The sequence below is a fragment of the Prinia subflava genome, chromosome 1, assembly GCF_021018805.1.
Source record: "Prinia subflava isolate CZ2003 ecotype Zambia chromosome 1, Cam_Psub_1.2, whole genome shotgun sequence".
Lineage (NCBI taxonomy): Eukaryota > Metazoa > Chordata > Aves > Passeriformes > Cisticolidae > Prinia > Prinia subflava.
This window is the reverse complement of record NC_086247.1, coordinates 106,011,620-106,145,476: the sequence shown is the minus strand read 5'-3', so window position 1 is coordinate 106,145,476 and position 133,857 is coordinate 106,011,620. Positions and strand designations below refer to the sequence as shown.

The window sequence follows — 133,857 nt, the reverse complement described above, 5'->3', positions numbered from 1 at the left end:
TCAGCATATGCTTGTGTATATGTATACAAACTTGTTCTGAAGTATATCTTTTCTCCATTAGCTAGATTATATTCTTTGGGAATCACATCCGTTTGGGGAATCTCTGTTTTATCTTCATGATTTCAAAGTTCTTTTTAATGATTCATTCTTCCTGCTCTGCTCAGTGCAGAAGGTCTCTAACCCTTCTGCTGAAGGCCCCACTGTTGTTTGCTGCATTCCAGCAGCTTGAGGCCAGATTTCTCCCACCTCAGACTCCTAGGAGTCACACAAGGCTACACTTCCTCCTTCACAGCCCTGCAAGTTCCCATAATTTTTAGTCTGGCAATCTTTGCTACAGAGTGCTATGATCCCTGGATTCAAACGGATTAAAGCTTGATTTGGGAGGACTATAAAGTACCCTTATAAAGTAATGCTGCTAATACCTCAGATTGATGACATTTCTGTGAATGAAAGAACTTAGACCTACCCAGTCAATCCTGAATAGATGATTTTGTTTTGACATTTCCATAAAAAGACTTTGTTGAAAATTCCTGAAGGTTTCAGGATCCTTTCTAGTTATTTTTAAAAGTGTGAGGTGTCCAGTATCCAGCAGCAAGTCCCGAAATCTGAAAATCCTGGTCTGATGGCTTCCTCTAGAGTTACCACGTCCACTCCTATTAAATAGATTGATCAGTCCATGGTTTTCAAAGGCAGCAGGTAGACCTAGAGTTCAGTATTACAGAGATGAAGTGCAAAGAGACAGCTTTTAAAGTTGGATCTACCAAAGTCTTTAGAAAAACTGACATAGCTGAGGGGGTGCAACAAGCACACTGTTTTTCCCTTATTGTACTCCTGGGGCTAAATAAAATATCTGTTCCTTGAAGAATTGTCCTGTGTCACTGCCTATTCTCACTGACCAATGTTTCCAAGATGACCTGCCTGGTGTAGATAAGAGTCATCCGACCCTGCTTGTGAGTCTGCTGATGATCTATCAGTCCACCATAATGGTGTGCAAGTCTAGGGGAGAAAAAGGGAAATTGCATGCATGTCCTCAGCCATGTGAACCAATCATGTCCTGGTGGCCTTGCTTTTGTACTGCCTAAAATTTTTCACCTTGCTGAAATAACCCTGACCCACTGACTTGACCTCCTGGTGTGATGCTGAAGCTGTGTTGCCCATGGCAGCTGTCTGGTAGCCACTGGCTGCTGGCTGGCACTGGGGCTGCTCTGCTTGCCCTGCCTGGGTGCCATGGGGCTGCTTGCAGCACCAGCTCTGGATGGGATGGAGTGAGCTTGCACAGCATCAAGGCTTTCTCTCTTTCCCACTTTGCCCCACAGTGGGTAGGCTGTGGGCAGACAAGACAATGGCAGATGGGCAGATGTATAGATCTCACTATGGTCCTCCTAATTCAGAAGATAAAGGATTAAGCATTGATCAGAGTGTTGTTACATCTAAGACTCACATTAAAGTGATAAACTCTCTTCAATACCCAGTCCCCAGCTGAGAGCTTTAAAAGCCCTTTAAAAACTGGTTAAAATAAAAAATAATAGGTCTTCAGAAGGATGGTCTGAGAAATAAATTCTGAAAGGACAATAATATTGAGCTCAGATTGTAGGGTACTACTCCTTACTATGAATTATATAATGATACTCTTTGGAAAACAGTTAAAAATGTTGATTTGAATGCCATTTGTAAGACCCAAGTAATTCTGGACATAATTATAGACTTTAATAATTGTTTCACATCAAAGGATCATGAAAAATTGTAAGCCATTTAGTCATCCCATTCATTTTTAATGTTATCCAACGAAGACTGGGAAAATCCTCAGATGTTCTGGAGCAAAGAATATCAAACTGCTAAATGTATCTTCTATTTTTGTTCTCTGCATGAAGTTCTGCATGAACAGAGCAGGCAAGCAGACCAAAACCATGATCCCATTTGTATCCATGACTTCTGAAGTTAGTTTGATGGAAAGCTATGGGTGGTTCTTACCATACAAATGAGTCTGCTCACTGCTGTCACAGCTACAGTGCTGCTACAGGTGGCCTGCTCCCACCTTACTCCAGCATATCCTTTTCAACAGTGCAGAGGGTGATGCACAAGAGACATATCTGGTTTTAATTCATATCTTCCTTCTGATTCATCTGTTTCTTATGCCTGCTCACAAAGAAAGGTCATATTGATGGTGCTGTCAGATTGACATGCCCCTCTCTGCAAACAAGTGGAAGGAACAGATGCATTAGGAGGAAACAAAGACACACTCCCACTCTCTCTTTTTGTTCTTCTTCTTCACTCAAGCAAGGACACTCTTAACACTAACAGATATTGTCATAACTATTCCTTTTTTTTTTTTTTTTTTTTTTTTTTTTTTTTTTTTTTTTTTTTTTTTTTTTTTTTGTGTCAACCCTAAACATAAAAACACACTACAGTCCTTGCCTTTAATCACATACATTCCAGTTTGGGGCCTTGAGTGCTGTTATGAGAGCAGCTATCAGGCATACAGAGCAGAACTACATGCAGGTAAAATTATTAAAAAAAATTGAAAATTGCTTTATCCATAAGCACATGGGTGAAAACATTGCAGAAAAGTTCAGGGGGCCAGCATTTGTTGCAGTGATTGTTGCATGGAGAGTAAATAACAGACAAAACTAAACCCGGAGAAATCATGAAAAAAATAACTTTAAAAAATATCAAAGCTACAAAGGACCAGGGAAAAAAACCACAAACCACAACTACAATTTCTTCATGCCTTCTTTACACACTGTTTTCAGCCACATTTAATGAGGAGCCACTCATTAAATCCACAGTAAGTCAAGACCATGTGTTGTCATATAAAGGGTGTCACATTAATTGTACAGAAACATCTTGTTCATCAGCCAACAATGTTCTGATAAGACTGACAATCAGAGGACAAAAGACATCTCTCAGGAAGAGGATGTTGATCTTATACATCATGAAAGAGTTGCAGCTTCTGACTCTCTTGGGACTGAGATGGCATCCCTGACTGCAGGAGCTCTCCTGCTTCAAGGAGATGTACACAATCATTTATGGAAAACCACACATGAGCACCAAGGTACATGTAGAAACACACAAGCAAACTTGCACACAGCAGAAGAGGGGAAATCTGGGCCCCAGATGAAGTAATTTTCTTTCTGACAAGGAAAGATGTGATGGGGGCTCTCAATGCCTTAGTCCTAGCAAGAGAGTACAGCTGGCAACAGCTCTCTGCTTTTATGTCCTGGCAGGCAACGACAGAGACAAAGAACGTGTCAGAGGAAAGAAGGCTGCAGGAGATAGACTAGAAGACATTGACTTGCATGATGATTCTGTCATTCACGATTTCTCACAAATATTTGGAAACTCTGATCTGTGCTTTCCAAGATACAGTACTGCTGCATAAAACACCTTGTGAGTTCTTAATAAAGAACTTGGAAATAAAATGGCATTAATCTATTGAGCAACAAAATTTTAAAAAACACTATGAAAAAGTAGATTCTATTATATTAAAAACATCATAAAATACTTTATTTCCATACTCTGTTTGGCAGAACCGTCAAACCCAATGATGCATCTTACACCCCTACAGTTTACTCAAATATAAAAAATTGTAAAAAATCCTTCAACAATATTTTTTAATAAATCCACTTCCTGTAGCAATTCGTCCTCTCACTTTCATATCCTCTATCTGTGGAAATCCCCTCTGAAATGTTGCACTATAGAAACCATCAGGTGACAAGTCTTCCTAGAGGAAAAAAGCTGGAAGAAAAGGAGATTTTTCACAAGCTCCTCGTTTTGTTTTTTCATTGGCATTATCATTCCAGCTCCCTTTCCAAAACTTAACCTAAGCAGGTTATATATCCTGGACAGGGCAAATGAAGAAACAAATTCGGAAAGAGGCTTTTCCGCAATGAGGAACACCAAGATGAACACCAAGATGACTCATGGACCCATCTCTTGCTCCTGGTGTCTCTCTTGCTGTCCTTTGACTCTGCTGTGAAAGCACAAAATGTCAGGGTACAGTCTGGTGGTGCCTGTCCCATAAACGAGGCTGTACAGCATAAGCCACCAGGAATTTCCCTGCTTTAGCTCTACTGCTACCTTCTACAGTTACCCTGAAAACATTCCTATCTATAAGAAGGCACTTTCCCCCTAGCCCACAGAACCCTTCAAAGGAGAAATAAATTTTCAGATAAATGCCACATGGAAACTGCCAGTCTTTTTCAACTCAAATTTCCCCCTTCCCTTGACGTTTTACCCACTAACTCCCTGAGAAGCCTAATATGAGTAGAAGTTACCACTGGATTAGTCAAAACTTTTTAAAATTTTAGGCTGATGAACAAAATATGCCTGTGCAACCTATGATCCACCTTTTGCTTTATAACAGATGATCACATCTAATGACTTACCATGTGTGTGTGGTTTAGCCCCAGCTGGCAAACAAGTACCACACAGCCACTTACCTTCCTCCCCTTCCCTCCCCATGGGATGGGGAGGTGAATTAGATAAAAGGGAAGACTTGTGGGTTGGGATAAACACAGTTTGATAATTAATATGAAGTAAAATACAATAATGGTACTAATAATGATTATGATTATAAAAATAATAATTGTGATGAAAAGGAGAGAAAGAGAGAGAGGGAGAGAACCGAAACCCAAGAAAATCTAGCGACGCACAACACAATTGCTCACCACCTGCTGATAAGTGCCCAGCCTGTTCCCTAGCAGCAATCAGAGGGCTTCCAGCCAGCTCTCTCCAGTTTATGTACATACTGAAAATGGTAGTGTATGCTGTGGAATGTCCCTTTGGCCATTACAGGCCAGCTGTCCTGGCCATGCTCCCTCCCAGCTTCTTGTGCACCTGGCAGAGCATGGGAAACTGAGAATTCCTTGACTTAGGGTTAGCACTGCTCAGCAACACCCAAAACATCAGTGTGTAATCAACATTATTTTCATCCCAAATTCAAAACACAGCACTGCATTAGCTAGTAAGAAGGAAATAAACTCCACCTCAGCTGAAAACATGGGTTTAGCATGTGGTTCTTCAGAATACCTGAATTATGAGTCCTTTGTTCTTGAACTAAGAGCCTTTAGTTCTTGCTGCCTTTAAAGATGAGTGGTTTGGTATCATATGGCACATTGTTCATCTCCTCATTTCCTGTTTTCCTTTCCTTCTCATCTATTTGGTGAAATACTGGTTTTCTGTTTGTGGGTGGGAAAATGAACTTATTGAGCACCAGAAACTTCAGTGTAATTTTTCCAGGTTTCTAGCCTTGAGTCTGTTACTGATTACCCTAATGCTTACTTGATTTGTTGCCAGACAAGTTCTGGCAGGAGGAAGCTGGAGAGTATAAAGTTTAAGAACCACTGCCTTAAACCAAAGTTACAGTGTGATTACAATCACCTTCCAGATTTATACAGCTTTAAAGCTTATTTGGTTAACAAAAACTCTTACTCAGCCTGGTGTCTGCCCACAGATGTGTCATCTGCAGTTTAAGAAGGTTTCCACCACGCAACCATCTCAACTCAAAAGCTTTGTTCCAAGATCCATATTGTATACATGGAATGGACAGAACCCTCTGACTCACAAGACAATCTTTGTGCCAAAGCAGGGGCTTTTTGTTGAAATACCTGAACAGCCTTGATGGTGGATTCTTCTGAGACCACAGTCTGCATAAATATGGTAATAATCTACAAAATAATCTCACAACAGCAGTGTTTGCTTGTGAAGAATTAGAGCAAGATTCGAATCACATAGAAGAAGGAACTAACAAGTCTGCAAAACTGAGACAACAAAAACAATGAGATCTTAGGTTTTCCAAAAGAGAAGCAGTTCAATTGCAAAAGTTAGGCCGTTAAAAGTCAAGGTAAATCAATGCAAGGGAGAATGGGAAAAGAAGGAATAGTGTAACTCATAACTATCTACTTGTTTATTATTTAAAATGACAAAGAAGTTATGAGACAGCAAGAGAGAAATAGATAAAAAGACAAAAAAAGAAAAGAGGCAGCTTAAAATATGTCTCTGAAGTATGCTAACAAAATCTGAGGGATCGAAAATAGACAACAATTGCTATCTGACAAACAGAGGTGGCTGAAAGATGAAACGCAAGGGACATATTAAAGACATTTTTAGGAGAGTCTTGACAGAAGAAAACAATGGATTGCCCTTGCAGGTGTGGAATTGCCCTCTGAAATCACCTCTGAAATCAGAATCTTTCTATTATAAGTACAATGATAACGAATTCCATTAGTTCTCTTCTAGAATTTTTCTCCTACTAGTGCTCATGGAGCTTGAAAATGAATTCAATTAAAAAGGAATGCTCTCCTCTCATTATCAAATGGAATAAAATCTTTTTAATCAGATCTTGTCTGATCAGACAGAATAATAATCTAATAAGAAAGCAATACATCCTCCACACCTACTTCTGCAGTGGTGAGCTCCTCATGAAATTGCTCCTGGGAAAAAGCTGTCAGCTCACCTTTGTTCCTGCACACCCACACTGCGTGAGCCAACAGGGATCTGATCAAAGCATCCCAGGTTTTCTGCCAGCAGGTAACAGACCCTGAACAGTCTCCGTGTGCTGATGTTTCGCTGAGCAGTTGCCACCAGATAAGGCTAAGCTGAGGTGGCATGGAGGCACTTCCACCCCAGCAGCATCCCTCTGTAAGCCAGGTATGGAGCTCAGCCCTGTGCCCAGGACACCTCTGCCTCTGGGTGACTGTGGCACAAGAACAACTTGAGAAGGCAGGGAGGAGTAAAGAGGTGGTCTGATTCAAGCACCTAATCTGGTTATGCCAGTCATCCTGCTGTAAAGCCACAATCCTTGGACTTTAGAAACACTCTTCTGGCACATAGCTAGGTAAGCTAGAGCTTGACATGTTTTGCTGAGTTTCTAAGATAGAAGAGAGTCCCACAGGGCTTCCTACCTATAAAATCCACACACACCTGCAATCCAGCAAGTTTTGGATAATCAGCACTACCTGTAAAACCAGAAGAAAATATCCCCCATTCCATCCTGCTAAGGGTAAGCCCCTGCCTTTGTTTTCTGGTGAGCAATATCCTTGCAGTAGGAGCATTTCACGAGATGCTGCCAGCTGGCCAGTGGAACATAGCTGGGCTTGTGTTCCTGGGAAGGAGAGAGTTGGGAATATGGGGGTATAAGCAGCTAGCAGAACCAACAAAACACACTTTCAGAGAATTAAATGAGATGGATTCTAGCCAGCCAGAAAAATATGTGAATGCTTATAAAAAATTATGGTAAGACTTCAAGAAGTTGAAATATACTCCTAATCCATGTGGGAACCTGAGAAACCTTTTCTACAAGGATTTAGAAGAGGCACTGGCAGAATATCTCAAATAGACCTGACAATGATGCAAGCACCCTGTTTGGCAGTCATTAAACCACGACGTTAGCTGCTCTGGGGAATGCTTTCTGAAATCTGTATTAGCTTTCAGAGAAAAGAACTCATCAACCTCCAAACTGAAGTGTAAGTGTGCCACACCACAATACCATGACAGCATCCTGTCCCTCTGATTTATTGCTCTTAAAAGGGCTATGCTACTACATGTCCTCCAATAAGCCAGTGGGCACCATGAAAATGCACAGAAAAAAAAAATTCAGGACTCTTAAAGGAATTAACAGTGCAGACTTTTTTACTGGAATAATTTCATTTATCCTCATCCATCAGAGCTGTAGAGAGCTCCCCCTCTTCCCTTGCAAAACTCTCTTGGTGTTGTGTAACAGCATTAGGAGAGTAGTTTGGTTCCAAATGACATTGGGGAAGACTAACGCTATTAGGTATGGATATGAGCACTGCTGCTATCACAGTGTTCTGCCTTGCACAGCTCCAGAATGGTTCAGTATGAATCACAGCCTGAGCAGTTCTAGCTGTGTGATTGTTCTGTTCCAGCAATGGGAAGAAGGGACAAGGAATGATCCATGTCCTATTCTGATGCACTTAGTCTTTCCTGTCTAATTTTTAAACCTCTTCTTCCTGTCCGTCAAAATGCCAAGATCCACCAGAGATTCTCTACATATGAAGGTGGTGTGTCTCAGAAATGATACATATATCTGGAAAGAAGTAAGAAGAGGGAGATGCCAGTAAATTACTTGCCTGGTGCCTGTACTGAGTCTGGAAGAGCTTTACCCATGGTGTGCTAAAACACCTACCACTCCCCATTGAATCTTCAGGGAAGGCAGACATTTTGCAAGACTTGTTTTTCACTATGCCTAAAACACACGTGCAGGGTGGGTGTATTGGACCTCATGTCCTCTGCATCAGGAAGGAAGTGATCAGCAGGTTGGCATGGTAAGAGTGCTGGTGCCAGCAGAGACTAAATGGCACAAAATATTAACAACACTTGTATCACCAAGACATTGATACAGTTTACTGGCAAGAACAAATCCCCATTTTCCTCACAAAAAAAGAATTATTTCAGAACTTTCTGCGAGCTACAGAGAAACATCTACCATTAAATTCTCAGTGGGAACTGAAATGCCAGAGTTTCACACAGTAGCCCTGTCAGTCTTTGACTTTAGCTTCATGTTTTCATATGCAGCAGCCTGCAGCTACAGACCTACTTGTGGCAGTGATGGTTGATTATTTTCTTACTACAGGGAAAGAAGTAACAGTGGTCAGGATGAATAGAACTGCTGCTCATCCCTGGCAGCATTCTTGGACATCCTAATGTGGTGCAGATTATGTCACCAGCCCCCATCAACATCACCTCCAAAAGCACATTCTGCAGGTGAACCTCTTGCTTTGGACTGATATAATCTCCATGTGCCAAGCAAGAGAGTATTTGCATCAGCCTCAGGTGACTGTGCATTGAAACAACAGGTAGTGGTGACCACAAGAGATGTCAAAAATTTCAAGGCTATTTTTTATAATATTGATGCTCTGAGAATGGAAAACGGAGGAGGTCCTCACAGTTTGTCTAAGGAAAACATGAGCAGTTTGGTAATATTGATGGAAATTTGAAGGTCACAGCTGTGTTTTAAAACATTTCATTTCTCTCAATATAAACTCTGCTGGAAGCAATGCAGAAGTGGTGCTAGCAGTCTAATCCACTGATGATGATGAAAGCTAGCACAAGATCACACAGCATATAACTTCATAGGTGAAGAAATATCTGATGCCCTGAAGCAAATCTGCAGCAGGGTGCGTGTAACATTTCTGGATTTATCTCTAGTCCAGCATGCAGCTGCCTTTCTTTTTAGTACCTAATGACACCTGCTTTTTAATTAAAAGGGTAACAAGCAGTGTAGCAACTGGGAACACAGCCATATAAATATTTCTTTCTTTTGACTTGACTTCTGTTTTATTAAGTAGTTTTTCCTGCAATGCCACAAAGAAAAAAGAAGTCTTCAGTATTTCCATGCTCAGTGGCACACTAGTTTTACTGTGCAGAATGTTGTGTGTGCATAGGCAACAGCTATGACAATATGCAGAGCATCACACTATGAAATTTTAAAACAATGCAATTATTAAGTCACTCAGATATGTTTTCCAATTACTGCTTTGTATGTTTGACACCATAATCATTTATGTTAGATGATTCAAAATGTGACACCATTAAAAGCCTTTCTGACATAATTATTTTCAAACTTGTTTAACAGAACTGTGATACTGGGTGGTATTGTGGTATTTTTCAGGGATTTAGTGCCATGAAAGGATCAAATGACATTACTTATCAGCACTCTCCTCTTTGCTTTCCTCTTCACCATGCTCTGTTGCATCTGCCCACTTGTCAGCTTCTCAGAAAGCATCTTACAAGCTTTCAAATGGGTTTCTTCCTCAGCTGCAGCCTAACCACCAAGTGACATTCTCAAAATTGTCTAGATAGTTTCTATGCTTCCAACATTTTTAGTTTTAAATAGGGGCTGGCAGGTTCTTCACTGTTGCAGCAGCCTTCTTATTAGAAGGTAAAAATGAGGTGAGGCACAGACTTCTCGTTAAACACAGCATAAAAAGGGTCCCGGTTTATTCCTCTTCACAGCTTAGTCATCTTAACTCCAACCATTCACTGACTCTGGCTGCAGCGAGCTCCTCCTATAGGTTTCTCCTGCAGCTTTTAACTGCTGGTTGTTTCCTGCTAAACTACGACTGCAGGGATTAGTTTGCAGACTCTTTTACCTAGCTAGACCGTGACTGCAGGTTCCAACAACAAGCTCTAACTGCAGACCCAGACTGACCTCACAGCAGTGATTGTCTCTCCCTAGGACCCTGCTTCATTATTCTCTCCTCCATACTCCTCAAAGTTGCTCCTCCGTGATGTTCCTTACCAGCTAACTCCCCTCTTATCTCACTTGTTTTTATTGGATATAGCTGTTACTCATCAGGGGCGAGGCTGCACTGGTTAATTAACACAGTTGTTACTTATCAGGGGTGAGGTCACCTGTATTCCCTTCTCCTGCACTTCACCATGAGCTGAGCTTGCCTCTGAACAAATTACGTTTCATTATTCCTCACAGACACCACAAAAACCCCACTCAGAATAGAGAAGATCCCTCATACCAGTGGAGCTACCACAAACCAATTGTGTCAAGTAATCTGCTGGTCAGAAAGCACACTGTGAAAAAGATCACTGATGCATAACATTAACAGAGTGTTTTTAAAGAAGATTAGAGAAGATTAAAAATTAATTTTTCCATCCAGCTGTAATGAGTCACTCTGTGGTTGGTGTTATCTCTCCCTGTTTTTCCACTGTTTAAACTTCCCATCCATCACAAAGTCACTCACTGCTGCTGTGGCCACTCAAAAGATATCTGTGTTGTTTAAGCCAGTTATCTTGAAGAGGTGGATACTTTCAGCAGGCAGTCCAGCCCTCTCAAAAATAGGGGTTTCAGACAAATAGGAGAATTAACATCTGAACTCACCAATCTGTCATTACCACCACTGAGAGAGTCCAGACATTTGCCTTATTCTAACTTCTGGACCCCACCCAATCTCCATCCATTCTTGGCTTTAACAACCAAACTGAGAGGTCAGCCCTCTGACACTCCCAGATCAAACACTCAAGCTTTCTGCCCTTCAAATTACACAAATTATTGTAAATTGCCTAACTGATCTAATTTCCTGTGCTTTACAATTTGCTATTCATGGCCTCATTATACTTTTTTATATTCTTTAAGAATTGTTTATAGTAAGTGAGCTACAGTGGACAGTGGTATCCTGATAAATCCTGAGGTCTTTGAAAGGAGCTATGGAGAATTCCTAAATTATATTATTCACATAACACTGAAGGTGGTGAAGAGAATGGAATTTTGTCTCAGGTTCCACAAGATTGATCCCTGATCACAACAGTCAAGTTGCATAGCAGGTAGAGTCAGAGTATGCCTGAAATCAGTCACTATATTTAAAAACAAAAGTAGTCAGCAAAACCAAGGAGATGAGAATCTGAGATGAGTTGTAATTAAGTTGGTTCATTGAGATGCTTTAAGAATTCATTTTTTCCCTCTCCATCTCTCCTTCTGAATGGTAAGTTAGTCAGCTAGAAAGCTACACAGTGAATTCTCATGTCTGCATCAGTCTTTCTGTCCTTTCTCACAGAAAGGTAGTCCTCCATTCATAGCTTCACATTAGTAAGTGCTGTGTTTAGAGTAATAATCTTCGCTTAACATAATCCTCTCCTTCATATACTCCTGCTTTCAATTGGGAGCAAATGCTAATTTGATCATGCATAAGATACATACATAAATGTCAAGCAGCTCGGCTGTCTTCTTCCTCCGCTTCTCAGTATTGTTGCAATGGATGATGTTGAAGTGCATCAGGGCTGACACTTATCCTATTAAAGCTCTGGAAATGCACATCAGTGCTACTGTAATATTATCATTCTTTGCATTTTTCTCTTCTGGCTGAACAGGCAGTATGATTGATGACAGAAAGCCTGGTTAAGCAGAAAGAAGGTACTAGTTAAAATGAGCATTTGAATGAGTCACGAATAAAGATTTAAAGGCAAGCCAGAACCTGTAGTTAAACATGGGCTATAAATCAATTTTTTTAAAAAAGCAAACCCTTCTTTCAGTTATAACTGAACTTTGACTCAAAAGAAAACTTCAGAAGACAAAAATACACATACATGAATCAAAACTATCCAGCTTGAAATCTAGTGAGGCAGCATGGATTCTAGAACCTGAAAGATATAAAAGAATTATAAAAACACAATCCAAACTCAAAAGATAAAGAGCACCAGAAAGTGAGAAAAGAAAAATTTAACACACACACAGATTGGGAATAAAAGGGAGAAAGGAAGAACATTTCCTCAAAAAAAAAAAAAAAAGACTGTCACTCTGTGGCACCTTTTTTAACAACTTTTGTGAAGAAGTTTCTTCTATGACAGAAAAAGGAAAGATGAGAAATGTATGGGTTTACATGGTAGTTACACTTCATTATTTTATTTCAATTTTACAGTTATTCTCAAAATCATTGTCTTATTATCTGAAAGATACACAGAAAGAGAGATTCCCCTAGCAAACAGAAAAAAAAATAATTTCCTCAAGCCTTACTACTGAGACAACTAAATTTTGAGCCTTGGTGGTTTTTGTCTGAAGGGTAATTTCAAATTTGCCAGAGCAGGGACTTGCATCCACAGGTATTACCAAACTGCTGTTGCACCATTACTCACAACCTGTGTGTTTCTGAGGGATGCCCATTCCAGCTGGCAGAACTGCTGCCTGCTCAGCCTCTTCCAATGCAGTGGATGCCACTTGCTGGTTTGCTGCTGCCAGTACAGGTTTCCATCATGCACTCAACTCTGGAGAATAAGCTCAGGACAACCCAGTCAGTTAAGTAAATTTGGAAATGAAGATGATGATAAAACTGAATCTCAAAGAAACAACAGCAACAAAAAATCCTCCCTCTTCCCCCTCCGCCCCCCCAAAATTATTTCAATATAAAACCTGCCAGTTCTGGAAATAGACAGATTAGCAGGAAATATCAACACCACAGTGTATAGGCAACTTGCAGGCACTCTAGTTTTATTAAATAAAATGAAATAAGTACTGTAAAAGTCTTTTCTTAATTGTTACGGTACAAAATTCCTACTCTTGTAGGAAAATGTGACTATGACAGAGGAAAACCTCACAGAACAAAAAAATTCAAGAGAAACGAGCATTAAGGAGATTATTCCAAAGTGCATGTTAATTAAGTACTAAATAATATTTTTTTAAACAAATTACCTGAGGTGTATCTGAGGAATCCACCTAGATTCTCGAATTAAAGAACTCAACAATTTATTTCTCCTTTTTTCCAGTTGGTTCTTATTTTGAGGACAAAGAATCTCTAAAGAAAGAATCTGCAAGAAGGGAGAAGCACTGCTAGCTGCACTGCTGCTTGGGTGTTTATGTGACATTACATGTCTGTCACTCCAGAACAGTAGGAGAAAGTAAGTGTGAAATTTTAGTACAAACTTGCTACCATTCTGTCAGCTGGCACCATTTCCTCACTCCATTCCTCCACCTTTCATATTTCTCTCCAGAATCTAGTTCTACTGAGGTACTACCATAATTTACAAGCAGCTCAGGATAGATTATATCAATTTTTTAAAACTTCTGAAATGATTCATAACCACAAGATTCTAGCATTAACCACACCATATAACTCCCCTGTTAAACTGTTTTGAACTTTTACAATTTGTGAAAAAAACAAAAGAAACTACGAAGAGAAGCCAGGATGAACTTCACCAGTCAGAGCCAAAACATTTCAGTTTGTTTTTTAATATGTTGTTACATTTTTGTTTAAAAATTTTCAACATTCTGGACAGCATATGTAGAACATCCTCTCACCTTCCTCCCCACAGAAATAAAACTCATAAAGCCAGGTTGGCCAATGCTGGGGAAGCCTCAACAGAATAAAATCTCAGATTGGCTTGAAAGTATTTTGAGGAGCTCAGGTCTGAATATATAGCAGAAACAGAAAGTTACCATTTAAAGGAAAAGACTATCTATCAAGATATTGCTAGGTGCAAAAGCTTTCTTGCTGTGGATGACGCAACTCTGCTTAACCCAGAGACTGCTCAATCAATCTGACATTTCTAGAATTTATACACCACGTTTCAGGACCAAGAAAAAGATACATTTTCTTAGCATGTGCTTATGAGGTTTTAATGGTGATACAGACAAATTTTGTGATGAACTTGCAGGCTAATAAGCACTGTACCCATAAAGCTGGTTCCAAAACTCACCTTTGCACAGGTGAATCGCTGCAAGGTGCTCCAGGTATCTCTAGCAACCCTGGCAGCTGTTGTAGCAATAGTGATCAAAACGTACCTTATTTCTAAGACATTAAAGGCTCATTTAAGTGGTGTAGTTACTTCATCTGTTAAAAATTACGTTGATGAAAATCTTGATTATCCAAAAATGATTGACAGATTCCACACAAAGAAAATTGGCAATTGGCACTATTTATAATTAATCAAATGAAAAAATTCTATTTAATTTATATTAAAAGTTCAAGATAATTACTTTTATCATGTGATATGCTAATAGTTTGAAATATGAAGCTGAGTTTTCCAGGATGTTGTTCTTAAAGGTATGTGCATATTGATGCTACATTATGAAATTCAAAATTATTTCTGTAGTAGGATTTGTAGCATTTGTTGGAAAGTTTATCCTTTTTATTTGGAAGAGACAAGGTTTTAGCAACTACTTCAAAGTGTATACATTTTACTTCCCTACTCATTTCAAAGAACACACTAGTGAAACCTGAAGGGTAAATTATTTCGTTAAAACAGAACAACGAAGGAAAAGATGGAGGGAATGAAATATAAAACTCAAAAATCAGCAATGGGAAGGAAGAACATGACATAAGTGAAAAATGCTGAAATTCAACAGTGATTTTCTGAATTAAGTTTAAATGTTGAAAAATAATATGACACCCTTCCTGTAGGTTTGCATTCTGTTTATGTGTACATGCACACAAATATCATATACAGCCTTTCCCTGTATTAATTGTACTATATTTATATTGCACTACAGGTTTCACGATGAATCTTCACTCAGTTTTAACCAAGGACATGCTGCTTGCCAGTGAAACAGAATAATCTGCCATTTTAAAATGTGCAATACCGGGTGTCACCATGAGATCTTCCTAGTTTGCTGAGCGTTCATACTAAAGTAGAAGGGTGCACCTTCTCACGCTCATTAATGTACACAGAAGATAGTGTTTTGTAAATATTGCCCTTGTTACGGATTCCTTCTCCAAGAGAAGGGGGGGGGGTTGTTGAATGATAGCCTCCTTGACCAATGTGGTGAGAGGTGGGAATGCCCACTCTCCAATCCATGGTCACCTTGTGAGAAGTATAAAATAGGAAGTAATAAACAAGGCGGGGGATTTCCTCCCCTGCTGCTGCTCTGATCAACCCGAACTCCAGACTCCAGTGTGTCTTTCTGGCGAGGCTACCAGCGACAACAGGATTTTCAACATTACCACATCATATGAGGCTCTGGTGTTGGATGTTTCCAGGTCCTCTTTAATTAAGCTGTAGTAGAACTTGCTGACAAATTTAATCAAAAGCAAGCAAAAGATGCTGCTGGTATATGTGCCACAAAAATTATGTTTCCTCTGTATGCAGAGTCATGTAAAAAAGTGGAGACATGAGAAAGCGGTGACTAATCACAGCAGTTCAGGGTGCAGCAGGCCACTTCTTTGGCTGCACAACCGTGAAGGTGCACTTGGTACCAGGCTAGGGCTGGCTCTCACCACAGCACTCAAATAAATCACTGCATCGAACCATCAAAGCTTTGCAACTACTCTGCCTGCACTTGTTGAAAAATATTAAGTTTGCTTATCCCACTTGGGATAAGCACTGTCTTTTACACACAGTCCTTCTCAAGGTGCAGATCTGTGCCTCCATCTCTTGCACCTGGGAGCTGTTCTTCAGCACAGCACATGGCATGTGGGCATTACCTGGGTTTTCTCTACAGATGAAGCCAGGCTGCATTCCTTATTTTGTGATGTCTCAGTCTGTTTATGCCTTTTATGACCAAGGATGTGGTCTGTGGTGGGTGTCACTGTGGAAGCACCACATGCAAACGAAGAAGGGGCAGACAGTGAAAGTTCCTGCCTCAGGGGGAGCATGTACCCACACACATTCCACGTGCCTGCCAAAGTCAACCTCAGCTGGCAGCTGTAACCACTTCAAAGTGCTTGCCATCAGGGTGCTAAGTATGATAGGGAGCAGAGGTCCCAGTGGGGCCCAGGACTGTTTGCCAGCAGGCAAGCTCTGGTTGATGCTATTTTCCCTGCTGCTGTTGCCATAGGAGACTCTCTGTTGAGGGGGAGCTGCTGACTTCCCCCCTTCCCCCCTCCTGTCTGCTACAGCACATTCCCTGCTTCTGCATATCTTGCCTCACATAAAAATGCACCTGTCTCTAAACCTCCTCAGCATTCAGCCTCCCCCTCTCCCATGAGAAAATTTAAGGTTATAAGCCTCAATTTTCCTATATTGAAGGAAGCCCCAGGCCAGAACCTATTGTTGAGCGGGATGGTCTGAGCAGGACATCAGCATGTGAGAGAAAGGCCACTGGGTTGTGCTTGGGGGTTGGTATAATGCTACTGGAGAAGAGTGACACAAAGCAAAAATCAAAAGAGAAGCTTGGAGGCTGTATGCTTGGGATGCTCTCCTCCCAACGCAGGCCTCAGATTTGAAGACCTACTGGGGACCAACACAGTCTGACTTTACACATGCCAAAATACAGGTGACTGTGGTTTCAACTCTGTGCCCTTCTGAACATCACCTTTGTCATTTTCCATGTCTTGAGAAAATAGGACATGATATTCAGAACTCCTGTGGTCCCCAGAGATTCCCAGATGGAGATGAACTCTTCTGACACTTGTTTCAGACCCTCTTTGGCTAGAAGAAAGACTGACATCCTCCTAGCACCATGCCCTTCTTCGACTCAAGGTCAAAACCAGAAAGGTGTTTTCTAGCATGACATTAGTATGTCCAGCAGAACCTAGAGCACAGGCTGAGGCTTGCCAAGACATTGCCAGAGCACCATGTCAAAGCAAGCATGGCCATATCTGTAGGAATAAACAGCAGGGTCCCTAGAGCCCTGTCAACTTTCACATCATGAGCAGATGTTTATGAAAAGCACAGGCTGTCAGGGATAAATGCTTTTCTGAGACCACTCACCACATTTACAGATGATTCTAAGAGCTTACAGATTTAGTAAGCAAGTCTAACACCAGGGAATATTCTTGCACATGGTTCAATTCAGTAGTATAAATGCAGAGTTTAATGATATGGATGCTGGACAGACATTAAAGGAAAACAAGAAAATCTGAGAACTTCCACTTGGCTTGAGCAGACATCTCTCGGTGTTTTCTCTCAGTATGACTGTAACTTGCTGCTATGGCTATGTTTAACTGCCAGGTTTCCTACACACACGCAGACAGAATATTTTAAATGCTGTATGGAACGTTTCAGTATAGCTAAATGGCCAAGTCATGGGGAAGCATCCAACAAAGACAAATTTCTGTAATTCAGAGTATTCCTTAGGAATTTGCTTTTAATATTAAATATTCTCTTTGGAGCAACTTTCTAGGATTAAGGTGTGTTGAACCCATCAGGTGTTGTCACCACTCCTGTCTAATATGGATCACACAGGGAATCAAAACAATTGAAGCTGAGTGATATGGTAGGACAATGGGCCTTGAGATGAAGTTTTGTATGTAACTATTTTAGAATACAGCAATTATATTTTAATTTTAAAATTACAGGTGAGTTTGAGATGTAGAAGAAAAATTTTCTGACTGCATAAAGTATGCTGGTTAAAACTCTAGGTGTGTTGATAACTGCATTGTGCTATACAGAACACTTGACTTGCATTAAAAATAAACAGCTGTCAAAATTTTATGCAAGAGAAAAACGCACTTCTGCCATTTTTAGCTAAAGTAACTGTCTGCCTCTGTGTGTTTCTGATGCTGAACATTTCAGGCAAGTGCTAAAATGAGGAGAATGCAAAAGTTTCAAATTTCTGAGCTTTAGTTAACGAAAGCTTATGAAGTAGTTATGAGATATATTTAACTGGACATAATTGAGAGCACTGAAAGGCGAAAACTGTGTGCAATGAGATTTTAAAACTAATTTTATCTTTGTGTTCAAAGTTGAAAGTGAAGGTTGATTTATAGCTACTCCTGTAAAACAAATAGATTGATTGAGTAGGTATAACATACTGAATGAAAAAATGTGTATAATACTACTGTATTGTTTTACAGAGGCAAGCACTGAAACTAATATCTGAAAGCCCCTTCACTTACTTTTAACAAGATTAATATTTTATAGCCTATCACAATTATTTCCATAACTGAAATAAAGATAATACCTCTCTCATTTAAGGATCAAATAGCTGCTGGCAACATGATAGAGATTTTGTATAAGTAGAAGGGAGAAGGAATAGTTTAAATAAAAAGTATTAGCAAAAGTCTCCCAGATAGGTATGATGACCTTATAATTGCATTTATATATTTACATACTGTGTTACCAGTAACACACAGAGCTCTAGAACTAAAATATACATGGAAAGAGAAAAGATTATAAACTGTCATTTCAGCAGCAGAGTGAAATTGATTAGATTTGGTCTTGAAGTCCATTAAACTTGGTCGTGAGGATAACTCACTGGGATATATAGGTATTTCATAACTGTCTTTGTGTTCAAGACCTGTACAGGGGAGACAAGTTTGTTATACCTCCATCCAACTTCTGTAATGATCCCGTGGAACTAGCAGGGTATTTGGCACTGGAGTTGTGTGCAGCAGGGATCCTTGCAACCAGGAACAGCCCCTATGCACATGAAGTGTACTCATGCACTGCATACAGCAGGGACACAGGAAGGAAACCACGACAGCAGAGGCCAATCTGCTTTTGAGATGACTCAGAGGTGATTTCTGATCCTCTAGCACACACTGTCCTGGAAACCCCGGGAGAAACCCAAGCTTCAGCTCACAAATAGGATGAGTCATCTGGCCACAGGCGTGCTCTGTATCATCCTCTTCCAGTAGGGCCCTTCATCTATAGATTAAAAATACATCAGTAGCAGCATAAAAACTTCCTACTCCTGCTCACAAGTAACTATTACATTCTGTCCCAGTGACCACCCTGTTTGACGTACGAACGCTCACTACACGACCAAACCTCTGATTTTCTTTTCCTATCCACAGGAACCTATGACAGAAATTATTGTTTGTGGTTATCTCATGCTTCTGTCATACATTTGGGAGGTACATGATGTTTATCTCTCAAAATTATCCCCTTAGCAAAAAAGCTGATCTGTGCCAGGTGCAAAGCTTGGCTTTTGCCAGCCTGTGCACCTCTGCTACATGCAGATAAATTTTACACCCATTAAACAAGTTGAACCAGCATAAACCTTTGGATGTGATACTGGCACCTGAAACAAGATCCAACATTTAAAATGTTTCTGAATGTCACACCAGTACTCACCATTTCTAACCAGCACTCTTCTAAGGACTGGGGTTTATTTTTAAAATCTTCTTGTGTAGTTGGCTATATGGTGTGATGACTGAAGACTTTGTATCAAGAACTATTTCCTGGCCCTAATAATTTTACTAACTTTGAACAGCTATACAACAAAATTTTAGAAATTTAAAGTCTTTTTTACTTGCATGAATTGGATCAGAGTCTGAAAGAGTCAATAAAGAGAACTCGTTTTTCTGCAGAAGCTTGAATGAATGCAACTTGAAAAGTTTCAACTCCTTTGACGCGTTCTTTAGGCTCAGAACATTTTAACAAAATTTTGTTAACATTTAGCCTTCTCAGTGTCATCTGTTCAACTGCCTCTGCCTTGTGCATTCTTTTTCTTTATAAACCACTTATTATCCTACTTTTTCTTCTAAATGACCACATAGATCCAATTACTAGGGAATTTAAATACAAAACCAAAACAAACTTACAGAAGCCAAATTGTGCTCAAATTACTTGATTATTTTGTTCATTATGTCCATAAAAACTTACCTCAACTAGCCCCTGGCAAAGTTTTTAGTGGGTCTTTTACTGTGTCTAATTTCTGCTCCTGTCTTAGCAAGGAACAATGCTTCACATGCTACAAAATTTCTTACCCAAAACAGCTGTGCAGATTCTGGCTTGTCCCATGACTGGAATGTAACAGCTTATTCTGCTTGGACTACATCACAATTCAAGTAGTCACATAATTTTCCATCATATTTTCAGGCCTGGTACTCTCTAATCCCCTAAATCTTTCCTCAAGCAAATTTTCATACCCGCCTTCATGTATGAGGATGAATATTTTCCATTTTTTCTGTCCTGGTGGGAATTACTATCATGAATAATATAGTCAAGCTTTTCATATATTTCAGTCACATTTTTCACATGTTCAGATTTTCTCTGCAGATGAAATTCTCCCTGTCAAAACAGGAATATGCAAGAAAATTTTACTAGTTGAAGATCCCTAAAACATAGAGACATCTGAGTTCAGCTGAGCCATCTTAACTATTTTGGTGGTTCTTAAACTGGGGCTCTGGAGATCTTTAGGTTTGGTAAAATAGAAACCATTGCTGTATCTTTACCAGCTAACTTTGGTTAAAAATACTTATGTGAACTCCAATCCACCTTTGTCACCTGATGTCATGGGTTTTGCTTTTCGATATACAAGAAGATATTTTTCTTCATTTTCTTACACTTTCTAGATCCCATTGCAAACACCAGACTTCTTTATCCCTCTTTAAGTAGAAGGCTGACCTTACAGATAACTACTGGAAAACTGTACCTGAATCTGGTGAATCAGTGCATTTGATACTGCCAGAGAGCAAACTACTAGTCTGATTTCAGGTGGCTTAGGTATGATGCAAATCAGAGTTACCGGTTTCTTGAGCTGTTGGAAACCACTCATTATGTCTCACTAAACTCTTGTGTTTGTGGGTTTGCACATACTATAGCTAAAAAGGGTGTTCCCCAAGTTACACTCTATTATTCTATAAATCAGTATGTAAGGTATCAAAAGACGAATCAATATACAGACAAGGAATAACAAAAAATGAATACATGAAAATATTAATACCCAAATTACCAAACTCAAAACTTTAAGAAAGGCTGTAATTAAAATGTGTATCATGTGTACATCCACAACTATTAACCATGCTGTTATTTACATAATTTTGAGATTCTAGGGTAAGGTAAAATAAAAAATACCTGATTTTTCTTGCTCTAGGGAATTAAGTCCCACAGGTAATAGCCATATTACTTGGGAGGATCAATGCCTATATTTCTAAAGACATTTTAATCACTAAATTATCTCAGTTCCTTTTTAGCTGTTCATTTTATATATATTGCACATTCATGAACATCTCTTGTGGTACAAACTCTGCAAAAGTTTATGTGTTAGTAACTTCCTTTAGGGTTACCATTCATGTTGTCCACAGGGCAAATTAGGAGAAAACGTACCTACCACTGACAAAGTTGGATCATTCCTGAAAAAGAAGCTGTCAAATCCTTTGTGTCAGTCACCACTTACCAGCAGAACTAATTGCTTCTCAAACCTCCACAACTGGAACTTGTGGTGGTCTTGGGCTGCTGCTCAGAAGTGAACTGCCTGATTTTGGAGTCACCTGGTCTCTCACCCTGAGAGCACACAAACTGGTGTGTCACAGTAAGTCTTTACAGAAAATTGTTCATTTATTTATTTTATGCTCTTTCTTCGTCTGCAAAAACAGTTCTACTGCACAGAATCATCCCACCAGCAACCATCAGAGATCTGCACTTGCAGCAGCACAGACCACATTCTTCAGTTTTGCACTTTCTAAACCATAACAGCTATCTTTGATTTCAAGAAATTAAATTGTCCACCATTTCACACACTTCCTTTCTGTTTTACAGAAAAATACAAGAAGTCAGAAAGCTGTTCCCCTGCTATGAGATCCATGGTCCGCTTATGGCTGATGCAGAAAAAGCCAATACACACATACAGAACTTTCAAGTTACAGTGGCTGCACACTGCCAGGCTAAGAACAGTTCTGCACAAGAGCTGGGGAGGTCAGATGTTCTCTCATCATGAGCAGTCCTAGAGTGAATCCAGGCAGAGAGGCAGGAGGAACACTAAGACACATGCAAGAAATCTAAAATGCAGAAGACATAAATGGAATATACTGTAGCACAAGCTTGCATGTGGACTATAGAGCCACAGAAGAGACCACAAAAGTTTATAAATTAAGGTGATCAAGGCCTACACTGTGTTTACAAGCAGGTAGTCATCAGAGCTACATATGCATTGGCTTCTGAGCATATACTAGGGCACATAGAAAGACTGACTAGCAGGAAAAACATCTCTAGTTTTGTGTCAAGGGTTACAAGTCTCAGCAGGGTGTACAACTGCCTTCCATTACTTTGTAAAAGAATGTTAGTAATTTGGAACTAGGTCGCTCTGGACATTAACAGTTCATGACAAAGAGCAGACCTGAAATCGAGTGGTATGCACAAAATGGAGGGAAATAGTTTACAAGTTACTCAGAAAAATTATGCAATCATTCATCATGAATACATTGTGGTTTATCCATTGCATATTTTCATTATACTTTTCATATAATTATACAAAACTTGAATAATTTTGATTCAGGGAAAAAGCTCGTAAAATTCTAACCCCTTCTCTCTGGATGCCTTTTAAAATTACCACGAATACTGTTGGTCTAAGTAAGCTAAGTATGTCATCATTAAATTCATTAAAAATTTTATAGAACTATGCTGTCTAACCTAAAGAAGGATAATCTTTTTTTATTTTTCAGCATTTTGAAATACAAAATCCCTTTATATTAACTATTTTTGATATCCAAAGCATACATATAACTCATTCCAATAGGGCAGTTAAAGAACAGGCTGTGTCAGCCTTTTAACATTTGGTACACAAGCATTACCTCATTCTAGTGTTTCTCTTCAAGACTTTTTTTTGGGGGAGGGGGTGTAATATATAAAAAAGAGGCTGTTCGTGAAGAGAGTGGTCTGGATAAAAAAAGGTAGCAGTTTGTGAAGGAAACCCCAAAAGCATAGCCTAGCCTTTGAGTCTTTAACTTACACATGGCGGATGGGTTAAATATCTCATCTTTTGTAGTTGTTCCCAATTTTTTATGTCTATCAAGGTTTCAAAAGTGGTTTTCCTACTTCATGCAGGAAAATAAAGATTATTCAGTGGAATTCACCCACTCCCAAGCAGGCCAATGCAGAGCTTGTACTAGTTCCAAAGTTAGGATTTTCCGGTAATAAATGTAGGAAGTGATTTATTTTTGCCATATAAACACATTATTTCCAATCTGAATACAAAATCTCTCTTGCCACCCAGTTGATCTAATCCAAGATGTTCGGACATAGCACAGTCTCAGCATTGAAAACTTCTGCCACTCTGTGGAAACATTGCCTCGTTCCCACTACTGCAGAATGAACATCCTTCAACTTGGGAAGATTTAAATGTGAGGAAGAATGTCTATTCTAGTGCCTCTAAGAGCTTGTTTTCCCTACTTTTTTCTTCATATTATTTTCATGAAATGAAAGTAACTTTTCCTTTGGGGCCTTCCTTGCAAGTCATGCTTTGGTGAGCAGTACCAGAATGCTCAAGAAAAGCTACAAGAAAGTCACTGAAACTAGATTTTCTTAAGATGTGGTAGACACACATGACAACACATAGTATGCCTGGGCAGGGTTTCAAAAATAAGTTAGATGCACAGACAATTTATAGCGCTGCAACAACATGCCTATGTGAAATGTGTGCAGTTTAGAGACACCAATGTTTGATTTGTGAACGTTCTCAGGCCTTTACCTTCACAAAGAAATTCCCACCAGTTGCAATGCCTGTAAGAGTTTATACATCATAATAGCCCCACTGTACTCTGGACCAATTGTGCTTTCTATGTGTATGAATAAGTTTGCCCTTATCTTCTGTGACTTTTTGGGGGCTTCTGAGATGCAAATGTGCATCTTTAAAATGGTAACTTTGTTCTGCAAAGTGTAATGACAGACCTGCACTGACAGTTTATGAGCATGGGCAGTCGCCACTGTTTGGCTTTTGAGACCCTCTTTTGGTCACCAAGACCACCACTAAAAGCTTCCTCTTTTAGTCTCCATTGTCTCACCATTTGCAGGCAATACCTAGTGAAGGCAGATCACTAATTAGGTGCCAAGACTAATTTTCTCACACGTTAAAAGGATAAGGTTGACTCTCCCTGGGGTAAAGAGAACAGGAAATGGCGACACTTCCTCCCAACCTTTCCCTCCCCAGCTCCCTCCCCATTTCCGTCTCAGCATGCCTGTATCTCAGCTGCCTGTGCAACCCCAGACTGCTAAAATGGTGTTATGGGGGGAAATCACCCATGGAGATGGAGCAGAGGTGGGGCTGGCCCGGATACAGGACAGGGAGGCCATTAGGGCCGTTGAGGGGTGGCCATTGGGTGGCCACTGAGTGTCCCCAGGCCAGCGGCTGCTCCAGGAGAGGGCCCGTGTGCTCCTGGGTGGACTCCCACCTCAGGGCTGAGTGGTACCCCAGCCACTGTGCCGTGGTGTGCTTACTGTGGAGGCTGTGTGTCAAACCACAGGGGCACACGAGTGTCTGGGAGCTCTTCCTGGTTACCTCACCCGTTGTGTAGCACTGTCGGCCCTGAACTGGCCTGTGAGTCTGTGCATTTGTTCACTTACACTTTTCTCTGTGTGTGTGTGGGTGGGGGGGGCAGATGACCCACTAGAGTGCCACCTAGGAACTCACAGAGACCCTGAGCTTATGCTTAGGGTGTTATGTGCCTGTATGCACATACACACGGCAGTATGTCAAAATCTCACAAGCTCTTGGGTGTCCTCGTGTATATGCATGATAAGGGTTCATGCTAAGACGTTGCATGGCTGTCTGCAAAGACTGCATATCAGTTTGACAGTGTATCTGAGTGTGCACCCAGGTCTGTTCTTATGCCTGAGTAGCTCAAAGAAGCAGTTTTGTTGTAAAGAGTGTAGTAAGAGATCCAGAGTTTGCACATCCATGTTGATAGAAAAATCCATCCATATGGATAGAAAAATGCCTTTTGTAAAGGTTAGAGCAGCATGTTGACCGTATCATGGACAAAGGAGAAAACATGCTTGTCTGTTCACGTTTAATCAGTATAGTACTGACTGCATTACTGAGAGAATGTTATGTGAAAATTTTATTTGAAAGTATAGATGGCGAGTGTAGCCTTCACACGTCTGTCACATACAGCTGCTATGCCAGACTAATGTGCACATTTGTATATTTTCATACAGCAGCACGTGTCTGTTCTGTGGTGCTTTGCTTTGCCATCTGAGTGTGTATGACTGCATACTTTTAGTTGGGGATCACGTGTAGAATGACTGGGGTGTATAGACCATTTTCATGTATTGGTTTATGTTTTGCAGAACTGGTCTTGCAAAGAATTGATTGTCATTGCTCAGTGACAGAAGGTAAAAATGAAAGATAGGTTATTTTGGTGAAGATTTCCTAATAATATGACATATTTCCATCTGCCAGTTGCTTCTACTGTCAGTAGTAAAGCATCATCCATCATTTCCTTTGAGTCTTTAAAGGATAAGAATTAATACCACTCTTTGTACCACTACCTGGTTTAAAGGATTTGAAGAAAGGCTGCATCCAAAATTTTATCCTTAACAACACTTCACATGAAATGTAAAACAAGCATGAGGGTAAGAGCTTTCATATTGGCTTCTATGCCTTAGTCCCTGACCTGAAGGGAACAGCTTTGGTGAGTGTATCGGGATAGTTCAAACTCTGGACACATTTGCTGGTTGACTTCTCAAATAACAGTGCCAGAGGAGGTCACATTCATGGGGGCACTATCATTTTCCCTGAGGCAAAGACCACCACCTTAACCAAGAACTCTAGAAAGTCAAGCTGCTCATGCTGAAGTCAAACTCCATTCACACATGTATCTTTACTGAGATTGTTGCTCTGTCCAGTTCACAGTTAATTGTCTATCATAAATATATGAAGAATAGCATTTACCAGTGACAGAATGATGAATGTACCAGGATTCAGTCTGGGAGTTTAGTTATGGGGCACAAATATGTCATTGTTTTTTATGTATCCCAGCAGACAGGAAAGCTGATTTGATGTTATTAGAGTTGAAGTTTTTTAATCAATATTTTTCTGAAATGGTCCAGTGTTACTGCAGCTGTCATCCCATCAAAGTGTCTGGCTATTCTGAGAAGAGTGATTGTAAGCTTGAAAGATTGTTGAGGTCAAAAGTTTTGAACATCCTAACAGATTAAGATACTAAATTTTCTTCTGTTTCTTGTGCCATGTGAGTTTTGCAAACAAATTGTGTGTTTCCCACAAAATTCCAAGGTGGAACTACCACCATTGTAGGGGCTTCAGTTGAGTTAATTGCTGAGGGAATCAGAAAGCAGTGATATTTTGAGAACCATAAAAATCAGTTCTGTGTGTCACATGGTCTTTTAAAAAACCTAAAAAGTGCTTTGGATTTTAATATTTTTCTATAATCACAGGGAAATGGCAGGCAAGAAGAAAGAAGTCCAGCTCCAGGTATAAATCCTAATTACTTAAACAACTTCAGAGAGAAATAGATGCTTTTTCTGCCTTTTTAGAATGTTAAAATGTTAATTAATTTTGTTTCAGACCATAATAAACAATCAAGACCAGTGGGATGAAATGCTGCTGACAAAGGGTATAGTAGGTATTAACAGCTGATATTTTCTTTCTAATCTTTCATGGACATATGTGCAGGTTTTCTTATTTATATATTATCCTTAATAGATACTCTAGAAAACTAGTGCCATATATTTTAAAGAATGGCTATATTAATAAATATTTATAAAGGTGTATCATAGAGGCTTTGAATCATAGAATCCTTTCAGTTGGAAAAGACTTATAGGATCATATATTCCTATTATGAACACATAGTATCTTATATGATAAATACTCATCAAAAGCATATTTATCTAAATTTTATTTTTATATACTGCTATACACCAATATTTAGAAAATGCCTTTCCAACATGGTGTACTCCATGGTAGGGAGCTGGAAGATTTTGTGTGTAAAATCTTGCACAGACTAAATAATTACTGCAGCACTCTAGAGGGTGCACGTTCTATGACATGCATTATTCTAAGTTTTCAGTTCACTTAGTCCAACAACTATGTCTCCTATGTCTCCTAGGAACTGGTTTTTGGTGAAAGGAGCAAATCTGTAGTGGGATCATATCTACAGAGGGATAGTAACAGGCAAAGGCTTAGGGAGGTGGAAATTGTTTAGAATAAAGGTCTAGACAAGCATGAAAACCAAGTGGGAAAAGAAAAAGAGAAAAAAAAAAAAAAAGGAATATGAGAGAAAAGTTGCTATTTGGATTAATTATCTCAAATAGCATTCTGAAGTAGGTTTCCAAAGTCAAAAGTAATTGAAATTAAGGAGTATGTATCCACTAATGTATCCACTGAATCCATTGATGTATTCATGGTACATTCATTGACCAGAAGAGGACTGAGAGATCCATGTGAACAGCCTTCCCAGTGCTGTTTCAACCCAAACATAAACGTCTCATTTTATAAGTTCCTCAAGTCATCTGTTTGTAATTCCAAACTATTACATTTTAGTGATAGATGTATATCAAGCTTGGTGTGGTCCTTGCAAAGCTGTGACGAATTTATTCAGAAAGCTGAGGATCGACTTTAGTGAAGAAAATATTCTACAATTTGTGGCGGTAAGGACACAAATCCTGTGTGGGACTGTATTTACATTTTGATTTAAATATATCTTCTGATCTGCATATGCAGAGCTTTCATTTTACTGTCCTTATACTGAATTGCCATAATTTTGGCCTGGTTGCTTTCCCTGTATATGTCCTCATAAGACTTTGTTTAGAAGTAGATTAGAAATGGTAATAAATATGTAGGAAACTATGATAAAAAAAGAGCTGACATGCCACAACATTTTTTTTCCTTGATGAGATTGTAGAAATATTCAAAAGCCAGACTTTTGAACTTCTACTTTTAGATCTCTGTACTATGAACCATTGCATTTAAAATTCTTATATCCCAGAAAAACTGTTGCACCTTTTTTTGCTAGTAGTACCTTGTATTTCATTTTTAAAAGAACAAAAAGGGGGAGTTAAAAAAAAAAAAACACAAAACTGTAGTAGTAAAAATATTTGTTTACACCAGCAGTATATATATATGAGTGCATTATATCTCACCTTTAAAGTAGATAAATTTGTTTCACAGTCTCAGTTTATCCAAGATGTTGACCAAGTTCATCCTTCTTCACATTAGTGAAAACTTTAAATTCCATGATGAAAGAACTTTTCAGAAAAAAACATGATTGTTTTATCCATAAAAAACGCAGGGAGTTATGTTCCAAAGCTATCTCACGTGCTTTCATACAGTTGACCACATTTCACAAAAAAATTAATACACTGGATAATCTCTTCCATCTAGACTACATGGGCTAATTCTTCATTTAGATATGTTATTATAACCTACTTGAGAAATTGTATCAAGAGAAGACATATTTCCATGATAAACTGCTGTAATACAAAGGGAGGACAATCCCACGTTTCCAAAGTGGTTCTTTCTTCATCATTACAAGGACTGTTAGTTGTGTTTAGGACTGCAGTTTGAGTTTGCAACACCAAAGTATTTAAGAGTGGGGTTCTCCTGTGAGTAAAAAGGTTTCCTTTATATATGCATATGCATACACACTTATGTAAACAAATAATCTTTTTTGTCTGACTTCAGGCAGAGGCTGATAGCGTCGAAACTCTGAAACCATTTAGGAAGAGCTGTGAACCTGTGTTTCTTTTTGGTGTTGTAAGTACATTACATCAGTTTCTTCTGATGTGCTGCCTACTTCTGCCTTTAACTTTCCAATAGATTTTAAAATAGATGTGAAGCTATACAAATGCTATATTTACATTTTACATTAAGTAGGATGGTACTTGTTATGGTTTTCGGACAGCACAGAAATAACAACATGACTCTCCAGGATGGTAAAAATGAGAGCAAACTTTATTCTTCTAAATTCTACTTTTATCGAGTAGTTCGGTACAAAGAACATGATTGGTTATTCAGCATCTACACCCTTTAATAAACATTTCTTTCCAGTAAACACGTTGGAAAAACACCACCTGCGGATGGTTTCTCACTTCCCAAGGTTTGTTTGAATTCCTCCTTTAGATTTCTCAGGCTAACATGAGAAAGTTGCTCGCTTGCCTTTCACACAGATACTGGCAGAGCCTGAAGCCTAAATTCAGACCAGTGTCAGGCCCACAGGTACTATCTACTGTTGTTTGCTCGTGCTGTTTCCCATGCCCGAATCTGGTGGTTCTCAAGCAGATTTTTGTTGTGGCTGTTGCATATACAGCCACAGAAGTATTGTAGTAGTCATTGTTTTGGTAGTTAGTGAGAAATCCAGGTAAGTCTGCCTTACATAAAGTGCCTACATGTGGTTACACTGAAATGATTATTTTGTCCACACTTTTCATCACGGAAAGAGAGCTTACATTTCATGGCATTATAAGATTTTTAAGAAAACAAATAAAATAGTGTTTTCACAGTTGAGGAACTGTAGCAATTAATCACATATTTATTACTATCACTGATGGGACACAGAAAGCTGGTTCTCCTAGGACACAGTTGTAGAGCACTGCTCTCTTAAGAGGAGGTGAGGTTTGCTTTAACTTGAGGATGCCAGGATTTGAATTTCCATAAGCCAGGACCAAGGGTAATGATACTTTCAGGACAATTTCTGGTTTGAATCTGAATGCTGCCTAGACATGTTAGCACTATTTTTGGTCACCGTTAGCTTCATTAGCTACTGTGCTAGAGTGTAGTAGAGAATGCACTGAAAAGTCACACACTCAGAAAAAAGATAGAAAACTCCATGTTACAGAAATTAAGAACAAGTAAAATCCATATTTGTATTTGCTTCCAACTGTATTATTAGTATTGAGCCTAGACACAAATATAGAAAATTTGGTAAAGAAGGAAATGTACAAAAGTTTCATTCTGAAATAACAGAGGCAAGTAGCAGCTTTGGTATTCCCTTCAGTGGGTGGAGGAAATGATCCTGTAGCTGGAAAAAAATAGAAGATAATGCATGTTTCAAAAATTCAAGTGAATGTGTAAATTAGGTGATAAAAACTCACTGAGAACGTTATTTTCTCTTCAACAGCAGGGTAAAATTATTGCAATGGTGAAAGGTGTAAATGCTCCTCTCATAACTAAGATAGTAACAGACTTAGTGCAAGAAGAGAGGAAAATTGCAGCTGGAGAGAAGGAACGTGCTGAGGTACTCACAAGCCAGATATTTATGCATAAATGGGTATTTTTATTACACTTACACTGTTTCTCTAAATGTCTATGATAGTGTTTAGATAACGGGGATTTTTGTATTTTTGTCCTAACAATAAAGTAATATATATGATGCGCATTTTTTTTTTAGAAATCAAGTAAAATTATCTGGGTTCTAAGACTTTTAAAGATCATCTAGTCCAAATGCTCCTGCCACAGGCAGTCTCACCTTTCACTAAATCAGTTTGCTTCAGTACCCAATGAATCCAGTTTGCTGGACAAAAAAAAAACTTCAACAAGTTTATTCTATCACCTTTGACTCCTGACTTCCAGGTAACGTGAGGACATACAGACAGCTCAGTCTGACCTCAATAGCCTGCACTGTGAAAGATCCCACAGTTGGGATCATTCACCATAGTAGCAGATTTAATTCTCCCTTGTTGCTTGTTCTCCCCAGAACCTCCAAATTTCCATTATGGTACCTTATAAAAACTCAACAAATTTAGAAGTTAGCCTAGCAATGTAAGAAATGGAGAGATGGACAAAATGCAACTAGTTCATAAAAGTTTTAGTTATGTTTTTTCTTTCAGGGCTGAGTATTTTTAATATATAACTTAGGAACTGCATCATATGAAACAAAGACATGGGAAATAATCATGTCTCATTGCTTGTTTTGTTATAATGGAGATGAAAGAACTCCACTTAGAGTAAAAAGAGCTTTTTAACAAACTGAAACTCAGTTAAGGAAAATCAGACTGACCAACAGTTCTTAATAGAATTGCTTGTTTTCCAGGGTAGCGAATCCATCCTTACGTTAAGATAAATGTGTTGTAAAGATGTGAAAGCTGTGTTTGGTGACTTTACTTTTGCACTGATGGTGTACTTTTACTCCATTTGCAATTACCTTAGGTACAAGAAATCGTTTTTCCAGAAGAAGGTTCAGAAGGGTCTGCTGAGGAGGTTGTACAGGGTAAATATATTTGATTTATTTTAGAAATGTTAAGGGAAAGAAAGAGAACAAATGTCTTCTGATTAATAATTGTCTATGTCTAGCACTAATAGACCTTCCTTTGGTAGGGTTAATGAAATGCTATGTTTGAGCTTCTTCTGTATGGAATTGATGTATGGGACTGTCATCATCAATATTTTCACCCCCACACTGGGAATCTTCAGACTTTAGGCAGAAGTGATATGTGCCAGGGAATTCTCCTGTGTAAAGTTAAGGTCTGAAAGTCACTTCTACACAGTCTCTGTGTGAGCTGTGCACTCCTGTTGAGGTGGAATACTAAGATGGGGCTAACCTGGGAGGATTGGAAGAGTTAATCTGTGAAGAAATGGCATGCCTTCTATCTCAGACTGCTCTTTCACTTGACTATATAAAATAACAGCTTTATATAAGAACATAAAACCACAGTAGCAGGATAAGCTTCCCAAAAGGTTGAAAAATAAGCACCATCCTGTCTAAAAGTCCTGTCTGTGATTTATCTCAGGTTTGTCATTAGCTGAGGTGTACATCTTTTCTATTTTCATTGTTATCTGTGGCTACAGAATGTTCCTACTGCTTCATCTATGCAGAGAATACCATTCTACAACCCTGAGATGAAACAAACACCTCCATCCTCTCCTTCTTGATCTTGCTTTTTTTTTTTTTTTTTCCCTGTGAGAGGCATTAGGTCACAGTCATGTCATCTCTTTTCCTACCTCTTCATGTTTTGGGGTTTTTTTCTAATTATATGGTTCAACTGATATATTCCTGACCTCAGCTTTAGCCTGTATTTTTTCTCATAAACCCTATGAGACTTAGAAGTACAGTATTATCATTTAGCAACTATCTACAGACTTCACACTAATACCCAAAACCTAAACATGTTAGAAAATCAGAAAACAGAGCTTTAGGTGAGATGCAGCTTCAGGTTAGGGGATCTCTCACACACTGTAATATACTAACATTTGGTGGTAATATTTTCCTTAACACATGCTGAAGTGTTTCTGGTATTAGTAACAAGTAGTAGTTTGCATTATCACTATCTTAAATTCTTCTACAGTTTTTGGGCTCTGACAGAGTTACAGACAAATGCTTAACTGTAATCTTCAGGTCCAGTAAAAATGATTCCCTTTATTTTGATGAATGTATTACTTAGCACATTATTTTTTCCCTTTTTCAGAAGTACTCACTTATTCTGTTGGAATTATAAAACCTGATGATGTCTTAGCTGGACGTGTAGAAGAAATTAAAAAAAAGGTAAAGAGAATTCTAAAATATTAATTAATTGTATTTATTTAAGAGGCATAATAGCAAAGTGTAAGGTCAAGTAGATCCTAATTTATGCCCAGGCTTTGGAATACAATAAAGCTTCTCTGCTAAGGATGATAAAAACACAATAATTTTACCTGAAACAATATGACATTCAATTTTGTATTATTGCTTTAATATTCTATGCCAGCAGAGGTTAGACATTGATTTATATTGCTTCTGTTACTAAAATAAATAAATAAATAAATAAATAAATAAAAATTAAAAAGCTTTATAACAATATATATCAAGCCCAAATTAGAAGAATTTTAAAAAGTGTTGTGACAGGGACAGTGACCTTTGCAGGAAAGGGAATCAGAGTGCTCTGCGTTGTTTCTGCAATTACTCTACCATAGCTGGAAAGGAAGGAAGCTCACTAAAGGGGAAAAAAGAAAAAAAAAAAAAGGAAAGGAAAAAAAAAAAAGGCAATGCTTGAAAACAATTTAGCTGGAGCAGCTGCTACTTGGCTTGTGTTTTCCAGCACTGGTTCCTCCACAGTCAGCCTTGTTGGGCAGGCTGAAAACACTCAGCAGCACCACAGGGGCTTTCAAAGAGCAGAGTGCTGGTACACAGGTTAATATTGGTGTACCATCAGCACTGGGGCTGGATACTGCCTTTGCTGGTAAAATATCAGTGTATATATATGAGGTACAAACCTCATACCAATGGACTGGAAACTTTGATTAAAGTCATATGTGTGCATCATTTACAAATGCTTGCATTTAGTGCAGTAAAACAGAAAATCATAAAGTAGATTTCATTTTTCTTTATTTGCTGTTCCCAAAGCCAAGTAGTTTAGCCTAATATAACAACTGCTAACAAGTGCATATTTATGTGACTACTATGGTTACAATATAATTTATATCTTGCAACTTAAGTTGCATGTTAACAACTCACAGTGATCCAAAGGAGTTTATTCAATGTGAAATAAAAGGGTTTATTAACTACTGAATGAATGCATTACATACATTGAAGTGCACAATATTTTTTCTCAAACATTAACTTCGGGGTACTGTAATCCCAAATTTAGTGAAGTGCTTTGAAAGGCTGGAAGTTCAGTTAAGCCAAAGACAACAGTTATACTTTGTAAATTTCAGAGAATTTTAAATTTAAGATAGCTTCCAAAACCAATCAATCTTTAGATTTACAATAACATTTTTTGTACATGTCCATGTACAAAAAATTTTGTACATGTCCATTTTCAAATGTCTGAGGGTAATAACTGAATAATTGCAGATTAAAGTTGCAGGATTTGGCATTGAAGCAGATGAGGAGAGAATGCTTACTGAAGAGCAAATCAGAGTATTTTATGCCCGGAATGCAAAAGAGGTAAAAACAAATTAAAAACCTATATGAAAGGAACAGGTAAAACATATAATTGTTACCAGATGTGCTTGCAAAACTCTGTATGGTAAAGTTTAAGTATATTGAAGAACTGAATAAATGTAGATTTAGTACATAAAATAGAGATATTGTCTCTCCCTTTTCTTTCACTAACTCATGTAAATATCACTATGTAGCAATCTAATATTCCACCCAATTTAAACTGACCTCCAACTAAATACTAAAAGATTTTGTTCTTCTGTTTGTTATCTAAATCTGCATGGACCTTAGACACAGAGCTAAATTCATAACACTATTTATCAAAATAAAATTATACTGATTATACTGATTTTAAAACATGTTATCACAGGCCCAGTGACCTTCGTAGGAAAGAAAACTAGAGTGCTGTATAGATTATTTCTGCAATTACTCAGTCTTGGCTATTAGGTGCTGAAATGTGGCACAAACCCAAAACCCAATGTCATCTATGTGACAGTATCTATTTGACATATCTTTTTCCAGCCAGAAAATAAATGAGATTACACATTATATTTTTTATTTCTTTCCAGATTTTATCATGGGGTAGTTCTGGGAATAAACATGTGCACAGGCAGAAAGGGAAAGCATCTCAGCCAAAATCTACTTTTTTGAGCCTTGTCCTATATTAGGGGACAAAAATAGCTAAAGACAAATATAAAGTTCAAGAAAATCATAAATTAGGCTGTCCTCCATTAAATGGCAGTGGTCTAGCAAACTAGCACCTGGATATGGTCATATTTTCCAGCAGTGTGATAGCTAAAATTAACTCTTATGAAAGATCTGAGACAAAAAGAAATGAAGCTGCTTAGCAAATATTTATACATTCTGCTATATGTGTAAGATAGACAGAGGCTGGAATTATATGAAGACAAATAGTTTGTTTGATAGTACTAGAGAGAGCAGTGAAAGGGTTTGCCTAATCTGAAGGAGAAAGTGGAAAGGTGTTCCTGTGGCATTCCAAATGAATAAGAATAAGATGTCTCCTACTGTCAGGGAGAAGAAAGAAAACTGATAACAATCACTAGATGGCTGCACTATGGTTTAGAAAGGAAGTAACAGGGACATCTTATAAGAAACCATGAAGAGCTTGATTTTTGCAAAGCTGGGATTGTAGGTTAGACAGAGGCAGTTTTGAAATAGAGGTAAAAGTAACTCGTCTTCATGGGAATGGCAGCCAAATTTGAGATTAGCTAAGTGTAGAGGTAGACATGGGAAGAACAAAGACAGACAAGGCATGCAGAGTTTGATATATCATAGAATCATAGAATCACAAAATGGCTTGGGCTGGAAGGGACCTTAAAGATCATCCGGTTCCAAGAGCAGTGACCCTTTCCACTAGAACATGTTACTCAGAGCCCTCTCCAGCCTGGCCTTGAACATAGCTCCAGGGATCAGACATTCACAACTTCTCTGGGCAACCTATTCCTATTCCTTACCACCTTCACAGTAAAGAGTTTCTTCTGATCTAAATCTACTCTTTCAATGTAAAACCATCCTCTCTTGTCCCGTCACTACGTGCTTTTGTAAATAGTCCCTCTCCATCTTTCTTGTAGACTCCCTTCAGGTACTGGAAAGCTTCAGTTGGTGACCTCAGAGCCTTCTCTTCTGCAGGCCAAACTCAACAATCCAAATTCTCTCAGCCTTTCCTCCTAGGAGACCTGCTCTATCCCTCCAATTTCCTTGGTGGCCTCCTCTGGACTCATTCCAACAGTTCCATGTCCTTCCTGTGCTGGCACCCCAGAGCTGGATGCAGCACTGCAGGTGCTCAGGGGTCTCACCAGAGCAGAGCAGAGGGACAGAATCCCCTCCCTTGCCCTGCTGCCCACACTGCTTTGGATGCAGCCCAGGACACGTTTGGCTTTCTGGGCAGCAAGTGCACATAGCTGGGTCATCTCCAGCCCCTCATCCACCAGCACCCCCATGTCCTTCTTCCCAGGGCTGTTCTCAATCAGTTCATCCCCCAGGCTCTACTGATACCGGGTGTTGTCCTGAGCCAGGTGCAGCACCTTGTGCTTGTTCTTGTTAATGCTCAATGCTCATGGGCCCCATCCTTGTGCAGGTTCCTCTGCATGGCATCCTGTCCTTTGGGTGTGACAGCTTGGTGTCATCTGCAAACTTGCTGCAGGTGCACTCAAGCCTTCACTTATGTCATTAATGAAGATATTAAACAGTCCTGGTGCACAGTATGAACCCCAGAGGACACCACTTGTCATTGATGTCCATTGGGACTCCAAGCCTCTGACCACTACCCTCTGGATGCAACTGTCCAACCAACTCCTTATCTGCTGAACAGCAACCAAAACCATTTCTCTCCACTTTAGAGAGAAGGATGTTGTGGGGTACCATGTCAAGGGCTTTACAGAAGTCCAGACAAATGACATCTGTATCTCCTCCCTTGTCCACGATGAAGTCACGCCATTATAGAGGCCACTGGGTTGGTCAGGCAGGACTTGCCTTTGGTGAAGCCGTGATGGCAATCCCAAATCGCTTCCTTGTCCTCCATAAGCCTTAGCACAGGTTCTAGGAGGATTTGTTCCATGGTCTTCCCAGGCACTGGCTGATAGGCCAGTAGTTCCTGGGTCCTCCTTAATGCCTTTTTAAAAGACGTATACAATGTTTCCCCTTTTTTCAGTCATCTGGGACTTCGCCATGACTTTTTAAATCTTGTGGAGAGCAGGAAACAACACTATTACACCATAGCAGATCTCTGCCAACATTAGGACAGAAGAATAATAAAACTGCTATGAACTATATGGTTCCAGAGAGCCCTATGCATATTGAGGCCAATTATTTGGCATTCTTTAAGTTTAATTTTAAGCTGAAAAATAATTTTGTTAAAACATATTGATTCCTTTGTGCTCAGTGCGCGAAGTTATTCCTGATTTAATACTCCAAAATCTTGCTGAATTCCTGGAGTCTGCCTTTTACAAGGGAATGGATACTCAAGGTAATAGAACTTCAGATTAAACTGGAAGCAAAAATTGTTCCTTTTTAATAATGAAGCTCCAGGACAGCCAAAATTAACAGGCTACAGGTAGTTCTTCTAGCATAAGCAAGAGTAATTTTGAAGCTGCCACAGTACAAAGACACACTTTACGCATCATACTGAATGTTTTTTGTGCTTCATCCTGTTTCTTCCAAGTCTATTCATCTTGGGAAATGGGTTAAGAATACTCAGAGATATGAAGATAATTGAAAGAGAAAAGCAACAAATTGAAAGATATATGTGAATACTTCATCCTCGTATTACTAAAGGAAAAGACTATCATATGCAATGACATAGTGCTGACTGGTATGGATTTAGTCAAATATTTAAAAGCAGAACAGATATCCCCAAGAAAAAGGTGACATACAAAAAAAAATTAGAAACTCATACCACAAGCTTCAAAAGTTATTTTTCTGATGGAAATGTACTTTTACAAGACTGAAAGTTGAAACTGAAGAGAAAAGCACAAGCAAAGCACACGAAGAGAAAGCTTACAAAGTCTTGCAAACAGCTCAGTGTTCTACATTTATAGCAAACTACATGACTTTTTGTTTCAAAAATTATTCATGGAACTTTATTGCAGTTTCTTACATCACACTACATGCTGTACTACAAGTACAGCAAGTGATCACATTGAATTTCTAGATCATTTTCTTCATTCTTGACATTTGCATTTTTACCTGGAAGAACATCTAGTACTTATTTAAAGTAGTTATATGACTCTCTTTATATCAATTTACTTTTTTTAGACATTTGATAATGTCTCAAATGATTGATCAAAATCTTCCCAAACAGTCTATCAGAGTTCTGAGGAATGTATGTGAATGCCAGTTTGGAACAGGAATGCATGAGTTACTTTAAAAGCATAATTGTCTTATTTCTGATGACAAACTCAGAGTTCCTGCAATTCATAGGGTGGAAAATTATGTTTTTTAGCCTGACTTTGATGCATTTGTTCAATTCATGATGACTGGACCGTGCCATGTTTTGATAATCACTAAAAAAGAGGCAACTGGTGCTATTCCTCAGTGGAAAGATCTACACAGAAGAAGTACCTCTGCTGAGCCTGTGGAGGCAGACAAGTAAGTACCAGTGAAAATGTTTCTTGGGAAGCTGTAGGTATGGCCCAGGGCAGACCAGGGCACACTTGAGGCATGCTCTTCTCCCTGGGAACACTGTGAAAGCCAGTGGAGAACGGGATAGTACTGGGGTTTGTGTCCCCACCCTGCTTCAACATACCAAAAAATTTGTAAGGATTAGCTGTTCACAACCATGGTATCCTGAAATATGTTTTTCTTCTATGCCAAGGGTTTGCAGAGAATTTTAAGGATGATAGTTGTATACACAGCCTCAGACAACAGAGTATTTACAAAAATTCAAATGTTGGATCGGGTTTTATATTTAGACATTGACTTAAAGCACTCTGAGCTTAAATACTTTGTCTGAAAATGAATTTGTTACAGTAATTGACATTTTTGTCAATGCTTGCTGCATCCCTTTCTCCATTAATTTAGTACAGCTGGGAAATACTGCCTTTTATACAAGTGGCCAAGAAGGATTTTATTTACACAGCTAAACAAACAGGCAAGCAGAAACAATGAGAAGTGTCTCTGTTATCAACAACTCTGTAGTGCTATCATTTTTAGGATCATGCTGTACATGAATTAAGCACAAGACTTCTATTGATTATTCATTATACACTGTACACTTGTCAATAGTAATTCTGTCTCATGAAACAGAGAAACTATTTTGGATAAGCTAGAGGGAAATTGTTAAAGCAGCATGGCTGAGATTTCTTCTTCAGAGCACATGATCAGGCACTTTTTAAGAAGATTAATAATTCTCTTCTCAGAAATGTTACCATATTCATGAATCTGAATTTAATAAAAACTTAGTTTTGCATTCTATTCTTATGTTTCACTAGATTTTAAGAAAGTACGTCTTCAAAAAGTCAGCTTGTTAACACTAAGCAGTGACGTAAATACTGTATTACTTAATGTTTCATCAGGTTGCCAGGACTCACAAAACCTGAGAGTCTGGAAAATTTATGTGATGTGCAAGACAGTGTTGAAGATGCCAGCAGACAGCTTGCCTTCTTTTTCCCAAATTATCATATAAGTGAGGCAGAGCATCACGTTGAAAGGACTTTGGCCATAATTAGACCTACTCTCTTGAAGGAACGGCGAGGTAAGTGTTAATAACTGTATTTTCTATCAAGGGTATATAAATACTCTCAATTTTGAATTATAAATTCTAACTCAATTAATGATTTTTTTTTTAGGTTATACTGTCTTTCCAGCATTAGGCCAGCAGTAATCTTTGTCTGGAATAAAGTTATGAGGTTACTGGTTTTCATATATTGATAATGCAAATGTCAATGATATTTTGTTCCTTTGGTTAATTTTTCAAGAAATTCTGTAGATGGAATATTTCTAGAAAACCTCTGAGAGAGCTCATATTTTCAAATGTAGTATAGGGGACTAGATTTCTCACCATAATAAAGTAGCAGATATTCTTTAATAGCAGGCTCAAGATAGATCAGTGGTAAGGGGAAAAACATCCAATCCAAGATGTTCCATGCTGCATGAGGCAGTGCTGCTCAAAGGCAGTTCTAAACAGAGAGTGTTTTTACAGATTAAATTTAAAAAACTACCCCCTTACATGAAGTTTCATCCAAACAAGTTTACTTTTCTTCTCAGTCATATATTTACATTTCTTCTTAGATTTCAGATAGTATTTTTATTTCTAACTTGAGAATCCCTGTACTTGAGCAAAGTTCTGTGCAGAGAGCTGAAAGACTATAATTTTGACCTTTCCTTGTGAATTTAGTTTCCTTATGGTTGTCTAGCAAGTTGCTTAGAGCAGCAGTTCTGCAGTTCATGTTTAGATAATTACACATTAATTTTATAGGTAATTTTGACTTATGCCAAATACTGCTTACTTAGCCATGTGGTCTTGTAAGACTTTGTTAAATAAACATTTCACCTATTCAAACTCATTAGACCTTCTTTTGCTGGTACTAACATGTATCATATTTCTCCGCCAGGAATTCCTACTGAGGGTTTTTAAGCAAGAGAATGTCTAAAGACAACGAGGATCAGTTTTTTGAGTGTCCAGGCAATTAGTGATGCCTCCTAGCAGTTGCTTTAAATTAGTTTCCTGTTCTTTAGTTAGGAAACAAATTCACCCGTAAAAGATTTAACATTATTAAAAAATCTATGTAATTTCTCTGCAAGTGCGCAAATGAATGAACGGATGGCAATTCAGCATGATTTCATTATATTTAACAGATTCCATCCTGAAAAGGATAAAGGATGATGGTTTCCAAATAGCAATGCAGAAAGAAATAATTCTATCTGAGGAACAAGTACGTACATTTTACAAAGAGCATGTTGGTCAAGACTACTTCCCGGTCCTTCTAGAGCAAATGACCAGGTACCTCGAATGAAAAAGGAAAATGTAAATCTGTAGAATCTATATAGAATTAGACAAGACTGAAATTGTGACATTAAATAATTATTGAATCATAGACTCACAGAATGGTTTGGGTTGGAAGGGGTCATTATTGCCCATCCAGTTCCAACCCCCTGCCATGGCCAGGGACACCCTCCACCTGAACAGGTGGCTCAGAGTCCCATCCAATCTGGTGTTGAACACTTCCTGGATAATATATGGCTGCAAGACACACATGTGTCTAAAAGTTTAGTAAAAGATAAAACAGGAACAGATAACTGCAGATAATGGAACAATTTCCAAGTACAAGAAATTTAAAAAATCAAAGATTTTAGAAGTTACTAGCTACTCCAGATTGCTGGCCAAGTCCACTGATTTTGGTGAAAACAGTTTAGGTCTGCTCTAAAAAGGCTGCATTTAGGTTGTCTGTAGGAGAATTCTGAAATCTTCAACCAGGCTGTGTGCTGGATACCTTGGGAAGGAGAAATAAATTGTGTTTGGATATTCCCTTCATTTGAAGTCAGGTCATGGTTGGGGCATGATCAGTCTTTCTCTTAGTCTCAGCCATTGTGACAAAACACAGTAACTTTGCATTTTATATTCATATTTAAGCCCCATAAGGTTTCATCAGCCTGTGTCTGTTTAAACAATTGGATCAGTTTTAAGGTCCTCCAATATTGGGCTCATTTTCCTAATCTGGGCTGTATATAACCAAATTACTTCTTAAAAGTTCCAAGAGTTTCGTCTATTTTTTTTAATGCTAGTTTTCCCCTTGTACAGTGGTGCAACTCTTGTATTGGCTCTAACACGAGAAAATGCTGTATCACACTGGAGGGGTTTACTAGGCCCAAAGACTCTTGAAGAGGCTAAGGAAAATCCAGAGAGGTAATAGTCACAGAAGTAAAGCATCATTCACAGCTTCCAACTGACTTTCACATTCCTCATCTCACTCCACATTCCAACTAGTGTAACTATAGTGCCATCATCTGGAAACAGATATGCATTTCTGCAGTTTTTTAAGCTTTCCTTGGAAGTAGTAGTGTATTATACATAGGAACTGCAGCATTTTTTGAGATATAATGGCTGCTGAACAAAATTAAAAACTAATTTTTAAAAAGTGCAATGAAGTGAAAGGGGAACTCTTGAGTCAGAGAAAAAATGTTGGTAATACCCATTCTTAATGGGGGAGTGGGTCTTGAAATACCACCATTATTTTTTCTTGAAATACCACTAAGATTTTCCTATGGAAAGTTGATTGAAAATTTGCATCAGTAGAACATTTACCTTTGTTCTGCCTGCTTATCATATTGCTCTAGGAAACTGCAATGGTATCAGCTTACCTGCTGCTGACAGAAGTGCCATTTCATTAAGAAATAAGTGGTATTTCTTGGAAATATTACAACATGAATGTTGGGATGGATTCGTATTTGAGATTTCCAGATCAACAGTGATTGATATTCCCTGGGTTAAGACTCTGTATAGTTCAGAGCTCAAAATGGCTTTGCTTCTAAGTAACTTCACTCTTTTAACAACTCTTAGTTTGCGTGCACAGTATGCGATTGAAAATGTACCTATCAACCAGCTGCATGGCAGTTCTACGCTCAGTGATGCTCAGAAGGAACTAGAGTTCTTCTTCCCTGAGGAAAAAACCTTTGCATTAATCAAACCTGACGCTGCTAAGACTCATAAAGGTAAAGGCATTTAGAAAGTATGGACTATATATAGTGATGTAATTATTTCTACAAAAGATTAGCAATGCACAATGCAGTAAATCACATCAAATGCATTCTTCTGATTCTGTGAAGTACAATTTCTGTGCAGAGAAATGCTTTTACACAGCTTCCATAATTCAGATCAAGATCTCAAATGTGACATTTCTTTTGCTTAAGCTGCCTGTATGTCTTTCCTCACTAGAATAGTGGTCTGTTGAAGAAATAGAGTTCCTAGCTAAGTTAAACTGTTTAAGGGCCAGGCACTTCGGCAGACTACCTGCCCAGAATCTTTATTAGTCAAAGGAGAGATACTTGCCAAACTTGTATTACTTACTTCAGACAGGTATTTCTACTGACTTAAAAGGGGTCATTGCTCAGTTAAATGCATTCCCATCCTTGGTTTAACTTACTGTTTGTCTAAGGGAATAAGGAGAAAAAAAATCACAAAAAAAAAGAGCACTATGTACAATTTAGGATCTTGCCCTAAGGATGTTTGCTGCCACTCTTTAAAAATCCTCTACCTATACCCCCTACTTAGCACCATTGTGTTCTGGCCTAACAAATTTCAGTAGTCTTTCTAATGCAAATTCATCATTGGATTTTGTGAGTCTGTCTTCCCCTCTTGTGACAATCCACATTTGATTTTGACCAACCAGTTGATGTTTGACACAGCATTACAACTACAGTCCTCATTCTGTTCAATGAGAGAAATAACAGTGAATGCTATTGGCACAGTTTATTAAAATCTGGGTTTGATACATGCATCAAGATGGATAATACAGTGACAATGGTTTCTGCCTATTTTAGAGGAATGCTGAAGTGTTTCTTACGTTGTTCATATTGGGTTTGATATTGTAAGAAGAATTCTAATAGCTATTGGTGATTTTTTTAGAAAAAGGCACCAAGTATTTTCTGAAACTTTTAAAGTTTGGGTGTATGGGATTTGCCTTTTTTGCATCTAAACCATTTCAATCAAAAATGAGCTTGTTTGTTGTTCTCCTAGATGAAATTATGAAAAAAGTTAAAGAGGCTGGATTTAGCATCTCAAAGGTAAAAGAACAGGCTTTAACTCGTGAAATGGCTGCACAGTTTTACAAGCATCACGAAGGAAAACCCTTTTTTGATGAGCTGGTGAATTTTATGACACAGTAAGTGTCTTGGTTTACAGTACTGAGGTATGTAAGTAGACATCACACTTTCTACAGTGCCAACAAAACACGCTACACCATAACTGGTGCAAGGATTTTACAACCTGTCACTCTTTCTGGCAGGTTTAATGGCTTCTAGCACAGAATACTCTTCCTTTAAAAGGAAGATTTACAATTCTTTTCAAACTTATGGGAGGCTCTATTTTGGATTTTATTTTCCCTAAAAAGGAACTGCTTTCCAATGTGATCCTTTTCCTCCTCATGCAGGATAAGCATCTTCCTCTTAATATTGCTAGTATAGCTGATAAAAACAGTATGTATTGTTTTGCTTCAGAAATTACTGCGTGAGAACGTCTTTTGGACAAGAAGTTGAAATCCAAATATCTGATCATCATAATCTCTTTGCCTTTCAAATATGGGATTTTTCGTTAAACAAAACACACAGAAACAAATTTTAATATTTAGGCAGCTTAATAAAATTAAGGTAGTTCGATGGTTATTATAACCCTTCATGGTACTTCTGACACTAAAGTTAAGTCTGCATCTCAAAAATATCAGAATAGTGCAAGAGTTTCTTTATATTGATTTTACAGGGGTCCATCAGTGATAATGGTCTTATCAAAGGAAAATGCTGTGGAAGAGTGGAGGAATCTAATGGGTCCATCTGATCCAGAAGTGGCAAAGAAGACCTGTCCTGAATCAATTCGGGCTCAGTTTGCACATGATATTTTGTCTAATGCTGTTCATGGAGCATCTAATCCAGAACACGCAGAGAGAAACATTCACTTCCTATTTGGAGAGCTGGATGCAGACTAAACAATTAAGATACAGTCTCTGAAAACTGATATTCATATAATTAGATGTATTTGTCTACCCAACCACTACATTTAAGACTACATAAACACATATAGTTTTCTTCATACTCCACCCAATTTTAGTTGGGCAGTTTTTGTTACCAGCTCCTCCATATTGCAAAGCATATCGGTGTAACAAGTAACGCCTGCTAGGAGTTTTACATTAGTAATGGTTTCTTTATGTATGCTTAGTAGATGCTTTTTATTTTATTATTTTAACAGATGTATGCCTTTCCAATAGTTCGGGATTCTAAAGTGTTTTGTGTGTAGCTACCTTAAAAAGAATAAGAAAGGACAAGGGTCAAGGAAGGTGATTAAAACACTATTAACAGCACATCCGCTGTGATGTAGGTCCAGCTCTGCAGTTCCAAATGTGAGCCAAATGGGGGTCCTGGGCCCACTGGCCAACTGGATATGTGTGCATCCCTGCTGAGACTGCTCTGGGCTTTTAAGGTGTATTGGTTCCCTCAGGGTTTTGAAAAACAATTGCATTGTTTATTTATCCTTTTCCTAAATATCTTCTAATGATTACTGTCACAGGTAGGATAATAACCTAAAAGGTCCTTTCCAGTCCATTTGCTTAATTCAAATATATCAGAAGAACTAAAATATAAAGCCAGTTCTTATATAACAGCTATTCTTAACATGTACCTCCTGCCAAACTAGAGAGTTCATATCCTGTCCAGTGTAACTTGGCTGGCCTTCATGAAGAACACAAATATTATTCTAGAGTTGATGTATTTTCACTTTTGCTGTCTGAGTCTGTTGAAGGCCGAGATTTTAAAGAATGGCATTCAAAGTAATTTACTTACATTGTTGATTTTAAGTGTGAAGTCTAGAAAAAATTAAGTCCATCTCATACTTTCTTTATTGTTCCGATTGTATTTAATACAACAAGCTGCAATAAAGAGCTTCCTAAAAAATATTTCTGTTGTGATGGGGCATTTGTTATTATAGACATTCCTCCAGCAGAAGCTGGACTGAGCATTCTCCTCGTGGCCCATTTTCACCTACAGCTGCTTTACTGCCACAAACTCAGCTTGAGGTTCACTAGCCTGTAGGAGGTTGTAATTAGTGCAGAATTTATATGTCACCTCAGTGAGAGGAGTTCTGAGAAACATACTTCAGGATTGCTGTATGTGCTTTGGCTTCTTTTTTAGTTCAAAAACTCATTAAAACTGTTCTTCCTGGCATTATTTAAGCACTCAGGGTCTTTTGGGTCCTGGCATGCTGTATTTCACACCAAAAAGCAACCTCAGAAAAGAGTAGGTTGCTTGAGCAAAGCAATTTCACATACATCAATTCAACTCATTTCCTCAGATCTTTGCTGGAGTTAATGGCTTTTCAATCAGTGGGAGAAATACAAAGTTGAAAGTTTAGGTGGGTTTATTTTTTGACAGGAGCAGAAATGTTGAAAACAGAAAAATGCTTTCATGTTTCATTAGGAGTCCATAACATGTCTGGTGGAAGCTCACAATCAAAGAGCTTGATAAATATCATACAGGGGTTATGAATACTGTGAATCACATATGGCTCTGGTCTGAGAAATTTCAGTTTGCTTTCGGGGTACCATAGCTCTGACTCTGCCTATTTAAGTATGGTAAAATTTTATATACTGAGTTATTGCTCCTGCTTAACCATTATCCTTCATATTGCATCACATCATTCTTAAACAATGTAACATTTTTGTCAGATTGGTTTAATTATTTGTCTATTTGGGTTCCATATTCATGTGTGCCAATTACAATCCCTGCTTTGTGCTTAGTTAAAGTGATCCAGTAGATTCCATTGAAATATTATGCATGGATTTATGACAGTTCTTTCTTCATGTTGCCTAAGTATCCAAACCCAAACTGAAACGTGGGAACATTTCATGTATTAATGCCCATCTTCTTCTCCTCAATATGTTCTTGATTTTAAAGTCTTCTAGCAGCTTTGGCAAGGAGAAATTTAACAGATACATCTTAAAATATCAAACATAACTTTCATTCAGATGATGAAGAGATTCAGATTTGCAAAGCTTTTTTATCTTTGAGAAAGTTTTTGTACAATTATCAAAATATGCATTCAAAAGAATGGCAGTCAAAATACTGTCAGTAACTTAAGAGATTGCTTTGTCTCCTTAAAAGTTTAACTCACCCTGTAGATATTGCACACATTATTTATACTGCCATCCACTCTTCTTTGAAAATTATATTACTATGACATAGATATGTATGAAATTTTTAAGAATTTGAATATTTCTGGTGGGATCAGCAATCATTTGACTTATAGAGTCAGGACTCCGTTCCAATATAAACTCTATGAATCTCACAGATTAAAATCTTCCTGCAATTAAATCTACACAAAACTGGTGCATATAAAACTTACAGAAAGTCTGCCTGTGTCCATTTATCTCATATCTAAATGCCAGTTCAAAAAAAATGTGGCCTTTATGACTGTTTATTTAGAAAACATCTTGTAGTTCATCATAGAATTAAGTGGTACAAAGATTTGATTATAATTCTTCCAAGACTAACAAACGATAACATAATTATTCTTCTGATTTTTTTGTCTCAGTAGGAGAGAAATGGAACCACAGGGCATGTTTATTTGTACCACAGACCACATATTTCCTTGTTTAGGAACTTTAATGAAATCATAACCTGACACTAAAGACTATATTAAAGATCTGTTTCAGTTTAGAATGATAAACAAGAGGGTTGTAAATCTCGAAATACTGTTTTAGAGGAATAAGTATGTCTGATTGTACAGAGTTTTTGTACTGAATTACTACATAAAAAAATAAAACAAATGGAGAAAAAGCTTTTTTTCCTTGCCAAGAAGATGGAGTCAATCAGCTTGTGGCTCTGTACTGCTGCACTGTTTTTCCTTTGCTCTGACTCCTGAACAAACTACACTGACAAGTCAGACCTGGCAAGTATCTATTCAGTTTATCCACAGTTCTTTGTGAGCAAATGATCAGCTTTCTGGTTACCTTACTCAGAGAATACATACCGAAGATCTCTGAGTATCTACAAACTATGAAGTTCTCATCACACTGTAACCACAAGAAATCAAAACACTTGGGGTGTTCTGTTTAGGGCATCTCTTGGTTACTCTGATACAACCATTAACCTTCTATCTGGATGTAGACTGCCTGATATATTTAAGGTACTTTTGGGGCTTGATCTTAATAACCCATCTACAGAAATGGAGTGTTGCCCTCCCCTACTTTAGGCTCATTTCCACAGTGGTTTATCCACAAGCCTTTTGGCAACAGCAGGAACCAATCTAATATTAATACCAGGAAGCCCTCAAATTTACTGTATATCCAACAAGCAAGTTTGAAGTGCTGTTTTACATTCCAATAAGGCTGTTGTTTAATTTCAGAGATGCTAAATGAAATATAGTGTCAGCAGCTTAAATTCACTGCAATTTTTCCAGAAAGCCTTGGCTAGCTCTAATCAGAAGAAATGCACTTCTATAGAAACTAATAAGTTGCAAGTTACTGGAAACATAATTTTAAATGTTTCTTTACCCATATTGATGTATTATATTTATTTAAAAAATTAATTGTAGCTGATATAGTTTAGTACAAAAATCTGGTTGAGGAAAGGTTTTCAGATGTGCATTTACATTCAACTGCTAAGTGCAACCAAAAGGCATGTGTCAGTTCTGCATAATTGGAGTAAATATTTTTTCAGGTTTCATTCATTTGGACTCTAGGTTACAACTCTGGATAAAAGAATTTAAGAGCTGTTTGAGTATTTTGGACAGGAAAATCTTCTTTTTATTTGCTTAGGAAGTATTTCTCAGTCATATGCACTGACTAGACAAAAGTTGCAACACTGAATTGAAATGACCGGGTCATTCAGGTCTTATTGGAGGGGGGTTTATAGGTTTCTTAAAAATGTGTTTCATAAAAGAGTTCTGATTTGTGTTTACAGTGAGCTTCTAAAATGGTGCCAATCATTCACAATTAGAGTAAATATTTTTTCAGGTTTCACTCTTTTGGAACTGAGGTTAGAACATTCAATGAAAATACTGAATGGCACTTCTAACTAAACTGGGCACATGTATGTGGGAGGTAGTAAGAAACTCACTAGAAGCCTATGTTTGGTATTCCAGGCAATTTTTACTTTATATTTTTTAAAAAATTGCCAAGCCTCTCAGTAAGAAGGCAGCTGCAACACTGAGAAAAAACCCATTTAACACTTCAAGAATTTGGCCTGTTTCCATCTTTAAGTAGTGACAGTAATTACATTCAGCCATCAGCAAATTATTTTCCCCCCTTTGCTCAGTCGAAGTTTCATGACTCCAGCGCTACAGTGCACTAGCACAGCATGGCTACACCTGGCCATGGATGAGCACAAGAAGAGGTGAGTCTGACCTTTTGCCACATGCCAGGCAGCAGAGGTGGGGACTGCACCTTCTGGGGAGGAATTTGACTGTTCAAACAGCCCCCAAGTGCTCCAACACCTATTTCATGTGAAGGGAAGGGAAGCTGGAAGGTGTGGATGTTCTGAATCTGGATTCAGCTGGCAAGTTGATGTCACAGAGAGTTAAAATAATTGTAGGGGAGTTTTCAAAATGGAATGACTTGCATTAGTGCTGAATTGGGTTGACCCTTCCTAAAATATAGGAAAAATGGTTTTAGAAAAACACATTATTAATTTATCCCTTGAACATCTGTTCTTTGTATTATGACATCCTCTGCTTTTTGTTGCACCTTTCCTTCTTCCATATTTTTACCGTATCAGATTGAAAGTTAATCAGCATAGAGTATATATAAAAATGTTAAGGAATTTGGAAACACCTGGCTTGGTGCACCCATGTTTTTCCAGTGTACTGGAATGGTCAGTCTAATGACAGCAGCTTGGAGAAGGAATGCTAACAATTCTCTGGAGAAAATAATTTGTACATTTTTTTTCCTCTGAAAAAAGTTTGATTTCAACAGTTGTAAAATAATACATGATGTTGCTGTGGAGTCTAGGTAGCTGTTCCAAAAGTTTCATTTAAAAAACACATTTGACTATGTTCACAATAAAATTTCTTTAAATGATATATCATGAATACAGTATTTGTTATTTCAACTCACATTGATGTGACTGTCGCTCATTCTTTAATGGCTAACCACATATTCGTTTATTGGGGTAGTTTAAATTGGGATCAATAGGTAATCAAAGCTTAAGAACTCCTGCCACAGAGTACATAAAACTATTTTAGAAGTTTTCCAATCACACTGATCTTTTAGATCATGCTTAAAGTCAGCATTTTCAAAATCACCTAAATTAGTCACCTGCAAGTGAAATTCTGTCTCCTTTGATTTCCATTTCAGTTTTTCCATTTCACTGAACATGATTAGGGTTCCACCTATAGGCTGTATTTAAGCACCTAAGTTTCTAGTCTGTTTGTTTAGACATGTCAAACACACATCATTCCTACTAAAATCAGTAGATGCTATATATGCTCGGCATTCCTGGCACCTGGAATGAATTTTAGATCTAATTCTGCAGGTGTTCAGGTTAACAAAATGCTGCACCTGCCCAGCATTACCAGTAGGGCTACACTCAACTGATGAACTTCGTATATTTTAATCAGTTGCTCAAAACTCAACAACGACAATTAAGGTTGTTTTTGTCCCCCATTAACTATTCTATATGCCATTAGTCCATTTTCTTGGAACATATCTGTCCATTTGTTTTAAACATTGTAACTTGGCATCTGTCTCAAATTTGCTTGAGCAAATTACCAAGTATATAACTGCTGCTACCAAAATCACTTCAGCATAATCTATTGTGAATTTCACACTTGAAAATTTCATTGGAATTCTTGTCATAGCAAAGATCAACATATGGACATGACCAATTGTTACTCCTTATGATAATCTACACACAACTCCTATTTTTTTCTGATATAGAACTTCTCTATTATAAAAATCCTCATTTTATCAGAATTCACCAGCCTAGTCCTCAGTCTTCCTGCAGGAAATCTTGAAGGTCTTTCAGGCATTTGTCATGAGCTCTTCTGATCTTAATGTTGGCAATCTTCTTGTGTGTTACATTAAATTGAAATCAGAATGTGTTATCATTGCTGCCTCATCCATGAACACCTTGGAAGGAACAGCATCTTGTAGTTATGTTGATCACATTTGTATCACCTTTGCTGTTCTAATGTCTCACACAGAAAATGTCAAGTCAGTAAACTTACTGCATAAATAAAAGCATCTGCTTTCCTGTCACCCTTTTCATGATAAATGTTACTTTCTGATAAGAAAAACTGCAGATAGCCAGTTGCTTTGAGAAGCTCATTAATAGGGACAAAGCTGATTTATTTATTTATTTGTTTATTTATTTGATCTCAGAGAAAGGTTAGAAATATGGTATCAAATGATAAAAAGTTATCCAAATTATTACTGAGCCATTTGAAGCCCTATCTTCTCCTTAATACTGTACATTAGCTGTCAGTTATGTTTAGAATAAAGCTTCTATTCCATTTTTCATAGCAAAGCTATATTACAGCAAATGTGTTACTTTTAAGAACTCTACAGATCTGTTCACTTTAATCTGTCCTTTCAAAAAAATACAGACTTTTCAATTAGATGTTTAAACATATTTGAAATTAGAACAACAGAAGCCAGCCTGAAGTACAATAAAAAAATTAAATGTCTGCTTCAAATGCATTTTTACTACACAAACCCTCAAATCAAATACTATCACTGTAAGCATATTTTTGCCACACACATAAAAATAATCACATAATGCATACCCAGATGCTTAATGGTAAACTATGCTTTTGAACACTCTGGACAAGGGCTGTGATTCCAAAATAGCACATAGGTTCAGCTCCAGCAGCTGCAGTCATTGCTGCCTGAGATATCTGCCAGAGGTTACCATCCTTCTGCTGCTCCTCAGCTGCTGAGTCTAGTGAGCTTTCAACGAATTCACAGAGTAACTCACAGGCTAATACTACACCAGCTGAGAAGAAGAAGAAACTCCATGCAGTTCTCCAACATCTGGCAGGGAAATAGACCAGGCAACTGGTACAAGGAGTCAAAACCTCCAGCAGCCAAGGCTAGTTCTATCTAGATGGGAAATCAGAGCCCAAAGATAAAGCTCAGTCAGCTGGAATATGCCTACCTCATGTTAGTGCAAACCTACGCTCTATGGCTTGCAGTGACTTGAAAGGATAAGAAAACCTTGTAAAGTGCAGCAAAAAGGTTTATGTAGAAACTGACGTGATTTTTTAAGTCGATGAGTCCCAGATTAATTAAACATGTTGACCAAGCCAGATTGTGACCCTTGTCGTGCAAGGAAAGTCCTTCCTTTTGGGAATTTCACGCTCATACTTTTTTGGGGTTAACTTCTTTTTGGCCATTTCTTATTTTAGTGGTCTTCTTGGTGCCACTGATCACTGGGCTGGTGTTCCTGGTTTGTGGTTTCAGGGCCCCACTCTGACCACTGCGTCCTGAATTCTGGTTCTTACTGCGCGCAGTTCGCCGCTTTTGTTCTTGCAGTCTCTGTTCCCACCTCTGTAGAAATGCAGAAGACAAAGAGGATGAGTTAGGGAACGACATAATTATAAATCTTAATCAAAGCTACCCTGAACCACTGATGCTAGTGCTGCCTTTAACAGTTTCATGCTCTGTATTGCAAGGCCATTGATGTCAGCATGTTATGGCTATTTGCAGGGAGAACCTTTCACATGCTCTAGGTTAGAGGGAATTTCCACAACACCAGTGGATGAAAATGACAATTGCCCATCTCATGTGCATGCTGCATGAGTGCCTTTTCAGAAACAGAGGGAAGCTGACAGCACGCCATCAAAAAGTCTGGACTAGCACATTAGAACTCCTTTGCAAGGCCCTTCTTTGCTGTCTTGCTGAACGTGCTACTTCACTTCCTCAGAAAAGTCTACAGGAATCAAACTATCTTTTCACAATATATATTTAAGCACACAGCTACAAGGGGAGCTGGTATTTACTTTCTGCTTCTGCTTTTCCCTGGGGTAGAGAGGACTGGGCATGAACTAGCTTATATTATGGACAGACAATGGAGATGACCACAGTCAAATCAAAGTGTTGAGAGCTGCAATGGCATGGTTTGAATAATGCACCCACAGCTTTATTCTGCATCATCCCCAAGAAATTTTGAAAAGCAACAAGCCTACCAGAGATAACACCTGTCAGATTTTCAAACCCAATAGTGTAGTAGTTACAAAATAGGTTTTTACAGTAAGTTTAAATGGTCAGCTCTCCAAAATGTGGAGGGATCTAAAAAACAGCGAAAGAGACTGCAGACTTTCACCTCTAGAAACAGAAATACCTATTTTAAGGAAAACAAGGTAGGTAGTAGAACCTGGAAAGGGTCTCTCCTCTCCCCTCTATTATCTTTACCTTCCGAAATTCCTAAAGGCAGGGGATTTACCCAGTGATCAGAGCAAGAGAAATGCTCTCTAGCTTCACTATTCAGTATCTCTGCACTGATTTTGTTGCAGTTCAGACTCTTGTCCTGGCTAGAGAATAGACCAGCCGTGTTGCAGTTATGTTAACAACTGTCTTCTGTGGTTGACAGATAGCTCAAAACACTCATTTTAACTGGTAACTCGAGACAAAATTTGGATGCAAGTCTTCAGAGATGACTGATGGGGATTGAAATGAAGCTACAGCGATACCTAGCTCCATACTGGCTTTGTGTGATCAGAGTCATTTTATGCATCTTTATACATCCAAAACTATCAGCAGACATTTAGTTGCGTCCCACTCAAACATGCTTAAATGAGGATTTAGTTTCTGAAATTATTAATATGAGAGGAGATGACGTGCTTTGAAGGGTATTTTGTCTGGCAGTCATGCATCTATTTGACAATCTGAAAACTAATGCCCAAACATGATTCAAGACACCATTAGAAAAGACAAAACAGTGTGAGGAGGTGACTAAAACACACTGTGTGCCAGTAACAGGCCATTAAGTTGACAGCTAAAGGATTTCAGGAATCTAAGTCATATGTCAATATTCTTCTAAATCCCACACAGCATCCTCTGCAATTGCCATGTATTTCTTTTTTAAAGATTTAAAGCATGCTTTCTTTTCCACACATAGGTTTCACATGAGTAAGTGAAGAGGGTATTTGAGAAGCATTGAATGCAATTTCCTGCAAAAAATTTGTCTGTAGTCTAAAAGTTTCTGCTAATGGATTCCTGTATCTCTTTTCCTCCTCTCTGTGAATTGCCAATCAACTCATAATTAAAACAAACATGTATGTCCTTAAACATACATAGGTCCTTAATGCTCTGAAAACCTTTCTGAATTCCAAAAATAACTTTCTTCCATCTCTAAAAGTGGGAGAAAGAATCAGGCCTTTTCTCAATCCATCCTTTCTTTCCATTAAAAAGAGGAGTTTACAAGTAGAGAGTGGTATCAAGTGCTATCCTGAAGCCCTAAAAAGCAGGGGCATCTGCTGTGCCTGCCACCCATGTCTCTACACTTAAGACTTTTCCTGCCAGTATTTCCTGAATCCAGAGAGACAATTTCCAATCCTTTGGGTGAGTCTTTGCAGGGAGTACCTGGCCAGAAGTGTGTGCCTCCTTTGCTGCAATCTTTATTGCAGCAAAAAACGTCAATCCAGTGCAGAGGATTTTAACTTCCTTTCTTATCTAACATGGGCTACGTACTCATCTGCACATCACCTTCACTTTCATATCATCACTTATTGTAGTAGCAGGGATATGGAAGAAATTCCTGGAGATATTATTGTAAGAAACCAGAGTTCACACAAAGATTATTCCACGGGGTAAAACTAAATAGAAATAAAATTTTAGAGACCCTAAAACACAAGATTAAAGTATTCAAATTTTCACTTATACTTGAAAGGCTGAAAATGTTCAAATGAAAATAATGATACCCAGAGGAGTTACAGATATCTGAAAGTTATCAAAGTTAATACTGAAGTAAAACAAAGGTGTTTAACTTTTTGTCAAGAATATCAGCATTCTTTTCTTTGGTTGCATTTACCTTAAATCTTTTGTTTAGTTGGTCCTTCCATTTTTCAACTAGGCATCCATCAAGAAGCATCAACCTGAATATTAAGAAATACACACAAGTTATAGATATTTATGATTTTAATTCCTGAGATGCCATTTCAGATGATTTAACACAGGTGAAATTGATTTGGGTTGATCAGGTACTGGTACTGGCAGGTTTTATGTATGGGACAATGGGATACCATATGTTTCTCTGTGAGTTTGTGTGAAGAGTAGATTAACCTGATGCATTTTACTTATGACTTTGCAAAAGAAGCTGTTTCATAAGCACCAGCTAACAGAGCTTAGCTGAAAAACAGTAATATAATTATATGATCATTTACAATTGTATCCATTTCTACCTATAAATAGATGAGGATGGCACTATATGTTTCCTACACCTAAATGCTTAATGAGCGCTTTAAAGTGAATTTGGAAGATGTATGGTTAGTGACACATGCCATGCTTGCCCACCACTGAAATCTGGCTAGCTCCTGCACAGAAACATTGAGTCTAGGAGTTATGAAATGAACAAAACAAAAATGTGACTATTATATATACATGCCTTAAACAGCTCTTAAAGCAGCTTACTCTAAAGCAATCTGACCTTCCACATCCCAGCTTGGAGACAACTTTTTTGCGTTTTTTTGTTTGGTTGGTTGAGATACGAGGCCTTAACATGCCCTAATATAAATTTCACTAAAATTCTTGGGGTCTTAGACACCACTGTTGTCTGGAAACATCAAGAGATGGTTATAAATGTACACACCACCACACAGCACTGTTCTGGCTGGTGAAGGTTAAACAGTGTAGCAGGGCCTGACCTTCCGATTCCATGAGTAGTGTTGCTGCTCTTAGCAGCTCAAATGCAGTACAAAATGCTGCCTCTGGTAGTCACTAGCCACTGTGCATCCAGTTCGACCAAACATAACAGGCCTAACGTGAGTGCAAACCCTGGAGAATCAGGACCAATACGTTGCACATTTCTTTTTCTTTCCGAAGAGAAATTAGAGGACTAATGTACAGGATTGTTGCCAAGACCACGCTGCCATGAATGAAACCACAACATGGGGTACATCTGGTACAGCTTTGGTTCAGGTCAACTTATCCAGTGAGGCTCCAACCCTAACAACAGGCAATAGGTATTTTGCCATTGACTGCAGAGGAGGTACAGCTTTCACTCATTCTGCCTCTGTCATTTTAAAAAACTGCTGTAACTCAAAACCTTCTGTTTGCCTGCCACTGAGTTCAACAGGAAGCACATATAATAGTTTATGTTTCTTTTTCAAATCCATTTTAGTACACTATATGAAATTAAAAACCTCAGTGACCTTTAAAAACCATCACAAGATATTTAGTGAATAACATGTTTTTCCATAATAATGGAGATGCCGATTGTGATCTCTGACTTATGAAATCTCCCTTTCCTAACAGCCTCCAGAGGTTCCTCTGCAACCCAGAGCTCCTCCATGGCCATTCTAGTCATAGTTCTTCTACATGAGTCAGAGCTTGTATCCCTAAAATGACTAACACAAATAAAGGGCTCTACATTAGTATTTGTGAAATACTTCCAGACCTGGAGGGGCAAAGAGCTGGGTGGTAATAAAATACTGTGTTTGCTAGCTCACCAAAAAACAAGTTAAAGCAGTAAGATATCAGATGGCAAATTTTAGAAACATCTATAAAATGCTCCCAAAATAGCAACATAAAACTCATTAAAAATATGGACATGGCCCATCACGTCCCATATGTGGATGTTCTGTGGTCCTTAGAACAGCAACATCACAATACGCAAAACCAGCCTGCACATTTTACAGACAGTCCTGCCTCCAAACCACAACACACCAGCCTACACAGAACCTAAAACACCACAACCTGCTCTGCTGGCATCTACTGGTACATTTGGGGTGCTAATGGGGATGGGATGTCCCCTTCTGCCTCAAGGAACCAGGGATGTGATTCATCACTCTTCCCCTCCAGACCAGCATGCTGGATTTCCTTTCATGCTTGGGGCTAGGCTGACTGCCAGATGAAAGGTCTGGTAAAGTTAATTTTGTTTTGTTTTTTGTTTTAATCATACAGCAGGACTGGCAAGCTGCTCTGAGTGTATTTACTTTTCATCTGCCATCCGGGAGCTGGAGCTCCAATGGCTGCAGCTTTGGCAGGTCCCAGTGTGGCTGTGGGATCAGGAACATCTTTTTGAGGGCACTGGTCCAAAGTATGGACAGGCCAGTGGAGAAGGCCTGGCTCTGACTCCAGCAGCTCTGCTGACAGAGCTCCTGCTCACTCCCTTGGTAAGACAGAACGATAACTTCCACGTGGTCCTGCCAACACAGACCATCATCTACAGCCACTGTTGGGCTTGTTGCACACAAAGCAGCTCATCCCTATGGAAAATAGTCCTGGAAAAATACTCCCAAGCTGGAGGTGACTGAATTGCTGCATGATGCCTTATCAATATGCTGTCAGCACATAATGCCACCAGATTTTCTGCTCTTTGCATGCACCAAATTTTGTAAACACCACATCATGGCACAGAGTTGAGGCTAATGAAAGTAGATAAAGTCAGCTGTGAAGGCAATGGAAACACGTACACGCATGAGTTATGAGTTATCCTACGAAAAACTACCAGCAAAACAAGCCTATGATGAGGAAGAGAGCTTTGCTGTTCCTCCTTCCCACCTATCACAGCCAGCTCAAACACTGCTCTGCACCATGTCGTCACGGCTCACCTTGAGCGCCACTCGTAGCACATGATGAGAACATCCTGCTTTGGTTGAAGAGGTGGGCACTGGCAGGAGGAATTTGTAAGAAGAGGCACTTGGGACAGAGGAATTGGCGTTGAAGACTTGAGTATGTCTTTGACTTCAACCACAGTCGTTATCTCATTACAGTTTCCTCTTTCTACGCTTTTTACTTTAGCGTGAATGACTGCAAACAGAAAAATAGAAGAGTGAGAACAATAAACAGTCTTAGAAATTTAAACATACCTCAAAATTAAATAAAATATATTGAATTGGAAGCCGTTTTTTTGGTTGTGAAACTAGAACTACTTCTGCCTGTGTGGGCATGAACATTGGCTTAGAATAACAGAGGCCTGACCTCGATTTGGTTTTCAGTAGGACTGTTGACAGCTGTGAAATTAAACATGTACTTGAATCTTTGCCTGATCAGGCCAACCAGTCTCACCTGGAATCACACACACAAACAGCTCCTTCAACTCAGACTTGAACAACCTTTTGCATAAATCCAACTCATTCCCCAGCCACATCTGGCTATTTCCAATTAAGTAATGGATAATTTACCTCACAGACAGTTGTCATGAGTTCAGTCTTTTCAATAATAAAATCACTTCCTCTAGATTGCAACCAGGAAATATAGTCTTTTCTTAAACACAAGAAACAAAGGAAGGCTAGAAACAATTTAGGCTAGGATTGCCATCATTTACTTGAGTTATACCTTTTGCCTTTGGATTCTCTACCAATAGTGAGATCTTTATATAAATGAGACACTGAAACAGGTTCTTCTGACTCTGAATATACAACCATTTGTATTTTTACCTTTCATTGAGGCAAACTGCATGTCTGCATGGATGCAAGAAGATGAAACACTATAGATTGCTCTGAAATGATCCCCCTGGCTAATTTTGTACCTACAAACCCTGGCATTACCTACCACTCCAGCACGTCATCCCTTCTCTCTTGTAAGAAATACCAGATCTAATCAATTAACAATGATTTTTACATAAAGGATTTTGTCTCTAGAAAATGTCAAAATAGAAAGTGTGGTTCTACTGTCCCAATACTCTTCAGTGAAAGAAGCATGAGAAGTGCTTATGATCACTACAGGGTGATCAGCCTGCCCCTGCCAGCCACCAGATCAAAAGCCTTCACACGAACCTCATAACATTTGGAATAAACTTCACACGTAGAAAACAAGAGACCAGCACTTCTAATGTGGTCTGGGGTTTATGTGCTACCTTTATTAGGACATGTATAACAGACATAAAACATGTGAGCAATTTCAGTTTTGGAGACTCACAATCCATTTTCAAGACTGACTGGTTCTGATAGCTAAAAGTACAATTTGGCTGGATGTCTTATTTTAAAGGTTTTCAGAAAAAAATTGATTGTTCTTCAACTTACTTAATCTTGTCCCTCAATTCATTTTCCATATAAATAGGTCCTTTATCTCAGAGGGTGCTGAATAAAAATTTGCATCTCAGAAACAAAATCTTGATTTCACAAATTCAATGGCATTAAATTTTGGACCCCAACATACAGGTTTTAGTCAAGGAACATTCCTACTGAAATCACCAGAATCAGAACTCACACAGCTAACACCTGACTTTCATTTTGGAACAGTCATTTGATATCACTACTTTTTCATAGGTTTCAGGCAACTGTAGAAGCTCATTGCACCACCTAAATGTATCTCTGTGTTGTACTAATGCAGACCAAGGAATTATATAAATACAACACATTGTATAAATGCACCAAAATGCTAAAATGAACAAAAAATTGTACAATTATCTAAGCTAGAGGTTCAGCTTGATTATTCCCACCAAACATGCTAACAAAGAAGCAAATAGCTACAAACTTTCTTTCTTTTGATATCAAACAAACAGGAATTGAATTATATTATAACTCTACTGCAGAAGAACTGGAAAAACCCTGCCATCTGAGAAAATGCCCACGAAGTGCAAAATGAAGCAATACTGCATATTAAATTCATAGTTAATAGGGGCTTTGTATTGACAAAAGGTTTAATCTGGCATTTATCTAATCTTAACTAGAGTTATTCCTGACTCACACCATCAAAAAACTGCCGCAGGGGGAACCCAAGGGGGAAGAGAGATGCATACTTATTTTTATTGCTAATATGTCACGGAACATAAAATAAAACTATCAGCCATCTCCTTGGCTAAATGGTGCAAATTGTCACTGAATTCAGTTAACCTCCGACAATTCAGCACCAGGCAGAACTCTGGCTAGTAAGTAAAAGCATATATAAATGTCTAAAAACTTTTTACTTCGCTGCAGCTGGTTCCCATTTACAAGTGTTATTTGGGTAGCAAACCCCTGTTCACTCTACCTGCTGGATGGAAACAGGAGCTGGCCAAGTCATCATGCTCACATCAGACATAACTGCCTTTACTAGAGCGACCTTTGCAGCAGCAACCACCCTTTCTGCAGAGCAGAAGGGTGCACATTTCTGACATTTTACTGCTTTTGTCAGAAACACACCATCATCTGTGCAATTACTACTACTGCCTGCACCTGGTGTGTGCTACAGTTGGATTTCGGAAGAGGAACGCTAGGTATCCCCAGGCAAACACCCACTCAGAAAGGCTGTGTTGGAGCAATCTTCTCATGCCAGACTTGCTGAGTGGGGCCTGGTGTGGGTTCAGCATGCACACAGAGCTGCCTAACTTGCAGGGACACAAGGAGGGTGTGGGACGGGCAAAGAGAAGCATTTCCCCCATGCACTTACTGTAGCTGTAGTTCTTGGCCAAGTAGGTTGACAGTGTAGGCTTTGTCTTTTTGCACCTGCACCGCTCTTCAAAGGAAAAGAAGGGGAAAAGGTTTAGGGGTGTCAGAGGGACCCTGTCTCCGGGGAGGTGGAGGGTCGTCCTAGGCTCACCCTGGCCGCGGCTCCTGCAGTCAGGCTCCAGGGGTCTGTCCGGGACCATAAAGCCCTGTGTGAAGTCCGTCCACTTCACATCTGCAAACAGAGGTGCGTCAGGGAGCGAAAGCTGTCGGTAGAGGCTCCAGAACTGGAGCGCGGGGGTCCCGCAGCCTCCCCGTCCCACCCTGGGGCGTCCCGCGGGGTGGAGGGAGTCCCTCCCACCTCTCGCTGGCCCCAGGGTTCTCACCCTCCGGCACGTCGGTGACGATGGCCTCTGGGGAGATGCAGACGCCGCGGTCGTAGACGGGGAGGTCGTCGCAAGCCAGGCTCTCGGGCCAGCTGTGGTTGTAGCGGCGCATGATGGGCTCGCAGCCGTCGCGGGCGCGCTGGCAGACGGAGCGGCACGGCTTGATGGGGTCGTAGAGGAACTCCAGGGTGCAGATGGGGGCGTACATGGCGCAGAGGAAGAAGGGCAGGACCGGGCTGCAGCCGGTGGCCACCAGCTCCTCGTACTGTTCGATGGCGAGGACGGCGTTCTCCTGGGTGCTGTGGTGGAGGTGGTTGGGCATGCGGGTGATATTCCAGGGCATGGAGCGGCACATGGGGATACGCACCGCCTCGCACGGCGCGCCCTGCGCCCGCGGGCTCACCCGCAGCCACAGGGACACCGCCACCAAGGCGCGCAGCATCCTCTTCCTCCTCCTGGTCCTCCTTGTCCGCCGCCGCCCGCCGCCGCCCCGCGGGTCCCGGCGGCCGAAGGGCGCGGAGCGGCGCTGCCTCCCGGAGCCCTGCTGCAGTCAAGTCGCGGGAGCCGCCGCGCCGACAGCCATGGACATCGCGGGACCGCATTTATACCAGTGGCACGAGTGACGTGGGGCCGATCGCGCTCCCTTGGCAGCCCCGCTCCGCCGGAGGTGGGGGGTGTGCGTGTATGTGTGCGTTTTGCCGGGCAGGCACGGTGACATCACCTCACCCCGTTTAATCCCCCGGCGACATCACTGCGTCTCTCGGCCGCCGCTCCAGCTCCGTTTCAGTTTTCATCTGTGTCATAAATTCCTTCAGGTGGAAGGGGGGCGAGTGGGGGGGAAGGAAGCCCAAACCACACGGTTCTGTCGCGGGGCTCTGCGCTCCGGCACGGGGAGAGGGAAGGCGACCGTAGGAACCGCGGCTTCTTCCCGTGGGGCTGAACTTTACACGCCGCCTTTTCGCAAGGGAGAGGAAACTTTTTGCGGGCTTGAGGGAGCTCCGGCGGCTGTTCCCGACGCCTCCAGGAGGTTGCAGAATTCCCTCCATGAGCTCGGCAAGGACGGGGGAAGGCTTGAAGCGGCCGGGCGGACAGACGGGGTGGTGGTTCGTGGCCCGGCTTGCTCGGGACAGGGAAAGCAGCGGCGGCGGCCGAGCCGAGACGGGAGCGCTGGTGGGGCCGGGGCAGCGCGGGGCCGGTGTGGGGCTGCTGTGCGGGCACTCAGCCCGCTCCCCCGCCTCTGTCCCCACCAATCGCATCTGCACACGAGTGGAAGAAGGTGTTTCAGACTTTTCCCAGGCTGTTTTCTATCTTCCTTTCCTTGGTGCTCCACGGCCACGCGCCCTGGTGCGGCGGAGTGGCGTGCCCACATGGGGGCAAAGTGCTCCCTCTCAGCCCACCTCTGTTCCCCCTTGCACGGAAAGACCTACGGGCCCCCTTCTTCCTCGTGGGAAATGCCGCTCCCCAGTCTCTGAGGGACCCGCTGAGATAAGAAGATTAGCTCAACGCCAGGTTACCCCAGTGACCTGAGAGAGCCCCAGCGTGGCTCGGAGGTACTTTGCCCCGGCCAGGTACCGTGGTGCCACCGGTGTTGTCCCCTGCAGATGCAGCAGAGCTGCAGAGACGGAGCATCCGTGGGGCACGGGCCTCCTTTTCCCTTACTGGGTGGGGAAAGCACATCCAGAGCAGGCGGGAAACAACAGCTGATAAGAGGGCAGTGGGAGATGAAGGAATGCATGTGGTGAAGGAATGCTTGGTGACATTGTCTGTCCATGGCGAGGGACTGAAATGCCCCCCTCGAGGGCAACATTAAAGCTATTTGTCCCAGTAGATCACTCCAGCTCGCCCGTCCCCTCCCCAGGCTAACGCAGGGCAGCCAGGACCTGGAGCTCGCAGCTGCCCCTCTGGGCAGCCCTGGCGGAGCAGTGGGCACGGCCAGGGCGCCCAGACCCTCCCGGCTGCGGCGAGGGAGGCGTGGGAAGGCGAGGGTCCCGCTCGCCTGTCGCCGCGCCGCCTCCCTCGTGCCCCGCTGGCGGCCGGGCGCAGTGGCTGCAGCCGCCTCTCGCCGCCGAGCTGATGCGGGTTTGGAGGCGGGCCGCCCCCGCCCCCGGCACAGCCTGCCCGCCCGCCTGCGCGCCGTGCGGGCCGGCCTGCGCCCAGGGAGCGCGGAGGGCACCGGAGCATGGCGCGGCCGGCGGCCGGGCGGCAGCTGCGCCCGGGGCCGGGGCCGCCGCCGCGGCTGCTGCTGCTGCTGGGCGTCCTCCTGCTGCGCGGCGGAGCGGCGGCGGCGGGGGCCGAGCCGTGCCAGGCGCCGCGGCAGTGGGAAGGGCGCACCGTGTTCTACGAGCACGGCTCGGGCCGCAACACGCGGGCCGCCGTCTCCTACGACGGCCCCAACCAGCGCCTCCGCATCCTGGAGGAGAGGAAGGCGCTCATCCCCTGCAAGAAGTAGGTGGCGGCGGGACCTGCTGCGGGGCTGGGCCGGGCGGGGCGGTGAGGGTCAGCACAGAGCCCGGAGGGCCCTCCCAGGGGGTGTGGGGTGATGTGAAGCCGGGAACGGGGGGAGGAATCTCCCTCAGGGCCCGCGTTGCCGGCGGCGCCTCCCCTGCGGAGTCGGGGGAGCGCGGGGACGGTGGAGGTGGGGCAGCGGCGTGCTGGGAGCAGCTGGCGCTAGGAAACCTGTCACCAACGTGGTTTGGATCCATCCTCCGTGTATATATGTGTATATATATATACAGCGAGAGATTTATGATCGACGGTGTCAGCCTTTTACCTTCAGAGATAGTCCCCTCTCCCCACCACTACCTCTTTTGCTGTTTAAATGGAACTAGAAGCTGATCCAAAAATGTGAAGTATAATGGGTATCATGAAGTATAATGAAGAGGTTTTGCCCAAACACGCGAATAACGCTATGGGGTAAGGGAATAGCACTAATTTGCTAACAAGTTTGAGGTACAAGTTTTCTGGGCCTTCTTGATCCTTGTCAACGCTTGGTCCTAAGTCAGTACAGGGCGTCAGGATGCATCCATTACCTGTGGTACAGTGTATTCATTCCCATTGCAAAGCCCTGCAGGACCTTCCTGTTCTTCATTTATACAGAATGTATTTGTTGAGCCCATAACTAATCCCAAAAAGTCCCTGTGTCATTGTCTGTTTCTTGATTTGCTGAAAAACAAACACAGAAAACAGCTGACTAAAGAAGAGCCTCTTTTTCCTTCCTTAGCTTGCCAAGCTCAGGTTGGTGAAAGAACTGTTTGGCCTAGAGAGGCCTCTCTGAGTGAGACATGTCTGGCTGCTGAGAGTCAATCACTTTCACAGAGCATGTCAAAACATACCTGCCAGTGTGAGGGTAGCAGATCTGCCCATACCTCTGCCTCTCCCACCTAAAAATTGTTCAAATAATAGTGCATCCGTCCTGGGCATGTGTGAGACAAAGTAAAGACCAGTCTACAAATGCTGTATCATCCAAACTAATGGTCTCCCCTGTTAAAAAATCAATATTCCTTTTTGTTGCTGTCTTTTTTCCTGACAATCAATTTCATACCAACATTGCATAGTAATTGTTTTAATCCTTCCAAAACATATGCTCTTCTGTGATCCTTTCTCTCCAAATCCCCTGCCACTCTTAGAACTGTTTTGTGTGTTTCATTTACAGCTTAGCTTTCCCTCGTTGTAGGCTTTTTTCATTACTTTTTTTTTTGCATAGGAGCCATACAAAGAATGCTAAGAACAACATACAGGTGTTTGCTGGGGGTCTGCTGGCATAGAGCATGGCATCTGACACTGGTCATGGGGTGCTCATGCTTGCCTTCTGCAATTCCTAGGTTGACTTTCATGTTTGATAAGCATAAAACTGTGCTACAAAGCCTGATGCAAGTCTTTTCTAGCTTCTAAGTTCTACACTCATTTCTCCAAGCTTATGTTTATTTTATTTGAAAACTTTAAGATTGAATAATCATTCTACATTTTAGACCCTGGGCCAGATTTTATTTTTTGCCAAGATCTGATCTTTTTACATTTTTGATAAATACCTGCTCTGGATGCAGTTTTCTTCTGGGTTAATAGGGCTAGAAAGAGGCAGAGTGCAGACAGGTGTGCTTGTTGGTTTTTCCTGCATTAGATTTTTGTTGTAGATAATTTCTGACCTCAGGGGTCTTTAGTGTTTCCAGGTCCATGTTTTCTGCCCAGGTCCATGTCATCCAAAACTGGAGAGGGGTTTTGTTATATGGGCAGTAGAGTCTGCTCAGGGCATGACCCAGCTTCCATCTAAGTGAACAGAAAGTCTCCCATTGGTTTCAGTATGTGTTGGATCAGGTCTAGAATTGTGATCACAACTTCATTTCACTGTGGACACAGTGAGTCGTAAACTGAAGCCTCCAGAAGTTAAAGGCGAAGGGATTTATCCTGTCTTTTGAAAAATAACCTCTCCACCCTGTGTTGACGTTGACAAGAAAGGGGTAATTATGCTGAGGCAGTGAGTACAAAATCAACAAGAGAAATAGTGCTGCCCCAGTCTCTAAGGAAATTTCAGTCTAAATTCTCACATTTTGCTTCTATCAAATGTAACTTATGTGCAGCAATCAGGGTTGGCCAACAACTACATTTTTCTACAAAGCATTTTCTGAAGCTTGCTAATGTGGACCTTAATCAGACACAGCCCTTTCTGAGTTATTGGCTGAGGTTAATCGAGGACACAAAGATTTGCCTGTGTGGAATGGCTTGCAGGCTCATAACCGCAAGAAAACATGAAACTTTCAGGTTTTATTGTAGATAAATGTTTCAACTTCATGTAATTTGCTTTGTGGTATTTTCATACCTACATCAGCCCAGTAAAACATACCTACCTCAACTCCAGAAAAGTAGCCCTAAGGTAAACACCCAATTGCTGCCTCCTTAACATCACTTCTTTGCCCATCAGTTGTTTCGAGATCACCTGAGATGCAGTGACCACAATGGTGAAGACTGCCCCTTCCCCATTGTCCAGCTGTGTCACCTGCCACTGGGGCACACACCTCCCCTGCCAGACAACCAGCAGAGCCAGTGCATTAGAGAAGTCAGTCATAGCTGTGGTTTCAACCAGCTTGTTGGGTGGGTGCTTCTCTAGGTCATACACTTGGCTCCCACACTCTGGCTCAGAGTGTAAAAACTACCAACAGTGATCTTAGCCTGAGATTTTTGGAGAAGACCTATTCCAGTTGAATTCATTTCTAGGCTTTCTTTTTCACTTCTTTTACAGACCCAGCCTGAGTTACACTCTGCTTCTTTTGTTTTCTCCAGCATGCCTTGCCCTACTGCTTCTTTCCCTTCAGGATCAAATTTTAGGGGATAGAAAAAGTGTACAGGGACAATCTTAAAGTTTTGTGTAGTGCTCAGCTGATACTGATAGCAGAGAAAAGAAAACAAACATGGAGTATACTGTGCTGTTTCCCATTTGGACTAGGTCATTCCAGATACAGTGTGAAAGGGGAGCACTTGAAACAGCTCCCTAGAGCTCTTGAGGCAAAGCTGTGTTCATGCTGTTAAAAACAGAACATGTTTTTTAATCCTTTATTCCCTACTATATGAAGTTTCTTCCTTTTGTGCTCTCTGAATGTTAAACCTTCCTCACTCTTGTTCAACCCTCTGTTTGCCTCTGTCTCAGGACACTTCACAAAATAGGTAGCAGTCACTAGCATGGTTTGCAGCTGGGGCAAGAGTTTCTTTTTAAGGTAACTTCAAGTGATGGGAGATTTGAGTATGACATCTCTGCAAATTGGTGAGAAATCCTGGCACAAAAAAGTCCAAACAAAAAATTCTACTGACTGCATTGTGGCCAGAACTTCATGTCATCTATCACCTTCCAGTTTCTCAGAGAAACAGAGCAAGGGGTGTGCTGTTTGGCATTGCTGAAGCCACTTAACAGGTGTTGGTGCTCAGTTATGGAGAAAGGAAAGCGTGAAGTGAGGAGCAGAGCAGAAATACTACAGATGGTGTTGGAGAGCTGGAGTGTTATTTGCCACATGCTGTATTCACAGAGTTTCACACTTACCCTCCATACTACTTTCCACAGAATGATTTTTAGGGAAGGCCCAATAACAGGTTGTCCCACAAGAAGTGTGGTGGTGGGAAGAAAAACATTTCCACGTGGTCAAGAAAGTCAGTTGGAGGAAGTATATGCCTTTTTTGGGTTTTTCTCCTTCTATGGGTGTACTTTAACAGTAACCGTCTTGGCCTATTGTACAGTACTCAGCACATTGAGATGCTTGCGTATTTGAAACTGTTAGGGTTAGTGTTTTAAAAACTGCAGCTGCAGAGCAGAAAAATAATCAAGAGGTACCTTATCAATGTTAAATTAACAACAGAACTGCAGGTTGTTAAATTCCTTTGGTTCACTCATATTTGCAAAAGATAGGCACAGTTGAGGGGAGGATAAACTCCTCACCTGGCAACACAAACTGCTGGTGTGGTAGAGGAGTGACAAAGCTATGTTTAGAGAAATAAGTCTCTTATTCTGGCAGGCTCTTTGCCTGCGAGTGTCAGTCTCTGTCCTTGACTGAAGAGAGGCAGCATAAGGTCAGGTGCAAATATAACAACATTCATCTAGAGAAGAGATGATGACTTTTCAAAATAAACAGAGTGTGGGCACACGTGTCTGATTTATCTCAACAACTTTTTAGTTGTTTTAGGATGTGTGATTGTAAAGGAAAAAACAGCGGTGTCTGACCTATTAAAATCATATAATCCATCCGTTCTGTGGTTGTTGTGGTGAGTCAATAGGCTAAGTATTGAGCTACCCTGAGCAACTGCAGATTTGTTTCCCAGACTTGGTTTTGGGAGTGGTTTCTGCAGTTTAATGTTTTGGGGAATGAAAGACTGTCATGGGTAAAATTTTCAGAATTGGCCAAGTTGCCCAGGAACCCATTTTTTAAGATTATGTAGAGTGTGCGGACTTATGAGACCCTTAATTTGCAGTGAAACACAAATAATTTTCAGCAGTTTCTTTAAATGTAAGCTGAGCTCTTGGGACCTAAAATTGTTCATAAGCTGCAGTGTATGTAACTCACTCACTTTTGAACTTCTAAGAGCAAGAACTGAGGGAAGGTACTTAGACCTCCTGCATTTACTTTCCTGCTATAGGTGTCAAGTTCTTTCAAGTGTCTGCTGCTGCTAATGACTGTGAGTTTGGAAAGGTGGCTTTGGAAAGCTGCTGTGCTGGATGCACACTGACAGTCACAGATGCTTCAGGCAATAGCCTGAAGCAAGCCTCAGTTGTTCTAGTGAGAGTTGTGTGGTGGAGTGTGGAGTTTTGGCTGTGCAAGCCTCATCTCCTGCATTTCCATCATTAGCCCATTTACAAGTCAGTTTACTGAGTCCCTCAGTGATGCTCCCTGCCTTGGCAGCTGGTTCCGTGAAGAGCACTGTACAAGGAGGGAGCTGTGGTCCGTGATGGCTGCATTGAGAGGCATCTTGTCTCACTCCAGCTGTTAAATCTGTTTCTACCCAGGGGCGGCAGCAATCACTCTCTTTTTCCAAGTTCTTGACCTCGTTGGAAGTCAGCTGGGCTATACAGATCAGGAAGGCACTGGAGTAAATTGCTTTTGCTGTTTACAGGTAGGCTGGTTGGGAAGAGATTAAAACACTGCTCGGGGGAGGCAGTTGAAATTCTTCAGCTCCGAGCTTCAGCAGTAACAAACAAGTGGACTCTGTTAGAGGAAGTTGGGAACTTAGCTTAGCAAAGCTTTTTCTGTCTTGTGTGCTATGCTTCCTTGAACAACAGCATCTTTGTTGGCTGTGGAAAAAAAAAAACAGAAAAAAACACCTGAGTATGAATAAAGCAAATCCATTGCTTTGAGATGGCTGTTCTGTTTAGTGTAATGTTCTTGAAACCATTGTTTATGCTAAGTGCTCTGGAGCCATTTCATACAGTACCAAAACACAGCACACATCCAAACTGAACAAAATAAACTGGCTCTTAAATTCAAAATAGCAGGATCCACAAAACCCTTTAAAGCTAGAGAAAATATGTAGATAAAGTGTCCAGTGACCCAAATTGATAATTTGCTAGAGCTCTGGTTGGTGTACTTAAAAAACACTGTCAGACACTCACTGGGGCCATTACTACCACATGAGTTATAGATATTGTTTACTGGATGTTGTTAAAAAACAGAGGTTCTCATTAAGAGGTTTTGTTTTTCTAAAAGACGTTAAATGGTGCTCACTAACACCATGTTGTACTTGATACTAGTGGATATTGGCTTAAACATTTTATCCATCTGAACCCTTTAAATTTAGGGAATTACTTAGTTCTTCCCTCCTATCATCTCTTGCTTGTCTGTTTGAACTTTTTGGAATAATGTGTTTTCGCATTGAAACTTACAGCTCATTTTGCACTGTTGGACATTGTGTCAAAAACTTAAGGAAAAACCAGGACTGCACTGAAAATAAAATATGCCTGTATCTCTATAACTTGGACCAATGTTTTCAAAAGATAAATCACTGTAAATTCTATTCATTTTTTTCTTTTTTTTGGGGTTTGGCTTTTTTTTGGTAGAGATTTAAAGTGGACATGAATAGAAAGAGATTCAGTGTTCTGTGGTGACAGCTGATGGTGACATGACTGCACAGCTAAACAAACACAATGAAAGACATCTTTATATTCATGATCTTAATTTGGGCTCCACTCAGCTTGAGGCCTGACGCAATTCAGATGTCACAACTGACAGCATCACACCTATTCTCACAGGACCAAAGGCCATTCATCTGAAAAAGTATCTCCTCTGAAGGTTCAACCACAATTTCCTAATATAGGGCTTCTGTGAAGTAAAAAAAAAAAAAAATTCTTTTCCAGATAGAGACCTGATTTGTATTGCATATCAACAGGCTTATCCATTTATTACCTGCATGGGACAGGTTTTCAAGTGGATGACATTTTCCAAGACAAGTGAAGTCAGTGAAATGTTACCTTATTATGCTTTTTTTGGTATTCCAAGTCATTAGTTGATTCAAAATTGAAGGATATGGTTCAGGTATCCTATCCTCTCCATTTTGCTATAAACCAACTGGTGGCTAACCTTGGCATGGCATAATAAATAATACTGAGCTACTCAGACTTGAGGCCATCCAGCTGTGAATCTGTGTAGCTGCAGCAGCAACAATCCAACTCCTGAACCTCATCTTGATCAGCTTCATCCCTGTCTTCAGATGATTTTCATTTTGGCCTTACCTGTAGATTTGCAAGGAATCGCATGCTCAGAAACTTGATGAGTTGTCTATCATGAAGTATTTTTTACCTCTTGCTCTTCTTTACTCAAAGGGGAAATTATTTTCTCCTCCAGAGTGTTTTCAAGGCACTATGGTATAGTGTCTGATGTGCTGGGGAGGGATGATGTCTGGGTAAAACAGGGTCACTTTGTGCAATATTTTGGCTCTTCTAGAATAAGGAGCATTATGCTCGGCGTGGCATTGCATAACGTGAAGGTACCAGTGGCCAGTGAAACCTCTCCTCACCTCTGCCAAGCAGCCCTGTTTCCTTCAGTTGTTTTTGTTTACTGCCTCACTTCCATGGCCCCAGGGGAGATGTATGTATGTTGACTAGAGATCTTAGATTCCACAGGGAAATTTTGTGTTGTCCTGAGACTCCAGAGGATGCTTCTTTGCCTGTATCATGATCATTCTGCCATACCTCAGAGTCATGGGCCAAGGACAGGAATTTCTGCCAAGAATATGTTCCCATGTGTGAAAGAACAGATGGTTCAACGTGTGAGACAGTTTTTGTTCTAAGGAGGGTATTGATTTCTGGAGCTGGTACCTCTTATACTTTCATACCCAGGTGTAAATTGGGGGTTTCCAACAGCAGCCTAAAATGTCCTTGTCCAAAACCTAATTTATAACAGGTGGTAGTAAGAAAGAAGGAATCATTTGTTTTCTTGTGAACTCACGCTTTTTTTTCATCTTTCATTAATAAAGATCTTTGGCTAGCACTTATTGAGAATCAGTTTAATCATTGTTTTGAGGATTATGTGCGGACATTTGGCTTTCTGTCCCACTTGGTTATTAAAAAATGCTTCCCATGTATCACAAAAAGTCAAAAAGGTAAGGTAACTTCTGCAATTCTTGTTTTTGCTGTGAGAATTTTATTAGCAACATTCCTACGGTCAATATGGTTGTCCCCATAACTTAGCAATGACCATATTTATGCTTTTACAGATTTTTGTTTATGTGTTTTCATGATTTTAAAAATTTCTGGCATCAGAACATGAATTTGGCAGGCATTTTCTTCTTGTACAGTGCTCACACTGTAGTTACTACAATTTTTCAGTCTTTGGCTACTAAGAGTTCATATGTCTGGGGAGCTACTTAGCTGTTCATTCCATGAAAGCTTATTTTATCCCTTTCATTCCTTATGAAATTTACCCTTCCATTCTGGCATCATCCAGACTGTGTTTTGTGGGCTAAATACAGCCCAGAGGGAACTTCCATCCAGCCTTCTGCCTTTCCCCACTGAATAGCTCCTTGTTTAATGATTGTTTGAAATTTGGATCCCTCTGGGATGCTGGCCTTCTGTCCCTGTGGGAAGAACAGAAGAGACTGGATGCATAGGTTGGAAATTATCTCAGTCAACCAACCCTGTGGCTGAGTGTCAGTGGTATACGCTGCCCTATTGAAGGAGTGATTGAAAATGCGTGGTGATATGTGTGCTAATGTCACACTGCATGTGTATAACCTATTTCTTTTGCATATGAAAGTGAGTGATCCCTGGACATTATTCATTTCTTGTCTGACAAAAATAACCTGTAAGATTCCAGCAATGAAGAAGATTCAGATTATCAGATATCATTGAGAGATACTAAATTATGTTGATTCTGGTGCTCTGTCTGCATTTTTTAAATTTCTTTTTTGTTTTGCCTCTTTTTTTTTTTTTTTTTTTTTTTTTGTAACTAAAAAAAGAACATGTTTCAAAGCTTATTAGAACTACATGTAGGACTGCATAACTGTCTGATTCAACCCAACTGTCCCCAAAGAGTGATCTAATAGCTACAGGTACAAGAGCACAAAAGATTTATGGAGTTCTAAAAGAGTAGTAAAAATCTAGATTGCTGCCTTCTTTTGGATATTAGAAGACTGAAACTTGCTTTGCTCTAGCTTAACTTTCTTTGCTCTAGCTTCTCTTTAAATTATAAACAAAAGCAATCTCTTCATTGCAGTTCAAATTATTTTTTAATATGAAGCATCTAAGAAGTGGCTTATCCTTAAGTTTGTTAAATTAATTTGCCCTTCTCAAATGGAAAGGTATACTGTCTACTTACTAGTTATCTTATTTTCTATATGTATTATTTTTCCTGAGGGCAGTTCATAATGGAATGTGATAATGTGATAGATAGCAAACAATGCAGAAGACCAATATTACCACATGTGTTGCAACATCTCTTACTAAGGTTACTTACTTCTTTACTTAGTTTAAAAAACAACATTGTAATAATAGCCTGCATATTTACCTTTTGGTCAGTTGAATAGTTCACAAGTAAATCATTCCAAAAGCAGCTTCACTGACCCTTAATGATTGACTCTAGTGCAGTAATGTGCTCTTCAGAATCTGTTCCTTTATAGCTGTTGCCAAATATTATTTCATACTTTAGAGTGTATATTCAAAACCCACAGTCAACTGCTTTAGCAGGAAGAGTTTTGTGATGTCTATAACTAATTTTTCGTGTTGGTTGTTTGGAACAAACCATTTTCTAATGTACATTTTCTTAAGGCTTTAATGGAGTTAGATGAAAAGGCCCCCAAAACACCTCCACAGAATGTAATCCTTCTTATCAGCAAGATAAAGAACAAAAACCTCTGTCTTTGTTCTACTTTTCTCTTTGTTCTTATTCAGAGGTTGGGACCAACTATAGTAAAAAAAATGGTATAAGATAACAAGGAAGATAAACTACTAATAAGACTTTCCACTGAGGTTTTGATCTCTGATGTTACCCATCTCTTACTCTGTCAGTTCTGGTACTTTCACACTTAGCAAGCCTTAATTTGCTGTGCTTCTGTCAGTTCTTTGTGGGAATTCATGGTTGCTACTTCATCTGGAAGTCAGATGGCTCAGTAGATAAGAGATCTTACAAAAATGTATCATGCTTTGCCATTTATTTTGGTGAAACCCTACACAGAAAAGCTGGTGTGAGACCTGTATAGCTGCAAAACAGCTGGAAATTTCTCCTTAAGTAGGCTGCCTGCATGGCAGCCTCCTGTTTGTATGGATACCTGTCGTTTCAGAAATTGATGTTTCTGAGGGGGAATGGCCAGATTTTCCCCAGAGTTTTCCAAGAGCAGTTTTGTGCATGGCAGTGCTAAAAGTTTTTAAACACTTACATGGAGCCAAGAGTCCACCCAGTGAACACAGTGAAGAAAGATTTCATTTTTCGTTCTTTCAGTATCTCCTAATACGATTTGCAACTGTGGTTTTATCATGGTCAGATACTTTTCTTGCCAGGAAACTTACGATTCTGCCATTCTTTAGGCAGCCAGCACTGGAAAGTTTACTCATGCTGTGCAGTTATGGTAATTCTCAGTGGATGCTTATTTGTACAGCAGAATCCTGTACAGATTGAGGAATTCTTACTAGAATTAGTTTCCAAATTAGTGTACCACAATTTAATTAAATTAGATCCAGATTTGTTAACTAACATCTTCTGTACAAGCAATTAACTTTTTTTTCTTATCTATGAGAATACCTGGGACTTTGAGCAACCTGATCTAGTGGAAGATGTCTTTGCCCATGGCAGGGGGCTGGAACTAGATGATCTTTAAGGTCCCCTCCAACCCAAAGCTTTCTGTGATTCTGTGATTATTTGGACATTTCTGTGTATCGTTTTAAGTACCTGTGCCCAAAACCACACAGGATTTGCAAAGCCAGACTGGTTTCTTACCCTGTCTCTTCCAGAAAACAGAGGAAGGCACAAATTCAGATAAGGTGCTTGATAAAGTGTGAAGGTGGGGTATTTCCTGTACTTTTTTTATAGATGGAAAAAAAAAAAGAATTAGGGAGAGTAAAAGGAGATAAGGGTATGAGAGTAGAGACACCCTTGCTATTGCATGAAGTTTGTCCCCTTGCTATTGAAGAGGGAAGAGTGTAAGAGAACACGTAATTGCTTCAACACAGCAGAAGATAAAAAATTGCTAATTTTTTTAACTTCTGCTCTGCCTATCTCTAAACCAAATGTAAGCATGAAGATACTGATTTTCAATACATTTATGTGTATTCTTTGTTTATTGACATACGTACACTTTCTGTTAGTTTCAGCAGAATGTAAGCATAGGTGACTTCACAAGATACGTACCTCACGGCCAAGTTATTGTAAGTTCCTAAATTCCTAAAGTAAATAATCTAGTCCTCTGAAGAAGAAAACAGTTGGTCACTAGAGATGTCCAGAGTGCCCAGTCTGTCACATAAGTTGTGCTAGCATAGTCAAGCCAAATCAAAGTGATGTACAGTCAGATAATATTCAAGGCACCACCTCAAAAATGTAAGTACTACAACTGCTTAGCTGGAGCGTGGTAGAGGCATCCATGGTGGGTCAAGTGGGATCTCCTGTCTCCTTGTGTTTTGGAAGTGTAACACCTGTCTGAAACACAGTTTCGTTCTTTGGATTTCCTTCTGCTTCAAAGAATGGAAAAAATCAGGCTTACCAGCCTGATTCATGCCCCTGTTATGTGAAGGCAGTTTCAGGCTGTAAAACTCCATAGATTTTTTTTGTAGAAATTTTTTCTACTATCCCTTAAAATATTATGAAAAGTAAAAGAACATATCATTACAGTATGTGTATGATGTTTACCAGGATCTTAGTACAGTGCATGAACAAGCATCAAATATAAGGAATGCAGTCAGCTCAAATCATTAGCCCAAACTGTTTGTACTGAGGTAGCACAAGTGGAAATTAGACTTTGTGAGACCTGATCATAGCATCCCCCAGGTACAATGCCCATGAGATACACCTGCAGTGCAGAGCACTGGGGCAGGCAGTGACAACATGGGGCATGGTTGGTGCAGAAGTTTTTTTCCATCCTCTACACCCGTGGTTGTTTCAGTACCACCTCCCTCCCTAAGAAACCACTTTCCTATTCCCTGGATGAGTTTGACTATGTGGTTAATGCAGTGCAGAGAATGTAGGAAATCAAGTGCCCCGAGCAATACAGCAGCCCAGAAAACAAATGGATAAATGAAAATGCTCCGAAGGTTTCTCATAAGGACATTAATTTTTCTGAGTTTCCATACTCTCAGAGTTGTAGGATTTTTGTCCAGTTAGCTGTAGCAAGAGCCTACATTAAAAAAATCCTGAAAGGAGAGTTTTTATGACAAAAATATGTTTAATATAATTTAGGTGTTTACAGTTAAGGTTATAAAGATGTTAATTACTTTGCCTAAAAACAAGCCCAGAACACTATAAGGGAGAAGAAAAAGAAATACCACAAAGCATAGAATATGTAAAAATTGGCTAAAACTTGTGGAAATACATTTTTGTGTAGTTGAGTTTGCATAAAGTGTTATGTTTGCCTTTCAGCATCTCCTTACGTTACCCATTTGAGATAAGTTGATAGCCATGTTAGGTTTTAAACTTTTTTCAGCTTATTTTTTTCTTCTAAATGGAACACCTGATGTAGCATCTGTAAAAATCAGTGAAATTTTCTGGCTTATTTCACAAGTCTTTGGGTCAGGTTAATGTATAATTTTGGAAAAGGGGTTATAGAGCCATATTTTTCTCTAATTACGTAGCAGATGGAAATTGCAAACAGCAGCAGTTACATGAGGATCTGCTCTTATGATGTGGAAAGAAGAATTGTCTCTTGACAACTGCAAACATGAGAGATGAGAGAGAAAATCTGATGGGCAGAAAGTGATTTCTGCTGATATGCTTCTCTGGGGAGAGAATCCAGGATTTTCCTATGCAGTCTTTGAATACAAAAAAAAAGTGTCTAGTAAGATTGGACACCTCAGTTTTGCAATGATTACTCTGACACATCGAATTCTAGAAAATACTGAATGCTGTCCCGCTGAAAATTTTCCCTTTTTAAGCACCTTCCTGTTGAACACCCAAAATAGGAAGCTGTTAAAAATCACTTGTCAGTTTTGAAAATTTTGCCTGTTAAATATATAAAATAATGCAATTAGAACAGCAAAAAACTGTAATATGCAAATATGAGGCTGTGTAATTTTTAAATAATTATAAAGTCATTTTCTCTTTTTAAAATGAGAGGCATTCATTTCTGTTATGATTATAGGAATGGTAAAGGAAGACTTTTAGCATGCACCAAAGTTCTAAATTCATGTGATTAGGCAAAGCTCAAACAAAACTATGGCTCCCTGTGAGTGTATGTAGGACACTGGGCTCCATGTCAGGAAAACACCCCAAAATTAGGTAAGCATACCAGTTTGCTAAAGACTTGAGTTTGTATTTGTGTCAGATGCTAAATGGTAAAGCTATTTTTGTCATGTTTTAAGCAGCATGGGTAGTCTAAACATGTTCAATAGGTCTAGTGACCTTTTCCTGAGTAATGGAAAACTTTCAGCTGTGCCAATGTAGTATATTTATACCAATATTATTTACAGGTCTTGCCCTCTTTGCTACTGCTTCTTAGAACTGTCCTTGAATGAAAAATAAACGTGTCAGGTTTAATACAATTGAAATAGCTATAAACATTCTTAAAAATAGAAATGTGTGCTTAACCATGCTTCCTTAAGCTGACTGCAGTGTCTTCAGCAACTGTTGTTTCTGTGATGAACTAACACATAACCTGTGAAAGAATTCTGTATCGAACACACTGATGTGTGCCCAATAACTTGAAGATAAAGGTTTTGAAATGAATTTTCATGTAGTAATTATTTATGTATTTTCAGCCCAGCTGACTTTTAGGGACATTCCAGTTTCTTGTGCTGCATCATGGTTATTGCTTACAGAGGATTCCTACAAGCAGCAGGCATGTGGTGACTGCTGAAAGCCACTCCCCCTCCCCAAAAAGTGGAAAAGTTGTTGTTATAACAAAAAGCACAGTAACTCAATAGAGGACCAAAGAAAAACAGTTCTGTGAAGAGCAAGTTTAACAGATAGTTCAATCTTTTAATTATTCCCTGTGAATGCTGGACATGTTTCATTTGACTCCTATCTCACCAGTCCTGATTTTAGCCAGTATTTGTCTTTCATTCATTCAGGAACTGAAACCAGTAAGATGGTGTAATTAGAGTTAATTATGCAGGTAAACAGAGCTGAAGGTCATCAGTGTGCAGGAGATGGCACCATCTCTCAAATTCCCGTGTGAAATAAGATGGAGCCCTCTGCTGAGACTCCTCAGAGAGTGCCACTGTTGCATTTGGGGAGTCTCAGGAAATCATCCCCAAAGGTTCATCATCTTTAGGAAGGTAGCAGTGTCAAGAATCCAGGTCTTATAATATCAGGACTTACTGATTGAGCTAGTCTGTTACAGAAAAAAGACCACCAGCCATCATCAAGTATTCTCCAATTACTTACGTGTAAGTCTGGGAAGGTCTCCAAGTTGCCATATAACCTCTTCCTCCATCCTGGACAAGAAAAGCTTTACATGGGTTGCTTCTGATCTTCTTACCAGTTCTTGTAAAATCTGGAATTTAAGATGACACAGACATTTTCAGAATATCTCCTATGTAAGCTGTTCTTGCTTCGGGTGACATGGAGAGAAGTATTCATTTTTAGGTTTGGTATAGTGACCACCTTATCATCATACCTCAGTCTTGCTGTTGTAGATTAAACATGCTTGGTTTCTTCTTAGGTCTTGTTTCTTAAAGATCCCACTGCCCTTGCTGTTCTCTAGACTATATCCTATCTGTTTATTCCCTTAAGTGAGGCATCCAAAACCAGGAGCAACTTCAGCATTCTGGTCTCATTAGAACTAATCAGAGCAGAATAAATAAACTCCCTAAGGGACTCAGAACTGTAAACTTCTCTTTCTAAATCATTACTGTGCACTGCACCACTTCTCAGTGGATATGCGTTCAAAATGCCGTTTCCTTTACAACCATGTAGCAATTAACATCTTCCCTAATTATATGTTTTCTTTCACACAGACATTCCCTTCTTTTCCGTAATTATTCTGTTTTGTACACTTTTAGTCAGTTCCACGTGGAATTTTAACACACTGACACACTGTATTTGAATTCAGTCATTAATTTATGCACTCGCTTAACAGTATTATTTTTGATTGATAGCTGCAGAAGGAAGAAGAAAAAGACCTGCACAAAGACTTGTGGTTGAAATGAAGTTATTTTTACATTGGAGGTGGAGAGTAAGAATGTAGTTCAGTGCCGTGATTTCAGGTTGCATGGATTTACAGTGAAGTGAATCTCCATCTTTCACAAAGTTTATTTAACAATAAGCTATATTCAGATCTTTGGATGGAGGCTGGAAAGTTGAAGAGTACTTAGCTTTCAAACTGTTGCATCTGATTATCTGGCCTGACTTCCAAACACTTTTGAAAACAGACAGAGTCTTTTTATTTTTTTATATTGGATAGATATCAGAAAGACCTGAGTCATCCCTCTTAAGCAAATCATTGCAGATGGAAGGTGGAAAACATTACATCTTGGGACAGCAATCTGGTGCAAGCGTATATCCTCACAAATTTTTCCAGGGAATATTCCATCATGAAAGAAAAGTTTGCTCTATCAGAATAGGGACCTCCTCCCCATCTGTTCCAAAGGGCATTCTGTTCCTCAGACTGCTTCATGATTACTTTTTGTGGAAGAATGCATACTGAAAGATGACTAACCGGCCAAGTATGTGCATTATGGGATTTACAATCTTGGTGAAGATCATAGGGCTCCTGAAATGCATGTAATCCCTGTTCCTGGTATATGAAAATCTTCCTCTGTTTAAAAACAGAAGTTAAGGTGTGTAAGAAGCTGCAATATCCAGTTCTAGTTGAAAAAAATGTTTTTTATATTCTATTATTATTTTATTCTAAAATACGTGTCTGGAAAAGGGAGAGTATTTTAATTTAATTATTTGTATTTAAGGGATCTCCTTCTACTATGCCTTTCTGATGTGTAAAATAGATACTTTCAGAGGAAGTAGAGCTAACATCCAATTTAAGATCCTGTCTCAGACTGTGGTGAAGAGAAAGGAGTGAAAACTCCATATAAATCTGACAATTGGAATCATTAAATTAATTATGTTGCAAATTACTTTTAGGATCAAAGAGCCCAAGAGTTAAATTAACAATGACAAAGACCACCACTAAACCATGTCCCTATGCACCACATCTTCAGGTCTTTTAAATACCTCCTGGGATTGTGACTCAACCACCCTGCTGAGCCTGTTAAAATGCTTGAAGAAGTTTTTCCAGATATTTAGTCTAAACCTCCACTGGCAAAACTTCAGGCCATTTTCCTCTTGTCTTATCATTTGTTCCTTGAGAGAAGAGACTGGCACCTACCTGGCTACAACCTCGTTTCAGGAAGTTGTAGAGAGCAATAAGGTCACCTCTGAGCCTCCTTTTCTCCAGGCTAAACACCCCCAGCTCCCTCAGCAACTCCTCATCAGCCTTGTGCTCCAGACCCATCACCAGCTCCATTGCCCTTCTGTGGACATGCTTCAGCCCCTCAATGTCCTTCTTGTAGTGAGGGACCCAGAACTGAACACTGTTTTAAGTGCAGCCTCACCAGGGCTGGCTAAAAGGGAACAATCACTGCCCTGGTCACACTTGCTGATACAAGCTAAGATGCCACTGGCCTTCTTGGGCACTTGGGCACACTACTGGCTCATGTTCAGCTGACTGACCCCCAGCAACCCCAGGTCCTTTTCCACTGGGCAGCTCTCTAGCCATTCTTCCCCCAGTCTGAAGTGCTCCCTATGTTTTTTGTGACCCAACTGCAAGACCCAAGTCTTGTCTTACTGACCTCATACCAGTAGCCTCAGCCTGTTGATCCAGCCTGTTCAGATACCTCTGTAGAGAGATTGTACTCTCCAGCAGATCAACAGCACTGCTGCCCAACTTGGTGGCATTTGCAGATTTATTGATCCCTTCATCCAGGTCACGGATAAAGGTATAAAACAGGACTAGCCCCAGTACTGAGCCCTTGAGAACACCACTCATGACTGGGCAACAGCTGGATTTAACTCCATTTACCACCACTCTTTGGTCCCAGTTTTTCAGACAGTGTTTAACCCAGTGAAGAGTGCATCCATACAAACCACGGGCATCCAGTTCCTTCAGGATAATGATGTGGATAATGGTGTCAAAGACTTTACTAAAACCCAGGAATGCATCAACATCCTTCCCCTCATCCACTGAGTGGGTCACCTTGTCATAGGAGATTGGGTTGGCCAAGCCAGAGCTGCCTTTTATAAAGCCCTGTGGGCTGGACCCAGTTCTGCACATACTGCATAATGCTACTCAAGGTGATCTGCTCCGTGACCTTTCACAGCACTGACATCAGGCTGACAGGCCTGTAGTTCTCCATATCCTCCTCCTTGCACTTCTTGCAAATGAACATCACATTTGCTAACTTCAGTCAACTGTGACCTCCTGAGTGAGTCAGGACTGCTGGGAAATGATGGAAAGTGTCTCAGTGAGCAATTCTGTGCACTCCCTCCGTACTCTTGGGTGGATCCCATCCAGCCCATGGACTTCTGTGTGTTGCACACAAATATGACAAGTGGTGTACCGAGTCACTAACTGTTTTCCCTTGGATTATGGGGGCTTCATTCCACTTCCTGTCTTTGTCTTCCAGCTTAAGGTGTTGGGTACCCAGAGAACAACTGGTCTTACCAATAAAGATGGAGGCAAAGAAGGCATTAAGTACTTTGGCCAGTTCCTCACCCTGAACAGGCCGAAGTCTGCCCTCCAGAAGTCAAAGATGTTCTGCTGACATTCCCCTCCTTACTTCTCTGGTGTTTTAAAACTGTCATTTTGTGATCACTGTGCCCGAGATGGCCTCCAACTATCACATCACCAAAGAGTTTGTCACTGCTCATGAACAGCATGTCCAGAGGGATACCTTCCCTAGCTGGCTCCCTCACCAGCTGTGCCGGGAAGTTATCTTCCACACACTCCAGTCACCTCCTAGACTGTTTCCTCACTGCTGCATTATATTTCCAGCAGACATCTGGTAAGTTGAAGTCCTGCATGAGAATACAAGCAAGTGATTGTGAGTCTTCTCCCAGCTGCTTGTAGAATATTTTGTCTGCCCCTTTATCCTGGTTGAGTAGTCTGTAACAATCCATCTGCCTTGCTGGTCTTCCTCTGATTCTTACCCATGAACACTCAACTTGTTGTCACCATCACTAAGCTTCAGACAAACAAAACACTCCCAACACACAGGGCTACTCCACCACCTCTCCTTGCTTTCCTCTCTCTTCTGAGGCATTTACAGTCATCCTTTACAATGCTCCAGCTGTACAAGTCATCCTGCCATCTTTCAAACTCTATCACAGTTTTCCTGCTGCAGAATGGCTTCCAGCTCCTCCTGTTGCAGCTGCCTCTGCTGTGTGCATCAGTGTAGATGGACTTAAGTCGGGCTGTTGATCCTGCCACCTGTTTTGTGAGGGGAGGAAGTCTTGTATGACTGTTCTCAAGCACTCCTGTGGTTTCTAATACATCAGTAACCCTCATGTCTTTTCTGTTGTGTGGATCTCCATACCCTTCCTCCACTGAGAGGGCAGACCAAAGGACCTTGATAGCACACCATCCCTCAAACATTGATGTGCCACCCCAAGGCTTATCTCTAGCAAGCCTAGCTTTATCTCTTTCCCACTTCACATCTAGTTTAAAGGTTTTTGCAATCCCTGATCCTCCTCAGCCTAGTCGCCTGCTCCCGCAGCTCTGTCCCTAAGCAGAGGTGTTCTCTACCTGCCTTCAGCTCGCACAGGATGCTCACTGCCACCATCCAAGCAGGACAAACCCTGCAGGTGACACCTGGATCCAGCAGAGCTCTGGGCAGCTGCCTCAGTTGTAGCAGCTGCAGAGCTTAGGGAGGCCGTGCCTTTCTCTTGGGTGGGTCCCGTTGCTCCCTGGTCGAGCTGGCAGAGGTTTGGTGCCCTTGCTGAACACCCTTGCACGGGAAGAGCTCTCCCACCCTGTTGGCCTGTCCTGGCCTCTACTGCTCCCTGTGGGCTCCATTTATAGGGGGCGCTTGGCCACCAATGCTCCTGGCCCTGCCCAGGTCCTGCCAGCCCTTGTGGCACAGGCTGCATGCTCCTGGCTGGTCTCTAGAGGTAAAATTAAAAACAGGAACACAGGTATGTCTTCTGTGTTTGGATATGGGTTTTTTTTTCCTTTTTGAGATGCTCTCAGTCATTGTAACCAAGTTTTTTCTGGCTCCCTCTACGTGTTAAATTTCTGTTTCCTATTTCTTATGTCTTTACAAGCTTGCAGAGTGCCTTAAAATAATTGCACTCGCAAAACAGCATTTTCATACCACAGTTTTGAGCATTGACTCTTCCAACTGAGTTATTTACTACTCTTCTGCATATAGCACAAAGAGGATGAGAAATATAATAAACAAATTATAATGTACCTCCACCATTTCCCTCTTTATTATTTCATCTTTCCTAAGGTCTTTTGTATATACCGAGAGGTGAGTCTTGAGCTTCCTCACTCTTTTTGGTCTCTTCTAAGCCCTGCTGAGATTTTCCAGTAACCTTTATTATTACTTACTCATGGAAGCGTCATTGTACTAGACTTTTTTACAAACCCATAACAGGAAAATAATCTCTGACCTCAAGTATATTTTGATATCATGTGGTTCTGCTAGTATATACCATATTCCCCAGGAGGTGATTCCGTTGATTCATTGGAAAGCATTATGGTATGCTGGCCACATCTTCCATTCCTTTACTTTTGAGCTGCGTTGTTGTCTGCTGAGGGCTCCAGTTACGAATATACTGTTACTTATGGTAACACACAGATGCTCTCTATTAAGGGCAGCGCATCTTCTAGCCTCTTGCAAAACTCCTTTGAACAAAATGCTTTATTGTTATTCCGAATTTCAACTTCAATTGCATTGTTCTCAGGGGTGTGACTTGCTGGATTATTAAGAAGTGTCAAATAGCCGTAAAGGGACAGCAAGGGAAACAGACTTCTTGCCGAAGAGCTGATTTTCCCTGAGTGTTTGCCAAAATAACTAATTTCATTTATGGGAAAACAATTAAAATAATAAGAAATTGCATCATTTTTTATTGAGTTTCATAATTAAAGTAACAAAAGTGTGTCATCCTTTAGCTGGTGTAGCTTTGACTTTGCAGCTTTTGATTCCTGTATTTAAGGTGTTCTTTCTACACAAACAGCATAATTAACAGGACCTAAATTAGCTAATTCCCTCTGCTTCAGAAACTGGTAGTGTGGTCAAAGTTCCTCATGTATCTTGTTAATTAGATACCTGATGCAGGAGGCCTGATTTCCTTGAAAATTAAAAATAAAATAAAGCCTTTACAATCTGCGAGTGATTTAAGTCAGACTAAAAGATATTACTTTTACACAATATCACATTACATTTGCTGTCACATGTATTTGCACAGTCCTGTATTTGTTCAATATACCATAGTCCTGCACCACTGCCAAACATGTGAGATCAAATATGGTAAATTACTGTTGTTGTTGAGGTCTGATATACCAGAAGAAAAACACAAGTCTGAAATTACCGAAAACTTCATGGGAAAGAGGAAAGGAGTTCCCAGAAATATACTAAAAAACGAATGCTTCTCCCTTTTGAAGTGAGCTTGCCAGATCCTTCCAAAAGCAGATGAATGTTCTTGACCTGATGAGTGTTTATCAACTGTCTGCATGGCTGCTTGGCAGCTTTGCTCCCTTGAATTATTCTTGATCTGAGGACCTGAGAAGATGGGGTTATGTAGTCACTCTTCTAGTAAAGGTTCCCATTCTTCCAGTCCATTTTCAGTAAAAAATGTGTTAAAAAGAGTGGTATCATTATGGAATATTTTATCAAGAGAATACAAGATAGCTCAGGAGTAAAATATATGGATGTACCTATCTACGCAAACTAGAACAGGGAATTTATTTGGGATATTTGTAGTGAAATTTCTTCTGCTTAGATGTGGGGTTAGCTTCTTCCGAAATGTTTAAAAATGTCTTTTTACAAAGAGAACTGGCAAAGAATTAAGTAGTACCACAAAGGCAGACAGATGCTTCAAGCGTTCATTTAATCACAAAAGAGAAAGTGAAGTTAGCTTGGAAATAATTGCAGTGACCTCAGCTTGAGATATTAAATAGAAAATACTGTTTCCTGCTGAGTAAAACACTATCTCAGATACAAATAATACATAAAATTTTGCTTCTGTTTTCCACTAGCTTTATACTACTAGCTAATATAAGTCCTGGCTAACATGAGTGAGAATTTTAAGGTTACAATAGCTACAGCTGGGAGGTCTGAATCAACAGGTTAAAGCCCTAGGTTCACAAAACCCCAGTACACCTTTGCAGTAAGTCTGTTTTACCATTGTTTCAGTGGTTTTTTGGGGCAGGATTTGTGGTTTTGTTCTTTGTTAATATAATGCTTCACACAACTGGTTTGTGATCACAGATTTGTGTCTCACCAGTGCTACAGCAATCAAAGGAAAATAATAAACAGCATTTTAAGGCTCTGGTACGGTAAGTTGATTGTCCAAAGCCACAGAGCAAAATGATGCAGAGCCAGATTTAGCACAGAAAGTTTCTGTTACCCAGTCTCAGTCTCAGACCATTATTTTGCTTCTCTCTAGCAAATGACCTTGTCTGATATTCTTCAATACATCACATGGGTCTTGCCAGGCCACTAACAGCACCTCTGCTCCTTTGAGTCATTACAAAGGCAGTTGGACAGCAAGCAGCTCCTTTTTTCTTGGTTTGGCTCTCACAAGGAAGCCCTTGGAAGTGCAGAAGTAAACCCTGGGAGTCAGGCAGTGTTGGGTGATGGGCAGGCTAGTAGGCTTCAGGACTGGGAAGAACCCAGCCAGGGATGCAAACTGAGCACCTGAAAAGGAGCTGGTAGCATGATCTTAACATTAATGGGGTTTTCTTTCCTGACAAATATTGAAAAATAATTCACTGTTATGAACTGCATTTTTAGCATGCAAAAAAAATCACACATTCAGAAAACAAATTTATTAGTTCAGGCCTTTGTGAGGGTCCAAGAGTGTGTCTTTATGTTATCTAGGCTATGTCCTGAGAGGGTCCTCTAGCTATCTCCCCAGATTTCATGAGGAATCTCAGAGGTAGGACAGTATTTGGATGCACACCCTTGCAGTACATCCTTAACACAAGTATTTCACCTTGTGATTGTGTGGTCATGGTGTTCTGACTTTGCATTTAACTCACTTGGTCCCTTATTCAGAAAAATACGTTCCTTAGCTTAGGAGAAGAAAGTACTGAACCCAGCCTTTATCCCACCTATCTGACATGATTGCTTCCAGCAAAATCAATGGAATTATTTGTGCAGGATATGGTCCAGAGTTAAGAAATTCTTTAAAGCATGGGAGCAAAAACATGCGTGTGTTTATAGTTGGAATTCATCCATTTTCAGGCATAGACAAAGGGAGTATTAAGGATCATGAGAGAGTCCCATACTGTCCAAGGGGGTGAGGCATAGGACAGGGTGGGGTGGAATAGGATAGGAAAGGAAAGGAAAGGAAAGGAAATAATCTCAGGCAAATAGGATAATTGTCCAAGTAACTTCTTCAAATCTGTTTCAAGGTGCCTAATTGAGGCCTAGTTGGGGCACTTGGTTTTAGGTTGGGGCTTTCTTGAAGTTACAGTTTAAGTAATGAAATTATTATAAAAATAATATTAGAGGTGGGTGCAGGCTGCAAATATGTTACATTTTTCTGAAAAAAACCAAACTAATTAAAAATAATTTCCTCTCCTCTTTCTTTGCCAAGGCCTATTTTCAGGACTCTGTGCTTCCCCTCAAGAAGCCAATGAAATCTCAAGCACCTAAAACAAATAGAGGCAGTATACTCAGGACTTGGCTGGTTAAAAACAAAAAGAGGAAAATATTTCTTATTTTAAAATATTTTTTAAATTATCATTTTTATATCTGTGCACATTTTGCTATTAATTTTGTCTGGTAAATACTTCTCTTCATAAAACAACAGCTTAACCATTCACCTTTCATATGCTGTTAAACTCAGATCCTGTGTAATCTTAGGTTTCTGTGCTGGCAATTTCCAGGACACAGAGCAAGTCTCTATGGAACTTGGATGTGGGGCACATCTGGGTTGAAGAAAGACAGTGTGAAGCTTGCCCCTGGTTACCCAGGTCTGTCATGCACAGTGAGCAGAATGGCATTTTCTGCAGATCTCCTCTCGTGTGCCTGCCACCAGAGAGGCAGAGTTCATCCCAGCAGCACATCAAGGTGTAGGACTGGTGTCTCTTTCACACATGTTCAGTCCCCCTCTCCCAGAACCAAAATGTCCATGGTGGAGCCTCTTACTCTGCAGGATGGCTGCCAGAGAGATGATTTGTGTTGAGTTAGATTTGTTTGGATTTTCCTCATTTTTATTTACTTTGGTGTTTCATAGTGCTCATCTTGCTGTCTGCAGGATTGTTAAAAAATGCGAGTAAAATTTCTCAATTAAGTTTTAAGTGAGGATTTAAAATAAAAAAGAAATGTGAGAGTTTAATTTTTATTCCTAATAGTTTGTAATGCTTTTCAAATAGATTGGGGTTTTGTGTTCTTTTGCAAAACCACTGTATTATCAGTTAGATGTCTCAAGCACAGTGATAGATTGCTCTATAAGGCATTTCCCATCCCATTTTATGGGAGCTACTGGGCAGCCAGCTGAAGAGTAGTTGGGTCATTAGACTCTCATTGAAAATAAACAAATGTATTTTAGTGTTCTTGTATGTTCTCTGGACCAAATGTGATATAAAAGTTACATATGTCCATATGTGATCTTAGGTTGGGTTTATGCAAGAAAGGAGTTTAAACAGATACTGAATTCTTCCACAGTAGCAAATCATGACTGTGGAAATCTTGCCTTTGTCTAAGAAAAAGGCAGGCAAGTTTAGGTTGGTCAAAGTCGTGGCAGAAGCAGGAATATTTTAAGATATGGGCAGGAGAATGATTTACAGTGGGGAAGGTCATACGTAGCCTTGCAGTTTGTCAGCCTCTTTGCATGAGTCTTGTCAGTGTGAGGGAAGTTCCCAGTTTCCACTTGGAAAGCAGGACAAGCTACGTCCCATGTTTTGCAAAGTTGTGAGTGAGAGATAAGCCCCAGTTTATATCATGTCATCTTCCTGGTCCCATTTTATATTCTCCATCACTGTTCAATTTGGGTAAGGGCATTTAGCCTGACTGTGTTTACATGCATGCAGGCTAAGTGATGCTCTCAGGAAGTGATGGGGATGTTGCTCAGATGCTTTTAACCATGCTGAGACACTTCTTATTATGCAACCTTTAAATGCCACAATGTCAGTGGTGGGTGAAGTTATTGCTGTCTGGTGCAATTGAGTTGTGCAAAAATTAAAACTGTAAATTGTTTTGGTTTCAACCCTGTTTTATGTAAACTTTGCATCCTTCCCAAGAGTTTGTGAGGACTGCAAAGAGAAATGTGCAGGAGTTGGGAAATAGAGAAGGGTCTGCTCTTGCTTTTGTGCATCATCTCTTCAATTACATGAATTATGCAGTGTTTTCTACTGGCTTCCCTTCTTTCTGATGGCACAGGGTGAATAGTGTTAGAGAACAGCATCAGATTTGTGAAGTAGAAGTTGTCAGTGTCCTAAGACACCCAAGCCATTTTTCTTTGCAGGAAATGGGGGCTGCATTATGAATGAAGCAAGAATTACAGATGGAAAGATGAAGCTGTTCCCATCCTTTTCTCTAGAGTCACTGCATAACCATATTTGGTAGCCTGTAGCCAAATATTTGAGCTGAGATATTCAAGGGAAGCTTCTAATAATGAATGCAGAATTCTGGAGGGTTTAGAAAGTAACTCCTATAAGTCTGTTGCAAAAGATGCAGGGCATGCATGACGATGATTTGAGACATGCTTTGATCAACTTCCCATCTGATTGGTAATGCAAAGTGCCCTGGAGAAGTTAAGTTTCTGCTATTTCCAGCTGAGTATTCAAGATCAGCTGATACTTCTAATAATTTTGATTTTCTCTTCCTCTCTGGTTTTGTGCCCAGTTAAAAGGTAAGGACCATACCACATCCTTTTTGAAGGTATGGAAGCAGTAATGTCACAGTACTGGTGGTAGACCAGATCACTGTAAAAAGAAACTAGATGAAAGTGTCCATATAAATGTTTACCATCTCTCTTCAAAGCATGGCTTGGTCACTTCATACTCACTAGAAGATTGGTTTTAAATCTGTATTAACTATCCATTCAGGTGACTTCACCTTCTAGCCTCAAGCTCATTGAGCTCCACACCTCTCCTTATCTCTGCTGTACTGTTTTGCTCCTCTGCATTTTCTTTTCACTACTTATTGGGTCGAGTGGCTTCCAGAGAGGAAGTGTGCCTTATGGAGGATGACCCTCTCAGTTCTGCACTTGGGGCCGTGTGCTTCCCCCTTCACCACCATGTTCCACTTAAGCTGTGTGTGTTGCCATGGAGAAACATCTGTGAGTAGGGCAGATACCACATCTAACCAGTACAGAGGAAGGCTCTACCACATTCGTGGAGAAGTGAGTCTCTCCAGCCTATGCAAGCAGATTTTTTTCAAAGGCTTACAACTTAGCCAAATCTGGGCAACTTTTAATAAAAACTTTTCCCCTGCCAAAAATTTAAGTCCTTTCTCCAAAACATGGAGGCACTGGAGCTTTTTAATGAAACAGTTATTAAAACAAAACAAAACAAAACTAGGAATAATAACATGTTTTTCTCTCAGTTGTTCTCAGAAAAGTTGTTCTGTTGTTCTCAGAAATGGCTGAACCAGTTCAGCCTGATTTATTTATTTTGGAAAGAATCAGCTGAGAGAAACTTTCAGCATGGGAATTTTTCAGCCCAACTGGTTAGCGCTTCTCAAAGTTTGGCAAAGTTTAATGCAAGTGGAAATGTTCTTATACTGAGAAGTCAAAGGCAAGCTTACGTAGCAGCAATGTTCCTTGCTTAGGATAGGAAAAGACTATATATATATACATATAAATTGCTTTTTCTTAATGTTTCAGGTTCTTTGAGTATATATTACTCTACAAAGATGCAGTGATGTTTCAGATTGAACAAGTTACGAAGCTTTGCTCGAAGATAGCTCTGACAGAGCCATGGGATCCATACGATATTCCTGCCAATTCAACTTATGAAGATCAGTACTACATTGGGGGACCTGGAGATGAAGTTATGGTACAGGAATGGTCTGACAGAAAACCAGCCAGGAAATGTATGTGCATGCTTCTGTTTTATTTTAATAATAATGTCTCTGCTGTACAGGGAAAAATAAAATTATTCATATTTCACCCCAGCTTTCCATATTTCTATAAAGTTCCCTGAAAGAAGTAATGACAATGCCCTGTGCACAGAATATCATTTTAATAACAATGCAGTTTTTTAGGAAAATCTCATATCAGCAGGATTAAATATGTTCAGGGCAGTTGATTGTGTTGTATTTGGTATCATGCAGAGTTTGGCATGAAACAGCATCATTTCCTGACTGTATCTGGCAGCCAGTATCCAAAATTTATCTAGAGAGGAGTTGGTACTACAATTAGGGATACACTCAAGCTAGAGTCTGTGTAACAGAAACAAAACAGGTGTCAGTGTTTGTCTGCACATGGTTCTGCAGCCACTGAAATCCTTAATATGTGCCTAAATTTTGTTGTCCTCTATGCTGGTAAAAAATACCTGCTCACAAGCCTTATTTCTGCACTTGGCAGCTGAACACTTGTATCATAAAAGAAAGGAGGCTGAATTTTCCAAGGTATAGTATGTTAGATTTTGAATGGATAGAAATTTATTAGCACTTTGGCTTCAGTTTCATCTATGGTTTATTAATGAGCCAGACAACTATAAAAAATAATTTTATAACTTCCATGAAATTTATGGGACTATTCAGCTAATTCAATACTAATGGTTATGGACATCTAATATATACACTGGTTACAAACTTGAGCATTTAGGCAGAGGAAAATACTTCTTTCTTGAATAGAAGTAGAACAAATGAAGTAGAGAATGAAGGATAAGATCATTAGACTCTGTAAGTAGGTTGGTATATCCTGTGGTATTCTGCAAGAGGCAAATTATCACTCATTCCATTTTTATTTTTTTTTCAGATCTAATATTTTTGGAATTTTTGTAGCACTTTTTATACAGATACATTCAATTCATGATGTGTGATTTTTATCCTGTATTATTTTGTATCTCCGGTGTTTTTCTGTATGATCATTCATAAAGATAATCTCTGAAAGTTACCTATCTACCTATATACCTTTCAGCTAATACTGGTTTGGATTGTAAAAATTATATTTGTTTTAGAATTACAAAAGTTTTAGGGGAGATACAGGCTACTGTTGTAGCATCATATTTAACCATGATTTTTTATTCTAAATTCTGAGAGAAGACTTGCTCAGTAAAAGGTTGCCTCCATTTCATTGACCATATTCATTGAGGTCAGAATGTTTTTGGTATATTAGCATGCTCAAAAGAGGTATATTCAAATATTGCTTATCTTGCCACCCTTTCTTTGGAAACAGTATATGTGTGTTTGATGTCACCATTTATTTATTTATGATAATATGGTTGTGGTACAGCCTGTGACACAAAACTAAAAGTACTGAAAATGAGTGTGTGTGCTGCTGGGTGGTAAAAAATAAGTGTCCTTGGGACTAGAAAAATTTGTTACAGGTATTCCTCAGAGGAACTGATTTATGATCCCAGTAGGTAATTTTAACATAATGAGTTTCTGGTGTCAAGAGATCTGAAATGCATGAAACAACGGGAGAGAGTATGATTGAAGGGGTAAGGAATGACCAGTAAGGTTAATAAAAAAGAGATAAAAGCAAAGGGTATTCCAGAGGAAACCATTTCAGTGGTATTGTTGCCACTGCTTAAATTGCATAGTGGAGAAGGGTGATGACAGAGAACAAGGGGGAAAGAGAGTGAGGGAACACCTCTGTGGAATTAAACTGAAGCTAAAAAAGGAACAAACTTGCTACATCACATACCTGGAGGAGATCAGCATTGAGTGTAGTCTTGAGATAGTCAACTGCTAAAAGTGTTTGAAAAGGACAGGAATTTAAAAAAATAAAAATATAATGAACATCTGAATAGACAGTGTTAAGCAGTAGCAATGAGTTAAAAGAGACTTACATCACCATGACCCCTTCTTCTTGTCTTGTCACCTAAAGCAGTCACATTTCTGGTTGTTTTCAGTGGAATCGTGGGTCGGCGTTTACACCGTCAAAGACTGTTACCCAGTACAGGAGACCTACACCAGGAACTACAGCGTGACAACCTCCACCCGCTTCTTCGACATCCACCCGGGCATCACAGACCCCTCCGTGTTCACCCCACCCAGCACCTGCCAGGCAGCCCAGCTGATCAGGATGAGAGATGAGTGCTGATCGTGGACACTGGCTGCCCTGGGCAAGCACATATTGGCCAAGAGGATGGTTATTAGTAGTCAGCTGTTGACATCTGGTTTTTCAAGCTAAATGTTGCTCTTTTAGGAATTTGTAAGTTTTCACTTGAGAGCGAATATAAGCGTACAATTGAGTAAAATATATAAAACAAAATACATCTTTTGATCACATTAATCTGCTCAGTGATGCATTTTCAGTATTGTATAGTTACCATTAAGACAATATTTCTAAATACTATCTATTTAAGGTTGATTTTCCTTTTGCAAAGGTTTCATTATTTATTTTTTCAAGAAGACAAAGCATAAGCAGACAGCAGCAATGGTACTGTCTAGAAGAAAAAGCTAAATTTTGTTGTAGTTGTTGTTACTTCTGGAGACTTGAAGGGAAAGATGACCTAAAACCTCATCCCTAAGTGAAAAATACAATTTTAAACTATCTGCATCAAAATTGTGTAAATTTATTATTTTGGTTTTATTTTGCTTTGTGTTCTGTTTTTTTTTCTTTCTTTTTCTTTCTGCTCTTCAGAAAGCTGGTAGTCAATTTTTGAGCTAAGTTCTGTTCTTTCTGAAAAGAAACTGGTGTAGCTTTATTCATGTAATGCTTGCTGGCATGCAAAAAATACTTTTCTGTTTCTTGGGAGAATGGTGTGAAAGGAGGGGAAGGAGAGAGAGGTGCACCTTCAGAAAGAAGTAAGCCGAAGTTTTTATGCGTCATCCTTTTGGAGAGGGCTTCCAGTGGGATGTGATGAAGACAATTTTCAGTCACATTTTACTTAGCACTCGCTTTTCAAGGCAATACTAGTTTTAACCTATGCAAAGGGATTAAATGGTACTGCACTCTAAATGGCTTTAATGTTTTGTAACTACTTCCAACAGTCTTTACTCAGGGTGTGGAAACACCTTAATAATTCCAGGGAGATTTGAAAACAGAAAAGCTGTTCTTGGTGCATAGTTAGTAACGGCTGACTCAGCATTCACACTGTGCCTGGTGGTCGGGATGGAGAAAAAGACAGAGCCTGTTATCTGTGAGGAGAGGCAGGAGAGAGGAATGGGAGGCACAGGTTTTAGGTGTCCTCTGTGCGGTATGGCAGCGAGGCACTGCGGCCTAAGCAGACATGACAATCTTGCCTTCTTTTTCACCCACTCCATTGATGCCTGTTTTATTTGCTCTTTCATCAGCACCTCAAATCTTATTATCTCCACATAACCAAAAAAGCACAGGGAGTGCACATATTTTGCATTAGAAAATTCCAAACCTTCAAAACCAAACCTTCATGCACCTTTGAGGCTCTCAGAAGTGTGATGGGTTTTGCACTTTTTCCAAATGAGATTAATTGGTTTATTCTGTAAGATATGCATTTTATTTAGTACTTGCAGATAAATTTAAAGACAGATTCTTGTCCTCTTACACATGTTGGGTAGTTGTTTGCTCCAGAAGTCATCTGCTGCAAATGAATGTAAACACTGGGAAGTTTGGTGTCTCCAGAGGAGAGATGCTGGGCAGGCTTTTAGTGCTTTATATACTCATAGCTTTTTGTACGTAAGCAAGAGGGACAGTGGTTGTTTTTCTTTCACAGTTGTGGTCAGAATGGCATTTTACTTTGCCTCATGCCTAATGAAAGCACGTATACATACTGGTTAAAATTCAGCTAGTTCATTAAAAATTTCTCTTGCAGAGGGCCATTTCACTGAAACACTCTAGTAGAAAAAAGGATTGGGTTTCCTTGAATTTAGAGTGCATTTATTCTGTACTCGCCTTCTGTATCTTTTGTGTGACACTCTAAATGCTAACTGCATATTGTTCTCATCAGGACAATGATTAACATGCATTTCTTAATATGTGTCTTGTTCAAATCTGGAAAATATAATAAATCTGGCTGGCAAGCATGAAGCTGTGGTGCTGAATTGTTTGGGATGGCTTTGTTGCGGTCGAGCAGATAGCTGGGTAATCAGAGTGTCTGTATTATGTTTTGCTGACAAAATCTGCTGATACAGTTTGTAGCAATAGCATTAAATGTTCCTTTAAATATGAATTTGCAATTTTGCAAAAGTATGGTACACTAAAGTGCTTTACAAATTTTGCCCTGACTTTTGGGGCAATTTTATATGGCTAAATATGTTCCTCTAAAACAATGGTGTTGTCTTCATATTTACGCTCTACAAATCCAATGCAGAGAGTTATCAAAGAGATATCAAGCAGCAAAATTCAGGATTACATATTTTGAATTAGCCACAAACCAAGTATGAAGCACAACATGCGTATGCCTGGTTTGTTATCTTTGTTATGATGTGCTTTGGTTTGTTGAGTACCACAAGAGACTTTTTGCCTTTAGGCAACTATACCAGTGACTCAATGACAAGGAGCATAAAAGAAATATAAAGTAGCTGTATAGTATGCTGTCACAATTGAATAAAAATGGGAGGTTCATATGTCTGATAGTCTGGGAAACTTGTTTATCACAGTTATTTGGTGAAAAATTAATAATAAATTGGTATGTATATGAGTTATATTGTATTCTGTGGGGTTACAGCAACAGAACCTGGTAGCTGGATAGTCTGTGAGGCAAAGCTGATTTTGTGAGATTTCCAGTGTTTCCTGGTTTCAGCTGGGCCAGAAATAGTGCAAACATAATGTGCCTGCCATATTTTTGTGTTTCTGCTTGGAGTCCTCACTGAAAGCAGGATGTGTAGAAACACAACATTGTTTAATTTAAAGTTAGCCAAGCATTCCTGAACTTCAAAGAATGGTTTCATTTGAGTTTGGGGAGGAGATCTGGGCATTTGGTTCAGTTCCTACTTTAACAGTTTGCTTAACTCTATTATTAGGGACAGATTTTGCTACCTCAAGCCATGCTGCACACCATGGAAGTGCTGCCATTTACCAGAGAATGCCAACCTTGATGAAGAACATAGGAAGAAACACATTGTCAAAGTCAGTTTTAGTCAAGAAATCTCTAAACAACGTGATATTCTTGTTTTGGGACATTAACAAAATCTGTGTATTTCTCACCTTGAAGTTTATTTTAGTGCTTACTTTACTCCTTGCAAACTTGCATCTCTTTTCCCACCACCCTTTACTTCGTAATGTCAGTGAAGTCCACTTCCAAACTGTGTTTGTAGCCCTCACTTGCATTTATTTCAGTAGGAGTTGAGTATCTAAATACCTGATGGACCTGAGCTGGACTTGACCTCTTTATTTTGCCAGCAGTTCTGTCTCAAGGGCAAGGGCAGTGCCAGGCATATGTGAGCAACATACACTGAGCTACATGTGGATGTCCAGCAGAGAGACCAAAGCTGGCTCCTGCGCAATTGCTGCTGTCCCAAAATGCCAGTTGATGAGAAGTCTTGGCATGTCTGTTGTATCACATCCTGCATCTTCTGCATTCTTGGCCACAAACTGATGCTGGAGGCAAACTGTAGGATGTTCCCCCATGACAAAAAGGCACATCAAAAGATCATCAGTAGCTTACTCCCTAACTATAAGGAATAAAGATTTCAAAAGGGTACCCATGCAAATAGACAGAGGTGCCTGACTGTAAAGATCTGGAGGTCACAGTCTTTCCAGGAGGCTGCATGTGTAGCATGGACTCAGACACTTAACAGATTTAATCTTTACATCTGCACTCAGGCATAGGAACAAATGTAGCAAGCTTGGAAAGCTTTTAAATAATCTTGAGCACTTACTGCCTTGTAAGGGAAGAGAAAAAAAACTTTATGTTCCAATCAGTAGTCCTGGAAAACTGTCAGAAATGTAGGACAGGATGCTGCTCTGAAGATATTGGTGTAAATTTCCAAACACTACTTGGAGTGCCTACCAATTCAACACGCCCCAGAGTAAAGATCCATGTGTTTTGGCTATTTCAGCATAGAGCCCGAAACTGCATCCTCAGTGAAGTGATGCACATAGCTGCAGTACAATATTGTGTTTGAAACAAAGACAAATAGCCCAGCACTGTGCATTTTGCAGGCGTGAGTGCGTGACTGATGACCTGCTTGTTTATCTACAAGAATGTGTGTGCCTTTAGAAGAGTGCTGCCTGCAGCCTTTGAAGACTGAAGCATTTATCTTCTCACTACTACATCCATAGGAATCTACTTCAGACTCCTTTCTTTCCCACCTTACAAGGTGGGAACATTAATACTGCTTTCCACTTGCTCTTGCCTTCCTGATTGTGATAACTGAGCTAACATCACTGCTTCTGCCAGTGGAGCCCTCCAAGGCCTGGAGGCATTGGGGTGGTAGCACCAATGTCATGGAGGATTCCCAGCCCTGCCTTACAACGTGGAATAAAATTACCTGTGTACGTTACACGTCTGGACTTACCCTTTGTGCCCCTGCACACTTGCTCTGTGCACGGGGGTGTTGCTCATGCCCTCAGCACCCGGCCGTCACTATTAATTGGGCTCAGCTCAGGCTTCCGTGATGCCAGACAAAGGGGCTCGTGAGCAAAAGGGAAGGAGAGGAAATGAAAGGAAAACCTGCTGGGCTCACGCTGCTCCCCGCCAAGGCTTTTCCCACGCTTGCTCAGGGCTGATAAACAGCTTTGACGTTCCTGAAACAGCAGCAGCTGAGTTGCCAGCTCTACGTCACAGCCCATGTCACGCTGAAGGAGAGGGTTGGGTTTCACCCTTTGCACCAAAATTACCCTTCGGGCCAGGCCAGTGACTCAGTTTTGTTTTCCATGGAGAGTGCGTGTCTGCTCCTATCACCTCTGCGACTACTGTCCCAGCCTGTCTGGCAGGAGTTTGTAATCGTGCCTTTATGCCTTCTGCCCCAGTCCGGCAGTCTGTGACAGCCCCTCTGTGGCCAGACAGTGCCCTTCAGCCTGTCCCCACTGTCCCATCTTTATTCTTCAGGTGTGTCAGGGACCTCACTGTAACCACACACAGGGCAGGTAGGTCTTGTCCACTTCCCTATGGGGCTTTTAATGTTGTGGGAAAAGCCCTTCCTCTCTTTCCATTGCCATGCCATTTTGAAATTAATTTTTTATGTGGTTTCTTCACCTGTTTCCTTTCTTTGTGTGAGAGCTGCTTCTGTTAATTTGATGGGGCACTTTTTCATATGGATGTTGAATTTGGGGTTTTTTTACCACAGACTTGGTGCCATGTAGCAACCCTTCTTCATTGCTGCAATACCCCATAATCAGTGACTTGTATAAAGAAGAACATTCTTGATGTTGGCAGCAGTTTGCACTGGCAAGAGCACAGGAGGTGGAAGTGCTGAAAGTAATGATGAGTAGACATACCCTTACTGGTGGCCCAAGTGACTACCAACTATAATTACAGTGTTAAAACTCTGGGCTTTGCAGAGCCTGGAAACACTTAACCCCAGGAAATACACCACATCTCTCCAAAGGAGATGGGGAACTATGATGGGCAGCCCACATTGCTTTTACTTTATTAAAGTAGGATCCTGTACTAAATCCTGTATGCAGGACCATAATTCGTTCTTGAGCAGTTGCTTCATAGAGAGACAGAAAACAAAATGTTTTCTCCCAGGATTCTTCTACAGAAATGATGTAAGAGTTACTTCCAGAAAATGTTGAGTTTTGACTTAAAGAAACAGTATGTAGAAAGCTCCAAAAATTTGTCGTGGAACAAAAACTGTATCTATAAAGCAATATATAGCTTTAATATAAAGTTTTTCGGCCTTACAGCTTCTACTTTAAAGTAAATAAATAACACAGCTTGTCAGAAGGACTAAACTCTGAACAATCCCTTTTAAATGGCATTCAGCTTTGAAAGAAGCTGCTTCTGTTGTAGGCTTGAAGAGGAGCTCTTGCCCAAAGGTGGCTACATTTGCAACGATACCAATTCAGCTAATTAAAGACAGCGCTTCTTCCTGCAGACCCAGCCCTGTCAAATGAATCAGGTTTCTTTAGTTGTGTGTTGGCTCGGTACTCTGCAGATTTCCAAAGAAATACAAAGTTTTATGCCAGCACAGGATCTGTTCTGAATCTTTTGTCAAATGTGCTTGCTTGAACATAGAGGAGGCTATGAGCAACAGTCCCTTACCATGGGAGAAAGCTTACCCAAACTGAAGACATTTTTCCCTGTTTCCATCTGCTGGGACATCCTAGATTGGAAATCTCATTCAGAAATGTGTAAAGTTCATGTTTCATGTAGGTGAGAAGGGGGAAAAACAGCAATAATAGAGCAAGGTGAAAAAAGAAATGAGATAATGCAAAATCAAAATATGCCATCAGAGTGGCACAAAATCAATCAACCACACCCCAAAGAAAAGGTGGGGTGGGAGGGGGAAGAGAAGAAGATGGAGAACCATGTTTGCCTGCCCTTTCTCAGCCTGTTTTATGAACTTATAGAACTGACATTAATTATGGGGACCCAAATTCAAATTCAAAGATTCCTAAACATCTTTTCTTTTTGGGCATTTCTTTTTGGACCACACAAATCCCTGAAAGACCTGACCAGTCTGACAGAGCACTCATGGCTTTTGCTCACACAGATGCTGTTCACTCAGTGCCTGATGGGCCTGCAGGGCCCAGTGCTTGGCTTTTGGGTGCCCTGCAGAAGGAAGGAGGCCTTGGATGGATTTGACCTTTCACACTTGCTCCAGGGAAGTACCAAACATTTGCACCTCCCACTGAAGGGAATAGATTGAGTGAAATAATCTCTAGCCAGTGGAAATAAACAGTCAGCACTTATGACCCTGTTCTTTCAATTCCAAGAAAAGTTTTCTTAACAGAGCTGCTGAATTTGGACATTGAAAGCGCCCAACTCCCTTCCATTTAATTTCCACCTTGTGCTACTTCACACTGCCAAAATGATATTGCAAGGGCAATTTGTTCCAACAGTCTCACTCCTACATATGTGGATGAAAAGGACTGATGGTCCCCCTGGGAAACATTAGGAGTAGTAATCAGAGGGCAAAGTCCAGAATGAAGCAAGGTGGGACGAGTTCCCATACACCTGCTGCCTCTCCCATCACTGAGCTGGACTCATGAAACAGGCAGTCCCAAAATCTGAGCCACAGGAAGCACAGCATTATTGTGCTTCAAAGACTGGGCCTCAATGTTGCCTATATTAGAGCAGCTCTAGCATGATGTCAGATGGGTTGCTCACTGACAAAATCTCTCCGTCTATAGGATATTTTTAACAGCAGAAGGAAATGTTGGATATTGCCTCAACGGTGAAACATGTCCCTGCCAGCCAAAAGCACCAGGCAAGGGCGGCCAAGCACAATACATCACTAAAACTTCCTCCTTTATTTCCACAGCAGCTGCCTGAAACATGGCTGGCAAAGGGCTGTAGAGAAGGGAGACATAGGTGGTGTGTGTTTGGTCAGGTGTCTTGAGCACTGCAGTGAACTTTGGGCCACCTGAATCCGAGGGTGTGAGCAGAACTGCTGCACTCCAGTGCTGTAAACAGCTCTTGCTTTGTACTGAAAACCTTCAAGCTAAAGTGCCCTGCTGCGTAACAGCAGCCCATAGGAAAATGTTTGGGATGAGGCATAAACCTTAGATCAGGCCATCAACAGCCGTAGTTAAAAACTAAAGTAAAAGAAAAAAGCAAAGTCTCACTTGCACTTCCAAAAAAATTCCACCTACAGTGGCCAAAAGATGTGACTATTTCTTTATTTTGATGTGGCCCCAGTGCCAATTATATAGGAAGTTGCTACTTCCAGTCCCGATTATTGCTAAATACAACACAGTATAGGAATGCAAATAGTACAGCCAGAGCTAATTGGTTCAGGATGTGCTAGTCCAGCATCCATTTGAGTGTGCCCACTTTCACAAGGCCCTGAGACAGCTCCAGGCTGAGGGATAACAGATTTTAGACATCTTCTGGAAAGTGTTGACCAGCTTGTGAGATAACAAAACCTGTCTTAGACACATGCCTAGAGAATAGCCTGTACTGGTGCTGAGCTCAGGAAGGAATTTTTCTGTGACACAGATTGGCACGGTTTTCCGTGGCTTTTTGGACTTCCTTTGCAGCATCAAGTGTGACCACTGGTCAGGGCTTCTAGGGTCCCTTTTGGCCAGGTTCCTGCCTGCTGCTCATGCCCCACAGACGTGACCCTCATGCCCCACATCTGGAGAAAGGCAACTTTCTAGGCTCCAAGGGTGGCCCCCAGGGGTTGCTTCTTGTCCTGTGAGTCATAGAGCAAAGCCCCTTGCTGGGGCTTCTCTGGGCCTTTCCAACCCTCTTCCTGCCTGCTGCACTTGTGCTTCCAAGGCACCACATGTGCCCTGGCTCTCTCTGGCCCATTGCAAACCTAGAGCAAGATTGAGCTCTGCTCTCCCCTTGGCTCCATTTCTCCAGGGGTTCTTGCTTGTGCAAAACAGCCTGTGCTTGGAAGGGCTCCAGGCTTGCAGCCCCATGAGGAGCTGCCGCTTTTCAGCAAACCATGTGGGCAACACAAGCAACAGGCAGGCACAGGGGTGCTTTTCATGTATCACTACTCAAGAGCCACAGCAGAGAAAGTTTTGGAAGGCAAAAAGTGTGGTTTGTGTGTTATCAAGGCGTGTCAATAATTTGGAAAATACCAAGCATTACTTCTTTTCTTTGTGAGTGTAACCAATCCTTATCAGGCAACAGAGACTGCTGGACCTGTATTCATAAACCCAAATTGTTTCAACTTTTACATCCAAAGTAATACATGACTTTGGTTATTGTTCATCCTCCTCAAAGGCTAAAAATCAAAATAATTTAAAAATTATTTTATTAGACAAATTATTTATTAGAGAAAAAATTAAAAATAAAGTAGGAATATTTGGGGGTTGGATTTTTTTGAATGCCAAAATACAAATTCATACATAAAAAATGGATTATCAAACAGAGAAAATCACATTCTTAAAACTTTGAGGTTTTGTTGGTTTGTTGTTTTTTTTTCTTTTTCCTGGAAAGAGCCTTCTTTGTGCATCAGTCATTTATCTCCTTTCCTGTTTCTGGTAAAGGTTAATACGTTTTAGATAATTTTCAGAGTTTTTTCAATATCGGTTACATATTTTCAAGACTGTTGTATTATCTGTGCATTGACCCAGTGTCAGCCTCTGATTTGAAGGAGACTGGGTTCCCCTGGCACCCCTTCTTTTGGCTCCAGGCAGTCCCATTGTTTGGGTTATTCTATATGGCAGGCTCCAGGAAGTATGTGTGGTCAAAAGAAATATGTCCTATGAAGGAATGGTGTTTATAGACCATCATGTTCACTCTCTCCAGAGAGAGTCTGGGTGAAGGACACTCACCAAGAAGATAAACAGCCTCTAATTCAGAATATTCCAAGAAATTCTATGGACAAACTTGCCTGGAGAGGTGGAGTTCATAGCAACTGTGTTGGATACAAACTGTGCCATTAACTCCTTGCCACAAGAGACATGTGAATGAGACAGAAATCTGTTTTCCCCATGCAGTCCCACCAGGAAATGGCTCTCCACAAGATGTAGGGGACTTGCAAAATTCTGGCTCTGATTTTGCCACACTTCAAGGGATAATTTTTCAAGCTAAACTGAGGAATGCAACCGCTCCTTGCTACACCTGCACATTGTGATAATCTTGTGAACATCTGCCCTGAAAGAGAGTCAGAATCATAAATTAAAAATCCTGTTGCCAGTTATATCCTTTCTGTTGGAAGCAGGTTTTTAGCCATTCCCATGCATTCTGGCACTGGGTACCCTCTGCATTTCCCCTTCTCATGAAGCTGCAGAGCGCAGTGAGGTTGCCTCAGCCTTCTTCTGTCCAAACTAGATTAAGCCCCTGTCCTCAGCTGCTCCTCAGAGGACATGGCTTCCAACTCTTTCACTATTTTGTTGTCCCCCTCTGGACACATTCAAGGACCTTCACATCCTTGTTAAATTTTGGGACACAATACTCAAGGTGACCTTGCACCAGTGCTAAATACAGCAGGACAACCACTCCTTTTGACCAGCTGCTTGTGGTGTATTTGATGCATCTCGAGATGAGTTTGTCATTCCCAACTTGTACTGAGCCTGCTGTCAGCCTGCAGTCCCAGACCCCTTCCTGTGGGGCTGCTCTCCAGCCATGCCACTCCTAATTCATACTTGTGGAAAATGTTTCTCCATCCCAGCATTTGTTCTTGTTCAGTTTCATGCCACTGGTGATTGCTCAGTGCTGCAATCTATCCAGATGTCTCTGCAAGGCCTCTTGTCCCTTAAGAGAGTCAACAGCACATTCCAGTTTAGCAACATCAGCAAACTTCCAACTCCTATCTCCAGATCATTGATAAATATATTGAACAGAACTGTCCCTAGAGGTGAGCCCTGGGGAACAGTGCTGGTGACTGGCCTCCAGCCAGATTCCCTGCAACCTTTTGAGCCCTGCTCTTCACTCAGTTCTTCACCCACTGAACCGTGTGCCTGCTCACTTCAGTCAGACAGCTTGTCTAGAAGAATGTTGTGAGGGACAGAATCTAAATCCTTAACAAACTGAAATCCAGAACAACATTGTCCACTGCCTTCCCCTCATCCAAAAGGTGGGTGACTTAATGCTAGAAGAATATTAAATAAATTATACAGGACTTCGTTTTTGTGAACTCATGTTACCTGTGCCTGATGATTGCCTTGTCCTCTAAAGGCCTATCAGTAGCCCCCAGTATGATGTTGTTCTCAGTAATTTTCCCAGGCACTGAGGCTGGGCTAAAAGGTCTGTAGGTTCCCAAGGTCTCCTTCATGCCCTTGTACAGTGGAGCAACACTGTCTTCCTTCCAGTCAGCAGGAAGGAAACCACCTGGTTCCATCACCATACTTGCTAAAGTAGCAGAATTGGCCAACTGCACTACAAAAAGGGTGCCAGAGAATGCCTAAAAATTCTTGTTCATTGGTTGTAATGGCAATATTCTTGTAATACAGCCTTCTGTGAAGAACATGTGGACTACTGCATCATCTAGTCCTTTAGAAAGCTGAAAGCCTAAACTTTCTGTGAGTTTATGCAAGTATGGAGTCAAGGACAGTGGGAGATATACTCAGAGAGTCCATTTTTTTATTATTTTGCTGACAGACAATGAAAGATTTGTCTCGCCCTTTGCACAGCATGAGATAACAGAGATAAAGCATTCCACTTCAGATCAGACTTTCAGCCACACTTTTCTGGCAAGTATGACAGGAAAGCAAATATCCCAATAAACAATTCAAGATTGATATTGCAATGCTCAGTAGCAGGGGCATCAATGTTTCTGTAATCAGCAGCCAGGCAAGAAGGAGCATCAAATATCTTTGGTTCCAGATCCAGTATGACAATGATCTGGGGTCCTTATTTGTTCACTGGTCATTGCATTTTTTAATACCTCTTGTCAAATTTCTTAATGAAAGGCTGAAAAACTCTAAGAAGGAATATTAGTATCTGTAAATTATGAAGTTCTCAGAAGAGCACAGGCCAGTTCACTCTATAGCTCCTAGTATTTTATTTCAGGTTATCTGCAGTAGCTGCAGGGCTCAGCTGCCACTCATTGAAGTTTAAGCTTAGACTTTTCTGTCAGAGGTCTTTCCTCCTCTATCTGCCCTATGGCTGGCCTCTGCTCCAAGCTGTCTTGTACCACTTTGTTTTTCCAGTTACTCCTTCCTACTGCTTCCATTTTTTGACCTCAAGGCATATTATAAATATTTCCTCTTCGGTACTAAAATGCTTCATCTCTTTTCAGATGGCAATTGAGAACACCTCATCCCTCACCCTTAATTGAATATTATATTCAGTTGAATGTCATGCATGTATGCACAATAGAAGGATAACATATAAAAACACTGGTTACTATTGCTGTGGTTATTTACTCTTCATTTTACATGCAATGGTTGTAACAACATGTTTGGAAGTTTAATCATTTAATCATTATATTAAGCTTTTTCAGTCTTATTCATCTTCTGCTGTTCCTATACCTCAAACCCTTTATTTCAGTCTAACATTAAAAAGGGTTGACTTGTGCTCATGAAACTCATTTCTATTTTGATATTCCTTTGTGGCAAATCCTGACAAAGTTATCAGACAGTGTCATGCTCTGTACCACTGTACAAACCCTTAAAATACATTTGTTACAAAAAGTTTTTCATTTGAACTCCTGCTACCCTGGTAAGGGTCTTCCTAAGTTAAACATGGCCTCTCCAAGAAAGACGTTTTTCCAGATGGTGTGAGCTCATTTTTGTTCTGCATTTAGCTTTAGTGTTGTTTCCACAGGATCTAAAGGTGGACTGAAGTTATAAAGCAAGTGGATGGCTAAATTGCCAGAGAGATGGAAAAGAGGTTTTCTTGAGATCTATAAATCTTCTTGATATATTGTAAAATTACAGATAGCTGCCTTGGCCAGATTTGATGCTAACAGTCAAGAAACTAAGCACAAGTGTTACATTTTTAAACTGTCTTAAAATAGGTTTACATTTCAGTTGGAATCTGGATGACTCATAGCAATCAGGAGGTCCAAAAGACCTTGCACCTGGTATTTGTGCTGTGCAAAACAGTGTCAGTCCACAGCATCCAGTGGAGCTACTCTGGCTGGCACCGAGCAAGTCGCTGACTCTTACATACAACTTTCTGTCTGTGAAATCCAGGAAAGCAACCTTTCTGGAACTGGGCAGCTCTGAGAGCCATATCAGAGAGCTCCATGGCTCAGCCTGGCTCCATTTCCATTGTCTCCATTTCCACTGACCTCATCAGCGGAGTGATGGTCAACTGTCTCTGAAACAAAATGTGAATCCCATCAACTTGTTGGTCTGTCCTTGCCAATACCCCAGGAGACATGTGACATGATGTAGGGGAGGTGACCTCACAGTTCTGAGCGCTGACATTAGCTCCTCTCTGTCATGATGAAGGCAGGATACTTTCACGTAAGCGAGGAACGAGCACACCCTTGAATTCACTGTCATTTCCTTGTCTCCCTGCAAGGTGCAGCAGACGCCAGCACTGTCTGCTGTCGCATAAACACACACCGTCAAAGACCTGGAAGCCACATGCTGGCACAGCACACAGGCAGAGCTCCTGTTCTTGTAATTAATGAACTCCTGGCAGGAGGCTGCTGGGATCTCAGCAGCCCCTGAGGAGCACATGCCAGACTGCTCAGGGGTGGCACTCAGTGAGATTAAAGACTTGGCTCCAGCGAAAAAGAAAGCGGAAGCAGCCTTCTGCCAGCAAGTGCACTTCATAAGGCCGAGGCTCAGTGTTGGTGCTCAGCACAAATTGGATTTTCTTTACTCAGCTCTGCTTGTCAGCATTGCCCACGGGCTCTGTGATGTTGCCTGGGTGTCCTGTTTGGTGCACAGAACCTGTGGGTCAAACCTCAGTGCACCTGGAGCACCACAAAAGGTCATCTTGACATGATGAACAGAAAAGGTTTGGCCTCCCAGGCTGTAATGCACGTACAGGCATGTGTGCAACTACAAGAGGTCCCTGTTGCTTGAGGTTTCCATACCGTGTAGATTGTGGCATCCTCTGCTAATTAACTCCATAGCCAGTTCCACTTGGATAAAATTCCTTGAGAGGACTCAAATTTAGGCCACAAGGAGTTTTGCAAGCATTCTAAGAGGAGACGTGAACACAACTGGGCAAAACTGAGATAATCTATTCAAAAAATCCAGAATGTAATGCTGTGCTAACTCCATTTTGACACCAAGTTCCTTATCTGTTCAAGGTAAATGACCTCAAAACAAGACCCAGACCCTCAGTGGAGGACTGCAAATAGGCATTTTCAAAGTGAAGCCCAAATGTTAGCCCAAGGCCATCAAGGTAACTCCTTATCAAACTTGACCTTCCCAGGCAATGACTGTCCACTTTTTGCCATTGTGGCACCCAACATCCAACATCTCAGTCTGAACTGGAAATCTGAAATGCTCAGCACCAGACTGCAATGGGGTGAGCAGGAAAATGTCCCACTGTGATGCCTTGCCTTTGTGAAAGCTGCTGGAACACAGACAAGGTACAGTGGATTTCATGGAATGTTTTGTTCAAATGAGAATTTCTCTGGCATAAACTCAGTGAGTCTTGCTCCTAAGCCTTATTTCTTCAGAGCCAGCACAGCTTTGGCCTGCTTTATGACCCAATTTCTAACATCTAAGTTCTGGTTAGTATTCATTACCCTTAATAATTTTCAATTTTCCAGCACATAGTAAGAAGATTCCTTACTACTCATTTTAAAGTCATGGTAAACATTAAGAAACCAAATCACCTTACTATTTATGGCTTGAATGGATTTATAGTGTTAGAAGTTATAGTTAACCTCTTATTTTCTGATCTTCTTTTCTTATATTTTGAACTTAGGAAGAAACTTTGGACAGGAGTGAATCCTATTTTGATGTGAGAAGTGGACATATGAAAGAAGGCAAAGCAGCACGAGGTAATGAACATATATAACCAAGTAGAAATGGTTTTTTTATTTAATTCTGAAAGTAACCCTCACATTGAATAATAACATGTAGCCCAATAACACTTTGGTCTGTCTTTTGGAGATAACATACGCAAGCAAACAGGCACTTATGTCAAAGACTTAGTGACTCATTTCATATCTTTCTAAAGAATACAAACAAAATATTTCAGTTTATCAGGAATTTGTAAGTTCAGTATCTGTAAAACAAAACAAAAAAAACAAACCCCAAAGTCTAAGATTCAGGTTTCTAAATTTTGGTTGTTGTTGCAAGTATTATTGCCTTATACTGCAAATTTTAACAAAAGTTGCTGTGAATTTTCCTTTAGATAGAAATATCATGAAGTGAATGATTTCCTAGATTTTTTTTATCCTCTTTTATCGCATAACTGATTTCTTGGGGTATTATTATTGTATCAACTGATCTGAAATACAGACCTGTTAGTCTGTAGCCGTGCTTTTCATTTGCTTAAATATGGATCAAATACTCCTACAGCTGATGATAAAATGGGACTTCTGTTACTTTGATAAGAAAACAAATGTTTTCTACCAAAATCTGAGGAAGAAAATAACATGTATTTGCTAATCTCTGCAGTCTATTGTCTTTAAGTGAGAAGGGAAAAATACTTCTGTTTGTTCAAACCACTTTATGAAATTAAACCTTGTCAGTCTACAGGTATGCATCTTAATTTACAGGAAACAATCTTTTTAAAAAAACATTAAATTAAACCAACTCATCTTTCACAATTCAGTTTCTTAAATTCACATTTAAGCACTTTAAAGATATTATCAAAGACTGTTTTATTAAATGTTCAACCCCTGAAAAAAAAAACCAAAAAAAAAAAATTTCCATTGCCAGTAAATTCTCTTGAAACATGACTTCTGACATTCACTTTCAAAAATTAGAGTCAAACCTTTGATAATGTTAATCAAAGGAAATAAAATACTTTCTACAGACAATCTGGAGAGATCCAACCTCAATGCTATAATACTCTGTATGTGAAAGTTCCTTGAGAGTATGTTTTAGACCCTTTAAACTTCACTTTTATTATTCTTCAGAAATGTATACAGATAATACTGAGAAAAAAAATCTGAAAGTTCTAACTGCAGATATAAACAATTAGAAAATCATATTAAATGATACACTTACTAAACTTACTCATAGGCTCAGAGAATTGTTTAGCCTGGGAAAAGCCTTTCAGATTACTGCATCCAGCCAGTAGCATATCACCATCAGTGGTTCTGTCTACTATAATATATGCTGAAAATGAAACTTTCAATTCTTTCTTGCATCTTATAAACCTTTATTTCACACTACAATACCATATATTTTAACTTACAAGATGCTGAAAAGAGCTGAAAAGCTAAAAACATGGAGAAAGCTCAAATCAGAGTTGCTTTAAAATGAAGAAAATCAACTTGGAGTTCATGTTCTGTACACTGGGAATGGTCTCACTGAAGTGAATGCTGTAGATAAAGCAAAGAAAGGGGAAGCTGAAGCTAAGGAAATGAGGAACAAAAAAATTAAGAGAAGAAAATGTAGGGGCTCCTGGAAGCAACAGCCAATGCACTGCAGATTCCAGTTTATATCTCCTTGAAATGTTCAATTCCAAAAAAACATATCTCCCAGTGTTGTTGAGAGTTAGCAAGCAATGTATTGACTCCCAAATATGAGTTCTCTCTGTCACACTGCAACTTACTGCTTGTTAAAGGTGATGGAAGGTTTATCTGCCTAAATAATGAACCCCATTTTTTCTGCTGCAGCTAGGCTATGTGCTGAAACCTAATGAAAGCATTGGAAAGGTGCCCATTGATTTTAAAGAGATTTGGATCTGGTCTTGAAGTGCTAAAGAGAAAAAAATGCTATTCCTCTTCTCCCTTCCCAGTTCTAAAATAAATTGTGAATGTGATTGCATGGTCATGCTGGGACACAGATATTGTGGTAACAGAATAACAAATAACAGGCAACTTTATACCTCAGTGCTTTTGGTGTGTGTGTCATACCCCAACAAACACAAACACAGACACACAGTGTACCGTTCTTGCTCACTTAAATGATTTAATTATTCCTATGTCTCTCATAGCTGACTCATGATCCTCCTGCATTAGGGTAAGGGTAGATTTAGATCAGATATTGGGAAAAAAAATCTTTACTGTGAGAGTGGTGGGACAACGGAACCTGTTGCCCAAGAACCTGTGGACATCCCATCACTGGAAATGTTCAAGGCCAGGTTGGATGGGACTTTGAGCCACCTGGTCTAATGGAAGGTGTCCCTGCCCAAGGCAGGGGGCTTGGAATGAGATGATCTTTAATGTCCCCTCCAGCCTAAAGCCATTCTACGATTTTATGATTGCTTGGAATCGGCATCCAACTGCATCTCTCCCTGACAGTTTGGTCTCCTGAGGGTGGCCTGTGGGGCGAGGAGAGTCTGTGGCAGCCCTGTTTAGCAACATCCCACTGACAACATGGCAGAAATAGTCTTTACCACAGATGGATCTGTGTTGCTGTCTGCAATTTGTCTGAAACAAATGACTTCATAGAGGTAAAACTCTTGAACCTCTTTTCCATCCCCTGGTCAGTGCAGGTCACAGACTGGGTTACACGCACACTGCACAGAGACAAAGGAAAATTTTGTCTGGGTGCACAGAACCCTTTTTAATCTCACCCACACTGTAATAACTTGTCCCTGTCCGACAGCAGTGCAGGGGCTGGACAGGCTTCCTGCATTGTGCTCCTGATGTCTCCTGGCTCGGGAAGTGACAACATCTTGAACTAATTTTTTTAAATGGAGGTTGATTTTAAGCAACATATTTTCCAAACTTTTTTTTTTAAGTGTAAGTCTAATTTTTTTTTTTCCTTTTTTCCTTTTTTTTTTTCTTTTTAACCACTTGGCAGAGGAAGGAATTCCATGCAGGACCTTGAATGAGGGACACTCAGGGCAGCCAAAGACATCAGCAACTTCTGCCAACCACCTCTGGAAGGCAGGAACATCTTTAAAGGCTGGATGTAGGCTCCTCCATCAGCGAGCCCTGAGCTGCAGACAGGATCAGTAACCACAACCCAATCTGCTGCTCTTTCCACAGCAGACGGTTGTCCTTTTCCACATGGCCAGGTACAACACTTCTGGGACAAACTGGGGGGTATTCATCACCAGCCCTGAGGGGGTGGAAGCAAAGTTTCATCCAAATTAAGGACCATCACATGCTAGGGCTTCAGTAGAGAGGTCTTGTGTTTATCGTCCTGCACATACAGGGAGAGATTTTCACTGGATTTTCTCCTGCTGGAAAGAGAAGTTATGTGAAATGAGCAGCCAAAGTTTCATCTCCCCCCACTGCCTTCTCACCTTTGAGCTTGTGGAGCTTCCTTGGCACATCATGAGTCTGGACAACAGAGAAGAGGACCTGGCCAGTCCCAGCTGCTTCAGGCTTGTTGGCTTACCTTGCATGGAAAATCCAGGAAGGGCCAAATATCATCCACTGAGGCTGTTTCACCAGCCCCAAACATCCAAATGTCAAGAAAAATGCTCCCAAATATAGTAAGAGTGGGTTAAAGCCCCTAAAATTACAGTGTGTTACATTATCAGTGGATGTGCAATTGTTTCTTTGCAACTCATGGTCAGACACTCCTGCATGCCAAAGAGGACAAGTTTCCCAAAGGGATTTTCCTTTCCTTAGGCTTGCCTAGGGAAGTGGGGTGGTGAAGATGCTGCAAGACTCCCCATGGTCCACACCATTGGGACGAGACGAGGTCCCATGCCATATGCAAGGCTGTCACCCATTGCAGCGCTTGGGAGGGTGAGCCCAGGTTCTTCACAAAGGTTCGAGTTTTTCTCCCTTTATTAAATTTTCCACCTCCTTCACAGACAGGGTTCTCTGGCTTCAGGCTGGTTTCCATGAGGCTGGATGGGAAAGCTTCACAGCAGCAGGATGTTTTATTGCTGCCTTTTGTATTTTGCCCAGACAGCATTCCTCTGACCATGTGGCCAGTGTCAGTGAGTGTAGATTTTTCTTTGGTGCTCTGGGTGCTTTTATCTCCCTGAAAAGCCAGCTCTGAAGAGCATGACTGGCAGGGAACTAATATTTAAGCTGATATTTAAGCCAGGACTCACTGCCAAGGACAGATCTCTACTCAGAGGGGTCTGGATCTTGCCCTGCAGCAGGGGAGCATTTGCCATGTGGCTCCCTCAGGCAACATGATCAGCTGAGAGTAGGTTCTGACACCTAGCCTAATATCTCTGCCTGTGTTCCTGAAGCAAGGAGGAGCTTTCAATCTAGATTTGGAGTTTTATCCAAGGTCAAGAAACTCGTATGAGGTATAAGCCCAGAGAGCATCTTAAGTATGACCAGTTTTCTAGCTCCAGTAAAGTTACAGCCCGTTTTCCACATTAGTCTTGTGTCTGTCTCATGCCTTAACCTCTAGGCTGTAGATGGTTTTCGCACCTCCACCTCTCCAACAGCTAAGCTAGAAAATAGTTGTTTTAAGCAACAGAAATTTAGTTTCAGGCTGCAAATTAGACATTTTTTTTGTATAGGTTGCTTTACACTCACTGACAGTTTTTGACCAGGTCTGCACAAAAGCATTAGTCTGGGCTTTTTAGGATTGGGTAAATTAAGAAACTGGGGAAGGGAAGTTTACCATAAACGTCCTTTTATTGCAGCTGAGATAGCAAGCTCAGTTTTCCTACAGTAAAATGTTAGCTATGATAACAAAACAATAAACCTTAGATTGAGCTAAGAATTGTATTTAATGTTTAGAGCTCATACATAGTCATCAAATGGTACTATACCAAAATTCTGCTCTGAGGGACCCTTGTGCCACTGCACCCCAACACTTGATTTAAACTTTGGAACAGTGTGGCTAGTAATTTTGTATTGAGAAAGAGGGGAGCAGTTTTTGACAGGGGCCAAGTAGCAGCTAGCCCAGCAGCATGTGGCAGGGAGGGCTCAGGCTTTGCTGCACAAATGTTTCTCGTGAAAGAAACAGGATCAGCAGTGGGTTCCCGTGCTTTAGCTAGTCATTTCACAGCAGAGGTTTTCAAAAATTGTTGAACTATATTAAAGCATCTATTACCAAGTCTGTGACCGAATTTTATCTAAATCCCCAGAAATCAATTGGGAAACCATCTCTTTGTTACAGGAGCAGACAGGAGCACAGTCTTAAACTTGCAATTTTGCCATTAAAGATACTCAGCATGGAGTCTGGTAGCCTCCAGTCCTGGAAAAAATACTTAACAATTTAATGCACTTTTCAACACTGTGAGGTTGTAGTGATTAGCAAATGCAGAAGTTTTGGCAGGAGTTGATGCAAATTCTTTACCAAGTTCCGACCCTGCCACCCAAAGCACACTCAACCCTGCTCCACACCGATGTAAAATGCTGTGTAAATACAAAGTGCTGATCAAGAGGTGAGGTTTGCAGTGCCTGGGCTGTGGATGGGGAGGACATCTCCTAAAAGCAGTAAACCCCACTCCTGCCTGCCTTTGCTCCCAGCAACAGCCTGTGGCTTCTCCAGAGCTTCTGTCCTGCTTCCCATTATGCTTTGGGATTTTGCCTGTGGAGAATTGATCTGTGTTGATGCAAAAAGAAAAGAATTGGAAATCTGGCTGGTTGCCCTATGATATCAGTACCTACAAGACAGGTGAGCACCAAAAGTATCTTAATTTCAGGTAGTGTTTTGACTTCAAAGCACATTGCAGGCAGCTGAATGAGATGGAGCTAAGAATGTCATGTTTACTTTAAGGACTATAGTTCTATACTTTAGGGACTTCGAAATATTGGGATCAAAACTAGCAGTGTAAATATGAGCAGCAAAGAGGTGAAACTCAGCACACAGATACCTAGAGGTACCAGTAAGAGAAAGTCAACCCTGGGCACATCACCATTATGTCATACAGATATGTTGATTATGGGAGTGAGGGGGCTGCAGGAGGTTTGGAGCAGACCCAAGAAAAGAGTTTCCCCTTGCAAAGGATTACCCAATGCCTCTGAAAGATCTACAGCCTGAGGTGGTTGTCCACGCTTGTCTGCAGATTTTGTGAGCTTTTGTTTGCCAGAACCCTGAAATGGAATATTTAACAAGTGTCATTACTGCCTCTCAGATACAACACTCAGAAGCTTTTATCCAATTCTTAGTTTCTCCTTTGTTTGCGTATCCTGCATGGGAGTAGAAGGTGATTATAAAGGCAAAAGTGTTTACATAATGTTTTTCTTCCTAGGCCTAAAGTGAATTCACTTGAAAGATTCCAGTTAACTTCAACAGGCTTTGGACCAGGGTCTCAAGGAAAAGATGCAAACTTTGATTTACAATCTCCTGTACCTCCAGTTGATTTAGTTTGGAAAGCTAACTTGTAATTTCGCACTTAAAACATTTTAACCACTGTTTCTGAGGAATTTTAAACCTAAGCAGTATAAAAAATCATTACTCATGGACTCTTTCATAGAGTCAAGTTTTTAATTTGCATCCAAGTCATGGTTTTACCAAGCATAATCTTCCTTTCTAGGTGGGACTTTAAATTCAGAAAACTGATAATTTATGTTTCCATATCTAGTAGAGGACTAGAACGCCTCCACTGATGTTCATAAAGTCTAGCCTTATGCTAGATCTGAAGACTGTGGCAGCTTTGTTTATACTATAGTTTGGGAGAGGATTGCCTGTCTTTTCAAAATATTTTCAGCCTTAAACTGTTCATCACTGGACTTAAAAATAGATTTATGTCTTCCTATTTCACTACAATGACTTTTTTTTTTCTCTGTAAGACAACATGCAAAGTAAAAGTAAAGACAAAGCTACTTCTGGAAAAATTTTTCAGGAGAAAAAAAGGCAGTACATTTTTGAGGATTTTAAAAAATTACACTCATTTAAACTTATTATAGTATCATTGTTACAGACACAGTGAATATTTTCTAACAAGAACTTTCTCTTAAGTAAAAATGAAAACCACAATATCATAATGAACTGGAAGAGGATTACCTTCCAGAATATCCAACAGTTTTCAGCTGCTCAGTACTAACTATTGCCAGCTTGCTGTTGACTTAAGGATTTGAACTAAATCCTTTCAGAAGACAACTGATTTCTCATTGTATGCTGCAAAAAGTGCATCCTTGAGAGAACTTTATAGACTATTTTCTGTAACTGGAGTATGCGAACAAGACTTCTGTTCTAAACCTTGCTACTAAAGCCATTTCTCTTCTTTCACCATATCTCTCTGAAGGGTGTGAAAATGTTTTTTTCAGTCTTTGCACAACTGCTCTACATGGGTGTCTTCCATGAAAGTAATTTTCCCATGGGATAGCTGAGGCTGGATGTGACCGCTGGTGGCCCCCAAGTCAAGCTTTGCTCATTTCAGGGCCAATTCCAAAAGGAATTCAAGTTGTTCAGGGCAATGTCCAGCTGTGTCTTGAGCTTCTCCAAAGAATGCATCTCCAGGGATGAAGCTTTCCCACTCTCAGGGCTGCACCCCTCACCTAGTGGATTTTTCCCCCGCTTAAATCCAGCTAGCATCTGCCTTGCTGCAAACCTCAGCTATTGCTTTCTGACCTTTCCCTGAGCAGAGAACCTCGGAGATCCTGGCTGAATTTAATCTATAACCAAACTTCAGGGGGTGAAAGACTGCAACCATCCTTCTTTGCCTGCTGTATGTGCCAGCTCAGACAGGATCTCACCACTTTGGTCAGTGATGCCAGTTGCCCACACAGGTAGCTCTCTGTCTCAGACACTCAAGGAGACTGCTGGTTCTGGTATGCACCAAAAGCTTCTAAGGTTCAAAATCCTGGGAAGCACTTTCCTCTTCCTGATTCTAAGGGTATTTGGGTGTTGAAATGTTGGTGTCTGCCACCCTTGCTGTCTCACCTGCAGATGTTTACAAAGTCTGAGCTATTGACTCCTACACCTTAGTCCCCTTCTAAGTGTCCCTCAGGTGTGTTTAAAGAGGTAGTAGAAAGAATGAAGAATATGGCAAATTAATTACCAAAAACACCCAACGGATTGAAGACTTTTTTGTATTTTCATCAGTATTTTACAGTATTTGTCATTTTCCCTTTGAAACAAAACTGTCTAATTTTCAAGCGAACTCGGGCATGAAGTGTTGATCTATTACAGAAGGGAACCTTATTTTGTCACATAAAATAATGAAGAGGCATCTGCAATAGATGAAGTCCCCAGACATAGCGTGGTAAACCAGTAGACAGACTTAGTAAAATGAGGAGTAATTTATGGTCTCTTATTGAAGGAGCTTTATGAATAATTCTATCCTGGAAACAACTTTAATAGCACCAGCTACATTTTTAGAAACATTGGTTAAAAGTCAGGTCTTCTAAATTCAAATGACATTTTCAAAATATCATAAAACCCAAATGTGGTCATCAGAGTTGATCACCTTCAGAAGACAGAGGAAAATCATTTCAATTTACTTGATTTGTTTTCACTGTCATTTAGACTGAGCAACATCCTCTAGAACTGAAATTTCAACTTTCTGCAGCAAGTCCTCCAATTTTGGATGCAGCGAGGCAGAAAAGTTTATGGTTTAGACTGGGGAAAGCCTTCTACTTCTATAGTGAGAGACACAGAAACATAACACCAAGGTTGATATACAGGCATGACCTGCTCCACTTCTCAGTGTCTCTACAGATTTTCCTCAATCACCTGAAAGCATTGGCTAAACCAGAGCTGTAAAAGTTGAATTAGTTTTTTAATTAAAGTATTCAAAATTGATGGATAACTTTAAAAAGAAAAAAACCCACTGGTACAAATCCTGGGAGTATAGAAAACAGACTTGGACCAAGTCAGGCAAATTTGACTTTTAAACCTAAATGGCCTCTCCAAGCATAACCTCAGTGGCTGATATAAATTCATGTTTTGAATTCATAACCCATAATTTATTATTGAAATATTTTGCTCTAGCAAAAGTAAAGCTAACTAAAGCACCTGGGTGTATAATTAGAGAAATCAAGAATTCTCTTCAAATTTAATTTTCACTTCCTCCAACAACCTAAGAAGTTTCCAAGTGCAAGTTGCCATACTGTATAATACAAGGCAATAAACTCTAGCCCTAACTTTTCTGGCCGGGATAGATCAGTCATCCTCAGCCAGGCAAGAAACCGAGAGCACTTTTAGTCTCATGCCTGTGAATTTTTGTGTACAAAACAGACATTTTATAATGCACATTTCTAACATTTACTTTTTGAACCCTTGTGCAGCTTTGTGCTATGGCTGCAGATAGCAATAAAAGAATTGCAATGAAGTCTTTGGGTATTTGTCGTTCTAGATTCAGAGAGCCTGTACCAGATGGGAAGAATGATACAGGTCCTTGCAAGAAGTGTCTCCAGTGTCAGCACTGCCACTAATACACCTTTTTAAAATAGAAAGGAAGTGCTGAGCATCCCTGAAAATGTGCACTTTCTAATGACCCTGTGAAGGGTTGCTTTTTCCTCTCCTCTGATGGACTGTAACCTGGCCACAAAGGGCTGGCAATGACATGCATACCCACAGGCTGCTGGGGAGGCCTTCAAGGACTGCACCTGTCAACAGGATTATGAGGAGATTTATGGACTGATAAAATCCTGAATTCAAAGTCCTTTTAATGGCCTCCTTGGATGGAAAAATATTTGCAGGTCAGCTGACAGCAAAAGTTAGGTGTAGCTGAATGTCTTTTCCTAAAATCTATTTCCTTCTGCACTGAAGACAGAGCACTGACTGCAACATTATTGTTGCCCCAGAAGGAACCCTAGATTATACTGCATCCAAAGGAATAATTGGACAAGAACAAAAAAACCTTATTATTTACCAAAAGGCCTCCAACCCAAACCACGACAGAGACAAAGCATTTCACAAGACCAGTCTGAAAGGAAATTCTTGTGCGTCATTTAAAAGGCCATTTATTTTTAAAATATCGGACCCTCTAATGGAATAAGTGTTTCACCTCCATCATTCTTATATAATTTTTGTCATGTTAAAATATTATCTTCTTTCATGAAGACTTACAATCATTCTTCAGAATTATGAGAGAGAAAATCCACCAGGACCGTCCGAGGGGATGGCTAATTACAGGGTATCTTTGTTTGTACTGAAAAGACTCTGCTAAGAAAGATAAAGGGTAAGAATTTTAAATATTGACCTTGCCATCAGCTTCTAAATGTATTTTTTTTGGCAGGAATATTGTTGAATTCCTCTCAAATAACCTCTTGATAATATTTAAACTTTATTTTTACATATTCTTTGAAAACAAACCAGTTCATTGAATCTTTTTGTTCTGCAAATTTAGCGATCCTATGTGGCCTTCTGCATTAACAAAACCAATATTTTAACACTGAGACATCCAAAACTTCCTGCAAATTACTTATCACATAGTACAATCTCAGAGAACAGCAATTACAACACTGGTGGAGTTACCTTAGAAGTTTTCCCATAGTACTAGCTTGGTATGCTCCAATTATTTTCTCTCAAAGTTCTAGAAGAATAGAGAGATGAGAGGCTGGGCTTGAAGAAGTACAAGAATCCCAGACTGCAGTACAGGAACTTTTTTTTTTTAATTTTACCTCAATTTTTCTTGTAAGACCATGCTTACAAGTGGTGAGCAGACAAAAGGGAATTAGTTCTTATACCTATTTTTTAAATAACAATGAATTTGTCATTCTTATAATTTTTTTTGTTTGAGTTGTTGAATGAAAGAGAGTATGACTGTGGGAACTGATGTACTTTTCCCTCACTTTTTAAGACATTATGGAAGTTCAAGGGCAGTGTAAACTCAGGCAGGGCAGGATGTGCTCAATGTCAGCCTTCAAGATTTTAAATTTTGAAGACAATTAAAAAAAAATCCTTTACATAAGCATTTCAAAAACATAGGGGGGTTGTGCTGATTTTTTTAAAAATAAATAATCTGTTCTAGAGACACTGTTTCTGTTCAGTCAATAATAAATCAAAGAAACAGCAGCTAAAGCATTTCTGTATAGCCTGAAGTCAGATGCAGCAGTTACTCTGTACCTTCAGGAAAGCCAGAAAGCCAAATGCCAGTGGATTTTTTCCTGTCTCCACAAGAAAACTGTATCCTTTATCAGTGAACAGAAATGTAGTTCTGAACATGCATGTAAAACGAATGCCACAGGAAGAACCAGAGACCAAGATACATAGTTACAATCCTGTTACAGAGTTTACAAACAGAACCCAATATGACAAAACCTGACAGAACTTTCAGCAGATGAGTGTTTTGGTTCCCAGCAGATGGACATGAAGTACCATGCAAAGATGTTGGCTTCCATACCCATCTGTGACCTGAATCCTGTGCTATCTTCCACTCAGGAAAAGCATCAGGTGTAGATGAAGTGCATCACAGTAAATGAGTCCAAAGTAAACAAAATAAGAAGCAAAACCGTTTACTGCACTAGAAACTTGTGATCACCAACAGCAGTGATTTTATGTGATTTACATGGGTGTTAACTAACCCTTAATTGCTTTTCCAGGTGGTTTCACAGCCAGATATTGCTTACTCAGACCGACTGGCATGGAAAACTACTCACAAGATTTTGCAAAGTGAAAACTTTAGCAGATAATATTTCCTCTGAAGAGCTGTGCCTAGTTCTTTAAGCATCTGCCCAATGTCTCCTAAATACCTTACTCTGTATTCCCAAAGCTGGTCTTACATTAAGTGTCAACTGCTTACAATCACTACCTACAGAGCAAGCACTACAGACATGAGGATTTATTTGAAAACTTTCTTATTTATTATTTCTTTATTTATAATTTCATATTATTCTGGGCTATTCATTAACACCGTCCATCAGTTCACATTAAAATGAGTACTTTGAAGTGAAGTCTGGAGGATGAATCCATACTTGCTTTCACATAAAAACCATGTCTTCTGTTCCAGACCTGTTGCTGATTTGCTGTGCCTGTTGGTAAATCTTGCTTCTATGTATATTGAACTATTTGGTAATATTGTTCTCTAACATCTCTCTCCCAAGAAGAAGACCATATGCCATATATATAAAATTTGTAGGTGGTGGCTGGTACTTAAATCTGAAGAAAAATGGCTCTCAGAAATGATTTTGATTATTTTGTTTTGCAGAGTAGCCAGCAGTACATTCTCTGCAGTATAGATAGGACTGTTTAGTAGGAGGTTCATTAACAGCTCTCACTCCCAAAAAACCCAAAATCAACAAACAACTAGGTGTAGGTATTCAACTGAAAGAATTCATGAGAACTACTGTAAAATTTTCTAATTCTGTATGAATGTAGCCAGCACAACAATCAAATGTGCTTCCAAGTATTCCCATAACCATTTGCTCATGAATTTTTTGTAAAATGGCTCCAGAAGATAGATGCCTCTCCATCAGCCAAAAATTTAAATATGGTAACAGTTGTCTAAGGAGTTGTAGGCCAGTTCCAGATAAAGAGCTGAAGCAGCTCTGAGATTGAGCAATATTGGAACCAAACAAGACAGAGATGTATAAGACGTGACTGTAACATGGCACCATACATCCCTCATTTTCTACTTTGTCAAATCCCCAAATTACATCATATCATTTTAGAAGCAGAATTGTTTTTTAAACTTCAGCACAGAGCACATGAATATTGAAGGAGAATAAAGGAGCCTCCAAGCATGACACAAAAATCCTTCCCATGTTATGACTGCTGGTCATGACAGCTGTCCTTTTTTAGGCTATGTTGACCACTCCAGGTGTTCATCTTCAACATTGGGCCCCAAAGTCCCTATGGGAACATCTGTTGTCTTGGCTATAGAGAGATGATAAACAGTATTGAGGTCCTGGACACAGACAGTAAAGTATAGACTGGTACAGCTGTAATGCAGAGACCATGGGATGTAGTAATAGATCCCTTCTCTTGGTGGAGGCTGGTGGTATTTGATAATGGGTAGGAAAAACTGACACAGGCAATGCTGGGAGCCAGTTTCCAGCCTTGGGTAAAGATCCTACTGCAACAGTCTCAAAACAGGGCAGGCAGAGCACATCCCAAAGAACCTCCGCTGACTCATAGGTGTTAGTGGTGTCAAACTTAACTGGGATCATAGAACAGTTGCAGACATGTGGTGAATCATTCTTCCAGTTTTATTCTAGGCAAAAACTCCCCACTCCCCCAGCCATATTATTAAAGCGTAAAACATTTTCAAAACCTACTCCAAACCGACTTTAAGACAACAAAATATTTCCTCCCTGCACCCTTTTCTTCCCAGTTGCTTAGAGAAGCTTGTCTGGTTCTAACGTTCTGTTTGTTGCGTCTCTGTTTCCGTCCATTACAGGGAAGGGCTTCACCTTCAGATTCCTGTGGAGAAATGTAGCATACCCAAGCAAGGCATTAAAACTCTCCCTCAGAGGTCTATTTATTTATTTTTAAAGTCCCATTTGCATTGGTTAGGAGAAGGGTATTGTTTTAGCTGAAATTATGACAAAGGATTTATTGTCTGATAGTGTTACCGCTCTCCAAATAATTACTAGCATGTTATCTGCAGATGGTTTTATGTGCTAATATAAAAAGATGGGTTTGTAGTTCTTCCATTATCTAGAACACAATTTTTTAAAAGTCTGGAGATTTTATCAAGAAAATTAAGAAAAATTATTTAGGCAGCTGAATTCCTTTTGAGCTCAGCGTGACTTTAGGAAAATAAATGCAATTTGGGACTTCAGAGACCTGGCTGACTCAGACTCTTTTTTGGCTTCCCAAATCTACAGTGGCAGGTTACGTGAATGATTGCTGGTTTAGCATCCCATTTGTAAACCAGACATTACTCTTTGTGAATATTTTTTTATTATTATTCCAAAATAAAAGAAAAGAAACGGAACATAAGCCTTTCATAAATAAGGAGCTCCCCAAAGGAACTGCATTGCAGCAAGTTCAAAAAGTTACATGAAATAGAAGTGCACCAGATGTGCCTGGAAGACTATGCACTTCTGATCATCACTTTTCCAGTTTTTGTTATTCTGAAACTCAGACTAATGACCATCAAATTTCAGGCAGATGAAGCAATTTTCATCACGCCTTGATGTTTGGAGAATAAAGTCAACCAAAATTGTCATGTAATACATGAAAATGTTCTCAGGTTCCAAGCATTGAGTGAGAACAGTCAAGGGATTATTACTGCTAGCAGCAATGTAAACTGGCATAAATGCCCAAGCAAAATTACTCACATCACCTCAAACTTCTTCTTACAGAACCCTGTGAAATACAGACTAATGACCATCAAATTTCAGGCAGATGAAGCAATTTTCATCACGCCTTGATGTTTGGAGAATAAAGTCAACCAAAATTGTCATGTAATACATGAAAATGTTCTCAGGTTCCAAGCATTGAGTGAGAACAGTCAAGGGATTATTACTGCTAGCAGCAATGTAAACTGGCATAAATGCCCAAGCAAAATTACTCACATCACCTCAAACTTCTTCTTACAGAACCCTGTGAAATAAGGTTACTTTCCATTAACAGTTTTAAATACACCAAGCTCGGAGCTGACACTACAGTGAGCATAATTTTCTGGTTTCACTGTTCTGAAAGAACTGGGGGAAAAGGAGGCCACCACATTAAGGTCTAGGAGACAGAGTGCATTATGGAGCTGAAAGACAGACTTATCAGCCTCATTCTGTTAATCATCAAAAAGATGGAAAATTTCAACACTCAAATATAGAAGGTGCTATTCATTAAAGAAACTATTGTTTAGACAAGAAAAACCTCGCTTGATTTTGCTAGGGCAAGAAGTGGATGGATTTTTTCCATCATTATCAACTTCTTTAAACTGAAAATTAAATACTGCCTCAAACAGACTTCTGAATTTCTTCCCACATAGGCTTACGAAACATCCAGATGTTAACCACCTCAATGGCTGATATTTGACCTCCTTCTCTTAATGGTTTCACACTTGATATTTCCCATCTTGTGTACCATCTGGTTGCAATGAAAGCATTCCAGGGACTTGCACATCTTTTCAGTCCAGAAATCTTATTTAAAAACCTGCGTATGCAGCTCTGTAAATCTGTTAGATCTTTAGTATCTTGACCACTTCAGCAATACCTTCCCCTGCAGGATGTGATTTGCTGACTTTGCTGACATTAAAGTTAATACCACTGAGGAAATCTCTTTCATCTGTATTGTAGCAGCCTGCTCTGGTATAATGGATCAGGAAGACCACGAGGCTATGTAATTCTGTGATTAACCTCAATCCTTCCATGTTGCTGTATCTTTGTGCAACTTTTGATAACACTCAGACTGGATTCTGTCTTTTCAGGACTTTTTATAGTCATTATGGAGGTCAAACTTCAAAGATACTCATTGTAAAACCTTGATGAGGAAATATTCATAATAAATTTTCAACAGAGGCACAATTCCAGTCCTCAGAAAAACATCCCATGTAAAACCATCAAAATAGAATAAAAGAATAGTGGGTATATGTAGCATCAGAGTATTATTAACCAAAAGTTATGTGCTATTTTTCACATCAGCTCCCCAGTTTTTTGTCACTGTTTTTTGTCCCAAGTCGTTATCAAAAGCTATTTGATAGAAATAATTTGCACTGTATTACATCATTGTGCACATTTGCTCTTGGGACACTGTTTCACTACGTCATGTATAATTTTTCACATAAACATGGTCCAAAAGATGCGTTTCTGGGGTTTATGAAAATGCCCTCTCTTGGTCCTTTCACAACATTAGACAGCCCTGTCTAACAAAACCTTTGGAAACAGTAGCTCACAAAGAGTTGCTGTGAGCAGCTCTAGCTTTGATTACCCAGGTCAGTGGACGACAGGATCTTGATCCTGAACCTTTTTTCTCTGTAGCCTCCAGTCTTGCAATTTTTATGAGAAACCTGAATGGTACCTGAAAAGAACTCAGGCATACTGAATATACCCAAGGTAGTGGTAATGCTTGATGGCAGCCCCTGAAGTTATTTAAGAAGCATATTTCTGTGCAGTTCACTGCCCTTTTTTGCATATGTACCTCAATTTGCATGTACTCTGCAATATAAACCAATCCAAACTAAACTCATATCTCATTTTCACTGTTTATCTTAAGGTGAAATACTGCAAGCTAAGATTTGTGAAATTAATTCTGTTCTGGTGATGTTGCAATGGTGAAGAGTGACTAAACCAGACAATAAAACTTTTTATTGCCAAACATTAAACCATGCTTTCTGTTAATTGCTCTCAAGTGGCATCATACAGCCTGATCTCCCCAGAGTATAACTGCCCAGAATTTCCAGGCAGCCATGAAAAAGAGCTGTGAAGCTGCAGTTTCTTTGAAGTGGCATGAGCTCATTTTTAAAATAGCTTTGAGCCATCACCCATATTTCCAGCAGTTGTTTTACCAGGTCAGTGATTTCCACCTCAGCGGGCTGTCTAACCCATCTCTGCTGTCCCATGACTGGGTCAGCTCTAGCTGCATCACTTCTGATCAGCATTTAACCAGACTGCTCCTAGAGGTCTCCAAAATATTTTTCCTCCGGTCATTTACCTCATTCTTTGCTTCCCATGCTCCTAGGAGGGTCCTAGCTAATGTTCAACCCATACACATTTTTCTTACCCTATGAGTATGAAAAGTTATTGTTCTCCTCACCTTATCAGTAGTTCTTAGTTTGGAAACCTGTGATGTCCCTGATTAGCCATTCCTTCTTCAGGAAAAACACAAATAAATACAGTGTTTTTTCCAAGACTCTATTTTCCAGGCTCATGCTCTTTGTCATTTCTCTGTACTCTTTCCAAGTAATGTCCTTCTTGATGTGCAAGCCCCCCAGCTAGACACAATTTCAGCTGTGGTTGTGCTGTAGCACAATGCTCGGGCTTTTCCATCCATGTGTCTTATTGGCCATTCTCTATGGAGCCCAGTTTTTGCTTTTCTTGTAGCTCTGCAATTCTCTTGACTCATGTTCAGCCTGTAGGCCCTTTCCTACTGGTGTGCTGCCTACTTTCCACTCAGTGTCTGCACACCTCACACTAGTCCCCGTTGAAAAATGTTTTGTTTCATTTGGTTTCCAAGATGTGTCTCCAATATGGCAAGATTTCTTTGAGGTCCAACCTTGCACTGCTCCCCAGCTTGGTGTCATTTGCACATTTAGTACAATACCTTATTCTGTCCTCGTGTCAGACCTGGAAATACTGCATCGTATCAGACTCAGATTAAATCCCTGTGAAACTCTGCTAACTGCAACCCTTTGACTCCACAGCTACGTGTTTTTCTAGAAGTTTTACCCTGCCCCAGAATCTTCCATTTGTCTTGACCATGCTTCTCTAGCTTACTTATGAGTGTTTTGTTTAAGATATAACACCTACTGCTTTTGCTTTGCCCACAAAATCTACGACTATGGGAATTTAAATTGGTTTGACAGGCAACTGAGAGAAGAGAAAGGTAATTAATAGCTGTGGTGAACAGCAACCAGTTAGACCTGCTGTAGAAGGACCATCCTGACTGGTATTTCATACTGGAAACAAATTGAATTTCCAAAAATGCACCCTGACAGTAAGTAGCATATCACCAAATTTCTGCCCAGCAGCTGCAGACCACCCTCAGGGGAAGGTCCACCAGACATGAAAGAGGTTTGGTTGAACACTCACACCATGTGTGCAATATGGGGAGGTTGTTGCAGCCCTTCTTAAATTGGGCCAGGGCTGGCAATGTGAGAGACAAGGGTAGAGCGCTCTGGTGGTCACATTTTTAACATTTGTGTGTGAGCCAAACTGAAACCTTGTGACCTGTCTTAGACACTGGTAGCTGTCGTGGCACAAGCAGGTCACAAAATCCCAGACCCCCAAATCCAAGACTTGTTTGCCCAACAGTACATAAGTGTAACACATCTGCCTTTGAAAGGTTTTGTTGCTGGGATTTTTTGTAAAAAACAAAAAGCCCAGAAATATGACACTTCTCATCAAACATTTGGTTATAAATGATGCTTAATTAGACAAAGAAAATATTCCCAGGGCTTCACAAACCACAAATCAAATTAAAAAAAAATGGAGCAGCTGCATTCCTTGTTTTGGGAGAGTATTCCACATTTGAAGCTACGAGTGTTTCCTCACTCACTCACATCACATGAATCTGTTATAATCATCTACAAAATAAAGGGAAATCAATTTGTTTTCCTCTGTATGAATAAGCAGCTTTCTTAAATTCACCTTTCCTACCAATCAAGAGAGCACTAGGATTTCTTGGACCACAAAGATTGGGTCCTTGCATTACTACACTTCCCTTTACAAGTACAGGGTTGCTCCATCTTAAAAATAATCATGCCTCCCACTGCTCCTATGAATAAGGTGTTGCAAGATCCCCTTACTCTAACAGTCAGACTGGTCCTACTTTCCAGCTTGAATTTATTCATGCCTAGTTTATAATCTTTTGCTGTACTTTATCAAGGAGCACAAGCTCTGTTGTAGGGGTCCATATTAGTTGCATCAGATGGTGCATGCCTCTCTTCCCCTGTTTCCACTTCAGCCCTACCAGGAATGGATATTCAGTGAAGAAAACCAGTGGGGAAAGCCACAAGGATTGTGCTGGAATCTTGCAAGTACTGAATGTAACATTAACTGGGCAATGTCTGAGTCAGTGAAGCAAAGCATTCACCCTAGCATTGATTATCTTTCCCATCACTGTCAGCCACTTCAGCTCTCTCACAGAAATTCATTCAGCTTGGTTAAAATTTCTGGGAAGGGAAGGTTTCCTCTGTTGTCTGTCCAAGTCCACAGCTCTTAGAGTGGAAAACAAGGACGAGTCACTTTTAGCAGATGGCTAATAGAACTTGTCTTTGTTTCTGGCTCCTTGAAATCTTTTCTTCTCACACACAGGGTTCACATGTGCTATGCTACTATCATGATCGTGGTGCATTAGCACTCTCCAGAGACATTCCAATCTTAAATATAATCCTCCAGGTCAACAGGGAGATGCCAAATGTCTCGCTAGCCTTCCTTGAGATGCCTTTCCCCAGGGCGTTGAGCAGTAACAATGATATGAGACATGGGGAAGGCATGACCCAAAAGTAGAGGAAGTCTGTGAATGTGTTCTAAAGCTGCCTGAGCGTTCAGCTGTACAGCAGTGCTCAGCCAGGCTCCTCAGGCCAAAATAACCCGGCAGAGTGATGTGGGATTGGACCTGAGTGTGGCCTCCTGGGGTGCAGGAGGAGGATACCAAGAAGAGGGCATAGTCCTGGAAGCTTTCAATGCCCAAAAGGACACAGGCTTGTGCAATGTGGTCTGAATTCAGCTCTGAACCTTCTTTGAGCAGAGACCTCCTGAGATCCCTCCCTGCCTGAGCGACTCTGGGAGTCTGTGCACACAGAAGACACAGATGGCTCATCTAATCCATGACCAGCTCATGGCTACCATCCTTCGTGCAAATAGATTCCCAAGTGTTAGCCACTAACAAGCTCTGCAACTGAGAGCTGGAAATCAAGAAAGGTAAATATTCCAACACCACAAACACAGAAAACAAGATGAAACAGTCATGGTTACTTCAAAGTAGATACTGAGTATTGGAAAACCAAATCATGCTGAAGAGCTGTGTAAAATAAGTTGGCCTCTGCTTTCAGTTACAGAGAGTTCATTGCCTCACACTGAGATCCTGGCAAGCATATTTCCTGGATATTATCTGTTGGGAAATGATTGATTCCTCTTTGACACAGCATTGGATCATCTTTGGAATTTAAGTTTCCTTATGTTTGGCAAGCAATTTGAATTATTAACAAATGGAAACATCAGAATACAAGTGCTGAGTAATATATTCTATGACTACGTTATCCAAGTGACAGACCTGTGCAGTATCACCTGTTGAATGCTGGCTATTTTTAAGCCTAGAAAAGCATTTTATTTCCATGCAATACTATTGTTTTCTGTCCAAGTTCTCAGCAGAATGTTTCTAGATTCCACAACTTCTCCAGAAAGGTCTTTGCACCCACAATGTTGCAGGCAGGAGAATTACTAAAACCGGTGCTGCCATTGCTGACCTCACTTGTTACATGGGCAGTTCAGAAGTTGATAAATTCTTTAACCATTTTGGCATGATGGAATTTAAAATAAATTTATCCAGAATTATTCCTTCATTGTATTCTGTCTTGCAGTCGAAAGCAAAATCTAAGAGTGTGTGTAAATTGGCCCTTGCCTAAATACCCAGCGTGCTAGTAAAAACACAAAGCATGGTGCTGCAGCACAGTACATTTGCCACACTTCTTTGTTTTGTTCCAGAACTCTCAGGGTAATCCCTGTTCCAAGCAGAATGGGTGATCCCCTGTTCTGTACTGGTTTCATGAGTATTCACTTGAGTAAATTCACAAGCCATAAATGTTTGATGTGACTAGAACACACTGTGTCTCCGGAACAAAATATAAGTAAAAAAGTACAAAATAACCAGAAAATGTGTACGCTTCCCAAATTAAACATCATACCATTGCATGTCCTGGCTGTCTCAAATAAAGGCCATAGACTATAATATTACAGTGCTATTAAGCCTTTCACATTCCTGTGAATGCACAGATTGCATATCCACTTCTGACTGCAACGGTACCTCAATTTTTTGTATAGGCACTGAAATTGTGTTGAAATATTAATTATGAAGTTCATGTTTTGAGGGAAATTTTCTTTATATTTCAATTTGCTTTCCATTTTCATTTGACAGGTCTCAGTTCCTGCTCTTCCACTTTCACATGTCGTTTGTATCCCTCTGTTCCAACTCAGAAAACTGCTGCTTTCTGCTCAGTTGCTCCAAGTTGGTGTGCTAGAGCATCATTCATCAAATAGGACATGGGGAGTCTTGTATGCAGGATCTGAGACCACATCGTTGGAGGATATTTTTGGGGTTGTTGGCCAAGAAGACCGAATACTGGCAGTCCTTTCCTGGGCATCCAGTCTATACATGACTCCCTAAACCTCAAGGTTGTAACAAGCTCAGACTCAGCCTTCACGCATCACTGTTGTACTGACAGAGGAAGGATTGAGCACGAAAACCAAAGTCAGGGTACAACTGGTGGCACGGTGGGTCTTTTGCAAGCCTTGTTGAAGCTTTTTGAATATTCGATCTGGGAAAACATCAACACTATAAAGGTGTTATTCTGTGAAAAGCAATGGTTTTATTGCAGCTTACTTCACCAGCCCTTAGTCCTTAAATTCACTTTGTTGCCATTCTGTGGCAAATCAGGCTTCTTCAAGAATTACTCCATCAAACACCTGCCAGAAATATCCCTATTCCTCTTACTGAGGCCAAATACTTTATTTCCTCAGTCTCAATTTCATCAGCCACTGCTGAAGTTTACCCCAGGCCTTTTCCAGGGTAAGTCCTGAGCCCCGTTCCTGGGCCAGCACTTAGAGACCTCTCAAAATGTCTCCGTTTTTAATCACAAGCAACTTGCTGGCTTCATTGGATGCTGGAGTGGACACCTCTGTCTCACAGCAACCTTCTGATGCCTCAGCCTCACAGAGCCACCAGTGCAGAGAGGACATGGAGCTCCTCAAGCATGAAGGGTGAGTCCTGGGACAGTTTGGTTCTGAGCTGTGTGTTTAGCTCAGTCAACATCTCAATGTATACATACCACAAACTTCTGGTGCCAGTGGCAACATACCTTTCTGGAGCTTAATTTAGGAAGCACCTATTGACCCTGGTTGTGTCTTCTTTGGGAACACTGCCCAGTTCTGGTCTGCGGCAAGCCAATGGTAATGGGTTCTTTTCTCAACTGCACTTGCCACGTGGCCGCTGCCAGCACGTTCTCTCTTCACTACAGCTGGGTTCCTATTTTGAAAACTCAGCTTTTCATTCTTCAGGAATTTATGACAGAATCAAATTAATCTCTGGTACCTCTTCTTTATCTATAAAAGTCACATCTACGAATTTTAGAGGTGTAATTGGAAATGGAGCGCATTTTCCCACCTGGGAAATTCCCACTAGGGTTTACTTATATACCCAAAGCAGCCTCAGAGATTTTTAGAGAACTTTACTTGTAAGGTAGAAAACTCATCCAAAACTTGGCAGCACATGTATCTAAATGAAATGTTTCAAGGGGGAGTGACAGTGTTGCTGTGCATTTGTTGTTTTCACCTGCAGAATGAAGAAAGGTTCAGCCATAAATAATTTTCAGACTACATATTCTAGTAGAAATATCATCATTTATTCAAATAAAATCAAAAGATTCCATGTAAAAACGATACCTTGCCATTTATTCAGACAATCTGATTTACAGTCACTGCTGTGCTCGCTGCTAGCCATTCTGATTGCACCCTTGTTTGTTCCCTGTGTGTATCTCACTTTGTGGCAATAAAATCTTATTAGGCTTTCCCTCATATTTTGGCTAGAAGTTGGTTATAGCTAGTCATTCAAAGCCACATCCTCTACTTAATAGAAATTTGTTTCAATAAATTAGCCATTAATTTTGACGGAACAGCATATTACCTTTCCTTTCTCTGTATCCACACATCAGTTTGATGAGAAATATACAAAACAGAAACAGAATTTGTACCATTTTTTTATCATCCTTTCATGTTGGGTAAAAGCTTTCACGGATGATAGAGTGTCTTGAAAGATTTAAGAGGGTTGATCCTGTCTCAGGATGAGATTTTATGTATAATACTTCTTGCCAGACAATGTAAGTGTGTATATATACATATATATATAGAGAGAGAGAGAGAGAGTATAAAAGTATAGAGAGTACCAGACTGTACTCAGTTTATGGAAATATTATTTTTCCCACCTCTTTTTCCAAGAAGGTACAGTACCCCTCAGTACACAATAAGAATTTCCACTGAGCTGTATTCCCAGTAGTCTGGAACTCATTCTTGTCATGTGCTCCTGAAGAAGAAATGATCATGTATTTAGTTTGTCTGGGAAGGCAGAGGCTACTAAGCACAGGGCCTGGAAGAGATGGGATGTTTTGGAATTTCTAGAAAAGGACAGTGGTTTGATTTGCATAGTTTTGCTGCTGACTGGTGGCATGAAATTCGGACAGCATCTGTTTCATTGCATCACCATTACTGGACATCACGTGATATGATAAGACTGACCCACCCTGGAATGACTAATCCAGTGGGATGCTTTAAAAGGTTTTTTTCTTTTTTACAACCCTCAATTACAGAAACCACATTTTCCAGGGTGAAAAACAGTAACTTTTAAGCATGTGTGAATGCGTATGTGTGTTGTGCTTTTTGCCTTTTGGACTTTTTTTTTGTTTCTAACAAAAAAGGCTCTCCTGCCCACTAAAGAACTTGGTCAGAGAGACTTTTTGTTTTTAAACCTGTAGTGAATCAACATGAATCATCTAATTTTAGCCATCATCTTTATAGTTTGAAGCAGAAAGTAAGACTTACTCCCAAGGCAAGGCAAAAATGTATTTCCTGGCTCATGCAGCTTGTCGCCCCATTTGTTTGAGATACAAAGCCACGTTACTTTTCCCGCTTTCAGCTATGCCTATTGGAACTGCAGCTACACCATTTCCCAAGAATACGCTTGGTGCGTCAGTTAACCTTTAAATATTAAAAATGGAGAGTGGCTTTGCAAACTTATGCCAAAATGGAAAGGTGTAAGGAAACCGCAGTCTGGAACAAGAGAACTTGACGTTCCTAATGCTGAGGCCTCTCTGCATCTTTCAGCACTGAGGCCATGGGTGGTTTCTAGAAATAATATTGTGTTTGTAGCTGTGCACTGCTAGAAAATGGTTTTCAGACGTACCTGTTTATAACAAAGCCCCAGGCAATAAGCAACCACCTTTTTCCTCTTTTCCTGCTGAAATCGGCATGCTTAACCCCTCAGTGAGGCCTAGGTCACATCCCTGCAGGATGCATGTCCCACTGACCTTGGTAGGGCTTAACTTTAGCATGCAGCAGCAGACTGGGCATGGGACTGACACCATTTCTTTAAGATATTCAGGTCCGTTTAGATCTCTTCACTAGTTTTGTAAGAGTTTGAGAGTAAAAGTTGATCTTTATCACAGCAGATGATCCTGTATGTAAATTTATCATGGGACAGATTGAAAAGACATCCTACTAGACACCACAGGGCAATAATAACTATCCTTCCAGCCTGGTTGTTTAGGCTAAGTAGAGCAGGAAAACAATTGCTGAGCCAGGTTTTGGACTGCTGAATTTGGAGATTACTGTCTAACAGGCAGCCTATGGAAAACCCCCAATCTTCACAGAGATTAAGAGGCCAGACATCAGATGTGGCAGGATCCATGATGTCTGACCATATCCATAAATAAGTTTGGGGCTTTACAGACCATCTTCATATGTGGCACATATGGTTGGGGTTTTTGGTTATTGTTTCTTTGTCTTCAATAAGGCTTGAATTTACTTTAAACTGGGAATGGGAAGAGGGATTTCTTTGTTTACAGCATCTATCCAAGAACAAATCTCCACAGTAGTTGTCTGCCTCTTCTTGGAGATTCAAGACTTTTCCTGCATGTTTTGGAAAAATAAGGTTTTAGCACTAGCATGGTGATGAACCCCATGTTAACAACCTGATCAGTCTTTCTCTGCCTGAAGGTACTGGGATGACAGAACAGACCACTGGGGTCTAATATTTTAGACAGAAAAATGTGAAGAAATGTCCTTATTACACCTCAGTTTTATCTAAAATTCCTTCTAGCCATACTTTTTGGGAAGTGCTCTTGGACATGAAAACAGCACCCTCATAGACAGCTTTAGGGATGAAACATCCCTTCAGTGATTTCCTAATCTGGTTAATGCACATTTTCTTGACAGTTGTAGAGAGGGACAACATATTTTCTTCAGACCTCTTATGCTACCTGAGTTAATTTAAACAATTACAAAAGACTTCCTACCCCTCTGAAAACCTCATCCTTTAAGTGTCCCCAAAGGGGAAGCCTGCAAGGATCTCTAGGGATGCCAAAATACAAGCAAACTCCTTCAGGCCAATCCTGGGTAAATAAACAGCCAGTCAAATGCTATTGGACAGTTGGAAAAGCACAGCCAAGCCCTCCATGGCTTATATTCCTGTCAGGTATACACTCTAAAACAGTGGAGAGGGGTTGTGGTTTGTAGCTTGTAGTCAACTGGTGGATTTGAGCTGCCTTCAGGGCCTCCACAGGCTGTCAAAAGAAAACAAATGGTTGCTGCTGTGGCTGCAGCCCAGGGAATCCCTTGGGCCACTGGTCACAGTCTTTATACCCCAAGCTTCAAACTCACAGTAACAAAACAACTTCCAGCCAGAGAGCTGAAGGGAGACAGGTCCCATAAAACATCCTAACATGTCATGGGAAGGATCCCAGTCTGCCATAAAGGTAACAGTCTGTCCACAAGAAACACTGGTATTTTAGGGAGTTTTCCTGCTCACTACAAAAACTCCTTTGGATCCATAAAGACAGGGCTGACAGGGAGTGGAGCAAGTGCAGGGCAACCTTCACCACCTCCCACTCTGGCTGCTCCATTTTCCCAAGGGATATCTGAAACCACAGAGCTTACATTAATTTGGGGATCTCAAGAAAAGTTATAAATATGTCCCAAGCCTTGCCTAATTAATTGAAAAGGACTGGCCTCTAGGCAAATGGCCAAAGACTACCCCTAAAATAAGCTGCAGACAAAGCCCAGGATGTGTAGCAAAACCTAGATGCTCTCTTCTGTTTCTTCCCTAGAAACCCTTATGTAACTGACAGTATAGCTGGAGAGTTATAAAGAATTCAAGAAGCAGTATGTAGCCCTTCTCCTTGCTGCCTAATCCAGCAAGATGTTCTGGCTTCAGAAACTTTGGAGGATTAGTCAGGGTTTCAGGACAACACAAGTACTCTGCCTTGATGGGCTGAGCAGGTGAGCCCAGGTGCTTCCAGGGCTGTCTCCAGCACATACATCTGCTGCCCTCTCCTTCTGCTCCTGCTGAAGTATCCTGGGATACTGATGCTCTTCCAGTCTCAGCAGGGCTTGAAGAAGGTGCCCCAGGCTGCACTTTCAGGGACCATTTGGTCCCTATTAGCAGCTCTGACAGCAGTTCCCCATCTCCTCTTAGGGTGGGACAATAGGGATAGCATGTTAAGGGCTGCTCACAGACTTACCAGCCAAAGCTTTTGGGTTTCCTATTCTTTAGGACAGCAAAGTGGATTTTTTTAAGGGGGTTTGTAAAAATGAGTTATTTATGCTTTAGTAAAAATATGACACACATTTTGGAGATACTGATGGTGTTTTTGTGCTGGCTTTCCAGTTTGTGCTTTACCACAAATTTCCTATGGCTGTAAAGGCCAATACAAGCATGTAATTAGCATGGTTTTCATCATCTAGCGGCATTAACTGGCTGGTTATGGTGGCTTTTGTACTCCAGTTCCTAGCCACATTCTAACATCCACTCATAAGTTTGGTCCCTGAGTCAGATCCATAGTTCATGTCTTATCGTGGTAATGCTTCCTTTAGCTCTTCTGTACGTTGCCAACCCTGTGTCTGCTTGCAGTTACTGTATACATACCCAAAAAATCCTAAAGGAAAACTTAGGGTAAGCACAGAGAAAACTCAGCATGGATACTGGTGAATGACTGATTCAGAAGAAAGATGTGCTTTGATTGGGACTGTTATTAGATGAGCTTTTAAGGTGTTGGGTAGAGCACAACAAAGCAACCATTTTGCAGGGAAATCACAGGAGGTTAAGTGGAGAGTTTGTTAAATAGCCATGTCTCTGACTGGAAAGGGATCCAGCAGAAAAGGACCTGCGGTTGCTGGTGGATGACTGAACTTGAGCCCATGGAACTGAGTGTGCTCCCAGCTGGTCAAGAAGGCCAGCAACCTCCTGGCCTTTATAAAAAATAGTGTGGCCAGAAGGACCACGGCAGGGACTGTACCCCTGTACTCAGGATTAGTGAGGCTGTGCCTCAAATCCTGTGCTTAGTTCTGGGGCCCTCACTACAAGAAAGATGCTGAGGTACTGGAATGTGTCCAGAGAAAGGCAATAAGGCTTGGGAAGGGTCTAGAGTGTAAATCATATCTGGAGAAGAGGAGGCTCAGGAGGGACCTTATCACTTTACAACTCTCTGAAGGGAGGTTGTAGCACAATGAGGATCAACCTTTTCTCCCAGGCAGCCAGCGATAGGACAAAGGGACAGTCTCAAACAGCATCAGGGCAAGTTCAGGTAGGACATCCTGGACATAGAAAGGATGGTCAAGCACTGGAACAGCCTACATAGAGAGTGGTGGAGTCACTACCCTCGGAAGTGTTCAAGAAAGGACTGAACATGGCACTTAGGGCTTTGGTTTAGTTGAAGTGGTGGTGTTTGGTTGAAGGTTGGGCTCAGTTATCCTGGAGGTCTTTTCCAACCTTAATGTTTCTAAGATTTTTTTCCTAGCAGAAATGGTCTGGCCACGGTTACAGTAGTGGAGCTCCATAGTTGTGCCTCTTCTCTGGGAACAGATGATAGTGACAAATGAAGAGGAAAGCAAAACCTTCCTTGCACTACTGAGCACTTACACATAAATCTGTGCTTTACTACATTCAAAGGAGATTGGGTTACTTTTTCTATCATTCATTTGATATAATTACCATTTTCATTTAAGGAGTAATGACTTGAGATTTTTTTATGGGGATACCTAAATTTTGATCAATGGACAATCTCATAATAAAAAAAATTCAATATCATTCACCAATCCATACACAAGTAAAACATTAATTTTTATTTCTTAAATAATACTAAATTATTATTAAATTAGTAATACTTATTAAATGAGCTGATAAAATCAGTGGAACATGATTTAAAATGCCCTAGAAAAGACATGACTAGAGCTCTTCTGGTTGTAGGTGTAAAACATGAAAGGAACTTGTTATCAGAGCAAGCAAACTTAGCACAGTTGGACCAACCATAATAAAAGCCTTCCTGCCTTTTCATTTGTAGTGTAATGGAAGCCTGTGAGTCAATCTTGACATAAAATTTTAACTGCATAAGTCACAGGCTTTTAAGAGTGCCAGACAGCAGCAAATCTTTTGTGTAAAGGAAGTTTTACTGGGATCTCGATGGGAAAGGAAGGTTCAGCAACTAAAAGCAGAAAGTTAGTCTCATCTTCATAAACAGTTCCTGCTCAGAAACTCTGTGGATCCAAATTGTCTATAATATATAAAGATAATACAGCTGAAGAGATGAGTTTTTGTCAATATATCATTATCTGCAAGAGATAACTTTTCTACAGTTCCCTGACACAGTGAGCTGAGTAACACAACTGGCTCTGTCACACTGCCCACTTTCCTTCCTGAACTGAAATCTGCTCCTTGACCAAGTCTGGAGGCTAGAATTTTACAGACTAAAACATGAAGCACTGTCTGGCTTGATCAAAAGAAACATGAACCAGCAGCATAGCATAAAGGTCTTCACATATTCTGGGATAAGACACAAGGAGCCGTATCCTCCAGACTTTGACGTAGCACTACAGGATGATTCACACCAAACAGAATAAAAATGCCAGGCAATTTATGACTACTGGGTGAGTGATCTTTCCTCTTTCCTCTCCATCCTTGCCTTTCTTCCTTCCCAGGTCCAAGAGGCTGGCTGATTTAGGGACCTGTGGCATCAAGTATATAATTTCCACTACTGCTGCAATAAATATAAAAAGTTTTCCAGACGATGGTGTAAGAAAGCAACTGCAGTTCAGTTTCTCAGCATCATTATTTGCAATGAATTCTAGCTCAGCACCAAGGTCACACAGTTCCTTTTGTCCATAAACCTGTTTAAGCTGAGACATTTGGAACCTTCTTCCCCACCTGAATGTCTTTTAATTTTTACTTTTTTTTAACATGTGAAGGTAATACCTCTGAGGTTCAGTGTGAGGAGTCTTGGAATATTAATAAAAAACAGAATCACAAAGGTTATGGCAAGTACTCAATGCACATGTGAACAACCCCGGTTGTTTTTAAACTCTGCTTTCTGCCCAAGCACTGTACAACACTAGAAAGCTGTATAGTGTGACGTTGACTCAGGTCTGGCAGGTGGAACAGTTATTAAAAGAAAGGCTGCAGTGCCTGGAGGTTTCATTTCCTTGTACAAACATGAGGGTACATTGGAGCATGTGGTGTTGATGATACTGTGGGGACAAAGCACAAACTACTCAGGCCATTAAAAACCCACATCCCAGACTACGCCACATGGCAGCACAGAAGAAAACCCAAGCATTTCTTGCTAACACAAACCAATTAAATTATTTTTAGCTTCT

The 133,857-nt window shown here is 40.3% G+C and overlaps 3 protein-coding genes across 3 annotated transcripts; 2 read left to right on the top strand and 1 right to left on the bottom strand.

Annotated features, from left to right (window-relative positions):
- The first annotated feature begins 26,464 nt into the window (after positions 1-26,464).
- Positions 26,465-44,029, top strand: NME8 (NME/NM23 family member 8). The gene is made up of 15 exons (XM_063420335.1): positions 26,465-26,497; positions 26,591-26,648; positions 27,566-27,672; positions 28,706-28,777; positions 30,141-30,257; positions 31,169-31,229; positions 32,425-32,501; positions 33,789-33,881; positions 37,837-37,982; positions 38,909-39,087; positions 40,191-40,335; positions 41,134-41,238; positions 41,893-42,044; positions 43,069-43,213; positions 43,807-44,029. The coding sequence occupies exons 1-15, from the start codon at positions 26,465-26,467 to the stop codon at positions 44,027-44,029; spliced, it is 1,713 nt and encodes a 570-aa protein (XP_063276405.1).
- Positions 44,030-50,754: 6,725 nt separating this feature from the next.
- On the bottom strand, positions 50,755-60,465 carry SFRP4 (secreted frizzled related protein 4). The gene is made up of 6 exons (XM_063420322.1): positions 59,956-60,465; positions 59,714-59,825; positions 59,564-59,629; positions 56,803-57,001; positions 54,063-54,126; positions 50,755-51,580 (listed from the first exon to the last, which is right to left on the bottom strand). The coding sequence occupies exons 1-6, from the start codon at positions 60,385-60,387 to the stop codon at positions 51,392-51,394; spliced, it is 1,062 nt and encodes a 353-aa protein (XP_063276392.1). The 5' UTR covers positions 60,388-60,465; the 3' UTR covers positions 50,755-51,391.
- Positions 60,466-62,057: 1,592 nt separating this feature from the next.
- Positions 62,058-92,341, top strand: EPDR1 (ependymin related 1). The gene is made up of 3 exons (XM_063406474.1): positions 62,058-62,390; positions 88,046-88,254; positions 90,243-92,341. The coding sequence occupies exons 1-3, from the start codon at positions 62,125-62,127 to the stop codon at positions 90,431-90,433; spliced, it is 666 nt and encodes a 221-aa protein (XP_063262544.1). The 5' UTR covers positions 62,058-62,124; the 3' UTR covers positions 90,434-92,341.
- The last annotated feature ends 41,516 nt before the right edge of the window (positions 92,342-133,857 follow it).

Excerpts from the sequence above, each read along its gene's own strand:
- NME8 (XM_063420335.1), top strand. The coding sequence starts at position 26,465 with ATGGCAGGCAAGAAGAAAGAAGTCCAGCTCCAG. Across the intron at positions 30,258-31,168 it reads GAGAGAAGGAACGTGCTGAG|GTACAAGAAATCGTTTTTCC; the intron begins GTACTCACAAGC and ends CAATTACCTTAG. Across the intron at positions 42,045-43,068 it reads CGCTGCTAAGACTCATAAAG|ATGAAATTATGAAAAAAGTT; the intron begins GTAAAGGCATTT and ends TTGTTCTCCTAG.
- SFRP4 (XM_063420322.1), bottom strand. The coding sequence starts at position 60,387 with ATGCTGCGCGCCTTGGTGGCGGTGTCCCTGTGGCTGCGGGTGAGCCCG. Across the intron at positions 59,826-59,955 it reads CAGAGGCCATCGTCACCGAC|CTTTCGCTCCCTGACGCACC; the intron begins GTGCCGGAGGGT and ends CTCTACCGACAG. Across the intron at positions 57,002-59,563 it reads GGCCAAGAACTACAGCTACA|TCATTCACGCTAAAGTAAAA; the intron begins GTAAGTGCATGG and ends TTCTGTTTGCAG.
- EPDR1 (XM_063406474.1), top strand. The coding sequence starts at position 62,125 with ATGGCGCGGCCGGCGGCCGGGCGGCAGCTGCGCCCGGGGCCGGGGCCG. Across the intron at positions 62,391-88,045 it reads GCGCTCATCCCCTGCAAGAA|GTTCTTTGAGTATATATTAC; the intron begins GTAGGTGGCGGC and ends TTAATGTTTCAG. Across the intron at positions 88,255-90,242 it reads CAGAAAACCAGCCAGGAAAT|TGGAATCGTGGGTCGGCGTT; the intron begins GTATGTGCATGC and ends GGTTGTTTTCAG.